The sequence below is a fragment of the Hydra vulgaris genome, chromosome 06 (genome assembly GCF_038396675.1).
Source record: "Hydra vulgaris chromosome 06, alternate assembly HydraT2T_AEP".
Taxonomy (NCBI): domain Eukaryota; kingdom Metazoa; phylum Cnidaria; class Hydrozoa; order Anthoathecata; family Hydridae; genus Hydra; species Hydra vulgaris.
The window spans coordinates 38,393,007-38,537,185 of record NC_088925.1 but is presented as its reverse complement, the minus strand read 5'-3'; the positions used below and the strand labels follow the sequence as shown (position 1 = coordinate 38,537,185).

The following is a 144,179-nucleotide window of genomic DNA, read 5'->3' as shown; positions in this document are numbered from 1 at the left end:
CTTTCTAGTTCGATTCAATAAATTGTGAAAGGAGAACTTTTTGGAAAAAAATGACAAAATATTTAAAAATAGCAATAAAATATTGTTGGAATCACCAGATGCGAAGTGTCATTTGAAGTTTTTATATAAGTCATCTACTACAATTTGAAGTATCTCAAAACAAATCGTAGAAGTGATTAACGTTCCGCGTTACAATAAAAACATCAAATTTTGAAATGTCACTTAGCTTTTATGCTCATTCTATACTTTGAAACAGAAATAAGCCAAGACACTTATTGTGAAAACGCGGATATCCACAAAAAGCATAATTAGTTAGAAACAATCATAGTAAACATCAAAGTTAAAATTAGACTCTGAAAAAGAGCCTCTAAAGAACCTAAAAGACATGCCTCTAAAGAACCTTGATTCCAAAGGATTAAAAAGATTAAATTTCATAGTGGAAAGCACAGAACATTTAATGACATCACATGGTTGATTGTTTTCATAGTTTGAAATTAATGATCTGTAAAGCTGTTCTAAGTGGTTTATAAAAACAATAAGAGTTCTGCATTAGAGTTAGTAAAATGTGCATTACACAGGTCGACAAAATAAAACTTTTTTTCCTATTGAATAAGATATTTAAACTGATTTTTATGTATTTTTAAACGCTGAATCCAAATATAAGGTCTGTTTTTGTTGACAAGCTCTTTTTTTTTTTTGCAATAACCAATTTTTTAATTTTCAAAAAATTATAATTTTCATAGGTATTTTTATTTAATAGTTATAAAAAAAATAACTCATTCTGTTATACCTGTGGTTGCTATACATTTGCTAGACAAAGACAAAGCATTACTAATTTTGCAAAATTAGCGTATAAATTGTATTTCGATATTAAACTTGGCGACTAAGACAAAAAGTGGGCTTCACATACTGTGTACCATATTTGTGAAGAAAGTCTTCGAGATTAGAAAAAAGGAAAAAGAAAGAATTTACCTTTTGGAGTCCCCATTGTTTGAAAGGAACCACTAAATCACATTGACGACTGGTATTTTTGTCTTGTTGATACTACTGGTATTGGCAAAATAAAGAGGCAAAAAATAGCTTATCTCAACATTCCTTCTGCTATCAGATCAATACAACATTCTAACGAGGTTCCATTTCTAATTTTTAAAGATTTATTTTCGTCAGAAGATGAACAAAGCATGTCTGCTACAGAAACAAAAGAATTTTTACCAGATTTGGAAGACTTCTCATCTAATAGCTCAAAGCAAAGCCTTAAATGCATCCTATTTCACAATAGAAATATTTTTGGTTCTGTATTGGTCATTCTGTTTATTTGCGAGAAACTTACAATAACATTAAAATGGTGCTTAACTTGATAAAATATTGCGAATATAACTGGGTTATTTGTGTAGATCTAAAAATGGTTAACTTTCTACTTGGTCAGCAGAAAGCTTTTACAAAGTTTCCATGTTATCTCTGTATATGGGACAGTCTAGCAAAAAATCAACAATGGCAAACTACTGTTGGAGTATCAAGCGAAAAGACTCAGGAAAAGTTTATAAACGAAAGAGCAACAAACAAATATTCTTCCTGACTAAACAGTTGTAATTAAACAACATAATCTTTTTTAAAACTAAAGTAAAACATGATTTTATTATTAATCAATAAAAAGTCGCTAACTTTGCTAAGACTTGGATATTTATAAAATGTTCATTTTAGACAGTTCCCATTTTATTTTCATTTGTATTCTGCTTTTTTTTAGTTTTGTAAACAGCTTTTATTGTAAAAAATATATCCTAGCATTTCGAAATGAGTTTCAAATCTGTATTTTAGAATTATTTCTAATGTTTTTCAAAATGAAAAAACATTTATTGCGAGAGTCTGTAGCTTTCTATAAAAATCTGATGCCAGATTTGAAATTAGCGTATCAAAATTATGTAAGAACAAAAAATTGTTATTAAATTTAAATAGACACAAAAATTTGTAAAAATCTTAAAAAGAAAAAATATTTCAGTTTATTAATGTGTTTGAAGCAAAAAATCGTCAACATTTTTGCGAAAAAAACTATTTTTATTGAAAATCTACAAAATGTGTTTTTTTCTTGCCTTCCTAGTTGCAAATTTGTTTATAATACTTATAAATTTCATTGAGCCGCTATTTCTGCTTCGATAGCTAATAGGCTTTTTTTTTTTTTTTTTTTTTTTTTTTTTTTTAGTATTGTATTTGCCGATTTAAAATAATTTACACTCGTAATTTATAAAAACAAATATTTACATGACTTGGGCTTGAAGAAGACAAAATTCATCTTATCATTAAGCCCCCCCCCCAAAAAAATGCATGTTCATCAAATAAAATGTTTTAACAAAATGCAAAAAATAAAATATATAACGTTTAAAATATTTAGTAATTCAAAGAGTATTTATATTTAAGAACTGATTAGTAAAATAAGATGATATATAAGTATTAATATTACAAAAAGAATTTACAATAACTTTTTTTAATAAAAATTGAAATTATAAAATTTTACAATATTTTTAGTAATTAGTATTTCAAATAATAAAACTTAAAAAAATCGTTTGTAAATTCAAAACTTATAAGATAAGAAATACATTTACAATAGCAGACTATTGTTTAGAATATTAAATATAATATTAAAGAGTAATTAGTAGGTTAATTTTTGTTTTTGTTTGCTAGTTTAAAAAGCTTTTTAGAAGAACTTTAATTCATTTTCATGTATCATCAGTAATTGCTTAAGTTTAGTTTTAAACTGGTTTAAAGAATAATTAGATTTCAGCTCATTATTTAATATTGTATTCCACAGCTTAGGACCTCGGTTAGCAATTGAGAATTTGGTTGCTGAATAATGTGTTTTGGATTGAATGTAATTGTTTTTTGAAAATCTGGTAGGGTATATGTGGTTTATTTTTTCAAAAAGTGAATTAAATAACATTGGTGATATTTTTTTAACAAGTTTAAACATGAAGATAAGAATATGGTAAAGGTTTAGTTTATATACATTTAGAATATTAAGTTTCTTAACGCTTAACGCGAACATACAATATCACGCTAACGTGTAATGTCATATATAGAATAAATGCTGCGATTATATAAGTAAACGAGCAACGTTTTTTACAATATGCATGTCGTTACCTTGGGAGCTTAACTTTTCGTACTTCGCGTTAAAAAGTTACTACGTCATATTTTCGACTTAATAAAATAGTAATATATTTTATTATTTATGAAAAAATGCAGTTTGTTTTAATTTTTAAGATAAATAAAAAAGTTGCTCTTTATTTGAAGTATTGATCAAGATAACTATCAAAGCTAATAAATAATCTGAAAAAAGAGTTGACAATTCTAAGCTATATAATAACAGTATAAATCCTTGTTGTTGACAATTTTTTTATTTAGTTTTTTTAAAAAAAGTTTAGCTTGGGCCCCTAATAACTTTGGTTCCCATTCCTCCCTCCGCATCTGCTCCCTTTGCTACGCTACTGAACGCACATAAAATTTATAGTAGTTATGGCATAGATGTCATTAACTTTTATGAAATTAAAAGGTTTGAGATTTTTGAGATTAAATTTGTGATAACAATCTTTATGAGATTATAATTTTTTTCGGTCCACTATCAAAAGATTTTTTAAGAATCGAACCCGAACAGGTAAAATGTTACCAAAGGTAACTGTTGTCAAGGGTAACAGACAACTGTTTTTATGGAATCAAACACAAACATTTAAAATGTTGCCGCTCTAATGTTTAAAAGTTTTAACAATGACAAATTTAGCATGCAGCGTTAATCTTTTTATATTAAATCCATTTTGAACAATGTTTTCACACACAATCTCTAGATAAATATTTTCAAAAAGTTATTTAAAAATCTATATAATAATAATAGCCAATGACATTCTGTGCAACTTTTTGGCTGTTTACATGAAATAGCCAATAAGTCGGCTAAACGGGATATCGCAATATTTGCGATATCCCGTTTAGCCGAGCTAGCTCGTTTAAACGAGTTATCGCAAGCTTCAAGATTTACTTATAAAAGTTAAACTTGTTTACAAGACAAACGGGCTAGCTCGGATAACTGAGATATCACTTTTTTTGAGTGGAACCAACGCAAGACAGTTTTCTTCATATTACACATGCGTTTTGTTATTTTCATATAAACTTTAAAAAGGTTGGGTCAAGATCATATCCCACTCGCAACAATTTTATAACATTAGTATTTTGCCGATTAATGAATTAATGGACTGGAATTCTGCCTCTCCAAACTAAAACCTTTAGTCGGTGTGTGTTCACTTTACTGTGCCTATCTCTAAATCACTTGTTGTAATTTGCCGTATTTCCGCGTAATTTACAATCTAGTAATTTACCTAGCAATACAATATTTAGGGATAAAGGTAGACTGGTTTAGGGATAGGCGCAGTATAGTTGTACACTGTACTGCGCTTATCCATTAACCAGTCTATGTATTTACACTCAATACCTTTATCCCTAAATTGTGTATTGTTCGGCAAAATGCTAGAGTCGCTAAAATCATTGCAAGTGGGATATGATCTAGACTCAACCCTTTAAAAGTGTCTGTCAAAAGGGAAATACTCGAATTTAATTGTAAAGAAAATAATGAAACAAATAAAGCTTGCAGATGTTTAAGCATCATTCTGACATAGTTGTAATACAAAAATTTAATTCTCAAGAAAATAAAAAATAAAATGACGCCTTTGGAAATTTAAGTAACGTTCTGACGAATATGAAAATAAAACAAAAAAAGCTCCCGGAAGTTTAAACAAATGGAGTACCAATTGTAGAACATTTAATGGAGCCTATACAGACATATAAAGCCTCTACGATGTTTGAAAATTTAGAGTTGGACGTTGATAAACAAGCACAGCTGTGCTTGTTTATCAGCGTCATTTAGTCATTTACCATTTAGTATTACAAGTAGTGAAAAATTAATTTTAAATAATGCTGAAAATGTAATCAGTGATCATTCGGACTCTAGCGATAATGAAAATGAATTAAAACAAAAAATAAAAGAAAAAGAAGAAAACGGGGTAGTTCCAAAACTTATTGAAAATGAAAAAAAAAATGCTTGAAAAAATCTTTCTGCATCACAGAGAGATAAACTCTTTTAAAATGAAATAAAAAGTGATGCAGAGCTTTGCAATGACCTAACTAAAGCAATAAAAGAATCTAATGAATCTTTTTCTGGTTGCATAAAATACATTAGTAAATTAATTGGTGACCTAATCAAGGGTTGTGTTCCTCCAAAGAGTTACTTTCCAGAACACTGATCTTCCAACAGCAAACATCTGCTATTCAAGCCTTTACATGTCAGCACATATTTATCAAAACAACAGTACTTTTCAACGTATTTGGACTAAGAAAAACGATAAATACGAAAAGTAAATTGACGATAGAAATAAACAAGCTTAACTAGTTTTTAATTATAAACTTTTATTAGAAAAGTTCGCATTTATGTTATGTCATGGTAATATCAAGTCATAGACAGGCGCATACTGGGTCCATTTTCTATCCCGGATATAATTAGGTTCCACTTACTATATACAATATACTTACTAATAGTAATGGGTTCCTTGTATGTCTAAAATCAGGGGTATCATGGCGCCAGCATTTGTCATCAGCAACTTCCAGATAAGGAGCAAACTCCAAATATTTATATGTTTATTCCTATGTCAAATAAGGATGATTTGCAAAAAATTGCAATAATTGAAGCTTTGTAACAAAATAAATTTTGGTCCCCTCTGCCCCAAACGTGAGAGCAACAAGTTGATGAAATATTTTTTATACTATTTTCAACTAAACTTATATTCATCGATAAATTTTAAATTTCATAGTAAAATATTTAAGCGTTCAAAAATTATGACCATATAAAGTTTAACCCTCCTCCCCCCTTAATTTGAGGGGGTTGCAAATTTTATACTGTCACAATTTTTGAACGCTAAGAGATAATACTATGAAACTTAAGATTTATCGATGAATATAAGTCTAGTTAAAAATAGTACAAAAAATATTTCATCAACTTGTTGCTTTCACGTTTGGAGCAGAAGAGACCAAAATATTGGGGCTTTTTTGTTCTCATGCTCAAATCATCGGAGTTTTTTGCAAAGCATCCTTATTTAACCTAAGTATAAACATATAAATGTTATAGAGTTTGCTCAATGTCTGGAAATTAGCTATCTCAAAGACCAAAAAATGCTGGCGCCGCCCCTGCCTATAATAATTGCCAGCTTATCTACCCATTTCTTAGACTAAGAAAAAACTATACAATTAACATGAACCTAAATAATAAAACCAAAACATTTTAATTTAAGTTTTATAAGAATAAATAAATACACAACAATATTAACATAATTATTATTTTTTAAGTGATCTTGATTGCATAGTAAAAATTATAAAGTATGAGTAGTATGTTATTAAAAATTGTTTAATACAGAGGAAATAATATACAAATAGATGAAATACTTCAATAAAATGTTTAAAAACTAAACTTTCAAGATTTTTAACATTTCGGTACTTTTTTCACAAATTAAGTTGATGACTTGATCCGGTGTAATGTCTGCCAACAATTCCCTTTCACAGTTCATCAAAAACAATGATTCCAAGTTCTCCTGTGTTAAATAACTTCTTAAACGTGTTTTTATAATTTTAAGTTTCGAAAACGATCTTTCACACGTTACCTGAGTAAGAGGACTTGTTAAAAGAAACTTGTATACTTCAAGCAGTTCATTACGCTCTAAAGAATACATACTGAATTCATAAATAACATTTGTTACGCATAATAAACATACATTTTTTACATTTTTTTTGTATACTTATTATCATTTTCCTAAGAGCATTCAAATCTTCAAAGTCTGAATCTTCTTACAAATTGTTTTGTTTTGGTATACACCATATATATCTCTAACATCAGTTTTGAATATTTGAGGCCAGAATTTCACAGACGATGATAATTGTTCTCTTTATTCATGTTTATCGATATGGGGTTAAAGCTGACAAGTTTTATGAATAAATTCACAATGAATTTAATTTTTACAATTTCTTCAAACCTTCTTGGATCAAATAATTCAAGATCACAATAAAGTTTTTTACCGCTTGAAAATCTATATTCTAAGCAATCAACATTCTAAGGCAATCTACATTCTAATTCAAGTCTATTATATTCCTATTCAAGCAATAATATTATCCATAACTTCGTTAAATATTTTGATTTTAAAAACATTTTCGGGAGTATCTCCATCTCCTATGTTTTGGTTAGTACTTGAATTTTCTTCATAACGTTTTGGATTGGTCCATTTCTTCTCTTTTCAAGAAGTTTTAATTACATATCAATGTCTGACGTCATCTTCCCAAATTAAACTGGATACAAATTCAATGAATATTTTTGCTCCTGCACTGACTGGTAAAAATTTTCTTATAAAGACTTTATTGTTTCGTCAGTTTTCCTCCATGTTTGAATATAATCTAGGCCAGATGTTTGTAGGTAATCAGATAGAGCAGTAGTAAACAAAAATATTTGCAAAAAAAAACCATTGCTGTTAATACTGTTTCATAAGGGCTAAGTTGACCTAGTAATTTTTGAGCTGTACTTCTTACGCTGTTTGAAAAATCATTAGTTACAGAAATTTCATAAAGTGCAAATACAATTTGCTCATATACAAATTGCTTTCTGTCATCATTCTTGGTTCCATTAAATTAAATTCGAAAACGAGTATTTTATTATATAATTAATTACTATGATTAATGCTGAATAAGCAGAAAATATAGGTACAAATAGCAATTATAGTTTAATAAGTTATTATGTACTAAATAAAAAAAAAAATCATAATAGTACATACGAAACACGAAAAGGAATGGTACGTATTACGTAATAATAGTTATTGAAGTTTTACGCAAATGTAATATTCTACAAATTAAAAAAAAAAAAGCGATTATAAAATGAAATTACTAAATTTAACTGAAACTATAGATACCTTTTGGTAGGGCGCCCAGGACTTATATTTCTTAAGAGGGCCTACCGGGATTTTCCCGGTATCCTGGTGCTCCAGTACGTGCCTGGTCATAGATACATATTTAGTGACTTAAAAATCTTTAATAAATCCTTTTAAAACTATTTAAAAATTAAGTTGTGAAAATTTTATAATTAAAATTCACTGTTTTAATACAATAATAAATTTTATTTTTTTAAAAATGTTCAAAAAAAATCTTATCAAAGAAAAAATCATAATAAAACTGGAACTAAAATACAAAAGACTTTTCATTTTATTAAAAGATGAGTATTATTTTTTTATGATTCTTGATTTTATTCTGTGTAAAAAGTTTGCTTTTGACTATAACTTTCATTAATGTACTTAGTTAATGCTTTGCAAATAACTTCACCTTTGCCGTCAATACAAGAAAAAATTGGATCTGGTAGATTCTAAAATTTCTTTCATTTTTATTTCTTTATCCATACAGATATTGTGTCGTTCACAAAATGTAAAATATAACAAAAATTATTAATAAATTACTGTTGGAATTTTTCCGAGTTTTAGATCCATTTTTCTTCAAATTTTTCTAACGTGCTTTAAGTCGACCAAAGCACTTTCTATAGGGTTGCGTGCAGTTGACTTCTTCACATTCTTGCATCTACTATATTCTTTCATGCAATGTGGAAGTAGTGGAGTGAAGTGCAAGATCTCCAATTAGGTTGCATGGAGCTTTTATTTTGTTCTTAGTAATAGTTTGAAAAACCCCTGAAAGTCTTGAACATCTCTAAGTATAATAGAAGAATTTGAAAAGACTTTAGCGTCATGCACACAACCAGGCCACGTACATTTAACATCCAAAAAACTGCCTTAGTAGTTACAAACTGTTTGAACCTGTAAAAAATAGTATTGTTTGTAACAAAAATTATTTTGAGAATGATTAGTTGGACAAACTATGGGAATGTGAGTTCCAGCAATAAATAAATTATTAAATATTATTATTAAATTATTCCAAACTTTAAATCAAACTCAGATTTTTTTTCTCATTTCCCGTTTATTTTTTGGTAAATAAACAAATCATGGTCCTAAATATTTTACTATAGCATTACAAACTTCAAAAATTACTGTTGAAGTAGTACAAACTGCAATTCCAAAAGTGTTTGCCGTCATGTTTATTGTACCACTGTCTTTTTAATAGTATAGCAACTTTTTATCTGGTGTAATTGCTCTTATACTTGGTGAATAAGAATCTGGAGAAACGTTTCGTCTTCTTATTTATTAAAAGAAAGAGAATTGCTTTAACATTTTATAAACATTTATTTTTATATCTATATATTAAATTGTTACAACTATTTATTATATTAACTGAGCGAAGTCTTCTCGTGTCCGTGATCTATTCTAGCTAACATCTCCATTATACAATGGAGATGTTAGCTAGTCGTAGACTCTTTTTGGCATTACATCAACTTTAGTTCTAGTGTCGATTTTTCCAAGTTCTAGTGTCGATTTTTCCAAGTACCAATTTATTTTTAATTTTGAAAATTATCAAAGCTTCTTTTTTATAACTCATTTCACCAGATGATTCAGATTCAACATGATATTCAACAGCGCAATTTTTGTATTTTTTGAGTTGCAGCAAGTCACCCAATAATTTTTTTTTTTTACATTTGTGGCACGTTTGACCGAATACCGGAAAGTTTTTTGGTTCATGTGTTCTCTAGCATTTCTTGCACTACCTTTGCTGTTGTTTTGTATTTGAACCATTATTCATTTGTTTCCAGTTTTGTTTATTTGATTCAAACCAGTCTGTTTTGCTTTTTGATACATTTTCGTTATTCGCGAGTTTTCTCCTTTTTGTTATTTGTCCGATTGTCGCATTTACTTTTCTTGGCTTTATGAATGTCTTTATCACATCAATATCTTTTTGGTGTAAAACTGATTTCATTTCTACATTTGCAACTTCTTCAGCTCTGTATATGCTAATCGCTTTTGTTAAAGTTAAATCCGATCCTTTTCGAAGTAGATTATTTCAGACTTTGTCTAATGATTCCGTCAATTATTTTGTATAATATAAGACCATCTTAAATTCTTTCAAAATCACATGTTTGAGCCAAATTTTTTAAATCAGTCACAAAAAAATCAAATGATTTATAGACATCTTGTTTTCGTAAAACAATCTTCCTCTTTCCAAAACCAGATTTCTTTTCGGTAAACAGTATTCTTCGAATCTTTTAAACAGTTCTTTTATCGTGATATCATTAGTTTCATCACCGTCATTCTCTATTTTATTCCAAGTCTATGTGCTGAATATTTCTCTTCCTTTTTTCCCCAATAATAAATAAGAATGTCGAGTAATTTTCTTCTTCAGATTTGTTGTTTTTAAATACAATTACATAATTTGTTTTCAACTTTTTCCATGTAACAGCAATATTGGATTCATTGAAGTCTATTTCGTTTGGCTTTGGAAATAAGTGTTCCACTTTCTTTTTTCTTTTTTTTGATATAAGTACTTTCCAAAATCTTTTTGTAAAAATGTTCAGTCTACTTCTGGTACTATGTAATGTTTTGTTTTCTTAATTATTACAAGAAAGAGAATTGCTTTAATATTTGTTTGACGTCTATAATTATATCTATATATTAAATTGTTACAACTTGTTATTAAATCAACTGTGTGTAGTTTTCGTTAGTGTGTTTTATCGTTGTTTTAACCAACATTGAGTTTAGCGCTTCAGGTTTTAAGTAATAATTGCTCATGCGGAATTAGTTTCTTAGGGAATACTTTAACAACCATTTTCCGTGTAATTCTCCCTGGGGAATTACTTATTCCGCAATCACTGATCGTCATTCAGAGCGATTGTTAGATGCTATTATCCAGAGGGGTTTGTTTGCGTAACAATCGTTACAGTTTGATTTTGACCTTTAGCTCTTAAAAATTAAATTTTTTTATGTTGGTTCGAATATATTAAAAGCGTCAAATTGACCGGTTACAAAACGAAATTATAAGAAAAAAGAATACATAAGTAAAAAGACAGTTGCATACTAACAACTTTTGATTTTCAAGAATAATTAAAACCAGTCGCAAATAATATTCAAATTAATTTTGATAATATTTTTGAAGAAAAGGTGGTTATTTAAAAAAAAAGTTTGTACTTATTGCTTACAAGAGCAAAATGCCATTTATTGATTAGAAGAGATTGCCCAGTAGGCACGCAACGTTTTATTCACGTTTCAATCACGTGTATTTTAGGTGACTTCGTCCAGGTAACTATTTTACGTGAAAGTTACGTGAAAGTTACGTGCCAAAATATCGCGTTTAAGGAACTTTTTTTATTCTTAATAAAAACCTGTGATAAGAAATATAAAATTATATTTTTTATTATATTAATTATTTTTTTATAGTATAGATTTTGTATTCATTATATTAGTTATAATTATTTTACTTTTATGATGATATAATTAATTTTTATTGTAGTTTAATCATAATTAAAAAAAAAAAAAATTGGTCTATATTATATCTTATAACGCAATGCATTTAAAACAAAACTAAATAGTCCAATATATTTTAAGTTGTAATATCTAATATCCAAATTACATCAAATTAAGTTAAATAAATTAGTACCAAGCGTCCCTATTTGCCACACAAATAAGATTAAACTCAAATACAAGGTATGCTTTTTTTCTGCTTTATGATATAATATTTTAGACTGGCGAATTTGTCCATTTTGCTTACTTAATTTAGTACAAAATAAGTTATGTTATAGCGAATTTAATATCAAATTGAGTAAACTACAAGGACAAATTATAAGTTCTAGCAGAACTTATTGTTGATTCTTGAGCAATAATAATGCCTGTAGAACTTCTGCATACATTATTACTCAAGAGTCGATTAGATAAAAACCAAAAATAGATTTTCTTCTATTATTTGGTTTTTATCAACAAGGTTAAAGAATTTATCCAAGATAATATCAAAAAACAAATGTATTATGTTATTTATTATTGATATATGTATATATTATTATTATATACTTTATCTTTTTGTAATATATGACATCTTGATCTTGTGCTTTACTTGTTAAAAAAGGTTAATACTTATTTATTTCATTTTTTTAATATTATTTAAATATTATATGATTAATATATATATTTGAATTGTATTTATGAAATTATTATTGTATATATTATATGACTTTTATTGCTATTGTTATTATGTACAATATAAAACAGGTTATTAACGCGGATTTGTTCAATGTTTTCCCCACAAAATGATGATTATGATGCTATTGTATATGAAACTGCATTAAACTTATCTTTCAATGTTGACAACCTTCCAATATGTAAATCAAATTTCTCTCGAATATAGCATTGCTTTTTTAAAAAATTGTTTTATGATTTAGATCAAAGAAATAGCAACACCAGAAAATTTTATGCCAAAACAGTTGGCGACTCACCATGTAAGACTTGTGTTAAAAGTATGTGATTTAAGATAATCATTTAATAATCATATTATTGTTTATTTTTTATTTGTTTCTTTTTAGCTAAATTTGGTGCCGCTAGCTATTATTGGAGAAAATATCGACTTATTCATTAGATAAAGTTTGATGCATGCTCTTACCCGGTTTCCTTCTTCACGTTTCAATCATATATATTTTAGGTGACCTCGTCCAGGTTACAATTTTACTTGATTGAAGCATGAAAGTTATGTTGCCAAATATTGTGTATTTTGGATCTTTTTTTATTCTCAATAAAAACCTATGATTAGAAACTTGGAAAGATATTCTTTATTTTATTTACTATTTTTTTATATTTGAGTTTCAGGGATTATTTTTTTTGGGATATTCCCGGAATACCGGATATTTTTCTGAAATTTATCTTTTTCCAAATATCCGGAAAGTTTTCCATACATGCAAGTTAAAGTATATATTATTATCATCAACTTGGCTGAATGGAAAATTAAGGGAAAAATTAGGGGGAAAGTATTCTGATTTTTATCAGGATATTTTCTGCAAACAATTTTCAAAATTTTTAAAATATAATGATTATATGAAATATGTAGTTTATATTATTGTAATTACTTTTTATTATACTTTTATAATAATATAATTATTTTGCATTGCAGTTTTATAATAATAAAAAGAGTATCAGGATATCTTATAACATCCCAATGCATTTTTGACAAAAATAAAATGTTGCATATATAATATTTTATCTAAACATATATTATTTTATATCTAAGTTTTATCAATTTAGGTTTAATAAATATATTACAAAGCTTAGTTCAAAATCGTGTAACGTTATGGCAGATAATTCTCATATTGCAACATGCAAAAGATCAAACCTTAATACAAGGTATACTTTTTTTTTCTACCCTATTATATAATATTTTTGACTGTCAAATTTGTCGATGTAATTAATTTAATAATAAATAAGTTATTATACCTTATTTAATATTAAATTTATTAAACTACATGACAAATGATAAGTTCTGTATAAAATATTATTGACTAGGAAGATCCAATTATATTGTTATGTTATTGCCTAGGGATATCATTCTGTAGTAAGACACAATAACCTTTTAACTTTTAAAGTTTGAGAAAATTCACTTTTCCCTCTCTTCGTCTTTTTTTGTAATCGCACCCTGTAGCAAGAATTTAATTTAATTCATATCTTGTTGGAGAATGCAACTTGATTCTGAGTTGAATTTTCAGCACTCGGTATTTATTGGTGACCTAATTTGACAATATTTTATTATACATACTTTTAGTTTTATACTTAATATATTGTATATAATTAGGGGTAGATGAGGCTCCTTAGCCGTGGTGAATGTTTCCACAGCAAAAGGAGCCTCTAGATAAAAATCTCACCATGGGTAGGAAAATCATGATATAAAATCCCCACTATAATGTTGTGTGGTTATGTGGTAACTATTACATTTTTAAAAATTGTTATAATTTTTCTGTGTGCATTCTAAAATTACATCTAATGTTCAAAACTTTGTAGATTACTCATTTAAAGCAACTTCGTGGACAGTCACCTTTGCATCTAGTGAGTTAATGTATGAGCAAGTTAATGCAGAAACAAGTGCAAATATAAGAAGATGGAAAACAAAGAAAACAAATTATTTAATCAGATGCTATCACATAATGTGAGTACAGGTCTTTTTCTAATCACGGGCATCAGTTATTAACTTTATATATAGATATATATTTATCTATAGACAGATATTAGATATAGATATATATATAGTTAAACAATATTTTTTTAGACTTGTATTTATTATTTTGTACTTCTTTTTTTTATTTATGTCGACTTTTTTGTTATGTCTTTTTTTATTAAATCCTTATTTATTTTTTAGCAATAAGAGTATAAAATTAGAAGGCAAATGACTTTTTTTATTTTTCTACATTGTATGTAGTATTGTTTTCTTAAAATTATTTAATGATTTAGATAAAAGAAAACAACTAGAAAATCTTGTTGCCAAAATGGTTGGCAACTTACCAAGTAAGATTTGTTATAAAAGTTTGTGATTTAAGATAATTATTAAATAATCATATTATTGTTTAAGATTTTATTCGTTTCTTTTCAGCTAAATCTGATTCATTAGATAAAGTTTGATGCGTACTCTTTTTGGAGAAAATATCGACTGATTCGTTAGATTATGTTTGAAGCGTGCTTTTTTGGGAGAATTTATCGACTGGTTCGTTAGATTAAGTTTGAAGTGCGCTCTTTGTGGATCGAAGCGTGCTCTTCGTAAGTTGCAGATCTATGATTTTGTACTTATTATTTATTGGATATAAGGAGGATATTTTAACAAAAGTGCAGCTTTTATTACAAATTCAAAATGTTTATGTCAAGAACTAATATACTGACTAATAAAACCATGTAATTTAATACGTATTAAATATTTCCTCGACGATGAGTTTTTTTTCTTTACATGGATCCAAACACTTCGTTTTTATAAAGCATAGTTATTGCTTAAATATTACGTGCCAAAATTAACGTAAAAAGCACGTCTTTTAGACAGTTCATGGGGACCAAAAAGTCACCAAAATATCATGTGCCAAAAGTAACGTGAAAAACACGTCCATAAATCACGTGAATTGGTCATTTTATGGGGACCAAAAAGTCACCTAAATGTCATGTGCCAAAATAACGTGAAATTCACGTTTTTGTCACGTAGCTGTGCATACTGGGTGCATAGAAACAATTAAGACTAACCTGTCATAGAAACAATTAAGACTAACCTGTCAGCCAAAAGATGTCCTTTGTATTTAATGCTTAACAATTAAGAAAAGAAAACTGACCACATGTGTGATGCCACAGAAATGGCATTACACATCTGATAAGTTTTTTTTTTCTTAAAATGCAGACTCAAGAAAAAATTCGACCTATCAACTGCGAGAAAAAGATCTTATTTGTGAGCTTAAGTAGTTTAAAAAATATTTAATTCAAAGAAAAAATAATGCAAAACCAAAATAAAATACTGTTTCCATTAAAATAAAACCTTTGGATTACCATTGCATTTTTATTTTGCAAAATATATTATAATGTTAAGCTGCCGTTTGACAACTGCTTTCCATTTTCGGGATGCAATGAGAGTATACCATGAGAATATTAGCAGACAGCCGGGGAATACTTATGAAGAATTTGAAACTTTAAAAGTAGTAGTTGTATGGAGTTTTATGGAAGATATTTTGATTAATTGGAGAATAAGTTACCGAAACAATCTCCTACTACTGAGGGACTTCTATTATCAGTCAATAGTGGTAAAAAATGTAATTAAAAGGTAGTTACAAACCTTTATAAATCTTTATATCTTTCATATCGTGCTTTACAGAAGTTTGGCTAACGAAAAATTTGTCTGTTTTAAACTAAAAAAACGAATAAAATGTTATTAATAAAAAATAATAATGTTTGATTATTTTATAATGTTTTATTTCATATAGTTTTGTCTTGGCTTTTAGTAAACGATTGCAATGATAAACTCCATTAATGAAATCATTTAGCAATCATTTTTAACAATAGACGCCACGTTAAGGTGAGCCAGAGCTGTTTCAAGTCACAGCATTTGCAATGAGAATTTTGCAAGCCGCGGCATTTACAATGAGCTTTTCCGAGTCACAGAACTAGCAATGAGTTTTTTCAGGTTTTCGCTGAATTTTTACAAAAATTTTTACTGAACATTTACAAAATTTACATAGCTGACGAGCAAGTTTGCCTAAATGCAAAATTTAAATAAAGCATTTATTTGAAACTAACTGTTGCAATTTTATTGTACGTGACATTAAAACTGCCTAGCACATTAAAAATGTTTTGTTAGAGTGGATACATTTAATAACCAAAAGTATTGTTTATAATACATATAACTTAAATCATAGTCATAAGAATAAAATGTCTGGAAAAAAATGCTGTTTCTTTTGTTTTACCGTTTTATGTTTAAACTCGTAAAAACGACCCGCTAAAGGCGCAAAAAAAGATGAACTTTATTTAACATTACTTTATCATGCTGTAATGGTATATTTTGGAGTTTGTGTCTATGAATTAAAAAATAATACAGTTTAAATGATTTTTAACCCTTTGACATATCTTTGACATATATATATATATATATATATATATATATATATATATATATATATATATATATATATATATATATATATATATATGAATATATATATATATATGTATATGTATATATATATATATATATATATATATATATGTATATATATATTCATATATATATATATATATATGCATATATATATATATAATATATATATATATATATATATATATATATATATTCATATATATATGTATATATATATATATATATATATATATATATTGTATATACATATATATATATATATATATATATATATATATATATATATATATATGTATATATATATATATATAGAGAGAGAGAGAGAGAGAGAGAGAGAGGGAGAGAGAGAGAGAGAGAGAGAGAGAGAGAGAGAGAGAGAGTGAGAGTGAGAGAGAGTGAGAGTGAGAGAGAGAGCATTAACTCAACGATAAAAAAAACAGAAATATCGTAGCCAATAGAACGTTAGTGAATAATTTGCCTAGCAAGTTTTGGATCTACAGGTAAATAGTTGCTACTGTTTTAAATTTTTTGAATATATAATAAAGTAATGACACAAAGTTCTTGAATCTGATTAATTTATGAATGTTTTGTATCTACTTAATGCAGAGGCGGACTCACCAGGCGAATTGGGGAGATTTCTCTCACTAGTGTAGTAAAAATTAAAAAAATACGCGCCAAGTATTTTTAGTTGTTATTCATTACATTACAGTTAATATATGTAATATAAAGGTATTAACTATTTGGTAATAGATACTGACAAGTTAAAACTGTTTATTATTTTGACAATTGTATTTGGTTCACGGCAGTATACCTATACCCGATTGATTCATGGTCTGTCTTTTAAAAAAAACGTGGGCCGATAGATTTTTGAACGTCATTGTTCGATCTGTCCCCAATCTGCTTCTGGCTTAATACGTTTTCAACTTTAGCCATGTTTTTTATTTTATATTTACAGGTTTTTTAAAAGGCATTTGAAACTTGCAATGAGAATACCGGAAAATTTGGGCAACCAGCGGCGAAACAGTGGTTTACTAACCTGGAGAATTATTTGCACGAAGAATACCAAACAAATGCTTCAGAGTTCTTACTATCAGAAAATTCAAGTAGAATGTTAAATTGAATGAAGCAGGGTTTACATTGGCACGGACATTAAAAAGGCTGAAAATAGTTACATCTAAAGATATAAAAATGTTTATCGCATAGACATAAAACACAAATAAAGGTTCTTGGCTGTGTACCCAGAGATGGAAATTACCAAAAACCTCTGGTTATATTTCTTGGAGCACAGCCTTGTTACAATTTAAATCATGTGTACCCATCTGACTATGTTCTTGGTAGATCCATTAACAGGTGATTCTCAAGCGAGTTTTTTTCATGGTTGGCTAATAACTTCTATCCATCCGAAAGGAACATGTTACTTTTCCCATAATTGTTTTTATGGACGGCCATACAACGCATATGAATTTCAGTGTCAATGAGTTCTGTCGAAACAATAGGATTGTTCTGCATTGTTATTTTAAATTTTCGAACGTAATAAAACGGAATTGAAAATGTTTTTAGAAACAAGAATATTTTTGTTCCAGTTTTGAAACGAGTTGAATTATTTGATATCTATAATTATTATAATATAATATATAATATACTTAATAGTATAATACATTATAACATAATATATAATATATATAATAATATAATAATATATCATTCGGGCTTAACTGAATATAGTTATTATATAGATCGAATATATTTCTTTGAACGGAAAAAAATCAAGTTGAAAGGCAAACACAACTACACAATGAGTTTGAGTAAACTTTGTGCTAGTAGAAAGAGGAATAGCTCAGTATGGAAATAGTTTAATTACAATGCGTCATCTGACACATCAGTATGTTTAGTAGGGTGGGTCAAATTTTTTTTTCAGAAGCAGCATATTGTGCAAGGTTCCTACATATATAATAAAGGTAGTATAATAGAGGTCTGTGCTAGCCTCCGTAGGGACCGCACACAAAATCAGATTTTATTGCATTTCAAAGAAAAATGGCTTTATGGTGAGCAAATTTTATCTTAATTGTGTTTTATACCATTAAATTTTTGTGATTTAGTTATACAATATAAATTCTATAATAATATACTGATTTAAAAAAGGCATATAATTTTGAAAACGCTTCCTTTAAGATAAGTACCAACATGAACATTCAAATTTGAAAAAATATAGTAAAAAAACTTTTGATGCTATAAAAAAAAAAAAATACAACTACTTTTGTTTATATCTTTATTCAAATATTCATTGTGCTTTCCAATCAAACTTAAGCATTTTTCCTCTAGATTCCAATAAGTTTGTAACATATTTCAATAAGAAATGTGTAATAAACTTATTAGATTCCAATAAGTTTATTACAAATTAATGACACTTTTCATAGCCATATCTTATTTCTGATGTTTTTGTGACTATTCCAACAATCCTTTCCATATATTGACTATGACATGCTTATTTTATATAGAGACATTAATTAAATGTGGTGAACTAACTTCCTCAATGTCCCAATTTACCAATTCACTGTAATCATTGGCTTCAAGATTTAGTGTTACAGAAAGTTTAAAATTTCTATTGTGTTCGTTAGTATTTCTTGACTAAAGTATCCTTTGTATGGCTGAAGTTCTTACTTCTTTTCTTTCATCATTTACTATTGCCAATAATATATTCTTAGTATTGCTAAAGTATGAGTTTTTTTTAAAACTTGCTCTATTACCTCCTTGTACTTTACATCAATAACTGCATTTCTTATTAATTGAGCCAGATACCATAAATTTTGAGCGCCATCTATTGCCAAACAATAAGATTTAATATGGAACCATCCTGGTGCATAGAATTGCATAGTAATTGTAAAAAAGACAACAAGTTCTATTGTCGGCACTATTACTATAGAATTATATAAACATATAACACGATTTGCTTTTGTGAGCCACCAAGCATTATGAATGTTTCCATGAGAACTTTTAAATATTTCATTTAAAACCTTTCCTGAGTGAATAGAATAACAGATACTATGATAATATTTTTGATCTAAGCTTAATGTACTGACGATGATCAAAAATGAAAAGCACCTTTTATTTTTTCGAAAGGAACTAAATTAGTTAAGTCTCTGTTATTTTTTCCCAATATATCCTTTAAATGATGTTGAACCAGAAGTTTTTCCATCAATTAACTACAACACATGTTTAAATGGATGTTCATTTAAATGGAGTTGACAAATGAACCACTGCCTTGGTCTATCAAGTTCTGTTTCTATTAGTTTTATCACTCCTCAAAACTTACCAGTGTTTACTACAGTTACATCACATAAGATAGCATTTAAAGAACCACTACAGCCAGTTTCAAATATTAAATAGAGAATTTCATCAACAATGCTGCAAGAAGCTCCATTATCAGGTGTTAGATGATCTATACAGCTGCTTGTTGGTTCTCTAACGATTGTAATATGTTCTTCTTTAACTTTTCCTGTAGCTCTAGTTTTATTGTCTTTTCTTCCATCAAAACCAATTTCATTTTTTTGTCCAAAAAGAAGACTTTCTAGTTCTACTTTTTTTCTATCAAGTATTCATTTAGTAATCCCATGACTTTTAGAGCAGCATTAGCAATAGCAGCAGTTGCACTGCAACTGACACGATAATGATCTGCCACAATAGCCAGTTCATCGTAAGGAATCTTATTTTGATTACACTTGTTTAAGAAGTTATCAGATTCATAAAGTTTGTCATTTTCATCATTAGATGCATCTGGTTCGATACTTTTCTCAGATTCATACAAATCATCATCAGTAATGCAATTCATCTCTTTCTCAACATTTTTATGTGTATTTAACTGCTGTTGCCTTGTTACAAATTTATTTTTACGTATTTAAGTTTATTTTTTAAATAGATGTTTAAGTATGATCAAGTGGTCCAAGTTAATTTTTGCGTTGCTTTTGTCCAACTAATGCATCCCATTCTTTCAATGGCACTTTAAAAGCACATCTTTCTCTCTTTCTATTCCTACATTATAACAATTACACGAACATATATCAAAAATTTTGTCAAAAGCTTTCAATTTGGCATAAAAGTTGTCATTTCTTTTAAGTCTAGAAATTTTGTTTAAATTAGATTTTTATATTAATCTACATAATTTTGAGAAAACTCCTTCTGTTTCGATTGTTGGAAAACTAATTTTACGCAATATATTTTCAATTTCTCTAGTAACTAATCGATAACATGTGAATGTTATTCATATGTTATCGATTAGTTATGACCAGAAATTGACCCTATGCCTTAATTAATATTGTACATCTTTTTTTGCAGGTATAATTGCTGTTGGAAATTTGGAACCTTGACCAAATGTTAAGTTGTCAGTATTACTGCTTAGATGAAGTGCTGCCATATGTGCTAACTCTTATTATTATTTATTTATTTATTATTATTATTATGCCGTTTAATAATATATACAATTTCGAAGCATATAAATAAAAATAAATATTAGCGGGGCAAGAAGAAGACTTATTTAGCCTTATCACCGAGCCCATACTCACGTATTTACAAAAACCGTAATATTTAAATATCTATAGTTAACAAACTATTTATTAAAAAAATATATAAAAGTAAAATAGATAACAATTCGCTGTCATTTAAAGAAAAATTTAAAGAATCAAAATTTAAGGAAAGAGTAAGATCAAGTGAATAAGAAAAAATAAATAAGATATTTGCTTAAAACTTAAAAATTTAAACTAAGATTTAAAAATAAAAAAGTAAATAAATTAATATACATCATAGAAATAACATAAATAAGTTAGTATTATTCATAGAAATAACGTAAATAAATTAGCAAGCACCATAAAGGTATTACCATAATTAAGGTAATGAAAAAAAAAATGTTGATACACTCAGTGACATAATTTTTATATTAATTATTTTTTGTACTTGAGTTTTAGTTAAAAAAAAAAACATTTAAAATCAGATATATTAAAATCCAGAAGAAAGAATGCCTATTTTGATTCATTTTTAAACTGCTCTATACTAGTTTTATGTGTATTTACAATGTTGGGAAACATTTTCCTTAAGTAAGATCCACAATAAAGAACTGAATGTGAAGTTACTTTTGAATTATATTTTGGGACAACAAAGTTGTTATTTGAAAATTTTATTGGATATTTATGAACTATTTTGTCAAAATAGGATTTAAATATTTTAGGAGATAATCCTATATTTGTTTTATACATGAACATTAAAACTTGGTGTAAGTTGATTTTATATATATTTAATGCTCCAAGTATACGCAGAAAAGGCTCACAAGGTACAGTTCTATCAGCTCCAAAAATTGTTTTGCACGCGTGTTTTTGTTTACAGTACAATTTTTTAAATTTTGTATGGTTTGTACTTGCCCATGCAATTGTTTCTTAGTGGGGTTAAAAAAGCACAACTTATTTGTTAATCACTAAGAAATTATTCTGCAAAAAATTATTAATTTACGACTAATTGTACAATCTATTTATTAAATTACGGCTAATTGTACAATCTATTTAATAAATTACGGCTAATTGTTCAATTAGCCGTAAATTAATAAATTTACTGCGGGATAAGCCGTAAATTAAATTACGGCTTATCCCACAAGAGACATGTTTCAAAACACCACAGATGTTGCGTAAAATAACTCAGTTTAATTACTCTTATTCCAATACTTTTCAAACATTATAATCTCGATACTTCGTTCCATTATAAGTTTAATATTGCGAAATTACATTTAAGGAAGCCATAAGTTTTAAGTTTTTTATTCTCTTAAGGGAACAATAGTTATTAAAAACATGCTGCAACTTTAATAAGTTTAATTTACAAAATTTTTAATGATCCTTATTCTGTATCCTTTTATCGTTGCAAAATATATATTTAAACATAAAGTTACAAAGTGTTTATATTACAAGCTTTAATCACGGCAATGACCAAATAAGGTTGATAGACCTAGTAACAGTTTGGGAAATAATGTGTCTATTGAAGCAGAAGAGACAGTACTTAGATCTTGAAAAAAAAACTTTTATTAGGTTTAATACATATTCCAGCTATTGCTATAAACAAAAATATTGAGGCTAAAAAAAGCAGACGCTCTTCTCGTTTAAATCATTGGATTGCTGGTTTTTCCTTAGAAAACTTAAATGGAGGAAAGCTACCATTAATAACTATATGGCAAAAATATCTTTTTGAGAGAGAAGACAATCTTAGAAAGGAAACAAGACTCATTGCAAATCGCCTAGTAAGCAATATCATTGAAAACTTCTGGTTACCTGTATTCCAACGAAGTCTAACAAGAAGGACAGCGCTGATCAGGTTGTCCGTTTGTTAAAAGAATATGAGACCCTGATAAAAGTTCCTGAAAGCAGATGACGAGAAAAAAAGGTAAAACAAAAAGCTACATCTTTACATTGGAACCAAACAGTGTGTTTGATATATATTTAAAAAGCCTACAAAAGTTTCCACTAGCTCAATGGCTGGATTAGACAAAATACTAATTAAAAAAGAGCGATTACGACAACGTCAAACTACAGTATCACGAAGGAAAGTAAAGAGAAAAGAATTATTTCATATTAAGAAACCGCAACGCAAAAATCTTGAATTTTGCTCAACAAACTGATGATAATGAAGTCAACGAGGGCATCGAATTTTCTTTAAATGTTACAAAAGAAGATAAAGATGAAATTTTTTCAGTGAAAGAGAAAAAAACTCATCATTGTAAATCTGCGATGAAAATTTCAAAAAGTGAACTATTAAAAGAAACGAGCACAGTTGCTGATGGATCCGGTAATAGTGAAAGACAACGACAACTTATTTTGGGAAAGACTTAAGCAGTAGGTGGAGCAGCTTTAAATGATATTACACTTTCTAAAACACCATTTCATAGAGCAAGATTAGCTAACAGAGTTGAAGAGGCTAAATTAGTTGAAAAAATTTGGATTCCTGCTGAGTTTTTGGAAATTCATTGAGATGGAAAAACATTCAAGCAAACTACTGGAAAAATAGGAAGAGCAACTTGCTGCAAACGCAGGGGCACCTCCTAAATTGCTAGGTACTTCTAAAATTGTCAACGGATCTGGTCAAACGTAATTTTTTCAGCAATGAACCTAGTTGATAAATGGCATTTAAAAGCATTTGTTGTTGCACTTGTCAATGATACAACATCTGCAAACAGTGGAGCGTATAGTGGAGCTGCAATTCTAATTGAGAAGCAAATTGGTTCTTCTCTTCTCCGACTTGAATGTAGACATTATATTCCAGAGCTCTTTATAAAAGCAACACCCATTGCTTTTTGTGGTCCGAACAAATTATCAAGAGTTTAGCTGTTTGAAAGGTTCAAGGAAGAATTTCATAACCTTAACAAGAATATAAAAGAAATTAGAGTGTAAGACTAGCCTCATGATCAAAATAGTTTTTTATTTCAACAAGCACTTGAAGTAAAGAAATAGACAATAGAATGCTTGGAGAAAAAATATTTCCTTGTGAGGACAATCAAGAACTAATAGTGGGGGGAATAAGAGATAAAATTTAGTAAAATAGTTCAAATCGCGATACGATTTGAAATATTTTACTAAATTTTTACAGCTTGAAACTTTCAGGAAGCTGTCAATAAATTATAAGAATTCAAAAAAAAAAAAAATCTCTATTCTAAAAATATTTTTTAGGTTTTTGGCAACCCCCAACTGAGTTGACTTCAAAAACTATATAATCTTCTAAACCAACAGTATAAGGTTGCATTAAGAGCATAATTTAAAGAAGAAATAATTTAAAATAAACAGCTATACCATATTTCTAATTAAAATATGGTTAAAAGCATAAAAAAAAAGTTATATTTATATTTCAAATATATATATTTTAAAGAAATAAAATTAATTTATTTCAAAATTTGGTAAAAACTTATTAATAACGAGATTTGGTTCATTTTTATTCTTAACACTGACCAAAACACTTGCATAGCTCTGTTTGCGTTTGCCAGGGCCTATGACATTGGTTTCGAAGCGGAAGAGCACAACCGTCAATTTCTAAAAAAAATTCCTTCGTATCTAGAAATTTCTAAAAAATGAAAAAAAAGCTCCTTCAGAAAAAGTATGGGAGGAAGGAGGCAGTATCCCCCTGGTGTTTTTGGGTTAAACCTGTTGTGGCACCAAGGATTGTCAATGATACTATATGATACTATATAAATACACCAATGATACTATATAAATAATTATATGTAAATACTATTTTTAAATATTTGATTCAAAAATATTTTTTGAATAGGTTAATAAGTCCATTCAAGTATTTAAAAAAATATGTGCCTATCTTGAAACACAGCTCTTTTCAAATGCTGAAAGAGTGCATCTTTTGAAGGTGGTAACACCACACTCTGCACACTATAGCGAGGTCAGTATGAAACTTGTCTTATCATAAAGTAGAATTACGTTGCACTTAAACTTTAGCAGTGAAATTACCCTGTATCAGGTAAAATTACTCTTTTAAATGCTTTAATTATTTTTTCAACTCCATTGTTCCAGAGACTCCATACAAGTTTTTTCCCTCGTTCTGCAAATGAGGATATAGTATCACAGCCAGTAAATGCAAACCATAATGAAACAGCCTCTGCTTTTTCACATATCTTTTGTGCGTAATAGTAAATTGGAAGCCAAAAATCCATGTTATATCCAGTTAATTGTTTAAAAACGGAAATTGCGATCGCAACAACTTGTGTCGGAAATTATGTTAACTGTTTAAATATATAGACAACTTGGTGCCCACTGTCAACTGCGTTTTTAACATGTAGCAAAATTCTAGTTTCAGCCTCCTTGTGGTTACAAGGTGAGAAATTGGACAAAACAGTTTCATCTAACGTTGTTACTAACAGTAAGTCAAATGTCGGTACTTGTACAAAGTTTATTGCAAGAATTTTAGACAACTTATTTTGTTTACATCCAATAGTAAGAACCATGACCAGTTTCTCCAAATGCGAGTTAAATCAGAAACATATAATCTCACACCATTAGTGTCTCGACTCTCACTGGTCTGGGTTTAAGCTACCTTGAAAATAACGGTTATACACTATGTCAGTCCTTTTTATTTCTTTATGTTTTGTTGATGTGATATTTATTATTTTTTCTCGAAACTTAATATCAGAGTACTCCTTAAAAGTCTTTGAATTTACTGGATGAAATATATAAATAATTGCTCCTCGATCTAACACCTCTGCAGAGATACCTTCAGGAAAAATCAATTTAGGAGTTGAATACATTTTAAAGCATATAAGGTACTCCGATTTATTAGTTTTTCGGAATTTATTGAATTCAGATATTGCTGGTGGATAAGCATGACTTATATGTTGAAATAATCATCTAAATCTTGGGAATTGTTTTATAAACTAAATTCCTTCCAGTTGCTAAGCTGTTTTGAATATACCATCTGGATAACTCAACACCCGTTTGCGTAACTTTTTTGGCGGATGCCCTACCTTTTGCGTCAAATAATACCCTTGTTGATAAATGTATGAGAATATCTTCTTCTACTAAAAATAGATTTCCAAAACTTTTTATAACTTCAATAAAATCTGATTCATGTCATTATAATTCTTTTCAAAGACAGGTGTGTCTTCGTAATGATTCTTTGCATATTATTTTTGCTTCTTCTCCAAATCCCTTTAGAAGTTCAGCAATTAGTGGCTCACACACCATAGAATTTATCAACTCACTTGGGCTATTTAAAACGTCAATTGAGCCGCCATCTTTTTTTATGGTTATGATGTTTTATTCATGGGCCTGATCTACAGCCATAAATGAAAAAGGGCGTCTTGTTATTTGTTATGTGAAAAAACCTTTGCGGAACTTGGTGTAAACTTTATGGTTTTTATGAGGAAACATATTCATGTCAACAAGAAAAATTAGAAGCCATTTAAAATAATGTATGTGTGTGAGTTAAAGCAAACACTCAACGAACAATATTTCCCTAGGCACTGACAAATGTATTAAAATTTCCCATTCTGAAACTCTTAACAAGAAACATTACTGCTGCTTGTAACTTTATAGCAGTTAATTAATAATTAAATTGGGTGTGTGTTTTTTGTTGATGGATCCACAAGTCAAAGGGGGCCGTAAACAACCTTTATAATGCTTTAGCTAATAGTGAAACTTTATCAATTTATAAATGATTGGCAACAGAACAGAAGTATTTTTTGTTTTTTATTTATCTATGATTGACTTTGAATGAAATGTTGCTCAAAAAATTTGCGTTGTGTCTTCCCTATTCGAATTGTTTTTCAAAACTTTAATCCTCTCACAAAAAAAAAAAATCACAAAAAGGTTGTATTAAATACAAATATATTGTTATATAATAAAACCTATTTCTTTGAACTTCTCTAGGTTACTAAATATGTATCTAGTGTCTCTTTTTGTTCTTTTGGTTTAGAAGAATTAATAATGCCACTATTAATTGATGATTGCTCTTAACATAAGAAACATTCATCACACTTGCATTATTTGTAGTTATGGGTAACTCATAACCTGTTGCAGCATTTACAAGTTTGAAACACGTCTGAGACATTAAAATTTATTATTAACAAAAAATAACTAGTTTTATTATAAAGCAAGCAATTTTCAATTCTTTTGTTCAAGCTTTTACCAACATTATAAAGTTTATAATGTTGGTAAAAGTTTGGAAACAGTTAAAAATATATAAAAAGGAAATTCATCGGTAAAATATAATAACTCTGGAAAACCTGAAAAAATAACATGTTTTTTATACATTAATGAAAATTACTTTTCATGAAAGATACATTTACTAACATAATTTGTGGTAAACAAAGAGCTATTAAATCTTACTTAATGGTTTAATGCGAACAAATTATTTGTTTACATTAATCCATTGTTTAACCATAAAAATGAAACCAAAAGAAAATATACTTTTTTCCATCGTTTTCACGACCGAGATGAAATTCCTTTGAAATTTCCAAAACTTTGTATCACCAATCAGGACATAAAAAGAGTAACCACTTTAAAATTTCTCGGCGTGCTTCTTGATGAAAACGTGACGTGGAGAGATCACATACAATATCTCGAAAATACAATCTCAGATAACATAAGCCTGCTTTGCAGAGCTAATCTTTTTTAAATCCAACTTTCTTAAAGTTTTTATATTTCTCGTTCATTAATCGCCATCTTAATTATGCAAATATTGTTTGGTGCAGTACAAATAAAAATAAAAATAAAAAAACTATTTAATAAACAAAAGCATGCAATGTGGGCCGTTATAGACACTCCCAAGCATTATTTGTTAATTCAAATATAATGAATGTTTATCAATTAAATGTTTATCGAATTCTTATATTTACAGTATCGGACAAAACATGGTGGACAAACTCAAATTTAGAACAAAAGTTGATCAAAAACTAAAAAAAACTAGTAAAGCAATAGAACATATTATTTTTTATGTAGTTTATTATGTTGTTAACAAAATTTAAAACTTTTGAATCATACTAAAAATCACTAAAAAAGTTTAATAACACGTTTTCCCTAACAAGCTACATTTTTCTTTGTACAAAACAAGGTGGACATTCAAAAAATCGACTGAAAATTCAAAAACTTTCAAAAATTAACTTATTATTTTTCGAAAAACTTCAAAAATTAACTTAATAATTGGTAGAACCTTCTTTACTTTTAATTAGTGCTTTCATTCTTTGAGTCATAGACACAATTAATGCGTCAACAATTCTCATATCAATCTCCCGCCAGGCCTTCGTCCTTGAACCATTGTTTTGTAATTTTTGACGTATATTTGGGATCATTGTCCTGTTGAAAAATCCATTTTAGGGGCATCTCCGATTCAGCATGTGGTAACATAACATCTTCCATTATATCTTTGCAAACAAAGTGGTCCATAATTCCGCTAATTTTGTGAATAGGACCAGTTCCTAGTGCTGAGAAACATCCCCAAACCATAGCAGACGTTCCATGCTTAACACTCTTCTTGGTATATTTAGTATTGAGTCTGGTGTTCTTTGGTGTCCAGACTTGCTTCTTGCCGTTGCTTCCAAAAAGGTTATATTTTGATTCGTCACTAAAAAGTATGTTTTTCCACTGGTCTACAGTCCAATTTTGGTGTGCTTTGGCAAATGCAAGTCTTAGCTTTCTATTTTAAAAGGAGTTAGTGGTTTTCCTGGCAGACATTCGAGAAAACGATTTTGTTTCGTTAGCACTACGTCGCACAGTGCGATTAGAGATTTATAGTTCAAGTTTTTCAGTTAATTTTGTGGATGACCGAAAATGGATCTTTTTTATACGGTCTAGTCTTAGTGATGTTTTTCTTGGACGCCTGCCCGGATGGTTTGTTTTATAGCAGTCACGAGATCCAAATGATTTGACAGTTTTTCTTACAGTCGATTTAGCTATATTATATTTTTTACAAATTTCAGCTTGACGTTTTCCGCTTTTAAAATCATAAATAATATTTTCACGTAAAACACTTCCTAATTTGTCGTAAGCCATTTTAAGCTGCAATTTATGCCATATATCGCGAATTAAATCTATTTTAGTTTAATTAAAAAGATAATTGGTCAGACGTTCCAAAATCTATTTTATTAATATAGAGTAATATTATGATAAAAGTGAAAACAAAAGAATACGGTAAATTGAATAAAGACAATGAAATCTTATAAAAAAAAGCATCGTTTTGATTTGTCCACCTTACTTTGTCCAAGGAAAAATGTAGTTTGTTGAGAAAAATGTGTTATAATTTTTTTAGTGATTCTTAGTATGATTTAAACGTTTTAAATTTTGTTAAGAACATAAAAAACTATTTAAAAATTAATATGTACAATTGTTTTACTAGTTTTTTTTTGTTTTTGATCAACTTTTGTTCTAAATTTGAGTTTGTCCACCATGTTTTTTCCGATACTGTATGTTCAAAATTTATAAAAATATATCTCCTAAAGTATTTTACCCACTATTCAAAATAAATCAGAATAGATATCTAACCAGATTTTCAAATAACAGTTATATTCAACCCAAAAGTTATTATGAGGCGATTGAATTTTCAAATACTAGAGGACCAAAATTATGGAACAAAATATTAACTAATGAACTTAAAACAATTGCTACGCTTGATGAGTTTAAAAAAAAATGAAGTAAAAACTTTTGATGAACGACGTAGCGCTCAGCCTTTCTGAAGTCTTAATGATCGCTATTGTTAAACTTACCCAATAATTAGAGGTTTGTCATTATCGGCCTAACGATCTTAGAAAAGGATTGTGCCACTTGTTATTGCTTCAACTCTTTTTTCTTCTTTTTTTTTATATATATGCTGGTGTAAAAGGAAATCTTCAGGATTATGCGTATTTACTTGCATGCTTTTTAGTAATATAGTTTCTTTGCCATAATTACTTTTTTCTTTTCTTTTAAATTTTTTTTAACCAATACAAAAACAAAAAGTTAAAGTAGGACTTTAGAACCAATGATTTTTATATTATTAACTCTTTAGAAAAACGTTTTATATTATATAGTGTTACGTTTTTTAATTTTTGTTGTTTTATATTTACGGTATAGGCTAAAGGGGCTTGGTGATAAGACCAGTTATGTCTTATCACCAAGCCCCTTATGTCTCCTCCTTACCCCCGCTATTTGTATTTATATTATGGTTTACGACTTTAACAAATAAATAAATGGCGAAAAAAAATATATTTCCTATATCCACTCTATTGCAACATGTAATCCAGTGACATGGGTGGATAATGCAAGTTTTAGAAAAATTTTTATTACGTTGGATTCTAAATTTTCAATGCATGCTTCTGCCAAAATTACTGGCCTACTTAATAAAGAACTGTTTTAAGAAGAAACTACTTGACCTTTTATCTGAAGGCAGGCGCTTTACATTATACCTTGGTGGCTAAACTAAAAAAGGACTTATTGCGTCCGTTTTAGGAATTTTGGTTTGTTTTTTTACTGCAAATCCAAAAAACCAATAAATGTTCTGCTTCATTCGTATCTTGCGAAACATCCACATACAAGTGAACAAGCTGCTGATTGTTATAAAAAATGCCTAAAGTATTGGTTATTTCCAGAGAAACAATATTGCTTGCTATTTTGGACCATGGAGCAAACATGATCAAAGGCATAAAGTTGTCGAGAAAGCTTAAACTGAACGTGATATACTTATTGAATTAGAAAATGAGGTTAATGAAATGCAGATGACAGATCCGGAAGACCATGAGAATATGACAAATAGTGAAGAGTGGGAACAAGTTGAATTGATAGTTGAAAACGTAGTATATAGAAGATTTGGACGCCTTGCACATGTTATACAACTAGTTGTAAAACTTGCAAATGATGGTAAATAACATGGCTTACTTTTGAAGGTACGTGGATTAGTGGGAAAAATTCGCTAATCTTTTATGTTATTGGAAAAAGTTATCAACAAAGTCGGTAAGATAATGATCAGCTACTGTTCAAAATGATGGCTTCAGAATTTTTTCAATCTTTAAGAACCTTTTGCCAATGAAACTGATTATCTCCAGACGGTTGCACTTTCTCTATTCAGTGTTATACCTTTGATACTCAATTTAGAATGCCACCTTGAGTAATTTCAAAATGCCAAAGATGTAGCAGTTAAAATGCATGCAGATCTACGCCGTTGGTTAGCAGTTCTTTTGCAGCCAAACGATCCTAATTTTAATCCACTGCCAAGTGTCGCATGTCTCCTTGACCCCACGCGTGCAATAGCTCATTTAAATATTGATACACAAATACACAAATCAGAGGGTGTGCAAATACATTTATTTTGTCAGAGGCCAAAAAATTGGTGCAACACGATTTGCTGTTGTCCTTAATGCAAGGAAGGGGCGGGGGGGGGAGGGGGGGAGGAGAGAATTCTTGTCCTTAATGCAAGGAAGGGAGGGGGGATTTTAGTCTAGATCTAATAAAAGGGGGAGGGGGGAAGAGGTTTAGTAAAGGGGAGGGGGTATTTTTTCATGTGACAATATAAGTATTTTTTTATAAAAAGTTTCAATTTATAAATCCAAACTAATATTTTTTACAAAACACACTAGGGCATGGAACTATTACCGTTTTTCATAATTACCGGTAACGGTAAAACCCCGGTTTTTGCCATTTTTATTGCCGGTAAAACCGGTAATTTAAAGTTTTTTCAAAGAAATAAAAAAAGGCTTGAAATGCAGCAAACCGACTTATAATTAACACAGATTTATATCACATAAAATTAATCTTATATTAAGCTCAAAACAATACACCCACTTTCAGATATTACAGTTAAATATCACAAAAAAAAGAGCTTAAACAGTTTAAATAAATTAAAATTCTATAGATTGACTGATATAACATTTAACACAGTTGTTAGTCATTCAATATAGAAATTACTGCTGATTGCTGAGCTTTTTTCAACAGAAAATAAGCTCGTAAAATGCATAAGGCATCAAGAGTATTATCATTCAAGCTTGATCTGAGTTTTGTAACAAAAAGGCAACTGGCTGAGAAAGAACGTTCAGCTTCAACACTAGTTACTGGTATACCCATTAATGCATTATACAGCATTTCTAAGTTGTTTGTGCGAGTTTTTGTCAGTTAAAAAACGGCCATTTCCTTCAACAGTGATTTGGAACTGGTGCCCACTCTCATCCTCTTTGAACTAGAGGGACACTTCAGAGCATCCTTGATAGACTGTTCCAATTGTTCTGCCAAGGAAGATTGTCTTTCATCAATATTGGGAATTTCTTGACATTCTTCTTCCAATTTATCTTCATCTTCGTAGCTCTCCTCAAACAGACGACAGAATAGTTTGGCAGCAGTATTTGCAAGGGCATTTCGTTTCATTTGTGGAGTGTCAAAGACATCCGTACTTTGCCCTTGCTTGTCCAAGGCCTCTGAACCGTTTAAATAAATCAATAGATTTATTATATCAGAATTTCTTCTTTCCTTTATTCTTTTGACTAACATTTCTAATAACTCTTTGCTGAAGTTGAATTCTGCATGCTCAATTTAAGGCAAATAAATTTCAGAATCTGATCACTTAAAATCAATAATGCATCTCGTCTACATAAAGCTTCTGTTCCCACTTTTACTGGTTCTAGGGCTGCAATCAATTCTTCAAGTGTGTTAAATTCTTCATCGGAGAAGCTTATTTCACTAGAAATTTCGATCAAGGACATCTTGGTAGGCTTCTTTAGCTTAACAAATCGAGACATCATGTCCACCAAACTGTTCCACCTAGTTTTTGAGTCAAGTATAAGTGATAATTCTTTTTTAAACTCAGCTAGAACATGCTTTTGAAGAATATCATCGTTTTTGACAGGGGACTTGCGAAATAGGCGTACACAACATCTTACTTTTGAAATAATGTGTCTTAGATCTTGACGGACTTCAGGGGGTTGATCATCTTCAATTACTACCTGAAAGTGTCAGTAATTAAGATGATTTTTTTAATAAAAATAATCTTATTTAGATGCCTTATACTTTTGAATAATTATATATAATACTTACCTTTAATCCAACACCTTCTTCATCTTCGTAATCGCTGTCATCAGAGATGGAAATATCATCAAGAGCAAAATCTTCTTCTTCATCGAGATGAAGAATGACTTCTTGGACGGAGTTGTTTTGTATAAAACATCACAGACTGCTAAGTGGATGCCATGTGCCAAGCACAATTGATTGTGTTGGGAAAATAGCTTTTCCGAATTTTTTAATTACAGTAGCTCCATCAGTTGTAGCTGCCACAATATCAGAGTCCAGACAAATTCCAAATTCGTTTAGCTTTTCTCTAACAATGGTCACAGCTTTATCCGCTGGCACTGAGCCAAAAATTCTTACCATTCCCAAATTCCAATGCCAAATCTTGACATAAACATTGATATTAATAAACCTTCTGTTACGAGATGATGTGTATTCATCAAGAGTAATGCTAAAACAAATTTTGTCTTTCTTCATTTTTTCAAACTGCTTTTTATAAATGCCTTTAACCTCAAGACAGTGCTTCATAATAATTGCTTTGATCGATTTTGCATCTTTTGGCAAGTGGTATCCTTAAGCTCCCAATGCCGCTCTTAAACGTTGACTTTTTGCCAGTACTCGAATTGGTAATCCATCAATGGCGACTAACTCGGACAAGACAACTGCCAAGGAATCTTTTTGGGTCACGAAGAAGTGATCAATTTTTCCAACTTTTTGTTCAAATTTGGCTGATACTTGTTTCATAGCATCGGCCTCGATATGATGTATTAATTTGAGATGAGATCTCATACCACTTGTAGATCCACCATTGCACTTGATTTCTTTGCTACAAGTTTTGCACTTTGCCAGCTGCAGATCCTTGCTGTGTAAGAAGTGCTTCCATACTTCGGAATTATTGTTTCCTGCAACGAAGGTCTTCGTGTTTATTGCTTTTTCATCAAAGAACTGCTTTCTCTCACTGTGTTGCGTCTTTTAGGAGTTGCCAAATTAAAATGAAAGCAAAATACCAAATTATTTGATTAACAAAATATCATTTTTAAAACCGCGGTAATAGATTGAGAAAAAAACCGGTAACGGTAATTTTTCGGAATAAAAATTACCGGTAAAAACCGGTTTCTCATTACGGGTTTCCATGCCCTAAAACACACATATAACTAATTCTAGCGTGGCTTGCGGCTAAATCACATGGGGCACAAGACGTATTTAGAACGTCTGAAAAACGTATTAGTACGTTTAAAAAGTTTTTGAAACGTTTTAGGGTGGAATGCAAGAAGCGAACTTGAGTTCGACTTGAACTTTACATTTTAACCAATAGCGGCAGAGTATGGGTTTTCCCCACAAAAAATACTCTGCCGCTATTGGTTAAAATGTAAAGTTCAAGTCGAACTTTACTTAAGTTCGCTTCTTGCATTCCACCCTTAAACAAGTCTTGTTCCAATGCGATTTGGCCGCAAGCCACGCTATAATTTAATAGTTTTTTTTTTTTAAATTTATTTCGTCATTATAAAAAGAATACAATGCCGTTTTATATAAATAAAATTTACATGACCGGGGGGGGGGGGGGGGGGGCCCCCCCCTAAAAAAAGACAATATTTGCCTAATCACAACGCCCCGACGTGCTTTCATCAGCAAGCGTGTACAATCATTAAAATGTAAAAATAAAATTGCTTTGTACCATATAAAAAATAAATACAAGTTTTACAAGTATGTTAAGATCAATAACTAATCTATAATCAAAGGAAATTCGTAAAAAAAAAGATAAAAAATAATAACAAAAACACTTAAAAATTTAAAATAAGTTAATAGCAGAATTTAAGGAAAACTCAAATTAAAGACCAGTTAATAGTTGTTTAAAAATTAAAAAAAAAAAAAAAAAGACGAAAAAAAGAATCTTAAAAAGAATTGATATATCACGCTGATTTTCACCGCGAACGGACATGTTTTTATTTACAAAACAAAAATGGCGAAAAATGTAACGACTGCACAATTAAAAGAAATATTAGACATTCACGAGAACACAATTATTAAATTATTTAATGAAAGAATTGATAAAGTGGAAAGACATATTGACAAATTAAATGATGATAATAAAATTCTCAAAACTGAAGTAAATGATCGTCGAAAGCTGTCGAATTTATAAGCAAAAAATACGATAAAGTAATAGTTGAACAAGAGGGATCAAAGGCTGATCGCAATAAACCTGAGAGAAACTTAGAATCTAATCTAACGAATAACATGAGAGACAAACTGGCTGAGATCGAAGACCGAAGTATAAGAAATAATTTAAGGATAACAGGTATAGAAGAATCAGTTGATGAAAGTTGGGACGATTGTGAAGAAAAAGTCCGTGACATGATAAAGACAAAACTTGATCTTCAAGGTGAATTCATTATTGAAAGGGCTCATAGAGTTGGAAGAATTGATAAAGATGGTACTATTAAAAAAACAGAATTATTGTTGTCAAATTTTTAAATTTTAAGGACAAATCCACAATACTAAGTAAATATATAAAGACGAAACTCTGAGAACAAAGAATATATGTGAATGAGGACTTCAGCAAAAAGACAACCGAATTGCGGAAAAAATTGTTTAAGGCTGCGAAGGATTTACAATTAAAAGGTAAATATGCAAAGGTTGTATATAACATGTTAATAACGCGCGATTTTTAGAGGAAGTTCTTTTATTTTAAGGTTAAACAAAACGTTAAAATGGATTCCATAAATTCTAACGAATTTAAACTTAGTTATAAAATTTTCCAAACTGATGAGTTTTTATTTAATGACCAATCAGATCCAGACTTAAATTATTAGAGTGAAGCACATGCCATACAAAGCAAATGCTCCTATTACTATGCCAACGAAATAAAAGAGTTTCTTTGTTAGCAAATACTTTAATACTTTACATATTAATATAAGAAGAATGTCAAAAATTTTTGAAAATTTCTATTTAAACATGAAAGAATCTCTTAATATTTTTAGTCTAATTTGCATGTCTGAAACCTGGTGTAACTCTGATAACTCAAATTTGAAATCTGATATTTTTTTACTGGGTTTCAATATAATTTCCTGAGATCGAAAAAAAGGAAAGCGAGGGGGCGGTTTAATAATTTATATTAGAGAATGTTTACAGTATATTAACAGGACTGACATGAGCTATTCTGATGACGATAATGAGGTCTTAACTGGTAAAATCATAACAAAAAAAAACTTAATTATAAGTTGTTGTTATCGCCCACCTTCTGGCACAATAGAAAGTTCTAACATATATATAAATGGCATTATAAAAAAAGCATTAATGAAAATAAATTACACTATTTAATAGGTGACTTAAACTTGGATTGTTTCCGATACCACAATAATTATGGCATTAAAAAATTTTAAAATGATTTATTTGAACATGGTGCTTTTGTTATAATTAACAAACCAACAAGAATAACTCCTACGTCAACAACTCTAATTGACAATATTATAACAACTGATGTTTTCAACAAATCACTTTAAAAAGGTATTATTAAAAGTGGCATCTCGGACCATTTCCCTATTTTTTTCTCTATTAATATCAGCACAGTTAAAGTGTTGCAACAAAAACAAACGTTTAAAAAACGATCCTTTTCTGCTGCTAATTTAAAAACATTTAAAGAACAACTATTTTTTGTTCATTGGAAACAAATAAATACCTGTGCTGACGCTAATGTAGTTTATAATGCATTTTCCAAAACGTTTTATGAAATTGATGCTAATTTTCCGAAACATACAGTAAATAGGAAAACTAAAAGTGTAATGTCACCATGGATCACAAAAGAACTAATAAAATCCTCTAAAATTAAACAAAAATTGTACATAAAATATTTAAAGACAAAAACTGAACTAAGTAAAGTTCTCTATAAAACTCACGCCAAAGAGTTTGAAAGACAAAAAAAAAATACAAAAAGAAAATACTATTTCAATTTGCTTGAAAAAAACAATTAATTAATTCAAGACGTACATGGGAAATTCTTAGAGAACTCACTGGCATGCAAAAATTAAAAACAAGCGCATTGCCTAAAGCTATTAAAATTAATGAAGAAACATCCTGTGATCAAAGTGTGATAGCTGACGAGTTCAATATATTTTTTGTATTAGTTGGTCCTAATCTGACCCGAAAAATTCCTACACCGACAAATAAAATAAATAATTACGCTTTTCCAATTAAATCGTTTTAAAATTCTTTTAAGGTATCCTTTGAGGAATTTGAACGTTCTTTTAAAATGCTTAAATCTAATAAATCAGCTGGTCATGACGATATTAACTCCAATGTTATTATCAACTCGTATGAAGTCATTAAAGATATTCTATTTCAAGTTTTACATTGTTCAATAAAACAGGGTATTTATCCCGACAATCTGAAAATAGCCAGAGTTTTATCAATATTTAAAGGTGGAGATGAAACCAGTGTCTCAAATTATCGCCCAATTTCAATTTTTTTCAACCATTTATCTTTAAATTATATACTGTATCAAAATCAATTCGGATTTAAAAAAAAATAATTCAACCAAACACGCTATATTACAAATTACCCGCAATATTTCTGAATCTTGAAAAATCGCAATATACGTTAGGCGTTTACATAGATCTATCAAAAGCCTTTGATACGATTGACCACATAATTCTATTTAAAAAAATTGAGAATTATGTTATTAAAGGAAATATTATAATGATACTTAAAAGTTATTTAAGCAACCGTAAACAGTTTGTTTATAGTAATACAAATGTTCTTTCCAATTTACTAGATATAACATGTTGGGTTCTTCAGGGTTCTATACTAGGGCCCCTCCTCTTTTTAATTTACACTAATGATCTCCCTGAAGCCTCTAATTTAATGACGGTCATATTTGCTGATATTACTAATCTCTTTTTATCTCATAACAACATAACGACATTAATCCAAAATATGAACCTTGAATTAACAAAAATTTCTAACTGGTTTAAAAAAAATAAGTTGTTACTCAATGTTGAGAAAACAAATTGGACACCTTTTCATCAAACTTCAAAAAAAAAGTTATTGCCTTCTGTCATGTCTTTACTTTTTATTGACAAAGTTCAAATTAAAAGAAAAATAACTATTAACTTTTTAGGTATCTATATTGATGAAAACCTTAGTTGGATATATCACACTGATTTATTGTCCAAAAAAATTGCTCGAAACGTAGAAGCTATGTATAAAGCTAGAAATTTTTTAAATAAGCACAGTTTAACACAATTATGTTTCTCTTTAATCCACTGCCATATAAATTATGCAAACATTGCCTGGGGTAATACCAACAAGTCTAAACTGCAACCTCTTTATCGTCAGCAGAAGCATATAGCTTGTCTTATCAATTATAAAGATCGACTTGGTCACGCCAAACCACTTTTATTTCAAATGAAAATTCCTAATATTTATCAACTGAATATTTTTAATATACTTTGTTTTATGCATAAATGTAAAACTAACGCGTCTCCTGTTTCCTTTCATAATTTATATACCTTGAAAGAAACAAATAAATATAACTTAAGAAATGGTAATCTAGTTCGGCAACCTTTTTCTCTAACTAATTTTGGAAAGTCAAGTATCGCATTTCGAGGAGCTTTTCTTTGGAACAAAATAGTTTTGAAAAATTTTGATTTTTCCCATGAATGCAATACTTTTTATTCACAAAAAAACTGAAAGAAATAATTTTATCTTTTGAAGACTTATCTTTATAGTTTTAAGATTTTATGAAAATATGAAACTTATTATATAATGTATTATACAATAATATCGGATTCACTATTTATGTGTTTATGAAATAAGTACTATTTTATACAAATTATGTATTTATAAATAAGAATCAATTATAATTTCTTTACAAGTTTATTTATATATTATTACAAAATTTATTTCGCAAAATGTTTTTCGCAAATTATTTCTTTCACATTTTTGTTTATTTTTAATTAAATGTTATTATAATGCAATTAATATTCACGAGCGGTTCTCGATGATAAGACGTCTTCTGCGAAGGTCTTCTGCGAAGGTCTTCTGCGAAGGTCTTCTGCGAAGGTCTTCTGCGAAGGTCTTCTGCGAAGGTCTTCTGCGAAGGTCTTCTGCGAAGGTCTTCTGCGAGTCTCCGCGTTCTATTTATTATGTTTTTTAATTTTATACTTTTATATTTTATTATATTTGTTATTATATAACAATTTTTTAATTGTTACTGTATAACGATTTTTTTAATCTTAACTATTTTATTGTATAAATTTATTTAATATTTAAGCAAAGAACAAAAAATTCTAAAAAAAAAAAAAAGTATATAATAGGACAAAAATAAAATGACGCTGCCAGGCTAGTAATAATTGTGTATGGTTCGTATTCTAAATAACAGTACTCTTTTCGTTTTTATCTGAATCGTTTCACACAGACAAACAAATGTTGCGCAATTTAGATGACATAATTGACTCATTTGTATTTTTTTAATCTTTAAAATTAGATGTGTTTGATTTTTTTGTTAATTTATGCGGAAAAATTAAATGGGAAAAATTGTTTTTCATTAAAAATACCTTATTTAATTCTAATTTATAATTTATTTTGTAGGATATTAATAATTTTCTGAAGGTAAAACACTATTTTTCTTCTTGAAAAAATTGTTTGATGAAATATATAGGAACAAAGCCTATATTTTAGCAATCATGGCTCCAGCAAAATGATATTTAAATGAGAATCAGCGAAAATTAATTTTGGGTTTAGTTAAACAATAAAAAAAGTTTACAGGACTATCAAAAAAGACTGGAGTTCCACATTTCATTATTTCAAATATTGTAGAAAAGTTTGAAATTAACCAAACTTTAAAAGTTTTTGAAAGGACATCGGCACAAACGTTAAACTACTGTCAAAGAAGAGCACTTGGTTGTATGATTATTCAAGAAAAATAAATTCGAGTCATCCAGAAATGTTGCAGAATATATTGAAAATAACACTGGAGCGAAAATAACTTGTAACTCAATCCAAAATCGTTTACATGAAAATGGGTTTAAAAGCAACACACCATATAAAAAACCATTTTTGACACAGCAACATAAGAAAAAACGATTATTATTTGAACGATTATTATTTCTAAAACTCATGTTAATAAGCCCATTTCATTTTAGAAGAAAATACTATGGTTGGATAAGTCCAAATTTAATTTGGTAAATTTTGATGGTAAACAAAATGTTTGGAGAAAAACCGGAGAAGCTTACCGTTTAAGTTGCATGCAAGGAACCATAAAATATGGAATTGGTAATATATAATGGTATGGGACTATATGTTATGGAAAGGTGTTAGAAATCTTGAATTTATCAGAGATACAACGAATATGGATATGTACATAGATATTTTGAATAATAATTTGACTTCATCAGCGCGTAAATAAAGATTAGGTAGAAATTTTATATTTCATTATGACAATGATCCGAAACATAAGTTGAAAAAAGCAACAGAATTTTTACAAACCAAATCCATAAATATTCTTGAATAGCCAGCACAAAGTCCAGATATAAATCCTATCGAAAATTTATACTCGATTTTAGATAAACAAATAGGTAATCGCGACTTAAAGCGAAAGGTAGAACTAGAAACTGCTTTTACAAAGACTTGAGATAAATTAGTTCTAATATTACAAAAAAAATTATGGAATCTATGCCAAAACGTTTAAATGCTATTATAAAAGCTAAATGAGGTCACACATAATATTAATTCAACCATAAGTTTTCTTAATAAGTTATTTATGTTATGTGTCCCATTTTTTTTTCTTCAGAGAATTTAGTCAAAAAATTGATATGTTCACTTATTATTAAATATGATTTTTGAAAAATAAAAAAATACTCTCAAATACATTTTTTTAATATAAAAATGATACTAAAAACTTAAAAAAGCATTTACTAAATAAAAAGTTATTTTTATATGCACAAACTGGCAAATTTGATTAATACTTGCTACTTAAAATGGTTGTTCTTTTATATTTTCCAGCACTGTATTTAGGCAAACTAAATTGTTCAGAACTTTGTAACATGTAACCATGTCTTGTTTAAGGCGACGAATCTCCAGTAGTTCCAAACCAAGAACTCAAAGTCGATTAAAAATGAAAACTTGCTTAGCTAAACAATTCTCTTGGTAAACCATCTTTGCACTCTTTCCATTGCTTTCTTCAATTCAGTGCGGTTCGGCGACCAAACCGGTGCGCAATATTCTAAAATTGGTCTTATGTAAGTAGTGTAGACTTTTACGATAACACGTGGATCATGACTTTTAAAAGACTTCAGGGTTAAATATCCTGGAATGTTTGATGCACGGACAATGTTTACAATATGATTATATTGTAATTTTAGTAAGTTGATATTGTAATTTAAGTAAGAATCTATGGTCACACCAAGATTTTTTGGGTTTGTAGACAAGGTGAAATTATGATCTGCTAATTGAAAGTTGTAATTTATAACTTTAAAAAATAAAGTAGCTGCAATACTATGAGTAAAACACTTAATATCGGCTACTTTTAACTGCGATTTTTCTGACCAGAGATAATGTCGGCAAGTGGGCGAGATTAGGTTCTTACGGGCAAAGTTCAGTGCTTTTGACACCCTGTACAGCTTTTAATGTTCATGTCAAACAATCTTACAAAAGTTAGAACAGTTTGCATGGTTCTGTAGCTGAAAGACTAAGCAATCTAATGATGCATAAAGCAGCGGTGTAAGTCTAAAAACAGCCTGTCAGCAGCATTTTAAGTGCAGATGCGGGTGAGGTTTAATTAAATTACCCTACTTTACAAAAGACATTTTGCAATTTTTTTTTTGGCTGTTTTAAGGTTTATAACATGCATTGCAATTGCTGGATAGCTCAGATGGTTAGAGCGTTAAACAAATTGTTAAAACTCAGACTATTACGCGAAACGAGTTTAAATTCAGTCACCGCCAACTCCGCGCTTGAGTAGCACTTCGTTTCTTTGACGCTACTTTGGATTAGTCTTTATGACTATTCGTGACTGTTCCTATACTAAGCCAACAATATCTTTGGATATGTGAGCATTTTATAGCAAAATATATCATGAAATTTAAATAAATAAATTAATTTAACAAAATAACAAATGACAAATATTACTCAAATATTGTATTTTCAAATATTCAAAATTAAAAGTTTATGGTAAGTCTATATGTTTATGATTCATATATGTTTATACTCTGCTGTTTCAATGTTACACAGCAATTTGTAGGGCAATATTTAAAACACTATTGTGATCCTTCCAAGTTGTTTAGGTCTATTAATTTTTTTCTTAGACACTTTGGAACAAAAGCTAAGTATAAATTTTGTTATAATTAGTATCTAAATATTAATACTAGAATTAGTTAATCTTTTTTTTTCTTTCGATTTCTTTAGTTGGTCTATTAGTATCATCAACCAAAAAAGATAGGCGTTATTTTTTGTATTTCGATTAATATATGAAAAATATTTTCTTTATAGAAGATAGAAACCTGTCACCTCATTTACACCTACCCAGTGGGCACGGGACAAAAAAAAAGACGTCTTTTGAACATTTTGAACGTCTTTTAAACGTTCAAAAGACATCGTGTGCCCACTGGGTATCTTTTTTATATTATATAGCACCTATCTTCTTTTATAGGCGCCTATCTATTTTTTGCTATACTCTTCTTTTCATTTCTAAAATTATTTTTAGATATTTTACTATATCACGACTGATAAATTTATGAATATTTTAGGAACCTATTTGAAGTTTTTACAAATAATATTCAAGAATAATATCAAAACTTATTCATTAAAGAACTATTATAGTTGTTTTTTTAAATGATATTTTTTTTAAAGTTCAAATATTTTATTTTTATATTGTAGTTTTCTTTCTTATTTCTTTGTCTACTGTCGTTATTAGTTTGCATACTGTTGAAACATGAGTTTAATAAAGTAAACTTATTTGATGTGAAACTTATTGTATTATTCATTTGATGTGAAACTTACTGTATTATTCATTTGATGTAAAACTTACTGTATTATTCATTTGATGTGAAACTTACTGTATTATTCATTTGGTGTGAAACTTACTGTATTATCATTTAGTTAGGAGTTAAGAAGAAACTGGAATTTTACGTTAAGGCAAAAATTGTTTTGTTTACTGGTAACATTACAAAACCAGTTATTAAGGTTAATTATGTTATAGCTATTTTGTACTATGTTGTCTTCGCCATTGTCATTTACAAGGTGTTGCGGAATAGTGTCGCAAAATTTTGATTGTCGCATATTTGATTGTTGAAAATGTGAAAAAGAAATTTAATTGTCGAATAACAGAATAAGGAATGTCGTAAATGATTTTAATGAATAGTGCCGAAAATAGAAAAAGGAATAATGTCGCAAAGGAGTTTAATGAATACAAAAAAAAAAAAAAAAATGGAATAGTCTTGCAAATAGTAAAATCGGAATAGTATAGAAAACAAAAAAAGGAGTAGTGTCGCAAATGAATTTAATGAATTGTGTCGAAAATAGAAAAGTAAATAATGACGTAAAAGCTTAATGGAAATGAAAAAGGAATTTTGTCGTTAATGAGTAATGTCAAAAACAAAAAATTATAATAACTATAAATGCGTCTTTAAATAACATGTATGATGTGATACTGAAATAGGTCGCTGCTGGCACTATTCATTAAATTCATTTGCGACACTATTCCTTTTTTTTTGCGACATTTGGTCTTTTTAATATATTCGACACTATTCCGTAGTTCATTTTTCGACACTATTCCTGTCACCCCATTTACAATCATAACATTTGCTATGTTCATAATAATTTGTAGTTCGTCTTTTTAATTTTTTTCTAGCACAGTGCTCTGTAACACTGTTTGCCGTTCTATTTAAAAGACAATGTTTTATTTATCCCAAAGGGAGTTGTCTCATGGCCTCTTTGGCTGGGTTAAAAATTTACCAATTTGTATTTTCAGTATAACGAGACATTTTCAAATCTGCATATCTTTTTCCGGGGCAACATTTTTTTATGTTGTTGCAGTTTATTAAGGACTTATTGAATTTAAAAATGGAAGAGATATTTTGAACGGGTTTTTTTTCGGCTCCATCAAAATTGAATTTTAATGTTTTTGCAACAATATTTTTTTAACAAATGGCTGATTTACAAAGTTTTATATGATTTATTAAAGTTTTTTTTATTGCCATTGAAAAGTAGTTTTAATTAACTTTCAAACGATATAACTTCATTTGATTATACCACCTTAGCAAAACGTATCAAAATAACACCTTTAATGAGGCAAAACCGATTTTTTAAGATACAAATTTGTAACTTTAAATACCAATATCTATGAAACTACAAATCACACGAGAGTAACAATTTAGGATTTTTTTATCTATCGTGTTAGTTTTTAATCTGCCTAGTTTAATCCAAATTAAAATCAAACTTTATTTGATTTTTGGCCACCCTGCAACCCACTGTGGATGGTAAAGAGATTTCTAAAAATATATTTATGCTGAAAAAAAAAGGAAAAAAAAGGAAAAACTTTTGAAAATTTAACCAAATTCTCAAAAATTTTGTTTGCTAAATAAATAATAATTTAATAAATATAAATATCTAATAAATAATAAATAAATTTTAATTTAAAACTAAAAGCTAAAACTTATTTATTAAATAAAGTTTTGTTATGCATAATTTAAATTGATTATTATACTTAGTATAATAATCAATTTAATTAAGTATAATAACTATTATACTAGGGTTTGAGCCTTAACTATGGCACTTAAGTGCCCTATTTAGGGTTCAAACCCTAAGCAGCATGGTCTATGCAATTTTTTATGGGGCTGCATTTAAAAGTCATTTTTCAACTTTTAAATGTGTTAAAATCATTTTTTTTCATTTATTTTTCTTCTTTTTTTAAAATAACTGAATCAAGCGCTCAAAATCATTCAGTTTGACTGTCCAGGTCGAGAGTTATTTTTTATGCCTCATTGTACGTTTTTCTATGGGCCTGAGATTAGTTCCTTTAAATTTAAAGGTGAAGTTTTACATGAAACTTAAATTTTTACATCTTAACGAGATGTGGTCATTAAGAAACATTAAGTTTTTCTTTTTAAAAAAAAAGGAAGACGTTACTAGAGGGCGGAAGGGTGGTTTGTTGAAGATAAATCTGGAAAAAAAAAGAAGATGTGGGTGGGTGTTTTGAAAATATAAGTATTTGGCGTGACGTCATTAAAATGATATTTCCTATCTTTTTATTGTTGTTGTTGTTATTGTGGTTAGGGACGCCAAAAGCATTTTTTGGTCTTTGAGATAGCTAAGTTCCTGATATGGAGCAAACTCCAAACATTAATACGTTTATACCTATGTAAAATAAGAATGCTTTGCAAAAAATTGCGATGACTGGAGCTTGGGAACAAAAAAGCTTTATATTGTCATAATTTTTGAACACTGAGAGATAATACTATGAAACTTAAAATTTATCAATGAATATAAGTCTAGTTAAAAATAGCACAAAAAATATTTCATCAATTTGTTGCTCTCACGTTTGGGGCAGGGGGCCAAAATTTTGGGGCTTTTTGTTCCCAAGCTCTAATCATCGCAATTTTTTGCAAAGCATCCTTATTTGACATAAGTATAAACATATAAATATTTGGAATTTGCTCCATATCTGGAAGTTAGCTATCTTAAAGACCAAAAAATGCTTTTAGCGCCCCTGGTTATGATTGTTAAGTTGCTCCCAGAAGTCTATATCGTATCACAGAACATCGCGAGTCTTAAACAAGGGTTTATTGCAGTGGACACCTGAAAATCTATTATGTTGGTAACATTATGTATAAATGTCTGATTTGAGAAATTAGAGATAGCGGAACATGTTTTTCATGATAATTTAACATCGAAGCCAAACGTGTTTTTATATATTATTAACTTGACACATAATACAAAAAAAAAAAGTTCACGTTGAGCAATTAAAAATGAAACTAAGGAAATGAAAAACTATATAATATATTATATATTCTGAGACACGGAAACTAATTTTAATTGTTAAGTTAAATCTTTAATCTCATTGAAGACGAACGGGCTTTTAACGTGTTGTTTAAATACAAAGATATCTGCGCAACGTCACGTCGAAATTTAATTTCTTCTTATTTAATTATAAGTCACAATGACGCCTGTCGCATCTATCCAAATGAAATTAAAAAAAAAAAAAATTGTTATGTAAAGTATTTGTGATCAAATATATTTTACTATTTTGTTAAAAAATATTCTATATATTCCTTAACCCTTGTATAACTCTTGTATACTGTATAAGAAGTTACAAAACTATTTTACGAAAAGCTTTTAAATTAACTTAAATTTTATTTACTAAAAAAAATACCAAATTTGATTACGAACAAATAGCAAAACGAAGTTGTGAGACAAAAAAAGTTTTAATTTCAGTCAAAAATTAGAAACTTAAATTTTTAAGAGATTGTAAAATCTTATTGCTTGGGGTAGCGATTGCAAACAACCTCTAGTCCAATCTATAAATGATCTATAATATGACCTAGAACACGTAGAAAATTCTTTTTACTTTACAATTTTCATATAAGTATGTAGTCATATTGCATTTTTGCCGAAATAAGTAAATCAAAGCAAAAGTATCGGTCAAATGTCGGTTATTTATTTGTATAGTTATTTCAAAAAATAGATGTTGAAAATTAAAACTCCCATAGAATTTATGTAATTGGCGTCGCCTCTGATCTATTATAATGCATCTATTTATAAGTCCTTGATTTCACCATCGTAAAAATGTGAATATATTCTAGTTATGAAAATTGTAGTGAGAATTTGTAGAAAAATTGTAAGTAAAAATAATTTTCATTTATAGATTGAACTAGAGTTGTTTGCAATCGCTACTCCATGCAATAAGATTTTACAATCTCTTAAAAATTTAAGTTTCTTATTTTTGACTAAAATTAAAACTTTTTTTGTCTCACAATTTCTTTTTTATTTTTTTTTGGTATTTGAAGTTGGTATTTTTTTAGTAGAGTTTAAATAATTTAAAAACTTTATGTAAAGCAGTTTTTATCTTCATGTATTTAACTTCTTGCATACAAGAGTTATACAAGGGTATAGAATATGTGGAATATTTTTCAACAAAACAGTAAAGTATATTTAATCACATTTACTTTACATAATAAAGTTTTTTTTTTTATCGGATAGTTGAGACAATAGACGTTTTGATGTATAATCAAATAAAAGTATTTTGACGTGACGCAACACTTTTCTGCTGTTATTTATAACAATTGAACCTGTCATTTCGAAAAGGACATAAGTTCAAAACTTTTAACAGTTAGTTTATAAGTTTGAATTAAAAATTTCTGTATGATTTATGTTTTGTTTATAAAAAATAAAAAATACATAAGTTATATACGTTCATTATTTATCTACTTCTATGTTTAATTTCTTTAGCAACCTAGACATTATTTTAATAAAAATCATATTTTTGTTGATTTTGAAAAGTTTTAGTAAATGGACTTGTGCCCTTTTCGAAATGACAGGTTCAATTAGTAGCGTGGATATTATTGCTTTTTAAAAATGCGTTAAACGTCATTTAACATCTTTTAATATAATCTTGATCTCACTTATATCATAATACATAAAAAGTTAACAGCAAACACACTGTTAATTAAATAAAGCGTATTATAATTGAACGCGTTTCTATTAACTATCGCAGTTAAAAGAAATGCGTTCAAACAGCTCCAACGTTGCAGGTCAATAACTTGAAACAAGCACCAGACACGTGTATATTTTGATAGACAAAAATATGTCATTCTGTGACAATTAATTAACTTCAGTTTAATCGCATTGCGACATGTTTAAATTTTAATAAGCTTATAAAAATTTGTTAATATTAAAATTTCTTAAGCTCATGAGCAATAGTGATTTTATTATAGATATTATGATATTTATATAAATGACTGTGCCAGTTTAGTTAGTAATTTGTTTACAAACTTCGGAAACAGTTATAAATTGTTTGAAATATTTTTACTTGAACTCTCAAATATTTAATTAATTTTAAAATATTTGTATAATAAAATATTGAACCTTTACTAATTCTTATAACATTTTACTATTTTGGCGGATGAAAGCCCAAGTGGTCTAAATCAATTTTTCATATTTGAAATAAATACCAAGTGGGCACGGGAATTACAAAAACGTCTTTTTTAAGTCCCGTGCCCACTGGGTATTTATAAAGAATTTCTATGTACTGATTTATTTTCGGGTAAAGTGAACTAAATCTTAATTTGACTATAATGTTGAAAGATAATAGCAGCTCATTGTGTTTGACGTGTGTTTGCTGTTTGTTTTATTTTATTCATAAAACATTTAGCGATTAGTATATTCACAATACAAATGGAAAGAGTGCAAAATAAAAAAAATAAAAAAAAAACGATCAAATAAACTGGCAAGATATTACAACAACAAAAAATCATATATTGACAACAACAAAATATTCCAGTAAAATTTAAAACCTCAAAAGTTAGTTATTAGACCACTTTCAATTTCATCTGCCCATTTAGATAAAATAAATAAAATATGGCCTGACATACTAAGTGTACAACACAAAGTTTCAGTTTGGTTGAAGTTTTCTTTAACCAAACTGAATTCTTGTGTTGAAATTAACAAGGCACAGCATTTTTCCATATTTTAAAAGACTTATTGGGCTGCATTTTCCTCAATGAGAATTAAAGCAATGGTGTATTGCTTCTGTTGTTTGTTCGCTATAAATTCAGAGCAGCATCTTTTTCATTTGGGCAAAGTCTTTGGCATAAAAAATAATGGAATTTTTTTTAAGTCAGCAAAAATGGTAATGTGACAATAACATTTTTGCACCTACCCCCCCCAAATACACTTACTCGCGCTGGCTCTGTCCGGATAGCATCAATTTTTTTTTCAAATCGAAAATGCAATTTGTTTTCAAAACAGGAAGAAACTACGTCAGCAAATTTTCTCGAATATTAATGATTGGAAAAGTTTGAAAAGTATTAAACTTTGAAAGTATTAAACTTTATATATATTAAACTTTGAAAAGTATTAAACTTTATAAAGTATTAAACTTTGAAGCCAATCGTTTACTTTTGGCCATACATCTTTAAGATTCTTGAAAAGATGATTTACGACACTAAGTAGAAGATGGAGCACCATTGGTGGTATAAGCTCCATTACCAAAGCAAAGTTTCAAAGCAGGCCCGTACGCATGATTTTTCGTGGGAGGGTGCAAAATTTGAAAAAGTGGACCATTTTTATAACATATCAAATATATTGCTTCCAAAATAATACACAAATATAAACTTTATAATGACACACAAGCTTAATAAGCACCGACACTGAATTTGTGTGAAGTCAAATAATTTCAGTCAAAACAGATCGTAATTGTAGACGCCGAGGATATTTTTGTGAAAATATATCAACAAATTTCTCTTCGTCGATGACTTTACCATAGTGAATATGCATTAATGCAAGTGCAGAGAGTCTTTCTTGCTTCATATTTGCTCTCGAATATGCATGGAGCCTGCGCAATGCACTAGCACTACGTTCGCATTCGCAACTGGTCGCTGGGATTGAAAAATAAATTTTTAGAAGAGTGAAAATGTTTGGGAATAACTCTTCGTCGCATTCTTTTAATGCTTGCGCTGCAGTTAAAGGACATTCTTCCGGAGGTTTGTTTTGGAAACGATGCTTCCATCGAAACAACTCTTGGGGAAACAAATCAGCTGATGGTAAGTCTTCTGCATAAAATTCGACAACATTTTGAAAAAATGCTCCTCCCTCTTCACAGAGAGTAGATGGTGCAAGCCCCAACAGTTTAGAGGAGAGGATGGAAAGGTCAGAAAATTGACTCTCCAACTCTGAGCTTGTGTGGTTAAGGAATGGAATGGCGAGATTTCGTCGATAATACTCCTCAGATCCTTGGCTTTGTTGGTTCGGTGTTAACAGAAAGTGCCATTCGTTCGGCTTGGGTGTAAACACGCAAAAATTCTTCGTCCATGTTTCTTAAAATGTCATTATAAACAGATTCCACCTCAGTAATTTCATGGTATGCCATGATAATATCCACAGTGCGGCCTTGTAATTTCACAGTTATTCCTTCCAAATATGACAGGAATTGGTACATAGTCAAGAAACTTATAATAAAGTCAAAAGACGTAAGACTTGTCGGCAGTGAATTGGTATTGTCTCTGGATGTTGTATCCCATGTAAAATTTGTGAAATCTTCTCCGCACGCATCTTTGTTCGCAGCATACGCAATATATTTCAGAGCGATAATTACATAGCGGTATACTTGATAAAAATGTCTGTATGAGTCATGCCGTGAAGACCAACTTGTTCTACATAGATCAATGAGACCTTTTCTGGGTTTGGAAATGTCTGGTAATGCCTTCATGATGATTGATTACAGAAGACTCTTGCGCTTTGGCTGGCAAGGAAAAACAGACAACAGTTCTTCAGTTTAGCAATGGTATTTCTTGTATTTGGAAGAGAACACGATTGGCTATAACAAGATTAAGGTAATGTCGACTGCAGTGGACATATACAGCCTTTGGAGACTCATTCTTTATCTTTCTCTGAACACTTACATTATCGCTGGACATATTTGCAGCTCCATTGTATCCTTGACCACAAATGTTTTTTAAATCGAGATTGACGTCTTGCAGAAATTGAATCATGGTGCTAGCAATGACTTCTCCGGTGATTCTTGGAACATGGAGAAAAGATAAAAATTCACAAATGTCTTTGTTTTGATCAACAAATCTAATGCAAAATGCAAGTTCCTCACGATTATGGCTAGTCACCTCGTCTGCAAGAATACTGTAGAACGTAGCAGCTTTTATTTCTTTAACCAAGTCACTACGGATGATATCGTATCCAATAATTGTTATAGTTTCGTTTTGAATACGTGGAGAGGTGTATTTCGCATTTCGATTACTAATACCAATATGGGAAAGATGCTGATGTAGGATTTCATCATGTTTCGCAATAATTTGGAGCACTGCCAAAAAGTTACCCGGGTTGTATTTTATCGAATTATCAGATGCCGACAATTTTTCTTGATCACCTCTCAGAGCAATGCACTGTCTTCCGCAGAAAAGGATTGCCTCAGCTATTGTTTTTACAATGTGTCGATTTCTTTCTATGTTAATCCTTCTTTCTTCATCAAAACGAGTATCAATGTTTCATTTGGCTTCTTGATTGAATTACAAAACGTGTCTGACAAAATCATTGCATTGCGGTGGCTTATTTTTGTTTGATGCTGTTTTGCCTTCTCGTCTAACTTATGAAACGCGGTAAATGGTTTATTTACAAATATTCCCAAATTCTGTCTTTTGGAGATAGGAATCATTACCAAACAATGGATACAGTATGCGCCATTGAATAATGGACTGTAGACCATCCATTTGTAATCCGTCAAGTATCTTGCCTTGAATTGACGCTGACATTTGTGAAGATATTGTGACGGAAAAATATATTCTATAGGTGGCTTGAAGTGATTATTCAAGAGAAAGAACTTTTGACTATCATCGAGTATCCTCATTGCCATACTCAATTCTTCATAATTCATTGTAACATTCAATATTTTACCAACATCATTGGTGAAAGCGAGAGGTTCAGAATCTGATTGTTTGGTAGTACGAGATATTTTAGCGGGAGGACTATCAATAGAATCATGTTGTTTAGAAATTGCGGTATTCGTATTTGGTGTATTTTCATTGAGAAACTAATTATGACTTTCTGTTTATTTTTTTGTACACCATCCATCTAGAGATCGACAAGTTTTAGCTGCTGATATTCGTTTTCTTTCATTTTGCTCTTTGCGCCCCATAGTATATGAAGAGTGACAGAGTATGGTCGATTTCTCATAATAATAACTATGTAAATTTTTAAAAAACGAAATTATAAATATATCATATACTAATAATAGCAATGTAAATATAAAAATGAAAATATATTATTAGATAAAAATTTGTGAAACATCAGTAATTTTAGAAAAAATGTGGATGTACAGGACATATATATATCATACACAATAACGTAAAAAACAATTTAAAGCAACATAAAGTGTTCGTTATCATTGTGTATTTAAGAAATATTAGTTATCATTGTGTATATAACAATTTAAAGCAACATAAAATATTAGTTATCATTGTCTATACACATAAAATATAATTAATATTTTATGTGTATAGCAACATAAAATATTAGTTATATTTGCAATAATAAACAATGAAAATATACGGAATAATTAAAAAAAGGACATCTTACTATATTGGATGAGAAATAATTGATGTGGTAATCGAAACGTATAATATTAAAAGTGTAATATATAAAGAGAACTTAAAGAAAACAAATTAGTTAATCTACGATAGCACCTGGTTGCGGTAATAAGCAAACGCGTAACTAAAAACAAAATTGTTGTCAAGAAAAATCGTACGAACGTTAATGAAGACGTTATAGTGTTCATAACGACGAAACTTAGCGACATCAAAGGTGTATAGTACCGTAGAATAGAAAAATCTAATCAATATGAAACGAAAAACGTATGCTCTATGCAGTTAAAGGTGCAATTTTTCCTATAAAAAATTTAATATTATATAAAATATGGACCTTTCGAAAATTAGGGGGATGCGTATGCACCCTACGCACCCTATGCCAAAAGTTCTTGGAGTTCTGCAGTTTGCAAGACTTGAGCTATCAGCTGTACACCATATGCACGGATGAAAAGAAGAATGTGCTAGCAGGCCACAAAAAATGTTAACCAGTTTCTTATCACAAGAAATCAAAAGTCTTACCTCCTTGATGTCAAGAAGGGAAAGAATGAGCTTTTTATTTGTGTAATTTTCTTGAACGCTTTCAGCCACAAGAAGTTGTTTTTTCACACCAGTACTTTTGATGCTTGGAGTATAAACAAGCGTTTGCTGGGAGATGAACAATCATTGTGCTCTGGTTCCAATTCAGAAACTCCTTAACAGACTTTTAAATATCCTTTATCCATATTAACCCCTAATTTAACAATGTGATTTGAAAAAATCATGCAAGGCAAAAGTAAATCTTCAATTAGGGAGTTAAGACTTTTACAATGTAAAACAACTGGAGTTATGGGAAATGTGTGTCAGCGCTTTGCTTGTTAAAATCAAATGGTTTCATTAGGAGAAGCCTCTGTGTGCTTTCAATCTGCTCTGTAACCTTACCACCATTTGCAGCTAAAGATCCTAAGTTCTCTCAAAACTGTGCTGTTGATCATTGATGTAGTACCCCTCTTCAAATTAGGGACAAACACTTTGAGCACCTTATGTCAGACATTTTGTCTTCTGTTTTTGTATTTTCAAGAGGTATCAATTCCTCACAGCCAATATAGAAAATCAAGCATTTTTAAGGCAGTTTTACATTTTTGACATTTGCCTTGGGGAACTCTTATCTCATCAAATTTGATTTGTTGGCTATAAAGAACTTGAATTTTTTCCTTCAAAAACGTTAGGTGATGTTTATTTGAGCTTTTAAGACACATAAGACATATAACTTTTCGATTTCGTTATAATTTCTCGCTGAATTAGGCATTTTTTCATTTTCTTACAAGATCCTTAAAAATGCTTACTTCACTGATTTTGCTTCTGGAAAAAGTGCCTTTTCCGGAAAAATTTCAGTTGTAAAAATTATGAAATCTATTATTTTATTTATATTTAAAAGTTTCATTGCTGATAGACACTGTAGAAATGCAAAACTTTGGAGATTTTACTTATAAGTGCAATTAAGGAAATTTTCAAAACTAATTTTTTTTTATCGGAAGTAAGCAGAATGATTTAAACTTTTTCATTTTTGGAATCCCATAGTCATAATCCTTCACAGGTATATCGCGGTTTTCTCGAGAACTGTCTTGACAGTTATCACAAGTTACTAACAGTGTAACTATGCACTATCGTACATAACTATCATGTTAACTATGGTTGCTACAAAAACTTTATTATAACAGTAAATTTTAACTTATTTGTTTAAGCTTGATACAATGAGTTTATTTTGTTATAAAGGTTTCAAAATAAGGTGATACGTAAAATAATTTAAGACCATATATATCGTTGATCAAAGAAAAACAAAAAATAATTTTACAAGGGAAAAATGTTTTGAAGGACCGCCCACCCTTACTTCTGTTTGCTATTTAGTTCTTATAATATAAATTCTCAATACACTTAAAAGAAAGTTGGTTATTTTTTTATTCTAAATATTTTAATCGATATTTTGTTCAAGTTTTTGAATATATTAGAAAAGGGAAAAAACAAAAGCTAAAAAAGGAGCTGTAACACTAATCAATTACAACCTAAGAAGGCCTGTCTATCTCTTTAAAACTCCACTGCGCTCTCTACTTAGCAGGAAATTACCAACTAATAGTCATTTTATCGGGATATTTTCTGTAAGTTAATTCCCTCAGGGTTAATAGATTCATGCAAGTCAAGACTAGTCGTTTAGTTTGATATGTACCTACCAGGTGTTAACCATAATGTCAGGTTTATATGTAAAAGCATATACGTGGGACTTACTGAACACAGGAAGTTAATAATTGAACAACTCCAATTATTAAATTATTGAGTAATTATCAAAAGATTCTGGTCTCTAAGGCTAACTCTATTGTTGCCCCATACTTTTCTTCTTCATTTTTAAAATCCAGCAAACCTGAACTTGCACAAGTAAATGACCTTGAAGCATTCAAAGCTGCTAAAATCATCCAAAAGGATTGGAATTATAATATCGGTAGTGCTTTATCTTTCCCCAAATTGTGTCACTATGGCTTCGGCTAACCCTGATCTTGACAGGTCTATCAAAATTGCTGTAATAGATTAGTTACTTACATTCACTATATCAAACAAAAAAGATCTAAGCTTTGAAACTCCTGATAAGATATCCAACTTAATGTATACTAAACTTGAATTCTTAATTATAGAGGAGACCTGGCTTCTTTTTATTCTTAACAATACCGCTAGTGGAGTGGTACCTGATAAGAGAGACTTCTAAGAGTTTGCAACTTTAAAGACTTTTGTAGCGTTGTATGTTAAATGTAACTTGCGATTGTGGAGAGAGAAAAACCGGTTTTATCAGAGAGTTTATTATACATCTCACAATGAAGATCAACGCCAGAATATATTGCTTTTGTTTTGTGTACAGAAGAAAAGATTGTGACATGACATGGATACTCCTGGTACCAGCAACATGAGCAACCTTCCCTTAGTTGAAAGGTAAAATGTGACATTGCCACCTCTAGACATCAAACTGGATCTTATTAGGTAACTTGTGAAAAAAAGCGCAGAATTTAGATTACTGGTTCAAAAATTTCATGTATTGAAAAATACCAAGAATAAGGAGAGTAATTTTAAAGGAAAGTTATCAGTTTGAGCAGACAATAGATGACCTTCAATTGACAACTTGGAGCACCGATTTCTTATGTCACACATGGACTTTTCACAGACGATATAGATAGTGTTAGACATAAGCACGGATAGCGATTTCACTAAAACATTGTTTCAATGGAGAAAAAAGTTACAAAGGAAAATGGTCAGATTTTTACAGAAAATATTACACCTAAATTATTATATTTTGTGACCGAAATGTAAAAGCTTTATGAAATTCAGTTTATCTTATACATTATTTATTTATTTTAGTTTTTAACTTAACACTTTTTTATAAAAATATATACTGTAAATTATTTATTTATTTTATTTTCTATTTCACGTAGAGAATAGATGATGAGATATTTTGCCTTTTGTTATTTCTATTTGCTCCATTAAGATTTCAAAGAAATATATAGATTATAACTTTAACAATAACATTGTAGAATATTATCGTGAAATATTAGACGAATTAAATAAATATAGAAGTAATACGTTTTTTACACGTTTTTTACACGTTTGTAGGTTTTTCACTTTTATATTTGTTTTTTATTTGATTATTTAGTTTTTAATTTTAATTGTGTTAGTTATTACTCCATCTTGATTTAATTTGTGTTAATAAACAATCTTACTTGTATAATCTTACTTAGCAATCTTACTTGAACAATCTTAATTGAATAAGTCTCATGAAAATTTAATTCGATTATTGTTTAATTCAACTGGCGCTTACATAAAATAGGATAAAATACCATAGTTAAAAATACGATAGTTGATATCTACCAAAAATTGTATTTTAATAAGCGTTATTTTTAATAATATAAATATTATCTCAAATAAATTTTTAACACGCGACACCTGACAATGCCATGATGGTGTCGCACTTCAAAACACCATTTTGGTATAAACAATTATTTTTCCAGTGTAGATAGCATAGTTACTTTTTTTACAAGAAAATAAAGTTTGATCTGAAATAATTGTATTTGTTTTTTGTTTTTTGTTTTGGAGCCCATGTAATAAGGCTATATTAACTAAATTTAAAATTATATGTACAAAAGGCTATTCTAGCGTCACAATCTGAGATCAGCATAATAAATTCGTTAATTTGTTTAAAACACAAAATAAAATTACTTGCTAAAATAAATTGTAACAAAACGTGTGACAAACCTCGTTATAAGTTTATAATTAAAAAGAAAAGCAAACTTTGAACTGCTATAATAGCATATTTTTTGACACATAGAAGTGGTTTAACACTAAGCAACCCAAATTTTTATTTCTAGCTACATTATAAAGTATTAAAAGTATTGACATCTAAAAGGTTTTAATTTTTTGGTGCTATTTCGTATTATTTTTCATTACTAATAAAATGTAAAGAAACTTATAATTTTTGTAGCCGCGTCTATAGTGTAACGTAACAGTTTCTTCTTTTTGTTATTTATCAAATATTTCTATTTATATCTTTGTAGGTTTTGATGTAATAACTAAAAAAAAAAACAAAAAAAAAACACAATGGCAAAACAAAAAAGAAACAAAACAAACCCAATGAAAAAAACGAATGCAATGGCAAAAAAATAAAAAAAAAATTAAAAAAAAAATATATATATATATATATATAAAGCAAAAAAAAAAGTATCGACTGAATTTTTGTAGTTTTAATTAAAATAGAAAAAATGTCAATACAAAGAAAAAAATAATAAGTAATGAAGTTGAATAAACAAAAAAATATATCATTTTTACATTATATAATATTATTATACCTTTTTTTGTTGGTGTAATAACAAATAATTTTAATAGGACAAAAATTATATTTTTAAATATAAATTCTGTCTAATTTTTAAAAATTAATTTTTACATAATAAATAGTTTAAAAAGTTTATTTGCTTAAAGAATTGCAAAAATTTTTGTGTGAAAAACTGAACCCGGTTGATGATTGCTTCATGGTTGATGATTGTTTCATGGTTGATGATTGCTTCATGGTTGCTGATTGCTTCATGGTCGATGATTGTTTTGAACTTGCAGTTTAACAAGTGCTTGATTTGACAAATTTAGTACATAACGAAGAGAACATAACTCTTTTTTACTGTTGATCAAAGAAGAAAGTATTTAGGAAGATTGAGCTGTATAAAATCTTTCAGTAAATTTAAAAACAACCCGAAAAAAAACAAAAACAAAAAAAACATTTTGTTGAAATTTCTTTTTAATATCAGTATTTATTTTACATTTTTGTATTATCAGTGTGACAAATGCAATAAATTGTTTGACTTCACAATTATTGTGAATAATTATTTCAAGAAAATTAGGCCTTTAAAAGCGCAAACAAACAACTTTAAAACTACTTTAAAAAAAAAAAAAAAACATGAGATGGATGATGATTAAAGGAGCTTGAGGAGGTTTAAAATAAACATTGCTTTATTGAACAATTTTTTTGGCCTTAACAATCAAGAAATCAACAAATAAGGTTTATAAACATTTTACAAAACAAAAAGTTAGATCCCATTTCAAAAATTAAAATGTTATTTTTTGTCGCTCGCTATTAATATACTGGTAACTTCGTCACCTATGTTTCCCCGTTTTTTAGGTTTTTCTTTTTCTTTACTTGCATGAACGATACAATCACCAATACCAACTTTTAATCGTATAATTCTCATAAATAATGGTTTATGACATAAACCTTTGATTAAAGATTACTTTTTATAAAAAAAAACTTATTAAAGAAAAAACCTTTAAATCCAATTAACCTTTTCTTCTCTTTTTTCTTAATAATTAACTTAAAAAACAAATACCAAACTGTCTGAAAGATTATTTAGTATTTATAGAGTTATATTTGCTTTTTAATTCATTATAATCTGTTAAGCGTCAATCATTTCTCATATTTAATCGTTCGCGTCTTAATTTTTTTTTTAATCAGTTGCTTAAATAACGTGCGATCAGTAAGCAATCGAAAAACTAGTCGTAATCGCGATCGAAGCAGAAACGTACTTCAAAACAACGGCTTTGCAAGGTAATTGTTGCAATTTTTAGATCCAGAATAAATATTTTTAAAAATATTCGAATTTTCGCTCAAGGGGCTTATAATGCCCTATATATATATATATATATATATATATATATATATATATATATATATATATATATATATATATATATATATCAATTTTCAAAACAAAGTAATAACAACAAGAAAAAAAACTAAAAATAAATACTTCTGTAACGCAAATGGTATTTTATAGGTTATAACAGGAAAGTAAAAAAACATTTTTCGATTTTAATGAATTCTTGAGGTTTCTTTTAGAAACTCAAAGAAGTCATTAAAATCGTCAAAATTGTTGAATCTCTAGAGTGGAATTCAACAATTTTGACGGGTCCTTATATTAATCAAAGTCTTTTCAAGGATATATCATGTTATATAAAAATATGATTTTGAAAACAATATTGGTTTTTAGTCAAAAATAATTTGTAAAAGATTTAATGAATTTTTGTTCAAAATCTCCATTTTCAACAAAATTTACAAAAAAAGTACATTGTCGCTATTGGACAATTCCGTTTTTGTGGTTTTTTGGTTTTTCCTTTTTCGTTGTTTCATACTTAGATAGCGATTCGCAACAACGAAAAACATTTGACGTTTGATAAAAAAACACGTATTTTTCATGAACTTTACTCTCTTATATCATTTTTTTATAATTAAGCTTGAACTTTGACATTTTCTGCATCAATTAATTTGACTCAACCTCTTTCCAATCATATACAGCATGTATTAAGTTTCATATGTCTTCACTTATATATTACTCATTTCTTGAGACCACTGTTTAAAAATTTGCCGCGGGAACGTTTTTTACAAACGAAGCCTTTTTTTTGAAGATAAGGATTTCTAAGTACAAAACCACATCAAATTTGTATAAAATTTTCTATATATATATTAAAGAAAGACGAGGAATCTAATGGCACGTGGACCCTTTTTAACATTTATATAATTGTTTTTAGTTCTCAGCGTTTAAAAACTTCAAGCCTAATTTATTTAGAAAAAACAGGTTTTTTTTAAGAGAGTGCATATGGAAATGGCAATTATAGCCTTTCGTTAATTTAAAACAAGTATATATTTATTTTCTTGAAGATTTGCTACTTAGGATGTGTACATAGAAATTAAGTATATAATGTTTTTTCCCCTTTGCGTACCATTTGTTTTGATTTTTGCGCTTGATTTTTGATGTTTCTTATTTTATTTCGGTGCCATTTTACAGCAAACTTTCCATACTTAAGGACAAGGCGTTTTGTCAAAAAATCAGTTTTTCCAACAAAAAAATACAATTACTTCGGATCCACTTAAGTTCTAAAGTTGAAAGACCCTTTTTTTTTTAAGTTTTTTTAAACTCTATGCAACCATGTTAATAATATATAAAAATATATATATTTTTATCATTTCTGTGTGCTAATGTCACAATAATTTGAAAAATAAGAAATTATTTTCTAAACGCTCAACTCTACCTAGAAATATTTGCCCGGTGGGAAAAAAATAGACAGATAACACAAAAAGTGTTGAAAACGTTTAAAACACGTATTACTACAAATTAATACGTCTTAGACGCGTCTTGTACCTATAGGTAGTTACTAGCTAGCTATTCGTTACTCGGTGTAGTTAAGACAATTTACAAATTATTCGAAATCTTTTATTTAAAATTAGCACGACTTTATCAGCATATTATGTCCAAACGAGAGCTTTAGATGTTATAATTTTTTTTGCTATAGGTTTTTTTAATATTAGAAACTTTTTTTTTTTTTTAATATTATTTTTAAAACTTTTTTACTAGCCCTAATAGTGAATCTAAAGAACACCATTTTGGAGTCTTTATATCACTTTTGCTTATCGGCGTTAACGTGAACTTAGTTAAAATCTCTTGAAAAAGTGGCTTAAATCACTATAGATTCTAGTTCTAATCGGTTCTATAACTATATATATATATTTGTCAAAACTATATATAACTTTTTCTAACTATATATATATATATATATATTTGTCAAACTATAATATTTTTAATCAATTTTCATAAATAATACTAGAATTCTTAGAAAGAGCTTATAATTAAGAAAAATTGCCAATAAACAATCAGAACATATAATATTATTAAACTATGATGTTCATTTTACCTAAAAAACGTATTTATTTAAAATCTTATTTAAATTTGGACATACAATTATGATTTTAGGATTTTTATTTTTTAAAAAAGAATCTTTGGTCTGGGTTTTTTCGTTACAAACATTAATATTTTATGATACCGCAAAATTTATCATTTTAACTTTTTTTCGTCTTTTCCTAATTCACAGACCTATTCATTTAACGGAAATATGTTGTAGCCAACAAAATATCATACAGACGCTATAATATTTTAAAATTGCCTTAACTTCATCGAGTAAGCTGGTAGCTAGCTCATTTCCCACCGGGTGATGTCTTCTATGTCTCATTAAAAATATATTAAAAATAAGTTTTAAAGATTTAATCTTTTATTTGAAAAAGTAAATTAAAGATATAATCTTTTATTTACTGTGACTCTATGGTGCATAGTACTATCCTTTATATATATATATATATATATATATATATATATATATATATATATATATATATATATATATATATATATATATATATATATATATATATATATATATATATATATATATATATATATATATATATTTAAAACAACAACAGTATATTGGTAAAAATTATGTTTACCAAGAAATTTGTTTGTATTTTTCTGCTCCGTAAATTAGAAAGTTGAAAGGGCTAGTTTACTTTTTGCGCTTCTAAATTAATATATTTATTGATGATTTCGCAAATGCATACCATAATGTATGATATACATGTTTGGTATGTAATGGTCCATACATACTAATACCGTACCAATAATACCTTTTTTTGTTTACAAAATATGTGTATATTAGATGTAGATTAGATAAAGAAAACATACGCAATTTTCCTGTGTTATTTTTCGAAATGTCCTGTTTTTTAACAAAAACGTTAAATTTAATAAAAATGGTACTTAGTAAACTCGCTTTTTATTTTGTTTTTTTCAAATACCAGGTTGACATATGAAAAAAAAAGTTAAGACCTGTCAAAAAAGTTAAACCTCAAGAACTCATCTAATAAAAAAGTATGCCAAATTCGCAACTTAGGCAGATTTGATTTCAAAAATTTGTCAAGTTGGTCCATCCTAATTTATGTACCAAAAAAATTCATATATTAATTTATGAATAACTATTAATTATTATAGCGATAATAATTATCATTAAGTTAATGTTACTAATTAATGTAAATATCGAAAGGAATAGAAATATAATTTTAAATTGCTAAAAAAGTAATTATAGTCTTTTTTAGAAATATAGGTTTTGTAAACTTTTTTAGAAAAGTGTTTAGAAAATCTATATTCCTTTAGATAACATTGTTTACTCCTTTATGTTACACAAAGGAAACACAGGCTTTTTATAGAGGTTGACATAAAGTGATGCTTAAATGATTAAAAATGCAAAAGTTTGCTTGCTTTAATATACAACTCAATTGTACAATTGTACCATTCAATCGTATTTTTAAGCAGTGCATTTTTGTATTTTTAAGCATCACTTTGTATCAACCTCAATAAATAATATCTTGCCTGTGTTTTATTTGTGTGTTTGTAACTTTTCCAAAAAGGGCGTGTATACCTATTAGAATATTGATATTATCAATTTTCAATTGATAATATCAATATACTACCAATAATATCAATATACCTAGTATAATATCAATATACCTAGTAGAATATTGATATTATCAATTTTCAATTGATAATATCAATATACTACCAATAATATCAATATACCTAGTATAATATCAATATACCTAGTAGAATATTGATATTATCAATTTTCAATTGATAATATCAATATACTACTAGATACACATGCACCTTTTTAAAAAGTTACTAAAAAAATACTAAATTTAATAGAGAACCTAAATTTTACATAGAGTTTTGCATAGAGGTCATCTGATATTCATTTAGATAACCTCAAAATGATCTAAAAAATTCTCAAAATCTTTTTTTATTAAGTCCACTAATGAGTTTAAAATCTCTCAAATTATCAATTCGCTTGACTCTTGTAAATTGCCAAGACCAAATAGTATACCAGTAAAAGTTATAAAACCACTAAAAACAAAAGTCTCTAAAATTCTTACAATAATATGTCACACCTCATTTTTGAATGGTGTTTTCCAAGAAAATCTAAAAACAGCTAAAATTGTGCCTATCTTTAAAAGTAATTCAAAACTTTTAGTTTCATATTACAGACCAGTATCTCTGCACTCAAACAATGATAAAATACTTGAAAGACTGATGTTTAACCATTTATACGACTTTCTTAACACAAATAATTAGCTCTGCGACTTACAATTCGAATTTCGAACAAGCTATTCAACATCATTTTCAAAACTGAAATTTGGCTGAAACAATTAAGATATCACTTAATGGGGGAATGCTTGGATGTAGCATCTTTGTTGATCTCCTAAAGGCTTTTAATACTATTGATGCTGTGATCCGACTTGAAAAAATATATCTTACTATGGGATCAGAGGAGTGTCAAATATATGGTTTAAATCATTCCTTACTGGTAGGAAACAATTTGTATCTGTGAATAGGATTAACTGAAACTTCAAATTTATTTAAGTTTCAGTTAATCCTATTCAGATATATATCATTTCCTACTGGTAAGAATGATTTAAACCATGAATTTTTATCAATGATATATCTGAAGCAAAGGTTCCCCAGAGTGCAACATTTTGCTTATGACACAAATCTTCTGTACCTAAACAAATCCGTCGAAAAAACTGTGACTGCTTAAACGCCAATGTAATTTTTCATTACACAGACTGATCTGATAATATGTCAAAGCAAGCAAAAAAAGTTAGACATGTAAATCAATAATAAATTAAATGCAAAAAAGCTTTATTGTAAGGAGTTTGTAAACTATTTAGGAGTAATACTGAATGAGAATTCAACCTGGATTAGTCATTATAATAATCTCTCAACTATATTAAACAACAGTATTGCTATTTTATCTAAAATAAGACACTTTATAGATAAGAAAAATTCAAAATCTATTTATTACACTTAAAAATACAGCCTTTTAACATACAGCCTTGTCAATAGAGGTCACCTAAGTATTCAAAGTTATAAAACAATATCTTATGGAAAAGGTTTCTTCATAAATTCAGCAATTAAAGATTGGAATTATGTGCAAACCAGTTGAATAATACTCCTTTTTATGATCTACAAACACTTATATTTAAAAGCAAACTAAAAAAACGATGTATGCAACTTAAAAATTGCACATAAATATAAATATCATACCATAAAGTGGGGTTACTTGGGACTGGTGTTATTTGGGACAAAATGATTAATTTTAGATTATTAGGTTGGCATAACCTCACATCCCATTATTCCAGCTGATTCATGCTTGAGCTTTTTCAAAAATTATCCTAAGATAGTAGAGTTGGAAACCCATAGAAAGGGTTAGTTGAACTTGGTTACTTGAACTTGAACTAAGCCATTGTCCCAAGTAACACTTTGTACTGGAATTACTTGGAACAAGTACTTTTTATTTATTTTTTCATTATAAGTAATCAAAATCACAAGAATGAAAACTCAAAGGTTATATAATGTAAATAACCAAATTATTAAGTACAGTATGATTTAAACAATCTGTTTAAACAAAACCAATTTATATATCCATATTATGGTAAATATATTGTTGTTATTGTTGATGTTGTTGTATATATAAAGTTATATTAAATTTAATTTTATTATTACATTTTTACTTATAGGATGAAGTATTTGATACTTTTTGTATCTGTATTTTCATTATCAAAAGGTAAATTTTTTAAAATAATTTAAAGAAAGTAATGTGCGTAACACTTAAAATAATCAAATAATATTGTAATCAACTGTAAGAAATATCTTAAAAAGAATACAATACAAAGTAAAAATGTATAATAATAATATTATCAATAATAATAATAATATTACAATAATAATGATAATAATAATAACAATAATAAGAATAATAATAATAATAAAATTCAATCATGTTATTTTTTCTCGTGAATCATGTTATTTTGTCTTCTGTCATTTCTAAATGCAATTGTCACAAGGTTTTACCACAAAAATATAAACATGATTATAACAGAAAATAACATGATTGATTTTATTGTTATTATTATTATCACTATAATTAGCATTATTATTATTATTATTATTATTATTATTATTATTATTATTATTATTATTGTTATTGTTATTGTTATTGTTATTAATAATATTATTGTTATTATTACTATTGTTGTTATTATTTTAATTGATAGTTGTCATTACAAAACTACAACAAATGTAAATAAATAAATAGTTACTTAAGCATAACAAGCAATTAAAAAAATTAAGGACTATTTAAAACTATAAATAAATTTAATCATTTGAAGATTTACCTGGACCAAAAACATTCTAAATAAACACCCAATCAAAAGTACATGTATTTAAATGTAAATATATATTTGGTAACTGATTTAAATGTTGTTAACCAAATGTATACAATTTTACTTCTACTAGAACTTTCATTATTTTTGAAAAAGTTTATAAAATTAAAATTAAATTAAAGAAATTTATAATTGAGAATGTTAACTTAAATAAAAAGTTTTTGTTCTAAATTTCAAAATAACATGTCTTTATTTATGCTTCAAGAAACCTAAATGGTATTTTATATTATAATAGTGTAACATTATTTGTTATGCCAACTTTGTTGAAATAAAATTTCAAATCCATTAGATTTAGGCAACTCCTTGAGTTACTGAAATTGCAACCCATGTGTAACAGAACAGAATTTTGTCTTAACCATTTTATTGTCAAATAAATGACCTGAAATTTCGAATTCAGCTATTTTCTTTTTATCTGCACCCTCAAATACCCACAGTAGAAATTCTATAAATATATATTTAAAATACATTTTTAATAAAAACTTTGTTTTATGTAGCATAAGTAATTATTATAATAGCACACAAGTAATCAGTTCATATTTTTTATTATTTTTAAAATTGTTTTGATAGTCAAAAGAAAATTACTTGGGTGTTTTCAAACTTTCTTTCTTAATTGAACTAAAATCTGTGTGAGAGAGTTATTTTAAACTATTAACATTAGCAGGTAATTTGAATGATAGTTATTTGTGAGTTTCCATTTAAAAAAATGCATTGATTCTTTTCAAAATTATTATTTTAAGGAGCCATCCATATATTACATACACACTGATGAGGGAGGGGGTGTCCAAGTTGAGTAATTTGCATAAAAGTGTGTATGGGAGGGGGAAGGTTCTAACAAATGTATGAATGTAAACGCAAAAAATTGAGGCGGCAGTTTACATTTACATGCCCATTAATAAAAAATGAATGCCGCTCAAATTCATGACCTAATTAAGGTTGAACAGCGCAAAAAAAGTCATCGCATTTGCGTGCGTGAATGAAATTGTAGGAAGGGGGGTTAAATTACCAAGCATATGTAACTTATTTGGGAGGGAGATAAGGCCATCGTGGGGAGGGGGGGGGATTATAAAAATGTGTGAGGTGCAACAATGGGAGGTGAGGGGGTTGGAAGTCCAAATATGGAGATTTTTGAATATGTAATATATGGATTGCCCCTAAAATGAATACAAGTTCCTTAATTCTCAAACATTGAGTTATTTTTGTATTTATAAAGATCAGTTATAAAGGACTATTACTAAAATAGAAATTCAAATAAAGATATCAAATAAAGATAATGATAATAAAATTGACCGTCCAAAAAAAATGTCAATTCCATGTGTTAGCAGGTCAAATTGACCGCTCGATTTTGTATTTTCCATGTTGGGTAGGGATTAAACTTATAACTTCTTGCTTACAAACAAACACTATACAACTGCACCATTACTACATTTTAATGAGCTAATTAAGTGGGAAATGCACTTATTTGAGTGTATCTATGCAAAATTGATAAAGAAAAAGCAAAAACAAATAAAAGGACATGCTGATTGTCAATTTTCTTCAATAAAAATATAAAAGTTTACAAACTGCTTTATGACTTTTAAAGACTTACCAATTAAAGCATCTTGTTACCCAAGAAAACAATGTAGTTGGCCCAATACAGGTCCAATTAAATTGATTTGTTAATGTTGTGGCAATGAAATGTTGTATTTTTATGTTTTAGTTTATTTTTGACACTAACGTATGTAAAACGGTGAAGGTTAAATTTTTTCAAAACAAAATAAATTTTTTTTTAAATTTTTATAAACTTTTAATTTTGTTTTGCTCTAACAAATATTTGAAAGTGAGTTTTTTATTTTATTTTTTAACTTGAGTTACAAAAAATAACATTTATTTCATTTAGCTGTTAATATATTTGTTAAAGATGAAGAGCTAGTGCTGCAAAATGGAAACTTATTAACAACCTTGCCATTATTAGAAAAGGCATATTCAGTTTCTTTTCAATTTAAACCCACCTCAATTTCAACAAAATATCGAAACATAATTCATTTAAGTTTTGATGGTGATATTAGTGAATATGGAGATAGAACTCCAGGTGTATGGATGGAAAATGGAATGTTGAACATAGCATCTGCAGTAAACAAAAACCCTAATTATTACTATAATACTGATCCAATACCATTACACGAGTGGTCTAATTTGAAAATTTCTCAAACTGAACTTAATGGAGTATATACGTTTATTATATATTTAAATGGAAAGCTTATACACAACAAGGTAAATAAATACCCAAAAGAATTTCAAAATGTCAAGGTGTATGCATCAGATCCATGGTATGAGGCACAGGGTGGTTCTATTAAAGAATTCAAAATTCAAAATGGAAATGACGGTGAGTATATTTAATCAGTTCAATTAAACTTTCATATAGTTTCATTTTTTAACTGGGATTCAATATTAATAAATATATTTAGATAATAGCAGAATATTTGTTATCAAGTTATTGCATTTTTTTAATTGCAAAAACCTATAAGATTATTATTTCACCTTTTTATTTTATTTTTCTAGAAATGAAAATCCTTGTAAGTATCAAAAACGCAAAATTTAAAGTGTTTAGTTTATTACTCGCTGACTTTTTAAAAATATAAAATAATTGTTGTTTTCAAAATTATGAATAAATAGTCAAGAAATAAACTAAAATTAAATATTAGCATATTTTTCTTCATTTAGACAAAACATGATTGTGTAAAGTATCAAGTAAATAAACAAATTATTTTCAAGAAAGCAAAATAAACTTTTATATTTTAGTATTTCTTCATTTTATTTATTTTTTATTTCAATTCACCGAGGCCATGAAAGCTAATGTAGTTGAAGAGGCTACTTTTAGTTGTGGTTACAACTAAAACGAAAGCTAATGTAGTTGAGGAGGCTACTTTTAGTTGTGGTTACAACTAAAACGAAAGCTAATGTAGTTGAGGAGGCTACTTTTAGTTGTGGTTACAACTAAAACGAAAGCTAATGTAGTTCAGGAGACTACTTTTAGTTGTGGTTACAACTCCAAAACACAAATAATCTTTCTATAATCTGAGGGTCTAAAACTCTAAAACTCAGTTTTAGAGTTTTGAGGCCGGCTGGTAGTCAAGTTTTCCAAACTCTGATATAGGTCTTAGAGAGGCTATAACATATCAGGGTTCTAACAGTGCCATGTTGCACATGTATGGTGTCCCTGTTTGTACTTTATGTGTTAAGGAAGAAACTTTTGCCTTTCTCTAACACAAAAGTCAACTTTCCAACTCGCTCCTAGACAATCTAAATCATTTACCTTCTCTACTTGACATATGCCTTGTTTCTGATCCTAGTTAGTGCTTGGTTTTTCCACACCCTTAAGTGCTTCTGATCACGGTTTAATATCTCTAAAACTATTATCTCACTCTTCTTAATTATCAGAATCCTCTTATCATCGTACCTCTTACAACTACCTTAAAGCTGACTAAGACACTTTCCGTGATTTTCTTAGTGATGCTCTTGGGTGAAAATCTTTTATCTTCCTGCTGACAAATGTACTTCTTATGTAACTGGGATCCAGGCTGGCATGTAATTTTTTATTTCACAATTTTGACAATTTTAAGTCAAGTCTTATTCCTCTCCATGGTTTTCCTCTCATTGTGCTGCAGCAATTTCTAATTGTAACCATCACTTCCATATCTATTGCCAAAACAATTCTCCAGAAAACAGATGTCTATTTACTATTGCTAAAACCATTGTAAAATAGGTTTTGTCTAATACCAAAGCCCGCTATTCTCAGGTCACAAAATCTTATATTTTGTTTCAAAAATTAGGCTCTAGAGACTTCTCAAGAATCTTGAACAGTGTCTATAATAAGAGCAGATCTGTTATTCCTCCTCTCTTGCATTTTTCAGATTTTGTTACCTCATCTAAAGACAAAGCTGAACTGTTTGCTAATTTTTTTCAGCTAATCATTATTTCAATAATCTAGATTTTCCTATATTTATGAATGGTTTTATACTCGATGAGTCATCTATCCTTCGTCTTCTAGTATTAGTTTTTACTTCTGATCTTTCTTGGAAACCATATATCAAATCCATTGCAAAATTAGCGTCTGAAAAGGTTGTATCTTTTTATAATGCTTACAATTTTCTTACTACGAATTCTATTCTTTATCTCCATAAGTCTTAAATCCACCCTTGTATGAAATACTGTTTCCATATCTTGAGCTGATCTTAAAATGATGCCCTTTCTCTTTTAGGCAAGGTGCAAATATGCATTTTAAACATAGTTGAACCTGCTCTTCCAGCCAACCTTTACCCGTTGTCACATTGTCATAATGTTTCTTCTCTTTTTCTTTTCTATAAATACTCTAATGGGTGCTGCTCTAAAGAGTTATCATCTCTTGTAAAACTAATTTTTGCTTTTATTGTTATTCAATTAAGTCTCATTCTTTTACTGTGACTGTTCCTATGTGCTCCAAAAATTCTGATTCATCTAGTTTTTTCCTCGAACGTCAGTTCTTTGGAATTTGCTTCCTTCGTCTTGCTTTTCTTATTCATATAATTTTGAATCTTTTTAGTCATTTGTTAATTGTTATCTTGCTTTATAAACTTTATCTTTTCTCTTCCAGTAACTTCCAACTCTAATAGTGGTGGCTTGCAGCTTTGTTGTAAGTGAAGATAATAAAAAAAAAATAAAAAAATAAAAATTAAAATGAAAATCATGTTCATGGTGTTTAACCCAAAACAGAATTACGAAATTGTTTCAGGCAACTTTTCTTTTTTTACTTAAGCAGGTTGTGCAAATATTTTTATTAGACAATTTAAGAGATGCTCAGTAGGGTAAAAATATAGTTTAAGACTGCATTTGCTTGTATGATGTGGCTTACTAGATTAATTTAATGTAAAAAGGAATGTCAAAATTTCAATTTTATTACAAGATGATGTGTAATAAATGTTTTATGGCTATAATAAGTATTCAAATTTTACAAACATGTTTTCGAACCAGACTACTTGGTGACTACTTTAGACTTTATTATTTAACTACATTTATTTTTAGATCTAAATTATTGCTTGTGCCAGTAACAATGTAGAAGTTCATAAACAGTTTTATTAACTAATTGTTCTAATAAACCGAATTATTAAGTGTTATTAAATAATTGTTTTTTGAATCAAGTATTTAAATGAGAACAATGCTTTAAATACCAAATTATTAATATTTTATCTTGAAAATGCTTTTTTTTGTTTAATTTGAAATACAAAGTTAAAAAAGTATAAATTTATTATAAATAAAAAATGCAACTCATAAAAACTTTGTGACTCAAAAAAAATTAAAGAAATTGATAAAGTATTTTATGTTTAATACTCATAGTGAAAATGAAAATGAAAATCATATCTTTTTTATCTTTTAACTGTAGTAATCAGTAGTAATCATATCTTTTGTATCTTTTAACTATCTTTTTGTGTTTCTTTTTGGTTAGTCTTGTTTATTAGTCTGACATTGAAATATTTTTGTTTAGATGTTGATGGTGGTTTATCTGAGTGGAGCCCATTTTCTGAATGTTCAACTTCTTGTGGCGATGGTACAAAAACAAGAAAACGAACATGTACCAACCCTACTCCTTCTGAAAGTGGCAAAGATTGTATTGAACCGTTGATTGAGATAGTTAATTGTACTTTAGGACAATGTCCAGGTATATATATCTGAATTGGTTACAAATATCTTTTACTTTACTTTTTTTTCAACTAGTTTTGCAATTTCTTTTCTTTCTTTTTCTTTTTTTCTTTATTTATTTATTTAAAAATATCCCCAAGTGTTGAGACAAAACTATTATTTATTGAGATAATGACAAAACATTTTTATTTTTAACACTATATGGTATTTTGCAAAGGAAAGTTGATTTTTTCTGTCGATCTGTTCTGATTAAAGCGTTTATTTTTGATGTCAATAGAAATAAGTATTGTTGTTAAAATTTAAATTATATTTTAATTTTTTAATATTTGAGGTATAAAAAAACTTTTTTTTATAAAGAACTTTAATTATTGCTTGCTAATTTGCTTTATAAATATATATTTCTTTAACTATTATTTTAATTTATATCTATTTGATTATATACTTTTTAAAATTGAAATGCAGCAGAAAAGTTTTATTATCATCCCAAATTAAAAAAGAGAAAGTTCAAGTTCGTGCTATATTTCATTTATTAAACAAACCAGAAGTTTCTAAGCTAAAGATTGTAAGCAGAATCATTAGCCTAGAAATATAAATAAAAGCGAAGTTACAAAAAAGCTAAAAAGTATTTCGTTAATATCTCAATAGATATTTTCTTTTGGTAATTTTATTTAACTTTGAATTTTATTTTCTTAGGTTTATTTAGATATGAAAACAATTTGTCTCAGCGCTTGGAGATCCCTTTAAATAGTTTTTATTGCTTAAATTATAATTTACTATCATTACAATATTAATTATATATAACAATTAAAAATAAACAAACTTTTATTTGAAAAGAGAAACCAAGTTTTAACAAATGATAAAATAAATCATAGGTAAACCAAAAAAAAAAAAGCATTAAAATAATATATCTTTTTAATTTAAAATTTTTTCACTTGATAGTTTAGGTTAAAATGTTTTTAACATAATACAATGGCAGTGTAGTGCTTCATATGGTTCAATATATATATTCAGTTGCAAATTATTATAACATGGCCAAGTTGTCAAAACCAAGTATTATATGCGTGGTCAGATAAGGCGTGCACAACACTATTCTTCAGAAGGCTTGATATATATGTATATATATGTATACATATGTATACAGTTAGATATAAATATATATAAATAAATATATATATTTGTTGTATTTGTATATATATGTATATATATGTATAATATACATATATATATATATTTATTTGTATATATATATATATAAATATATACATTTATATATATATATATATATATATATATATATATAAATAAATGTATATATGTATAGGTATATGTATATTCAATGGCTGATGATTGCTGTATAAGCATGAGACTTATAGTGCCATAGAAAAAGTTGTTTTTAATCTATATATATATATATATATATATATATATATATATATATATATATATATATATATATATATATATATATATATATATATATATATATATATATATATATATCCTCTTTGGCTGTTGCATCTTAAAAAGAAAAGTTAACATATAAAATTTTAGCTAAAAATGTTGAGAGGTTGACAAGATACTGCAATTTTAATACTGACCTGGTTTCCTAAAAATGACCCGGTTTTTTTCTTTAAATTTCCTAAAATGACCCGGTTTTCATAACACTCTGAAAAAACATTTTTCTGAAAATAATAAGAAATAAAAATGGCAAAAACATGAAAATAAACATATATAATGTTTTTTTGATGCTGAATTTAATAAATGTACTTAAAATGCTAAAATATAAAAGGAACATGCTTAAAAATTAATAAAACAACTAGTTTCTATAAAACAACTTTGGGGCCCAATATCTCAAAACACCCCCATCAAAAAAATTTTTTTTTTGCTGTTAATATTTTCAGCTGTTTATAATCTTACTAGGCACAAAAAATCTAACTGGAAAAACGACTGAAACATACGGAACTTTAATTTCAAAGATGTATCAAATTTTCAATAAGCTATTTTAAAAAACTTTCAAATAGAATTCTGTAAAATATTATATTTAGTTAAAAGACTCCTTAAAAAAAACAAACAATTTTGTTATATTTAAGGAAGCCTTAATTATATGATAACTTAGTTATTTGAACTTAACAACTGAAAAAAACATCCTGTTTTGTTTTATATAAAAACTGAATTAGTGTGATTTGGATGTGAATTTGTTTTTAAAATTTTGACAACTTTTGTAAAAGTTTATAATTACTAGTTTATAAAAAGTTCAGTTAAAAAACAGCAAATTTGCTTCACTTAGACCAAAGTGGTGCATTTTGCCAGGTGCAAGTGGTACACATTCTGTTTGTGTTTGTTTTATCGCCAAAATGCCATATTGCTAGTAGATGCTTTAAATATTGGACTAAAGTATAAGGACTTACTTTCAAAAACCGTTTGCTCAGTAGAAAACAAAGAATGCATGCTTGCATAGTGTGATGATTGTCCTGGTAAAGAACCCCTCACCAAATATTTGTATGAGATTTTTGGAGAATACGAAGATGATTTTGAGATACACTACAAGCAATGGCAAACTACTGACCGTGCAACACTATTAAGTTTGACAGCTGATGTTCCAACTTTGTTGAACTATTAGCATCTTGTTTTGAAAAGCTACAAGCTCATTCTTTTATTGCTCACTCTCAATCACAGTACCTTAACCAACTGAAACAATATATAGATCAATCAAACATTATCATTATTGGCAACTTTGCTGTAAATTATGCTTTTGTTGTCCAAGATGAAATACAGAGCTATCATTGGAACACCCAACAATGTTCTATACATCCATTAGTCATATACTATAAAGATGATAAAGGTGAACTGAAACATATTTCTTACTGTTTTATATCAGATGACATTATACATGATGTAACTTATGTGTACAAAATATTCCAACTAATCATACCAATATTAAAAATAAAATTTTCCAATCTGTCCAAATTACATTTATTCACTGATGGTTGCGCAGGACAGTACAAAAATTGTAAAAGCTTTTACAATCTATGTCAATTAGAGAGCGAATTTTGCCTTAAAATTAAATGGAACTTTTTTGCCACGTCCCACGGAAAGTCACCATGCGATGGGATTGGTGGTACTGTAAAAAGATTAACAGCACAAGAAAGTTTAAAACGACCGTACAGAAACCAAATTCTCACATTAGAAGCTATGTATGAATTTTGTATTGATAAAATCAAAGTTGTTAACTTCATTTACATAAAGGGATTGGACTTACAATTGCAACGTGAAGAGCAAAAAGAAAGGTACACTGGTGTAACAACTCTACCTGGTACTCGTAGCTTTCATCAATTTATACATCTTGGAGATACCAAGGTTGGGGCATAGAGGTGTAGTACAGACACTAATTATACAATAATCCACAATCTTAAAAAGAAACAAGACATATCTCAACTTGATACTGTCACTTTAGGTTGTTATGTCGCTGTAGTCTGTGATGATAAGTGGTGGATCGGCATTGTAACTAAAACCAACTTATAAGAAGTTGATGCTAAAGTTAAGTTTCTTCATCCAAATGGTCCATCAATCTGTTTTAACTGGCCTGAAAGAGACGACTACTGTTTTATTCCAAACACCAACATATTGAAAAAACTATCTGTTCCACAAGCTTGCTCTAGTTCTGGTAGAAACTATGTGTTTGAAAATGCTGAAATAGAGGAAGTACAAGTAAAATGGGAGCAATATTGTAAACTATTACAAACACAGTCAAAATAACTTTCATCTTTGATACCTTTACAAATCTTGTATATTTAAGTAACTTTTTAAATTACGATTAACTTTATTTTATTTACAATTATTTTTTGGGAATTTCTTGAAAAAGTAATATATCTTTGAAATTAAAGTTCCGTATGTTTTAGTTGTTTTTCCAGTTAGATTTTAGATTATAAACAGCTAAAAATATTAACAGCAAAAAAATTTTTTTTTTGATGGGGATGTTTTGAGATATTGGGCCCCAAAGTTGGTTTATAGAAACTAGTTGTTTTATTAATTTTTATGCATGTTCTTTTTATATTTGAGCATTTTAAGTACATTTATTGAATTCAGCATCAAAAAAACATCATATATGTTCATTTTCATGTTTTTGCCATTTTTATTTCTTATTATTTTAAGGAAAATGTTTTTTCAGAGTGTTATGAAAACCGGGTCATTTTGGGAAACCAGGTCAGTATTAAAATTGCAATATCTTGTCAACCGCTAAACTTTTTTAGCTGAAATTTTGCATGCAATATTTTTTTATAATTAGGAATAATGTGTCAAAATATAACACAAAAGGAAGACACATGGTTCAATGGACTGGGTGATTTGATGTGGAATTGCCCTATATATATATATATATATATATATATATATATATATATATATATATATATATATATATATATATATATATATATATATATATATATATATATATATATATATATATATATATATATATATATATAAATATATGTATATAAATTAGTAGAAAATCACTTAATAATTTTTTTTTTTCATATCACATTGTGTTTCATCAATAAAAACTCATCAGAAATGAATGATCAAATTAATAAAACTTAATTTATACCAAAAATTAAAGTACAGGAAGCCATAAATGTCTCAACTACTGTAAATTTTCACACATTAGTGGAATTTGCTGACACTATTTTAAAAAGAATTCTTTAGAAATGATTAGTTATGCTTTTTTAAAAAAATATTTTTTAAAAGTGGGATTTAATGTAACTATTATTTGAGCTTATTTATTTTTATTGTTTTTTAGGAGAAACTTATTTTTGTGCCTACATTTAGAAATTAATTCATGCATAGTATGCATTTTTTGGAAATATTGTTATATGCAGGCGCTGTTTTAAGGACGGTCCGATTCAGTATAAAATCATAAATATTTTTATCTTTTAATTCCCATATTGTCAAAGTAGACAGCATGGTGTCTTTCGAAGACTTTTTATTTTTAATAGATTGCTTATGATTGGCAAAACCTTTTTTACATTCACCCTCTGTTATGCCAATATATTGTTTATCAGGATTTAACATTCTTAGAGAAAACAACATATTTGTATACCACATTTTGTGATAAACAACTTCCACTCATTGGACTATTGTTTTTTTGTTTACAATTACAATTTTCTGAAGTTTTTTCATTTAGGATTTCTTTTTTGTTTAACAAAGCATTATTGTGACCTTTTATAATTCTTTCCATATTTTTTGTGCAACTGTAGCTTACTTTAATTGTATTTCGATTAAAAATTTTGTGTAATTTGTTAGAGGGTGGTAAATGCTTATCGACCAATTTTAAAAATACTTTTCCAATGTTAGTGAAAACATTTTTGCTATATGGGGTATTGAACCAAATTACATTTCTAGTTCTATTTCGCTTTTTTGTATTCTTTTTTTCAGGGTCAAATTTTAGTTCAAAATTTTCAAAGCCACTTTTTTTAAGGGCATCTTCAAATATTCGCTTAGAGGAATTGAATACATTTTCATTCGAGGAGTTTTGGTTTAGCCTGTTATTAATTGAAATCGGGATTTGTTTTAGAATTTGGTATTTGGAATTTGAAAAAAAGAAAAAAAAAAAATTTTTGTCAAGTGTTTTTCTACTAATTTATAATTACTCTATTCTTTGAGATAATTTAACAAAAAAAAACAATGTATATATGTTTAAACAAAGCATGAAATCATTTTTAATGCATAATTATTTACTTGCCTGATTTACTACTTATATTTTTAAAGTAAAATATTAAATAAAATACAAGTTGTAAAAAAAAAAAATTTAAAGTGCTAGTATTTTTTAAAAAATCATTAGAAGTAACTTGTTCCTCTACTATAAGTGTTTCCTATAATGTTATATAAACATTAATAAAGATAAAGGATTCAAAGTTTATTATTTCAAATGTAGTTTAAAACATGATTTAAATAAACTTAGTGTTTTTGTTGAGTTATATTTTTGTTAATTGTGTTTTAATTTTATTTAAGTTTTTTTTATTTTCTCGTTTGTTAAGATTTTTTATTTTTAAATGAAGTTTTTTTTTAGTAAAATCTAAGTAATTTTTTTTAAAAGCTGTGGTCAAATTGTCAAAATAAAATATTTTTGCATGGTCGTATAATATCGTGCAATCACACACCTTCCTGTGAAAAGCCTGTTATAATTAAGCAACGATAATTGTTAAAATATATAAAACAACTTTCACATAAAACATCAAAATCCAAAAAATCATTTTCTAATGAGGAATTGAACCCTCATCCCTGTTAGCCACGCCTCAGTTTTCTTAAGTTTTAATATCCAGGGCTCTATGCTAATATATTACATCATTAAAAATTTAAACATTTGAAGATTTTTTGCATGCAAATAATAGTTTTTTTTTGTGTATTAGTTGATTGTGTGTGCATGTAATGACTTTTCAAATAATGTTAAATAATTATTAAAGTATGTAAATAATTATTAAATGTATTAACTAAAAGCAGCTGAAAAAGTTAAAAATATTATTGTATTTAAAACCACAAAGAAAAATTTTTAGGGAGGGGGATGGTTTAGATTTGTTGCATAATTTTGGGTGTGGGTGGATTGTGATTAAAATGTGACAATTTGTTACTAAAGAAGGGAGGGGGGAGAGGGAGGGAGAGGGGGGAAGTTGTGAAGGTTTTGTTGTCAAAAATTGCGTGATGTAATTTATCTTCATCCCCTAAGTTAGTTAAAAGTAAAGTTTTTTAAAGTAATGATTTATTGATGGTTGTCACTGTATTTCCAATACAAATTATTAGTAAAATTTAGTAAAACTAACATAATAATAACTTATAAAAATAACAATAATTCTAAATAGATATTCACATCCTTTCTAGATTGTTTTGCTTAGATTAATTTTTTTTACATATCTTCCACTTACATTGTATTAAAAAAAAAAACAACCAGTTTTTCTTGTTGCTAAATATTTTAATTATCTTGATATTTCGATAAAAAATATTTTGATATAAGTATATATATATAATATCTGATATTTCAATAAAAAGTTAGTTTTATTTTATTTGGATTTATTATTATTTTAAATGTTAAGTACGTATTATGTATTTGTATATTAAACATTTGTAACGACGGTGTGCAGTTTTTGAATATTTAACTATTTCATTAAAATACCTCTTAAAAATAAGCGTTAACTACTTCATTAAAATACTGCTTAAATTTATCTATAGAGTTATTTAAATATTACAAAATAAAAATGTTTTTAGCTTAATGCCGCTCTTCCCTTATGTAAAATGCATTCACCCTGATTCTTTATCACAAGGTCTGATATCAGGTCTTGTGATGAATAAAAAATGCCTAATGCATTCATTTAATGAAATTTTTAATGTCCAAAATTTTTTTTTCTTTTCATATTTATAGACATAAACCTTTTTGAGCTATTGCAATTTACTAAATTACTGCTAGCAGTTTAATTGAATAAATAGCTCAAAACAATGTAGAAATATTAATATATAATAATGCAATCAAAAGTTTATTTTGCTTTCTTTAAAATATTTTGTTTATTTACTCGATACTTTACACAATTGTGTTTTTGTCTAAATGAAGAAAAATATGCTAATATTTAATTTTAGTTTATTTCTTGACTACTTATTCTTAATTTTGCAAAAAAAAATTGTTTTGTATTTTTGTAAAGTCAGCGAGTAATAAACAAAACTCTTTAAATATTGCAAGAAAAAAAAGTGGAAAAGTTAGAAAAAAAAAGGTTGATATGGCTTCATCTGCATTATTAATTTTCAATTCTTATGAAAACATATGCTTTGTGAAAGATTTTGATACAAGGAATTTCATTTTTAGTAAAATAAAATAAAAAAGGTAAAACAAAAGGTTTTTAAACAAAAGAAACGAAACGAGAGATGTTTCCAATAAAAAATAAAATTTGCTTGTTAAAGAATATATTGTGTTTGTGGCACTACAATTTAAAATCAATCAGGTTAAACCTGTTTCATGGTTAAATATAAGCAATAATTATATTTTACTTTATATATTTTTGCTGGATAGGTATATTATTCTGTATTATTAAATATTTTTTTAAAGTTTTCATATACTGAAAATTCTGTTCACTTATTAGATACTGCACAGTTCAGTAACTACTTTAACCTAGTGTTTAAAATATGATAGGATAAAAAATGTTTCTAAACATAACTTCAAACAAAAGTTATATTTTATTTTATAAACATAAAAGGTTCAAAAGGTTAGTATGCAGCTTAAAAGGTTAGTATGCAACAGATTCATTTGCACATTTTCTTCAATTAAAAATTGAAAATTGTATTATGACAACATTCAATTGTTAAACCATTGAATGACTCTTTCAAATTTTCTTTTAGATTTTCATTAGAAATTATTGGTTCTTTGGTGAGTTTTCGGTAAAACACAGTCCAAACATTTTCAATTGAATTCAAGTCAAGTGATTTGACTGGCCACTGAAGTTCCTTGATATTGTTTGCTCAAACCATTCTATTATTTAATTCGTTTTAAATGATATATTGATTTTAAGACGATTTTCTAGTAGCAACATAGCTCCACAATTACTGTCTATAAGTCTTCTATTAAATATTTAACTTGATAATTGACTTTTAAGTGCCGAGTTTATTTCTTATGCAATCTGTTTCACTGAGTATTTATAATTTTTCTGGCAATTCCATAAATAAAATTATCATCAATCATACTTGTCATTCTTGGTTGTTTGAAACACTTTTTGTCACTACTTTCACTAAACTTAATGATGAAAAAGGCATATTTCTATTCATTATATTGTTTTAGCAGCAACATAAAGTTTTATACAATTACCAGATATAAAAAAAAACCAACGTAGTAATATTGTACACCATTTTAAAGATTTTTTGTTTTAACTACGAATTTTACTCTGTATTGAGACATGGTAAAACTTATTAAAAGTATGAAATGTTATCAAAAAGTATGACAATAACATTGTATAAATAGTACTCACTTATATGTTTCTCTTTTTTTTCCCGCCTCTAATTGAATAAATGGTTTCTGTGTGTAAAACATGTCTATAATGTCTAAATTTGCATAATTTTGTTTAGCTGTTGATGGTGGTTTATCTGAGTGGGGCCCATTTTCTGAATGTTCAGCTACTTGTGGCGATGGTACAAAAACAAGAAAACGAACATGTACCAATCCTACTCCTTCTCAAAATGGCAACGGTTGTGTTGGACCCTTGATTGAGATCAATAATTGCATGTTAGGACAATGTCCAGGTATATATATATATATATCTGAATTGGATACAAATATCTTTTACTTTATTTTGTTGCTTATTTGTCAACTAGTTTTCTGATTTCTTTTCTTTATTTTTCTTTTTTTCTTTTTTCTTTATTTATTTGAAGAGATCCCCAAGTGCCGAGACAAGTTGGGTTTATATTTTAAATCAACTTTATAAATTAAGTTTAGAGTAAATTAGACTTACTAGAATAAGGTATTTATCGAGATACTGACAAAAACTTTTATGCTTTAATTTGTTTTTAATTTTGATTTTTCCTTTAAAAAAATCTTGTCTGATTATAGCGTTTATTTTTGATGTCAATAGAAATAAGTATTGTTGTTAAAATTTAAATTGTATTTTCATTTTTTAATATTTTAAGTATAAAAAATATTTTTTTTTAAACAAACTGAACAATTACTTGTTAACTTGCTTTTATAAATATATTTCACTAAACTATTATTTTAACATATATTTATAGCATTATATGTTTTTTAAACTTAAATGCAGTGAAAAAGTTTTAATATCATCCCAAAATAAAACTAAACAATCCGTGCAGCGGCCTTGTTCATCAAAGTTTATTTTTCAAGTTGAAAGGGCAATTTGCTAATTTACTCCAATACTAGTTTAATTGAATACTTACTTCCAAACAATGCAGAAGTGTTATATGCAAATAATGTTATCAAAAGTTTACTTAGCTTCCGGTTTTTTAAAATAGAAAAGTATTTGTTTATTTTCTTAACATTTAACACAATCATGTTTTGTTTATAACTTAATGAATCTTTTAGCGCTTTGTAATTTTGGATACCTGTTGCTTTTTAATATTCGTCTCTGTGTGTTTAGCTCTACCCAACCCCTCCCTTTTGGTCTACTATGTTATTGGTGAAAAATTATCAATAACAATTGTTATTAATTGTTATGCAAATAGTAATAATAATTGTTAATAATTGATTACGTGTTTTTAACCAATAATATTGTAGACCCCAAAAAAAGGGGGCAGGTAGAAAAACCAAAATATTTTTGGAAGAGGTAGGTATCAAACCACTGACATTCTGCATACAAAGTAAACGCTGTATCCAAATATGCTAAGCGTCTGTCTACTTTTGAGCAATTAATTATAATTACATAATAAGAAAAGTTATATATAAAAGTATACGCATGCATTACATAGATGTTTTCATAGAGGGACAGTATATACTTGTTACATTAAAACTATGCAAATATATTTTACAAATAGATAGCAATATATATTTTTGCTTTTCTCTTTCAAAAATCGAAAACAAATAAATTATAGCCTATATTTTATATGTTTGTTTTTTTAAAGAGGAAAATGAAAATATAAATTGAATAAAAAACAAAAAAATTTTAAGTCGACATTAAGAAAAATGATTTTCCTATATTACAGGAAAATCATTCTTTTTAATGTCATTTGAAACTGTTTTTTTTTTTGCTTTGCTTTATTCATTTTTTCGCTGAAAATAACAACCACTCTAAAGAAACAAAAATAAAAACAATACACAAATTATTTCAATTATTAATTTTTTTTATACTTTTTTCTGTTTAAGTTTATTTTAATTTCCTATTTTGTTAGTTTTTGCTTTTCTTTGTTTTTTCTGCTACGCCTAATATAAAAACACTTGCAAATGGCCGTGACCGAGTCGTCTAAAATAAAATACTCATGTATGGACATACAAGAGTAAAATCCGCACACGTTTCTTGGCAAGGCTTGAAATTATATTTCTATTCATTATATTGTTTTGTGTGCAACGCAGAGTTTTATACAATTACCAGATATAAAAAAAAACCAACGTAGTAATATTGTACACCATTTTAAAGATTTTTTGTTTTAACTACGAATTTTACTCTGTATTGAGACATGGTAAAACTTATTAAAAGTATGAAATGTTATCAAAAAGTATGACAATAACATTGTATAAATAGTACTCACTTATTTGTTTCTCTTTTTTTTTCCGCCTCTAATTGAATAAATGGTTTCTGTGTGTAAAACATGTCTATAATGTCTAAATTTGCATAATTTTGTTTAGCTGTTGATGGTGGTTTATCTGAGTGGGGCCCATTTTCTGAATGTTCAGCTACTTGTGGCGATGGTACAAAAACAAGAAAACGAACATGTACCAATCCTACTCCTTCTCAAAATGGCAACGGTTGTGTTGGACCCTTGATTGAGATCAATAATTGCATGTTAGGACAATGTCCAGGTATATATATATATATATCTGAATTGGATACAAATATCTTTTACTTTATTTTGTTGCTTATTTGTCAACTAGTTTTCTGATTTCTTTTCTTTATTTTTCTTTTTTTCTTTTTTCTTTATTTATTTGAAGAGATCCCCAAGTGCCGAGACAAGTTGGGTTTATATTTTAAATCAACTTTATAAATTAAGTTTAGAGTAAATTAGACTTACTAGAATAAGGTATTTATCGAGATACTGACAAAAACTTTTATGCTTTAATTTGTTTTTAATTTTGATTTTTCCTTTAAAAAAATCTTGTCTGATTATAGCGTTTATTTTTGATGTCAATAGAAATAAGTATTGTTGTTAAAATTTAAATTGTATTTTCATTTTTTAATATTTTAAGTATAAAAAATATTTTTTTTTAAACAAACTGAACAATTACTTGTTAACTTGCTTTTATAAATATATTTCACTAAACTATTATTTTAACATATATTTATAGCATTATATGTTTTTTAAACTTAAATGCAGTGAAAAAGTTTTAATATCATCCCAAAATAAAACTAAACAATCCGTGCAGCGGCCTTGTTCATCAAAGTTTATTTTTCAAGTTGAAAGGGCAATTTGCTAATTTACTCCAATACTAGTTTAATTGAATACTTACTTCCAAACAATGCAGAAGTGTTATATGCAAATAATGTTATCAAAAGTTTACTTAGCTTCCGGTTTTTTAAAATAGAAAAGTATTTGTTTATTTTCTTAACATTTAACACAATCATGTTTTGTTTATAACTTAATGAATCTTTTAGCGCTTTGTAATTTTGGATACCTGTTGCTTTTTAATATTCGTCTCTGTGTGTTTAGCTCTACCCAACCCCTCCCTTTTGGTCTACTATGTTATTGGTGAAAAATTATCAATAACAATTGTTATTAATTGTTATGCAAATAGTAATAATAATTGTTAATAATTGATTACGTGTTTTTAACCAATAATATTGTAGACCCCAAAAAAAGGGGGCAGGTAGAAAAACCAAAATATTTTTGGAAGAGGTAGGTATCAAACCACTGACATTCTGCATACAAAGTAAACGCTGTATCCAAATATGCTAAGCGTCTGTCTACTTTTGAGCAATTAATTATAATTACATAATAAGAAAAGTTATATATAAAAGTATACGCATGCATTACATAGATGTTTTCATAGAGGGACAGTATATACTTGTTACATTAAAACTATGCAAATATATTTTACAAATAGATAGCAATATATATTTTTGCTTTTCTCTTTCAAAAATCGAAAACAAATAAATTATAGCCTATATTTTATATGTTTGTTTTTTTAAAGAGGAAAATGAAAATATAAATTGAATAAAAAACAAAAAAATTTTAAGTCGACATTAAGAAAAATGATTTTCCTATATTACAGGAAAATCATTCTTTTTAATGTCATTTGAAACTGTTTTTTTTTTTGCTTTGCTTTATTCATTTTTTCGCTGAAAATAACAACCACTCTAAAGAAACAAAAATAAAAACAATACACAAATTATTTCAATTATTAATTTTTTTTATACTTTTTTCTGTTTAAGTTTATTTTAATTTCCTATTTTGTTAGTTTTTGCTTTTCTTTGTTTTTTCTGCTACGCCTAATATAAAAACACTTGCAAATGGCCGTGACCGAGTCGTCTAAAATAAAATACTCATGTATGGACATACAAGAGTAAAATCCGCACACGTTTCTTGGCAAGGCTTGAAATTATATTTCTATTCATTATATTGTTTTGTGTGCAACGCAGAGTTTTATACAATTACCAGATATAAAAAAAAACCAACGTAGTAATATTGTACACCATTTTAAAGATTTTTTGTTTTAACTACGAATTTTACTCTGTATTGAGACATGGTAAAACTTATTAAAAGTATGAAATGTTATCAAAAAGTATGACAATAACATTGTATAAATAGTACTCACTTATTTGTTTCTCTTTTTTTTTCCGCCTCTAATTGAATAAATGGTTTCTGTGTGTAAAACATGTCTATAATGTCTAAATTTGCATAATTTTGTTTAGCTGTTGATGGTGGTTTATCTGAGTGGGGCCCATTTTCTGAATGTTCAGCTACTTGTGGCGATGGTACAAAAACAAGAAAACGAACATGTACCAATCCTACTCCTTCTCAAAATGGCAACGGTTGTGTTGGACCCTTGATTGAGATCAATAATTGCATGTTAGGACAATGTCCAGGTATATATATATATATATCTGAATTGGATACAAATATCTTTTACTTTATTTTGTTGCTTATTTGTCAACTAGTTTTCTGATTTCTTTTCTTTATTTTTCTTTTTTTCTTTTTTCTTTATTTATTTGAAGAGATCCCCAAGTGCCGAGACAAGTTGGGTTTATATTTTAAATCAACTTTATAAATTAAGTTTAGAGTAAATTAGGCTTCCTTAAGTAAGGTATTAATTGAATTATTGGCAAAAAGTTTTTTTTTTCGAGCAACGTTTTCTGTTTTTAAACATAAATGTACCGAAGAAGTGTTATTATGATTCTAAAATGTATTTATACAGTTTGTGCAGCTGCCTTGTGCTTTAAGGTTTATATTTCAACGTTAATTAGACAGTTTAGTAATGTCCACCAATATTTGTATAATTGTATTACTTCTCATCAATGCAGTATTTTCATATGTAAGCAAATCAAAAGTTCACTTAGCTTCTGATTTTTAAAATAGAAAAAAATTTTTTTTGTTGTCTTTTTATTTAACACAATTATGTTTTCTTTATAACTTGATGATTGAAAAGATTTTTTTGTTGAAGTTTTTGAAAACAACAAAACATAACAGTATTGTAAATAACAATTTTTTGTTTGTTTTTAAATTGTATAAACTGTTTAGCTGAGTATTTAGGTTTTATTTTCTGATAATTCTATAAAGAAAATCAGTTATATTCGTCATTGATCGTTGTTCTGAACACTTTTTGTCATTAGTTTAGTAAAACTTGACAACAGTTTTACTTACACATAAATGTGAAGCACACTTCAAAATTCAAGATGTTTTTATATTAGAGTGACCATATTAAGACCAATAATATGCTGTTAATAATATGATTTCTTGACTTTTTTTTTTTTTTTTACCTTTGCCATTCTTCAGGCTTCTTTTTATATTCTTCTTCTTATTATTTTTAATAGTAATGTTATTATTTTTATTATTAATAATATTATTATTATTATTTTTATCTAGAATTTAGCAAAAATTATGAATTAGTATAAATTAAACTTTTAATTTTTTTATTTTACTTTAAATATATTTTTGTAATATTTTGTTTAAAAAGAGAATTAAAATTAATATGGAGTCATTCCATACTTACTGGACCAAGGTCCAATATAGACCCCCTCCGATTTTGATGAAACTTGGTGGGTTGGTTAATATTAATTAGAAAAGCAATTTCTAAAAGTTTTAGTATAAAATATTTTGCTGTTTATGAGATATAGTCATTTAATATTTCTGATTTTTTCTAAAAATTACAACTTGCCTAATTAAAATTTTAATTATGTATTTCATTATTATTATTTTTTTCTTTTGTCAACTCGATACTTCTGATTTTCATAAACACTTTAATATAGGGCTGCTTCATGCTGGTTCGGAGCTCTGGGGGACAATTTACTAATATACACCAATACTTGTTTAATTGAATAATTACTTCCAAACAACGCAGAAATGTTTTATTTAAATAATGTTATCAAAAGTTTACTTAGCTTCCGGTTTTTTAAAATAGAAAAGTATTTGTTTATTTTCTTAACATTCAACACAATTATGTTTTAATTATAACTTAATGATTGAAAAGATTTTTTCTAATTTAAAAGAAATCTGGTCTGATTAAAGTTTATTTTCTTGACATTTTATACAACCATGTGTTGTTTATAACTTAATGAATGAAAAAAATTTTATTTTATTTCTTAAGAACGTTTTAACAGTTTTTTTAAAAATAACAAGTTTTATTTTCAAAATTGTGCAAACTGTTTTGCTGAGTATTTAGGATATTTTTCTAGCAATTCTGTAAAGAGAATCAGTGATACTTGTCATTGATAGTTGTCCTTAACACTTTTTGTCACTAGTTTAGCAATAATTGGCAATAGTTTTACTTACACAAAAAGATGAAGCACACTATAAAATTCTAGATATTTTAATACTAGTTTGGTTTTCCTTGTTAAGGCCAATAATATGCTGTCATCAATATGATTTCTTGGGGTTTTTTTTTTTTTCAAATTTGCAAATTTTCAGGCTTCTTTTTATATTATTTTTTTATTTTATTATAATTATTATTATTGTTATAATTATCTAGAATTAAGCAAAAATGGTGCATTAATATAAAACAAACTTTCAAAATACTTTATTTAACTTAATATGATGCAACTTTTTTTGCAATAAGTTTATAAAAGCTTTCCTTAAGGAGAGCCAGCTTGCTAGACTTATGAGCAACTTTATTTAAAGCCTTAAATACCAGGTAATGTATGTACTGAAAAATTATAGAAGCGCTTAAGCAAATCCTTTACATACCAGTTATTATATACTTTTAAAAATTAAAGATGCGCTTAAGCAAGTTTATTTTTATTATCTGTTTTTTTTGCCAGCCTAGGCCTAATTTATTATTAATTAGATGAAAAAACTTATTTTTGATGCTTTACCGATAAAATAGTATATATGGAAAAAAGTAAATTCTGCTGTGTGCTAAATTTTTTAGCTCTATTGTATATATATAAACTTGTATATTTAATGCAGAAGTAGTTTAGTGATGGAGTTCTAACTTTGTTAGTGGGAAGTGCCAAATTCAATTAGTACCACATCCCCTGTAGTACAGCTTTCAACTTGTTTTTCTGGGCAGGAGGCATATTTGTCAAGGTTCATGTTTTTGAGTTAGAGAATGAAGAGAATTGTGAACACTATTTAAATAAAATGAAAATTAAGTAGCTTTTTTAACAGATATTAAATATTAACAATTATTATTTTGTTACAATCACTTAAAATCATATTTGTATTCATTATATTGTTTGAGCAGCAACAAAGTTTTATACAATTACCAGATATATAAAATAGCAACGTAATAATGTTGTGCACCTTTTTAAAGATTTTTGTTTAAATATAAATTTTGCTCCTAATTAAGGTAAAGTAAAACTTATTAAAAGTAAGAAATGTTATACTTGTATATAAAACATGTTTATAATGTCTATGATTGCATAATTTTGTTTAGTTGTTGATGGCGGTTTATCTGAGTGGAGTCCATTTTCGGGATGTTCTGTTACTTGTGGTGATGGTATAAAAGTTAGAATACGAACATGTACCAATCCTACTCCTTCTCAGAATGGCAAAGATTGTGTTGGACCGTTGTTTGAGGTTGATGATTGTACTTTACAACAATGTCCAGGTATTTATGTATGATTTGGATACTAATTCCTTTTACTTTATTTTGTTACTTGTTTTTCAACTAGTTTTTTGATTTCTTTGCTTTACTTTTTTTCTTTCTTTTTTCTGTCTTTCTTTATTTAAAGAGATCCTCATGTGCCGAGACAAGTTGCATTCACATTTTAAATATACTTTAGAAAATAAGTTCAGAGTAAATTAAACTAAAAACTTACTAAAATAAATTATTTATTGAAATATTAACAAAAACTTTTTTTATTTTTAACACCATATGGTATTTCGCAAAGGAAAGTTGATTTTTTCTTCTATAAGAATTATGGTTTGATTAAAGTCTTTTTTTTTTTAATGTTATAAATATTTTTTAACATTTTAGGTACAAAGTTTTTTTTTAAAGGACTACAATTATTATTTGCTAACTTGCTTTTATAAATAGATTTTTATACTATTAACTTAATATATATTCATACAATAATATAAATATTAAACTGAAATGCTCCAAAAATGTTTTATTATCATCCCAAATTGTTCATCAAGGTTCATGTTTCCAAGTTGAGAAGGTTTACTAATTTATGAGAAAGTAATGAGAAATAATGAGAAATGAGATGATGATGATGATGAAATAATGAGATAATGAGATAATGAGAAAGTTTACTAATTTACAGCAATACTAGTTTAATTGAATAATTAACTCTAAACAATTTAAAAATGCTGTATGTAAATAATGTTATTAAAAGTTTACTTGGCTTCTCGTTTTTTGAAATAGATAAATATTTTTTATTTTCATGACATTTGAAACAATCATGTCTTGTTTAAAACTAAATGAATAAAAAAAATTTTCTTTTACTTCTTGAAAATGTAAAACTTTTGTAAATAGCAATTATCTTTTTATTTTAAAAATTGTGCAAACTGTTTTGCTGAGTATTGAGGATTTTTTCTGAATATTCTATACATAGGATCAGTGGCACTTGTCTTTGTTGTAATATTTTTTGTCTCTAGTTTAGCATATCTTGGTAGTTGTTTTATTTACACATGAAGATGATGCACATTTTTTAAATGGAGACATATTTAATATTAGAGTAACCTCTCATATTAAAGCCTATAAAATGCTGTCAATAAAATGCTTTCTTGACTTATTTTTTTTTCCTATTGCAAATTTGTAGACTACTTATTATATTAATATTATTATTATTTTTTTAATTATCATTATTTTTATTTTTTTGATTGTTGTTTATAATTTATATTATTATTATTAATATTATTATTATTTTTATTATTATTATTACTATTATTATTGTTATTATTATGGTATCACTTCAAATATATTTTTATAACATTTTGTTTAAAAGGAGAATTTAATTTAATATAATGCAACTTTTTCTGCAATATATTTATAAAAGCTCTCCTTAAAAGCTTAATGGAGAGCCAGCGTGCTAAACTTATGAGAAGCTTTTTTTAAAGTTTAAATACCAGGTAATGTATGCACTTAAAAATTAAGGATGCGGTTAAACAAATTATTTTAAATTTTTTATCTTACAAAATAAAGCTAGGCCTAATTAATTAATAAGTACAAGAAAAAGATATTTTTTTATTGTTTTACCAACTAAAAAAATTATATATATTTAAAAAAGTAAATTCTGCTGTGTGCTGAACTTTTGAGCATTATTTTTATGTGTTTGTAAACTAGTATATTTAATGCAGTAGTGGTGTAGTGATAGAGTGCTTACTTTGTAAGTAGGAAGTTCTAACTTCAATCCATACCACATCACTGTTGGTACAGCGCTTGACTTGTTTCTCTGGGCAGGGTCCATATTCGTCAAGGTTCATGTTTTGGGAGAGTTAAGATAAGATTGTGAACACAATTTAAAAAAAAAATGAAAATATGAAGTAGCTTTCACAGATGTTTTAGGCCCTCTTGGCCTTGAGAATGTAAATATCATAAAAAGTCAAATATTTATCATTATTATTTTAATAAATTCATTCAAAATCATTTTTTCTTTTATGTTGTTATTAATATTATATTGTTGTTTAAAATGCTGTATAACATTATAATGTTATACAGCATTTTAAAGATTTTTTGTTTTTAATACAAATTTTACTCTTCATTAAGACATAATAAAACTTTAAAAAAGTAAGAAATGTTCTCAATAAGTACAACATATATATATATATATTACTTTCTTCTTTGTTTATCTTTTTTGTTTGCCTCTAAATAAATGGTTTTTATATGCAAACATTTTTATAGCATCTATATTTGCATAATTTTGTTTAGCTGTTGATGGTGGTTTATCTGAGTGGGGCCCGTTTTCTGAATGTTCAGCTACTTGTGGCGATGGTACAAAAACAAGAAAACGAACATGTACCAATCCTACTCCTCAAAATGGCAAAGGTTGTGTTGGGTCGTTGATTGAGATCAATGATTGTACTTTTGGACAATGTACAGGTATATATATCTGAATTGGATACAAATATCTTTTAATTTATTTTGTTATTTTTTTTTAATTAGTTTTTTTATTTCTTTTTTTTTATTTTCTTTGTTTCTTTACTTATTTATTTAAGGAGATCCCCACGTGCGTAGGCAAATTGTATTCATATTTTAAATGAACTTTAGAAAATCAATTTATTTATTGAGATTTTGGTTAAAACTTTTTTACTTTTAACACCATATTGTTTTTTGCAAATGAAAGTTAATTTTTTATTTTTTACAAAAAGTCTGGTCTGAAAAAAGCATTTTTTTTTTATGTCAATAGAAATAAGTACTGCAGTTAAAATTTAAATTATATTTTAATTTTTTAATGTTTTAGGTTTCAAAAAACTTTCATTATTACTTTGTTAACTTGCTTTTATAAATAGATTTTTTTAAACTATTATTTTTGTATATACTTCTATGATTATATGTTTTTTAAACTTAAATGCTGCGAAAATGTTTTATTGTTATCCCAAATTAAAACTAAACAATCTGTCTGGCGGTCTTGTTCATCAAAGTATATGTTTTCAAGTTGAAAAGGCAATTTACTAATTTACAGGAATGCTAGTTTCATTGAATAATTAACTATAAACAATTCAGAAATGTTATATGTAAATAATGTTATTAAAAGTTTACTCTGACTTCAGTTTTTTTAAATAAATTTTATTTTGATATAATACAAAAATTAAAAAAAAAAAAAAAAAGTAGATTTGTGCTATTTAAAATAGAATTAAATGAGAGCAAATTGGAGATTGCCTGTTTTATTTTTATAAAATTGATAGACAATACATATATGAGTTTCCGTGAGAGATTTTTTGAAAATGCCCAAATGTCAAATGAGTACTTTGGTTAATAACGGTAAATATAAAAAATAATAGCAATCGCTATAAAAAAAATATAAATAAAACTAGATATTTAACTATCATTTTAAATTTAACGTCGTTGTTTAAAATAACTAAATTTAATAATACTTCATTTTAATATTTTTCTTAAATATAAAATTACAAAAATAGTTTTTTCATAACCAGATGTCCTTCAATGAGATGACCTTCAACGAAATATTTTCTAATGAGATGTCCTTACTGACATTAACCTGTTTTGCAGATTGGGATTGAGTTTTTTATAATAGTGTTTTTATAATAGTGTTTGTTATTATTTTATTATTATATATTATTTTGTTATATTATTTTATATATTTTATAAATATTTGATTTTTTTCTTTATATTTGACGCAATTATGTCTTGTGTATTACTAAATGAATGAAAAAAATTTTCTTTTATTTCTTGAAAATGCTTTAACAGTTTTGCAAATAAAAATTATCTTTTTTTTTTATAATTTTGCAAACTGATTCACTGAGTATTTAGGGTTTTTTCTGGCAGTTCTGTTAATAGAATCTCTGATACCTGTTATTCTTAGTCACCCTGAACACTTTTTGTCTCTAATTTAGCCAAATTTTGCAATAGTTTTACTTAAAAATAGTGGTGAAGCTTTAAAAATTTAAGATATTTCAATTTTTTTTTCAATTTTTCAGGCTTCTATTATTATTATTGTTGCTATTATTTTTTTATTTTTATCAAGAATTTGGCGAAAATGACAAGTTAATATAAAATGATGTTTTTAAATACTTTATTTTACTTTAAATATACCTTTGTAATGTTATGTTTGAAATTAGAATTTTATTTAATATGATGCAACTTTTCCACAATAAATTAAAAAATTTTCCTTAATAGCTTTAAGGAAAGCAAACATGCTACACTTAGGAGCTGCTTTCTTTGATGCTTAAAATACCAGGTAATGTATATACTTAAAATTCAAGGATGCGCTTAAGTAAATTTCAAGTAGCTTGTCTCAGATGTATTAACCTCTCAGCCTTAAGGTTGTGAATATCATTAAAAGTTCAAATAATTACAATTATTATTTTATTACAATGACTCAAAATCATATTTCTAATCATTATTTTGTTTGAGCAGCAACGTAAAGTTTTACGCAATTACCAGATATAAAAAAAAAATCAACTAAGTAATATTGCACACTATTTTAAAGATTTTTTGTTTTAAATACAAATTTTACTTTTTGTATAAGAGAAAGTTATAAAAAGTAAGAAATGTTGTTAAAAAGTTATTACAATAACATTGTATTTATATTATCTACTTTTTTTTCTATCTTTTTTGTTTGCCTCTAAATAAATAAATGGTTTTTGTATGTAAAACATGTTTATAATGTCTAAATTTGCATAACTTTGTTTAGTTGTCGATGGTGGTTTATCTGAGTGGGGCCCATTTTCTGAATGTTCAGCTACTTGTGGCGATGGTAAAAAAACAAGAAAACGAACATGTACCAATTCTACTTCTTCTGAAAATGGCAAAGGTTGTGTTGGACTGTTGGTTGACATTGATGATTGTTTTTTAGGACAATGCTTAGGTATATATATCTGAATTGGATACATATATTTTTTACTTTATTTTGTTACTTATTTTTCAACTAGTTTACGATTTTCTTTTTTTTTTTTTTTAACTATTATTTTTATTTATTTATTTAAAGAGATACCAAAGTCTGAAGAAAAATTGCATTAATATTTGTAATAAATTCTTGAAAATAAGTTTAGGGCTAATTAAACTTTTTTAAATTATTTTTTATTTTAAATTTTCTTCACAAAAAACACCATTAGGTTTTTTGCAAAGGAATGTTGATTTTTCTTTTAAGTAAAATCTGTTCTGATGTCAATAAAAACAAGTATTAAAAATTTAAATCATATTTTAGTATTTTAATGGTTTAAGCAAACAAAACTTATTTTTTTTAAAGAACTTCAATTATTACTTGTTAACTTGCTTTTATAAATAGATTTTTTTAAATTATTATTTTTATATGTATTTATACAATTATATGTTTTTTAAACTTAAATGCAGCAAAAATGTCATTATCATCCCAAATTAAAATTATAATATCTGTGAGGGGGCATTATTCATCAAAGTTTATGTTTTCAAGTTAAAAGGCAATTTACTAATTTACTGCAATACTAGTTTAATTAAATAATTATCTCCTAACAATGTAGAAATGTTATATGTAAATAATATTATCAAAAGTTTAATTGGCATTTGGTTTTTTAAAATAGAAACATATTTGTTAATTTTCTTGATATTTGACACAATCGTGTTTTGTTTTTAACTCAATAAATATAAAATATTTACTTTTATTTGATGAAAACTTATTAACATTTTTGAAAATAACGTTAATTTTTTATTTTTAAATTTGTTCAATCTGTTTCAAATAATGATAAATGAAGCTTGAAAAATTGTTTTTTCAATTTTTAAGGCTTCTTTTATTGTTGTTATTATTATTATTTTTTATAGGATTAAGTAAAAATGTTGCATTAATACAAAACAAACTTTTAAATTTACTTTAATTATATTTTTGTTATATTTTGTTTAAAAGGAGAATTTAATTTAATATGATGCAACTTTTTCTGCAATAAGTTTATAAAAGCTCTCCTTAAAAGCTTTATGGAGAGCAAAAGTGCTAAACCTATGAGCAGCTTTTTTTAAGCTTAATATTCCAGGTAATGTATGTAAGCTTAATATTCCAGGTAATGTATGTAAGCTTAATATTCCAGGTAATGTATGTAAGCTTAATATTCCAGGTAATGTATGTATTTAAAAATTAAGGATGTGCTCAAGCAATTTTTTTTTATCAGGCTAGGCTTTATTTATTTATTATATTAAGAAAAAAAACTTTTTTGTAATGCTTTACTGACTGAAAAAACAGTATATATGGAAAAGTTAATGTCTAAATTTGCATAATTTTTTTTAGTTGTTGATGGTGGTTTATCTGAATGGAGCCAATTTTCTGAATGTTCAGCTACTTGTGGTGATGGTATGAAAGTTAGAATGCGAACGTGTACCAATCCTACTCCTTCTAAAAATGGCAAAGATTGTGTTGGACCGTTGTTTGAGGTTGATAATTGTACATTAGGACAATGTTCAGGTATATATATCTGATTTGGATAAAAATATCTTTTACTTTATTTTGTTACTTATCCTTGGGAGAGGTAATAAGATCAGTCACATAAATGAGAGATGGAATGTTAGATCTACCTTGTTAATGATGCTGTTAAAGATTTTCCAAAAGTCTCTAGAGCCTAACTTCTGAGATAAGATGCAAGATTTAGTGATTTGAAAATAATAGAGCTTAGCCTCAGACAACTCCTTTTTACATCAATTTCTTGCAATAATAAAAAGCAGTTTGTTCTCAAAAGAGTTGATCCTTCGAAAAAGATGAAAAAAATGGTTAGATAAAGCAGCTGCACAAGGAGGTAAAAACTATGGAGTAGAATGAGGCTTGACTTGAAACCGACTAGAAGGAATAAAAACTTCCATTCCTGCCTGAATCTAGTAGATTTTGTCGGAGGCGCATTTTTCAGCTGAGAGAGAAAAGAAAATCACAAAAAGATTCCCAGTCAGTTTTAGGGTAGTAGTAAGTAGTGCAATGATAGGGTGAGTCTGAAAAGGAAGTACGAGATTAAAGATTTAAAGAGATCATTGCATGGTCAGAACCACCTATGGGAGAAAGAAAAGAAACTGAACACAAGCTAGGGTCAGAGACAGAACATAAATTATGAGTTGAAGGTAAATGATTAGGGTTATCAAAAAAATGAGTCACGAAGTTAACTATCTTAGTAAGAGACTGAGAAATGCAGAAGTTATAGGCTTTAGTGCCAGCAGGGTCAGAATCGTTAAAGCCAAGCCATTCAGTGTGATGAGCATTAAAGTCACCAATAACAACAATATTGGCAGATGGGTTATGAGAGAGAGTCAATTTAATCAAAAATACATCTAAAAGAGTGCAATCTTGGGAAGAAGGAAAATGATAAAAAAAAAAGAGAAAGGTGATAGAGTGAAGATAGAGTAAATAGGTGCTAAGCGGAAGCACATTAAAGAATAATCAAAGAATTCGAATCTGATTTCACAACAAATGGGTGAATTGATGCTTATGTATACCCCCAAGTCAAGCATGCAACTATTGGAGTCTTTGCGAATCAAAGGATAGTACCCATCAATACTGAGATCTAAAGAAGAAATAGTATAATTTAAATTGGTCTCACTAAGAGCAAGCAAGTCTGGTGAATTTTGCAAGAGGTAAGATTCAACTGATGGAAGGTTGCTTCACAGACCATGAATATTTGTAAAAGATATATTAAAACAGTTGTGTGGTTAGGGATGGTTTTTTATGTATAATATTTTGGGTTACTTTAGGCATAATATAAGTTTATTTTGTAAATTTGACTTAAAGATAGTAAATTTGACTTAAAGATAGAGCATGGCCTCTTAAGTAATGAGCTATGCAATTGTCTCAGTCCTGCTAATTTACCTTAAGTTGTAACATAGGGCTCCTTATGTGGCCTCAACAATGTTCACAAAAGCATTAACATAGCACTGTTAATATTCTGATATTTTTCAGCTATTGATGGAATCATCCTCTCTAAGAGCTACCACAGAGTTAAGGAAACCGTACTATCAGCTAGCCTCAGAACCATTAAACTGAGTTTTAGAGCTGTACTCTCAGACAGGTTCAGACAGAACACAAACATACATATATAAAGTAACTTACAGGTGAACCAACACCCGCCAGAGGTTCAGACAGAACACAAAAATACATATAAACATAAACAGACAGAATACAAACATACATAAATAAGGGTAAAGTAATTTACGGGTGAATGAACACCGTGCTAGAGGTTCAAACAGAACACAAACACACATAAAATAACTTATGGGTGAGTCAACACCGCACCAGAGGTTTAGACAGAACGCAGATATACATATAAAATAGATTACAGGTGAGCTAAAACAGTTACTAAGACACCTCAAACTATATAAAAATATAAATTACTAAAAATTATATATTTCTATAAACATGACTGATTTTAAATAGTACTGACGGCAGGAAGCAAATTCCTTCCAGCCTTTGCTTAGAAAGCAAATCTCACCAGGCAGCAGGATATAGAACAGGTTGCACTGGGTTACATCTTACCAGTAGCAGGGTGATCATGAAGACCATACACCTGGCCTGACTAAAAATTGAAATTAATAATATTGAGAGAATTCATATTATCTGATGTTTTAAAGTTAAACATATAATAACCACTAATCACGCATATAATATTTTGGCCTCGGATCTTTTATGTTTTAATAATTTGTGCATTTAAAAAATGCATTAAAAAAACTAAACTTAACTAAAGTTAAAAATAAACAAACTGTAAACTGAAAAAAGAAACAAAATTTTAACGAATGGTAAAATAAACAATAGATAAAATAAAAAATGAAAGTATTAAAATAGTATGTCTTTTTAATTTAAAATCATTTCCTTGATAGTTTAAAGGTAATAATTTTTAACAGGAAACAATGGGAGTGTAGTGTTTCAGATGATGTTATATATATCTTCAGACACAAATTATGAAAATATGGTCCAGTCGTCAAAACAAAATATTTTATGCATGGTCAGATAAGGGAAATATGATTGCACACATTTTCTTGAATGCTTTTATATATGTATATATATACAAAAATTATTATATATATATATATATATATATATGTTTATATATTTGTAAATAATATATATATATATATATATTATTGTATGCGTATGTATATATATATATATATATATATATATATATATATATATATATATATATATATATATATATATATATATGACTGAATAAACCTGTACATTCAGCACGGTTGTAATGAAGTGGTAAAGCACTCATTTTGTAAGTGGAAATTACCAACTTCAATTCGCATCATGCCCCTGGTAGTACTAGGTTCAACTTGTTCATAAATGCAGCAGCCTTGTTTATCAAGATTTATGTTTCCAAGTTGAAAAGGCAGTTTACTAATTTACAGCAATATTATTTCAATTAAATAATTAACTGTTAGCAATGCAGAAATGTTATATGTTAAAAATGTTATCATAAGTATTTAGCTTCCAATTTATAAAAAATATAAAAATATTTGTTTATTTTCTTTACATTTGCCACAATCATGTTTTATTTATAACTATGATAGAGATTAACAATTTTGTGACAATTTGTTACATGGGAAGAAAGTGAAATATTCAGTTTTGTATTCAGAGACTATATCTTTATTTTCAAATTTTAAATCAGGAAAATCTTTTCTATTGCTTAAAAAAGAGCTTAGCCTAAAATATAATCCCTCAGTTAATGTACACTTAACTGTGGCTATTCCAGATTAACTTAACTTATAATTAATTTTTTTAATTAGCTATAATTTTAGTAGATTATTGTAGGCTCTGCTGTGTCTATGCTTTTATCAGAAAATAATATTGTCTATATTTTATTGATAAAAAAACAATTATTATTATTATAGTTATTATTAATTAACAACAATGATTATGATACATGATAGCATTTCATATTATTTTGAATTATTCTGCACCGCGACACTAATAACTATATATATATATATATATATATATATATATATATATATATATATATATATATATATATATATATATATATATATATATATATAACCCTTAGATGTTGTCCGAAAGTTTTTTCCATATTTTGTTGACAAAAAGTAAAAATTAAAATGCAAGACCGGAATTTTTTTTTTTTAAAATGATAGACTGCCTGCCCCAACCAAACCCTCTGTCGATGTAGCAGCACTCCCTTGCGGGTCAGGCTATTTGTCAGTCGATGTAGCAGCACTCCCTTGTGAGTCAGGCTATTTGTCAGTCGATGTAGCAGCACTCCCTTGCGAGTCAGGCTATTTGTTAGTCGATGTAGCAGCACTCCCTTGCGAGTCAGGCTATTTGTCAGTCGATGTAGTAGCACTCCCTTGCGAGTCAGGCTATAAGATAGTCGATGTAGCAACACTCCGCGCATGATTTACAGTAAAAAAAATTAAAATAAAAACATTTTATTAAAAAAAATAAAAATAAAAACATTTTATTAAAAAAAATTAAAATAAAAACATTGTTTATATTGTTAATAACATTTAAAATGTTTTAAAAACATTCAGAATGTTGTTAAAAACATTCTGGTCAATTAAATTTGCGTTTTTGTGGTTTTTTTAAAAAACGATTAATTTGTAATTAAATTAATGGTTTTTACTTTCGTCCAACACGGAAATGTTGGACGAAAGTTAAAAGTAATTAAAAGTGACGTATATGTTGGCGTAAGAATCACTTTTTTCCTTCCGCTCTTCCCAAAGCCAACAAACTATAGATCTATATATATATATATATATATATATATATATATATATGTACATATATATATATATATATATATATATATATATATATATATATATATATATATATATAAATATAGTTATATAAATGTTTAAAGCAAAATCTTTAAATTGAATGTGTTAAAACATTTCGTTAAATAGAACCCGAGTTCATTAAAGAAGAAGAGTTTGTGTTGGTAAAAAATACATTGGTCACAACTTTGTTATCTTTGGAAAAAGCGTATTCAGTTTCTTTTATGATAAAACCCAACTCATATTCAAAAGAATGGAGTAGTGTTATTCACTTAACTATCAACGATGATGTTGGAGAATATGGTCAAAGAACTCCCGGTGTATGGTTTTCGCCAGATGGATTAGGAAAGTTGGTCATAGCATCTGCAGTTAATGATGATTTTAATTATCATTTCTTTTCTGAGCCACTACCATTACATGAGTGGTCCAGTATAAGAATTTCTCAATATAGCCACAATGGAGTATATACATTCACATGCTATATAAATGGCAAGCTCATTCATAGCATTGAGAACAAAAGTCCACAATCTTTTAAAAATGTGAAGGTGTATGTCGCAGATCCATGGTATGATGCTCAAGATGGTTCCGTTAAAAAACTCAGAATTAAAAATGGTAACGATGGTGAGTGTTTTTGGTTGTTTTGTTTGTTAAATTCATTTTTCTGTTTTTTTGTATAACTGTATATGTGTACCTCTCTATTTAATGTTGTTAAAGATTTTTGTCAGCCTAATGCAACATTTTTTATAAGGCTACATGAAACTAATGTTGATTTGAATCGTTCTTTAATTTTATTTTTCTTCTCAGTTCTGAACTGAACAGGCTCATCTAAATATATATAAAATAGAACTTAATGGACGCAAACAAAAGAAACTCGAAAAGAAATTGCTTACAAAATAAATGTTTTGACATTAAAAATTAGTTCAATATTAATAAACAGCTATAAAATATATATACAAAAATATAAGTAACTTATTAAAAGTAGGAAATATTATCAAAATGTATGACGATGACATTTTGTATTTAATACTTACGCATACAAAGCGAAAAGTTATCATTTGTTTATCTTTGGTCTGCTTCTAAATAAATAAACGGTTTTTGTTTTTATAAAAAAAACACGATGACAAAGTCTGAAATTTGCATATTTTTGTATAGATGTTGATGGTGGTTTATCTGAGTGGAGCCCATTTTCTGAATGTTCAGCTACATGTGGCGATGGTAAAAAAACAAGAAAAAGAACATGTACCAATCCTCCTCCTTCTGGAAATGGCAAAGATTGCGTTGGAGTGTTGACTGAGACAGATGCTTGTGATTTAGGACAATGTCCGGGTATATATATATCTGAATTCGTTGCTAACAACTTTTACTTTGTTACTTATTATTTTACTAATTTTCTAATTTCTTTTTTATATAAAAATTTTTTTTTGATGTAAAAAAAATAAAAGTGTATATTAGTAAAACAATGTAAGACTGTATTTATATATATATATATATATATATATATATATATATAGTTATATAAATGTTTAAAGCAAAATCTTTAAATTGAATGCGTTAAAACATTTCGTTAAATAGAACCCGAGTTCATTAAAGAAGAAGAGTTTGTGTTGGTAAAAAATACATTGGTCACAACTTTGTTATCTTTGGAAAAAGCGTATTCAGTTTCTTTTATGATAAAACCCAACTCATATTCAAAAGAATGGAGTAGTGTTATTCACTTAACTATCAACGATGATGTTGGAGAATATGGTCAAAGAACTCCCGGTGTATGGTTTTCGCCAGATGGATTAGGAAAGTTGGTCATAGCATCTGCAGTTAATGATGATTTTAATTATCATTTCTTTTCTGAGCCACTACCATTACATGAGTGGTCCAGTATAAGAATTTCTCAATATAGCCGCAATGGAGTATATACATTCACATGCTATATAAATGGCAAGCTCATTCATAGCATTGAGAACAAAAGTCCACAATCTTTTAAAAATGTGAAGGTGTATGTCGCAGATCCATGGTATGATGCTCAAGATGGTTCCGTTAAAAAACTCAGAATTAAAAATGGTAACGATGGTGAGTGTTTTTGGTTGTTTTGTTTGTTAAATTCATTTTTCTGTTTTTTTGTATAACTGTATATGTGTACCTCTCTATTTAATGTTGTTAAAGATTTTTGTCAGCCTAATGCAACATTTTTTATAAGGCTACATGAAACTAATGTTGATTTGAATCGTTCTTTAATTTTATTTTTCTTCTCAGTTCTGAACTGAACAGGCTCATCTAAATATATATAAAATAGAACTTAATGGACGCAAACAAAAGAAACTCGAAAAGAAATTGCTTACAAAATAAATGTTTTGACATTAAAAATTAGTTCAATATTAATAAACAGCTATAAAATATATATACAAAAATATAAGTAACTTATTAAAAGTAGGAAATATTATCAAAATGTATGACGATGACATTTTGTATTTAATACTTACGCATACAAAGCGAAAAGTTATCATTTGTTTATCTTTGGTCTGCTTCTAAATAAATAAACGGTTTTTGTTTTTATAAAAAAAACACGATGACAAAGTCTGAAATTTGCATATTTTTGTATAGATGTTGATGGTGGTTTATCTGAGTGGAGCCCATTTTCTGAATGTTCAGCTACATGTGGCGATGGTAAAAAAACAAGAAAAAGAACATGTACCAATCCTCCTCCTTCTGGAAATGGCAAAGATTGCGTTGGAGTGTTGACTGAGACAGATGCTTGTGATTTAGGACAATGTCCGGGTATATATATATCTGAATTCGTTGCTAACAACTTTTACTTTGTTACTTATTATTTTACTAATTTTCTAATTTCTTTTTTATATAAAAATTTTTTTTTGATGTAAAAAAAATAAAAGTGTATATTAGTAAAACAATGTAAGACTGTATTTATATATATATATATATATATATATAGTTATATAAATGTTTAAAGCAAAATCTTTAAATTGAATGCGTTAAAACATTTCGTTAAATAGAACCCGAGTTCATTAAAGAAGAAGAGTTTGTGTTGGTAAAAAATACATTGGTCACAACTTTGTTATCTTTGGAAAAAGCGTATTCAGTTTCTTTTATGATAAAACCCAACTCATATTCAAAAGAATGGAGTAGTGTTATTCACTTAACTATCAACGATGATGTTGGAGAATATGGTCAAAGAACTCCCGGTGTATGGTTTTCGCCAGATGGATTAGGAAAGTTGGTCATAGCATCTGCAGTTAATGATGATTTTAATTATCATTTCTTTTCTGAGCCACTACCATTACATGAGTGGTCCAGTATAAGAATTTCTCAATATAGCCGCAATGGAGTATATACATTCACATGCTATATAAATGGCAAGCTCATTCATAGCATTGAGAACAAAAGTCCACAATCTTTTAAAAATGTGAAGGTGTATGTCGCAGATCCATGGTATGATGCTCAAGATGGTTCCGTTAAAAAACTCAGAATTAAAAATGGTAACGATGGTGAGTGTTTTTGGTTGTTTTGTTTGTTAAATTCATTTTTCTGTTTTTTTGTATAACTGTATATGTGTACCTCTCTATTTAATGTTGTTAAAGATTTTTGTCAGCCTAATGCAACATTTTTTATAAGGCTACATGAAACTAATGTTGATTTGAATCGTTCTTTAATTTTATTTTTCTTCTCAGTTCTGAACTGAACAGGCTCATCTAAATATATATAAAATAGAACTTAATGGACGCAAACAAAAGAAACTCGAAAAGAAATTGCTTACAAAATAAATGTTTTGACATTAAAAATTAGTTCAATATTAATAAACAGCTATAAAATATATATACAAAAATATAAGTAACTTATTAAAAGTAGGAAATATTATCAAAATGTATGACGATGACATTTTGTATTTAATACTTACGCATACAAAGCGAAAAGTTATCATTTGTTTATCTTTGGTCTGCTTCTAAATAAATAAACGGTTTTTGTTTTTATAAAAAAAACACGATGACAAAGTCTGAAATTTGCATATTTTTGTATAGATGTTGATGGTGGTTTATCTGAGTGGAGCCCATTTTCTGAATGTTCAGCTACATGTGGCGATGGTAAAAAAACAAGAAAAAGAACATGTACCAATCCTCCTCCTTCTGGAAATGGCAAAGATTGCGTTGGAGTGTTGACTGAGACAGATGCTTGTGATTTAGGACAATGTCCGGGTATATATATATCTGAATTCGTTGCTAACAACTTTTACTTTGTTACTTATTATTTTACTAATTTTCTAATTTCTTTTTTATATAAAAATTTTTTTTTGATGTAAAAAAAATAAAAGTGTATATTAGTAAAACAATGTAAGACTGTATTTATATATATATATATATATATATATATATATATAGTTATATAAATGTTTAAAGCAAAATCTTTAAATTGAATGCGTTAAAACATTTCGTTAAATAGAACCCGAGTTCATTAAAGAAGAAGAGTTTGTGTTGGTAAAAAATACATTGGTCACAACTTTGTTATCTTTGGAAAAAGCGTATTCAGTTTCTTTTATGATAAAACCCAACTCATATTCAAAAGAATGGAGTAGTGTTATTCACTTAACTATCAACGATGATGTTGGAGAATATGGTCAAAGAACTCCCGGTGTATGGTTTTCGCCAGATGGATTAGGAAAGTTGGTCATAGCATCTGCAGTTAATGATGATTTTAATTATCATTTCTTTTCTGAGCCACTACCATTACATGAGTGGTCCAGTATAAGAATTTCTCAATATAGCCGCAATGGAGTATATACATTCACATGCTATATAAATGGCAAGCTCATTCATAGCATTGAGAACAAAAGTCCACAATCTTTTAAAAATGTGAAGGTGTATGTCGCAGATCCATGGTATGATGCTCAAGATGGTTCCGTTAAAAAACTCAGAATTAAAAATGGTAACGATGGTGAGTGTTTTTGGTTGTTTTGTTTGTTAAATTCATTTTTCTGTTTTTTTGTATAACTGTATATGTGTACCTCTCTATTTAATGTTGTTAAAGATTTTTGTCAGCCTAATGCAACATTTTTTATAAGGCTACATGAAACTAATGTTGATTTGAATCGTTCTTTAATTTTATTTTTCTTCTCAGTTCTGAACTGAACAGGCTCATCTAAATATATATAAAATAGAACTTAATGGACGCAAACAAAAGAAACTCGAAAAGAAATTGCTTACAAAATAAATGTTTTGACATTAAAAATTAGTTCAATATTAATAAACAGCTATAAAATATATATACAAAAATATAAGTAACTTATTAAAAGTAGGAAATATTATCAAAATGTATGACGATGACATTTTGTATTTAATACTTACGCATACAAAGCGAAAAGTTATCATTTGTTTATCTTTGGTCTGCTTCTAAATAAATAAACGGTTTTTGTTTTTATAAAAAAAACACGATGACAAAGTCTGAAATTTGCATATTTTTGTATAGATGTTGATGGTGGTTTATCTGAGTGGAGCCCATTTTCTGAATGTTCAGCTACATGTGGCGATGGTAAAAAAACAAGAAAAAGAACATGTACCAATCCTCCTCCTTCTGGAAATGGCAAAGATTGCGTTGGAGTGTTGACTGAGACAGATGCTTGTGATTTAGGACAATGTCCGGGTATATATATATCTGAATTCGTTGCTAACAACTTTTACTTTGTTACTTATTATTTTACTAATTTTCTAATTTCTTTTTTATATAAAAATTTTTTTTTGATGTAAAAAAAATAAAAGTGTATATTAGTAAAACAATGTAAGACTGTATTTATATATATATATATATATATATATAGTTATATAAATGTTTAAAGCAAAATCTTTAAATTGAATGCGTTAAAACATTTCGTTAAATAGAACCCGAGTTCATTAAAGAAGAAGAGTTTGTGTTGGTAAAAAATACATTGGTCACAACTTTGTTATCTTTGGAAAAAGCGTATTCAGTTTCTTTTATGATAAAACCCAACTCATATTCAAAAGAATGGAGTAGTGTTATTCACTTAACTATCAACGATGATGTTGGAGAATATGGTCAAAGAACTCCCGGTGTATGGTTTTCGCCAGATGGATTAGGAAAGTTGGTCATAGCATCTGCAGTTAATGATGATTTTAATTATCATTTCTTTTCTGAGCCACTACCATTACATGAGTGGTCCAGTATAAGAATTTCTCAATATAGCCGCAATGGAGTATATACATTCACATGCTATATAAATGGCAAGCTCATTCATAGCATTGAGAACAAAAGTCCACAATCTTTTAAAAATGTGAAGGTGTATGTCGCAGATCCATGGTATGATGCTCAAGATGGTTCCGTTAAAAAACTCAGAATTAAAAATGGTAACGATGGTGAGTGTTTTTGGTTGTTTTGTTTGTTAAATTCATTTTTCTGTTTTTTTGTATAACTGTATATGTGTACCTCTCTATTTAATGTTGTTAAAGATTTTTGTCAGCCTAATGCAACATTTTTTATAAGGCTACATGAAACTAATGTTGATTTGAATCGTTCTTTAATTTTATTTTTCTTCTCAGTTCTGAACTGAACAGGCTCATCTAAATATATATAAAATAGAACTTAATGGACGCAAACAAAAGAAACTCGAAAAGAAATTGCTTACAAAATAAATGTTTTGACATTAAAAATTAGTTCAATATTAATAAACAGCTATAAAATATATATACAAAAATATAAGTAACTTATTAAAAGTAGGAAATATTATCAAAATGTATGACGATGACATTTTGTATTTAATACTTACGCATACAAAGCGAAAAGTTATCATTTGTTTATCTTTGGTCTGCTTCTAAATAAATAAACGGTTTTTGTTTTTATAAAAAAAACACGATGACAAAGTCTGAAATTTGCATATTTTTGTATAGATGTTGATGGTGGTTTATCTGAGTGGAGCCCATTTTCTGAATGTTCAGCTACATGTGGCGATGGTAAAAAAACAAGAAAAAGAACATGTACCAATCCTCCTCCTTCTGGAAATGGCAAAGATTGCGTTGGAGTGTTGACTGAGACAGATGCTTGTGATTTAGGACAATGTCCGGGTATATATATATCTGAATTCGTTGCTAACAACTTTTACTTTGTTACTTATTATTTTACTAATTTTCTAATTTCTTTTTTATATAAAAATTTTTTTTTGATGTAAAAAAAATAAAAGTGTATATTAGTAAAACAATGTAAGACTGTATTTATATATATATATATATATATATATATATAGTTAAATAAATGTTTAAAGCAAAATCTTTAAATTGAATGCGTTAAAACATTTCGTTAAATAGAACCCGAGTTCATTAAAGAAGAAGAGTTTGTGTTGGTAAAAAATACATTGGTCACAACTTTGTTATCTTTGGAAAAAGCGTATTCAGTTTCTTTTATGATAAAACCCAACTCATATTCAAAAGAATGGAGTAGTGTTATTCACTTAACTATCAACGATGATGTTGGAGAATATGGTCAAAGAACTCCCGGTGTATGGTTTTCGCCAGATGGATTAGGAAAGTTGGTCATAGCATCTGCAGTTAATGATGATTTTAATTATCATTTCTTTTCTGAGCCACTACCATTACATGAGTGGTCCAGTATAAGAATTTCTCAATATAGCCGCAATGGAGTATATACATTCACATGCTATATAAATGGCAAGCTCATTCATAGCATTGAGAACAAAAGTCCACAATCTTTTAAAAATGTGAAGGTGTATGTCGCAGATCCATGGTATGATGCTCAAGATGGTTCCGTTAAAAAACTCAGAATTAAAAATGGTAACGATGGTGAGTGTTTTTGGTTGTTTTGTTTGTTAAATTCATTTTTCTGTTTTTTTGTATAACTGTATATGTGTACCTCTCTATTTAATGTTGTTAAAGATTTTTGTCAGCCTAATGCAACATTTTTTATAAGGCTACATGAAACTAATGTTGATTTGAATCGTTCTTTAATTTTATTTTTCTTCTCAGTTCTGAACTGAACAGGCTCATCTAAATATATATAAAATAGAACTTAATGGACGCAAACAAAAGAAACTCGAAAAGAAATTGCTTACAAAATAAATGTTTTGACATTAAAAATTAGTTCAATATTAATAAACAGCTATAAAATATATATACAAAAATATAAGTAACTTATTAAAAGTAGGAAATATTATCAAAATGTATGACGATGACATTTTGTATTTAATACTTACGCATACAAAGCGAAAAGTTATCATTTGTTTATCTTTGGTCTGCTTCTAAATAAATAAACGGTTTTTGTTTTTATAAAAAAAACACGATGACAAAGTCTGAAATTTGCATATTTTTGTATAGATGTTGATGGTGGTTTATCTGAGTGGAGCCCATTTTCTGAATGTTCAGCTACATGTGGCGATGGTAAAAAAACAAGAAAAAGAACATGTACCAATCCTCCTCCTTCTGGAAATGGCAAAGATTGCGTTGGAGTGTTGACTGAGACAGATGCTTGTGATTTAGGACAATGTCCGGGTATATATATATCTGAATTCGTTGCTAACAACTTTTACTTTGTTACTTATTATTTTACTAATTTTCTAATTTCTTTTTTATATAAAAATTTTTTTTTGATGTAAAAAAAATAAAAGTGTATATTAGTAAAACAATGTAAGACTGTATTTATATATATATATATATATATATATAGTTATATAAATGTTTAAAGCAAAATCTTTAAATTGAATGCGTTAAAACATTTCGTTAAATAGAACCCGAGTTCATTAAAGAAGAAGAGTTTGTGTTGGTAAAAAATACATTGGTCACAACTTTGTTATCTTTGGAAAAAGCGTATTCAGTTTCTTTTATGATAAAACCCAACTCATATTCAAAAGAATGGAGTAGTGTTATTCACTTAACTATCAACGATGATGTTGGAGAATATGGTCAAAGAACTCCCGGTGTATGGTTTTCGCCAGATGGATTAGGAAAGTTGGTCATAGCATCTGCAGTTAATGATGATTTTAATTATCATTTCTTTTCTGAGCCACTACCATTACATGAGTGGTCCAGTATAAGAATTTCTCAATATAGCCGCAATGGAGTATATACATTCACATGCTATATAAATGGCAAGCTCATTCATAGCATTGAGAACAAAAGTCCACAATCTTTTAAAAATGTGAAGGTGTATGTCGCAGATCCATGGTATGATGCTCAAGATGGTTCCGTTAAAAAACTCAGAATTAAAAATGGTAACGATGGTGAGTGTTTTTGGTTGTTTTGTTTGTTAAATTCATTTTTCTGTTTTTTTGTATAACTGTATATGTGTACCTCTCTATTTAATGTTGTTAAAGATTTTTGTCAGCCTAATGCAACATTTTTTATAAGGCTACATGAAACTAATGTTGATTTGAATCGTTCTTTAATTTTATTTTTCTTCTCAGTTCTGAACTGAACAGGCTCATCTAAATATATATAAAATAGAACTTAATGGACGCAAACAAAAGAAACTCGAAAAGAAATTGCTTACAAAATAAATGTTTTGACATTAAAAATTAGTTCAATATTAATAAACAGCTATAAAATATATATACAAAAATATAAGTAACTTATTAAAAGTAGGAAATATTATCAAAATGTATGACGATGACATTTTGTATTTAATACTTACGCATACAAAGCGAAAAGTTATCATTTGTTTATCTTTGGTCTGCTTCTAAATAAATAAACGGTTTTTGTTTTTATAAAAAAAACACGATGACAAAGTCTGAAATTTGCATATTTTTGTATAGATGTTGATGGTGGTTTATCTGAGTGGAGCCCATTTTCTGAATGTTCAGCTACATGTGGCGATGGTAAAAAAACAAGAAAAAGAACATGTACCAATCCTCCTCCTTCTGGAAATGGCAAAGATTGCGTTGGAGTGTTGACTGAGACAGATGCTTGTGATTTAGGACAATGTCCGGGTATATATATATCTGAATTCGTTGCTAACAACTTTTACTTTGTTACTTATTATTTTACTAATTTTCTAATTTCTTTTTTATATAAAAATTTTTTTTTGATGTAAAAAAAATAAAAGTGTATATTAGTAAAACAATGTAAGACTGTATTTATATATATATATATATATATATATAGTTATATAAATGTTTAAAGCAAAATCTTTAAATTGAATGCGTTAAAACATTTCGTTAAATAGAACCCGAGTTCATTAAAGAAGAAGAGTTTGTGTTGGTAAAAAATACATTGGTCACAACTTTGTTATCTTTGGAAAAAGCGTATTCAGTTTCTTTTATGATAAAACCCAACTCATATTCAAAAGAATGGAGTAGTGTTATTCACTTAACTATCAACGATGATGTTGGAGAATATGGTCAAAGAACTCCCGGTGTATGGTTTTCGCCAGATGGATTAGGAAAGTTGGTCATAGCATCTGCAGTTAATGATGATTTTAATTATCATTTCTTTTCTGAGCCACTACCATTACATGAGTGGTCCAGTATAAGAATTTCTCAATATAGCCGCAATGGAGTATATACATTCACATGCTATATAAATGGCAAGCTCATTCATAGCATTGAGAACAAAAGTCCACAATCTTTTAAAAATGTGAAGGTGTATGTCGCAGATCCATGGTATGATGCTCAAGATGGTTCCGTTAAAAAACTCAGAATTAAAAATGGTAACGATGGTGAGTGTTTTTGGTTGTTTTGTTTGTTAAATTCATTTTTCTGTTTTTTTGTATAACTGTATATGTGTACCTCTCTATTTAATGTTGTTAAAGATTTTTGTCAGCCTAATGCAACATTTTTTATAAGGCTACATGAAACTAATGTTGATTTGAATCGTTCTTTAATTTTATTTTTCTTCTCAGTTCTGAACTGAACAGGCTCATCTAAATATATATAAAATAGAACTTAATGGACGCAAACAAAAGAAACTCGAAAAGAAATTGCTTACAAAATAAATGTTTTGACATTAAAAATTAGTTCAATATTAATAAACAGCTATAAAATATATATACAAAAATATAAGTAACTTATTAAAAGTAGGAAATATTATCAAAATGTATGACGATGACATTTTGTATTTAATACTTACGCATACAAAGCGAAAAGTTATCATTTGTTTATCTTTGGTCTGCTTCTAAATAAATAAACGGTTTTTGTTTTTATAAAAAAAACACGATGACAAAGTCTGAAATTTGCATATTTTTGTATAGATGTTGATGGTGGTTTATCTGAGTGGAGCCCATTTTCTGAATGTTCAGCTACATGTGGCGATGGTAAAAAAACAAGAAAAAGAACATGTACCAATCCTCCTCCTTCTGGAAATGGCAAAGATTGCGTTGGAGTGTTGACTGAGACAGATGCTTGTGATTTAGGACAATGTCCGGGTATATATATATCTGAATTCGTTGCTAACAACTTTTACTTTGTTACTTATTATTTTACTAATTTTCTAATTTCTTTTTTATATAAAAATTTTTTTTTGATGTAAAAAAAATAAAAGTGTATATTAGTAAAACAATGTAAGACTGTATTTATATATATATATATATATATATATATATATATATAGTTATATAAATGTTTAAAGCAAAATCTTTAAATTGAATGCGTTAAAACATTTCGTTAAATAGAACCCGAGTTCATTAAAGAAGAAGAGTTTGTGTTGGTAAAAAATACATTGGTCACAACTTTGTTATCTTTGGAAAAAGCGTATTCAGTTTCTTTTATGATAAAACCCAACTCATATTCAAAAGAATGGAGTAGTGTTATTCACTTAACTATCAACGATGATGTTGGAGAATATGGTCAAAGAACTCCCGGTGTATGGTTTTCGCCAGATGGATTAGGAAAGTTGGTCATAGCATCTGCAGTTAATGATGATTTTAATTATCATTTCTTTTCTGAGCCACTACCATTACATGAGTGGTCCAGTATAAGAATTTCTCAATATAGCCGCAATGGAGTATATACATTCACATGCTATATAAATGGCAAGCTCATTCATAGCATTGAGAACAAAAGTCCACAATCTTTTAAAAATGTGAAGGTGTATGTCGCAGATCCATGGTATGATGCTCAAGATGGTTCCGTTAAAAAACTCAGAATTAAAAATGGTAACGATGGTGAGTGTTTTTGGTTGTTTTGTTTGTTAAATTCATTTTTCTGTTTTTTTGTATAACTGTATATGTGTACCTCTCTATTTAATGTTGTTAAAGATTTTTGTCAGCCTAATGCAACATTTTTTATAAGGCTACATGAAACTAATGTTGATTTGAATCGTTCTTTAATTTTATTTTTCTTCTCAGTTCTGAACTGAACAGGCTCATCTAAATATATATAAAATAGAACTTAATGGACGCAAACAAAAGAAACTCGAAAAGAAATTGCTTACAAAATAAATGTTTTGACATTAAAAATTAGTTCAATATTAATAAACAGCTATAAAATATATATACAAAAATATAAGTAACTTATTAAAAGTAGGAAATATTATCAAAATGTATGACGATGACATTTTGTATTTAATACTTACGCATACAAAGCGAAAAGTTATCATTTGTTTATCTTTGGTCTGCTTCTAAATAAATAAACGGTTTTTGTTTTTATAAAAAAAACACGATGACAAAGTCTGAAATTTGCATATTTTTGTATAGATGTTGATGGTGGTTTATCTGAGTGGAGCCCATTTTCTGAATGTTCAGCTACATGTGGCGATGGTAAAAAAACAAGAAAAAGAACATGTACCAATCCTCCTCCTTCTGGAAATGGCAAAGATTGCGTTGGAGTGTTGACTGAGACAGATGCTTGTGATTTAGGACAATGTCCGGGTATATATATATCTGAATTCGTTGCTAACAACTTTTACTTTGTTACTTATTATTTTACTAATTTTCTAATTTCTTTTTTATATAAAAATTTTTTTTTGATGTAAAAAAAATAAAAGTGTATATTAGTAAAACAATGTAAGACTGTATTTATATATATATATATATATATATATAGTTATATAAATGTTTAAAGCAAAATCTTTAAATTGAATGCGTTAAAACATTTCGTTAAATAGAACCCGAGTTCATTAAAGAAGAAGAGTTTGTGTTGGTAAAAAATACATTGGTCACAACTTTGTTATCTTTGGAAAAAGCGTATTCAGTTTCTTTTATGATAAAACCCAACTCATATTCAAAAGAATGGAGTAGTGTTATTCACTTAACTATCAACGATGATGTTGGAGAATATGGTCAAAGAACTCCCGGTGTATGGTTTTCGCCAGATGGATTAGGAAAGTTGGTCATAGCATCTGCATTTAATGATGATTTTAATTATCATTTCTTTTCTGAGCCACTACCATTACATGAGTGGTCCAGTATAAGAATTTCTCAATATAGCCGCAATGGAGTATATACATTCACATGCTATATAAATGGCAAGCTCATTCATAGCATTGAGAACAAAAGTCCACAATCTTTTAAAAATGTGAAGGTGTATGTCGCAGATCCATGGTATGATGCTCAAGATGGTTCCGTTAAAAAACTCAGAATTAAAAATGGTAACGATGGTGAGTGTTTTTGGTTGTTTTGTTTGTTAAATTCATTTTTCTGTTTTTTTGTATAACTGTATATGTGTACCTCTCTATTTAATGTTGTTAAAGATTTTTGTCAGCCTAATGCAACATTTTTTATAAGGCTACATGAAACTAATGTTGATTTGAATCGTTCTTTAATTTTATTTTTCTTCTCAGTTCTGAACTGAACAGGCTCATCTAAATATATATAAAATAGAACTTAATGGACGCAAACAAAAGAAACTCGAAAAGAAATTGCTTACAAAATAAATGTTTTGACATTAAAAATTAGTTCAATATTAATAAACAGCTATAAAATATATATACAAAAATATAAGTAACTTATTAAAAGTAGGAAATATTATCAAAATGTATGACGATGACATTTTGTATTTAATACTTACGCATACAAAGCGAAAAGTTATCATTTGTTTATCTTTGGTCTGCTTCTAAATAAATAAACGGTTTTTGTTTTTATAAAAAAAACACGATGACAAAGTCTGAAATTTGCATATTTTTGTATAGATGTTGATGGTGGTTTATCTGAGTGGAGCCCATTTTCTGAATGTTCAGCTACATGTGGCGATGGTAAAAAAACAAGAAAAAGAACATGTACCAATCCTCCTCCTTCTGGAAATGGCAAAGATTGCGTTGGAGTGTTGACTGAGACAGATGCTTGTGATTTAGGACAATGTCCGGGTATATATATATCTGAATTCGTTGCTAACAACTTTTACTTTGTTACTTATTATTTTACTAATTTTCTAATTTCTTTTTTATATAAAAATTTTTTTTTGATGTAAAAAAAATAAAAGTGTATATTAGTAAAACAATGTAAGACTGTATTTATATATATATATATATATATATATATAGTTATATAAATGTTTAAAGCAAAATCTTTAAATTGAATGCGTTAAAACATTTCGTTAAATAGAACCCGAGTTCATTAAAGAAGAAGAGTTTGTGTTGGTAAAAAATACATTGGTCACAACTTTGTTATCTTTGGAAAAAGCGTATTCAGTTTCTTTTATGATAAAACCCAACTCATATTCAAAAGAATGGAGTAGTGTTATTCACTTAACTATCAACGATGATGTTGGAGAATATGGTCAAAGAACTCCCGGTGTATGGTTTTCGCCAGATGGATTAGGAAAGTTGGTCATAGCATCTGCAGTTAATGATGATTTTAATTATCATTTCTTTTCTGAGCCACTACCATTACATGAGTGGTCCAGTATAAGAATTTCTCAATATAGCCGCAATGGAGTATATACATTCACATGCTATATAAATGGCAAGCTCATTCATAGCATTGAGAACAAAAGTCCACAATCTTTTAAAAATGTGAAGGTGTATGTCGCAGATCCATGGTATGATGCTCAAGATGGTTCCGTTAAAAAACTCAGAATTAAAAATGGTAACGATGGTGAGTGTTTTTGGTTGTTTTGTTTGTTAAATTCATTTTTCTGTTTTTTTGTATAACTGTATATGTGTACCTCTCTATTTAATGTTGTTAAAGATTTTTGTCAGCCTAATGCAACATTTTTTATAAGGCTACATGAAACTAATGTTGATTTGAATCGTTCTTTAATTTTATTTTTCTTCTCAGTTCTGAACTGAACAGGCTCATCTAAATATATATAAAATAGAACTTAATGGACGCAAACAAAAGAAACTCGAAAAGAAATTGCTTACAAAATAAATGTTTTGACATTAAAAATTAGTTCAATATTAATAAACAGCTATAAAATATATATACAAAAATATAAGTAACTTATTAAAAGTAGGAAATATTATCAAAATGTATGACGATGACATTTTGTATTTAATACTTACGCATACAAAGCGAAAAGTTATCATTTGTTTATCTTTGGTCTGCTTCTAAATAAATAAACGGTTTTTGTTTTTATAAAAAAAACACGATGACAAAGTCTGAAATTTGCATATTTTTGTATAGATGTTGATGGTGGTTTATCTGAGTGGAGCCCATTTTCTGAATGTTCAGCTACATGTGGCGATGGTAAAAAAACAAGAAAAAGAACATGTACCAATCCTCCTCCTTCTGGAAATGGCAAAGATTGCGTTGGAGTGTTGACTGAGACAGATGCTTGTGATTTAGGACAATGTCCGGGTATATATATATCTGAATTCGTTGCTAACAACTTTTACTTTGTTACTTATTATTTTACTAATTTTCTAATTTCTTTTTTATATAAAAATTTTTTTTTGATGTAAAAAAAATAAAAGTGTATATTAGTAAAACAATGTAAGACTTTATTTATATATATATATATATATATATATATATATAGTTAAATAAATGTTTAAAGCAAAATCTTTAAATTGAATGCGTTAAAACATTTCGTTAAATAGAACCCGAGTTCATTAAAGAAGAAGAGTTTGTGTTGGTAAAAAATACATTGGTCACAACTTTGTTATCTTTGGAAAAAGCGTATTCAGTTTCTTTTATGATAAAACCCAACTCATATTCAAAAGAATGGAGTAGTGTTATTCACTTAACTATCAACGATGATGTTGGAGAATATGGTCAAAGAACTCCCGGTGTATGGTTTTCGCCAGATGGATTAGGAAAGTTGGTCATAGCATCTGCAGTTAATGATGATTTTAATTATCATTTCTTTTCTGAGCCACTACCATTACATGAGTGGTCCAGTATAAGAATTTCTCAATATAGCCGCAATGGAGTATATACATTCACATGCTATATAAATGGCAAGCTCATTCATAGCATTGAGAACAAAAGTCCACAATCTTTTAAAAATGTGAAGGTGTATGTCGCAGATCCATGGTATGATGCTCAAGATGGTTCCGTTAAAAAACTCAGAATTAAAAATGGTAACGATGGTGAGTGTTTTTGGTTGTTTTGTTTGTTAAATTCATTTTTCTGTTTTTTTGTATAACTGTATATGTGTACCTCTCTATTTAATGTTGTTAAAGATTTTTGTCAGCCTAATGCAACATTTTTTATAAGGCTACATGAAACTAATGTTGATTTGAATCGTTCTTTAATTTTATTTTTCTTCTCAGTTCTGAACTGAACAGGCTCATCTAAATATATATAAAATAGAACTTAATGGACGCAAACAAAAGAAACTCGAAAAGAAATTGCTTACAAAATAAATGTTTTGACATTAAAAATTAGTTCAATATTAATAAACAGCTATAAAATATATATACAAAAATATAAGTAACTTATTAAAAGTAGGAAATATTATCAAAATGTATGACGATGACATTTTGTATTTAATACTTACGCATACAAAGCGAAAAGTTATCATTTGTTTATCTTTGGTCTGCTTCTAAATAAATAAACGGTTTTTGTTTTTATAAAAAAAACACGATGACAAAGTCTGAAATTTGCATATTTTTGTATAGATGTTGATGGTGGTTTATCTGAGTGGAGCCCATTTTCTGAATGTTCAGCTACATGTGGCGATGGTAAAAAAACAAGAAAAAGAACATGTACCAATCCTCCTCCTTCTGGAAATGGCAAAGATTGCGTTGGAGTGTTGACTGAGACAGATGCTTGTGATTTAGGACAATGTCCGGGTATATATATATCTGAATTCGTTGCTAACAACTTTTACTTTGTTACTTATTATTTTACTAATTTTCTAATTTCTTTTTTATATAAAAATTTTTTTTTGATGTAAAAAAAATAAAAGTGTATATTAGTAAAACAATGTAAGACTGTATTTATATATATATATATATATATATATATAGTTAAATAAATGTTTAAAGCAAAATCTTTAAATTGAATGCGTTAAAACATTTCGTTAAATAGAACCCGAGTTCATTAAAGAAGAAGAGTTTGTGTTGGTAAAAAATACATTGGTCACAACTTTGTTATCTTTGGAAAAAGCGTATTCAGTTTCTTTTATGATAAAACCCAACTCATATTCAAAAGAATGGAGTAGTGTTATTCACTTAACTATCAACGATGATGTTGGAGAATATGGTCAAAGAACTCCCGGTGTATGGTTTTCGCCAGATGGATTAGGAAAGTTGGTCATAGCATCTGCAGTTAATGATGATTTTAATTATCATTTCTTTTCTGAGCCACTACCATTACATGAGTGGTCCAGTATAAGAATTTCTCAATATAGCCGCAATGGAGTATATACATTCACATGCTATATAAATGGCAAGCTCATTCATAGCATTGAGAACAAAAGTCCACAATCTTTTAAAAATGTGAAGGTGTATGTCGCAGATCCATGGTATGATGCTCAAGATGGTTCCGTTAAAAAACTCAGAATTAAAAATGGTAACGATGGTGAGTGCTTTTGGTTGTTTTGTTTGTTAAATTCATTTTTCTGTTTTTTTGTATAACTGTATATGTGTACCTCTCTATTTAATGTTGTTAAAGATTTTTGTCAGCCTAATGCAACATTTTTTATAAGGCTACATGAAACTAATGTTGATTTGAATCGTTCTTTAATTTTATTTTTCTTCTCAGTTCTGAACTGAACAGGCTCATCTAAATATATATAAAATAGAACTTAATGGACGCAAACAAAAGAAACTCGAAAAGAAATTGCTTACAAAATAAATGTTTTGACATTAAAAATTAGTTCAATATTAATAAACAGCTATAAAATATATATACAAAAATATAAGTAACTTATTAAAAGTAGGAAATATTATCAAAATGTATGACGATGACATTTTGTATTTAATACTTACGCATACAAAGCGAAAAGTTATCATTTGTTTATCTTTGGTCTGCTTCTAAATAAATAAACGGTTTTTGTTTTTATAAAAAAAACACGATGACAAAGTCTGAAATTTGCATATTTTTGTATAGATGTTGATGGTGGTTTATCTGAGTGGAGCCCATTTTCTGAATGTTCAGCTACATGTGGCGATGGTAAAAAAACAAGAAAAAGAACATGTACCAATCCTCCTCCTTCTGGAAATGGCAAAGATTGCGTTGGAGTGTTGACTGAGACAGATGCTTGTAATTTAAGAATTTGTCAGGGTAGATATATCTGATTTTTAACTTTTGACTTTCTTTTTTTTTGTTTCTTTCATTTGTTCTAACTTTAAAGAATAATTCCAGGTCGATTAGTATACTTATTAATAAAATTTAAATTACTTTTTTATTGTTTTTATTTTTTGTTGTTTTTTTTTTATGTTTTGTTATATTTTTAATAAAATTGTACTTAAGGTTATATACATATTTGTTAAAGAAGAATACTTAATTTATTAAATGTTTTAAATCTTAAGGGAAAAAGAGTTTGTTGTTGAAGGCATTATTTTCATAAAATGCACATTTGAGAAAACTATGAAGTTTTTAAATTTTTTTTTTTAACTTTTTGTAAACGTTTTTTATATTTATGAATCTGTATTAAGGTTTTTATATTTTTTATATTTAAATTGTTTTGTTTTCACTACATATTTCTTCGGTATAGAAAGTACTTTGCACACCCTTTCCTGATACATTGGTTTTCTCATTGCAACCATTTTGTGTGTAAATGTACCTAACACTTTTTACATTTTGCAACTTTTTACCGTTTGGTGCTGGTACTTGTTCTTCATCATTGTTTTGTTGAGGTTGCTCAGCTCTCTTATGCTCAGACATTTGAGTACTTGGCATAGAGAGTCTATGCTTTGCATTAGGTTTAGCAACTTTCTCGGTTTCCTTTGTTGCTTTTTATTTGAGGAACTTGATCACATTTATTTTGGTAAATCATTTTCCACCAAGTTTTGTCATGTTGCACTGCTTTTATTTCTTAACATGTGATTGATTTCTTGCTTTGAAAAAACTGCTTCAACTCTATCTCAATACTGATTTTGCAATGCTTAACACATGCTTGATACCTATCAAAACTTGAAACTGGTGTAGTTGAGAAAGGTGGTAATAGGTGTGTAGTTGGAGTAGGTGCTGTAGTGGCTGTTGAAAATGATGAAGCTGTATCTGAGCAAGATGGTATAGGTGCTGCGAAGGTTGCTAAAGTTGATTAAGGTAGATTAAACATTTGGGTGATAGCTAATGCCTTGCCAGCGATTGCATGTAAGCGTGTAAAACATTTACCACTCTTGTATAGAAGTTTGAGCAAGGGTAGAAAGTTTTGTTTATCTAAGTTCTTACATTTTGAGTCTTTATAATACTTTGTAAGAATTTCTTTCCATGCTTATTTGATATGACAATAGACGCCTCTATCCAATGGTTGTAGAATATGTGAAGAATGCTCTGGTATACAAATCAAGATTATATTGTGTTTTTTGCACAGCAATACTGCTTGCAAAGCCATATAAGTATGCCCATCTAACACCACTAATTTGCTCAGTTTCGGGTATAAATATTTCTTTCAGCCATTCAATAAAAGTATCGTGCTCCATCCAACCTAATTTTGTAATTGCTAACTGGACCACCTCTTGCCCGGTCAGGGTGAAAGTTTCTTTTGGCTTTGTATATCACAAATAGTGGTGCAAAATGGTTATCAGCGTTTTATTTTAAGTTTAAATGCACGTCTTGTCCCCTTTTGACACACTACAGTTATTTTACCTTGATCATCCGAAAAACCTGTTTCATCACAATTCCAAATATGCAACCCAGAGTTTATACTAGTCTGTTGATATTGCTTGGCAACGCATTAAAAATAACGATCAATTATTTTTTGTGTACAAGAAGCAGCTCTTTTAGATGCTAAGTTATCCACTTTTTTTGTTGAAATTTCTTTTGACCTTCTTTTCATAAAGGCATCAAACCAGTCCTTACCAGGCTTGCCATTTTTGCATAAAAATTATACTATCAGAATTAAAATTAAATTTCCAACAAGATAGTGCTAATATTTTTTTTATATCAGTTTCGGTTCAAGCGCTGTTTTGTTTGCAACAATAAAAAATATATAAAAAATTTTCACTCCTGGTTAAAGTTGTATAAAAAAAGAAAAAAATGGAGTTGAATCAGCATATAATTTTATCAATTCAAAAAGAGGAGATAGTTCTGTATTTGAATTTATTTATATTTTTTTCATAGCCATATCCGTTTTGTTTTTATATGATAATTTCGATCAGTGTGCGGAATGATATGGTGTGCGGTTTGACCCGGTTTTACTCTAATTTCTTTTTTTATACAAATTTTTTTTCTTAAAAAAGATTTTAAGTGTATATTAGTATAACAATGTAAGAAAATACATATATGCATGTATATATATATATATATATATATATATATATATATATATATATATATATATATATATATATATATATATATATATATATATATATATGAATATATATATATATATATATATATTTAAATTTTATTAGTGTATTCTACAAATAGAGTACTTAATGTTCTTAAAGAACAGAGCAATAATACTTAAGTAAAAACACTTATCTTATTTATTCTTCGACAGCTTCTTTCACCATTAGGTTCACTAGGAAGCTTCTGATGGAGAAACAAGCAGTTGTTGAATAAAAACTAGATAAGTGTTATCACTAATTTATATGTATATATATATATATATATATATATATATATATATATATATATATATATATATATATATATATATATATAAATATATATATATATATATGTGTATATATATATATATATATATATTATATATATATATATATATATATATATATATATATATATATATATATATAGTATATATATATATATATATAGTTTTATATATATATATATATAGTATTCATATATATATATATATATATATATATATATATATATATATTTATATATATATATATATACATATATATATGTATTTTTTTACAAAAAGAATAAAAAAAAATGAAGAATAATAAATGAAAAGATTTCTGTTTCATGCCAATTTCTCATTTGATATAGCAGCACTTCTCTGAGAGTCATTTAATGTATGCTATATATATATATATATATATATATATATATATATATATATATATATATATATATATATATATATATATATATATATATATATATATATATATATATATATATATATATATATATATATATATATACTTATGCACTTCTTTTTTTTTTATTAAATTTTTTTTATATCAAAGTAAAGTCTATATTAGTATAAATATATGTATGTATGTATATATATATATATATATATATATATATATATATATATATATATATATATATATATATATATATATATATATATATATGTATATATATATATATACAGGGTGTATATATAGATAAAGTTTATACTTTAGATTTAATCCAAAGTATAAACTTTAAAATTGAATAAAAATTGTAGATCAAATCGGATTATTAAGTCCGATACACCATTTTAAAGATAAATTAAAAGGAAATTGAGTGATAAGAATTTATTTTTTATTTTTTATCAATATGACCTCCATTTTTTTCAATTAATAAATGACATCTTTTTGTAAAATTCAAAAACGTTGATTCCAAAGCCAAAGTGTTTTTTTTGGATTTCTCTTGTGATGTTCTCTTTTAAATCATCCAGTCTTTGGTAATGGCTTATAAACTTTAGACTTAAGATAACCCCATAGGAAATAATCACATGGATTGAGGTCTGGTGATCGTGGAGGCCATTGTTGCTTGGTAATGAATTTCTCTACAAATTTACTTTGTAACCACTCTTGAACCATATTAGCCGTATGCGGAGTAGCCCCATCTTGTTGAAAGTAGTATTTTTTGTGACTCTCAACTCTATAGTGCTTAGGCCAGAAAAAAATTTTAAGCATATCCAGGTAATTGTGCTGATTTACCGTTCCTTCGAAAAAGTAGGGTCCGTAGATTTTTCGGAAGGAAATGGCACACCAAACCAAAACTTTCGCATCGTGCAACGGTTTCTCTATCCAATCCTCAGGTCTCTCATTCAGCCACATTCTGTTATTTTGCTTGTTGATCGACTCAGTAAGGTAAAAATAGGCTTCATCTGTAGTGATCAACCATTTGTGAATATCCTTTTCCAAGTCCAGCCACCATTGAGCAAAAATGACCCTTTTTCATAATCAAGTGGCAATAGTTGATGAGCACTCTGGTATTTATACAGTTTGAGTTGTAAATCTTTGAGAAGAATATCACGACAAAGGCTGTATGAAATTTCAACATCAACTGAGGCTTTTCTGATCCACAATGTAGGATCTTCGAATAAGAGTACTTTCAGCTTATTTCTGGCATTAATTCGAATGTCTCGCTCATTCCTCGGTTTTGGTGGCAAATCAAGTATTGTTCCGGTTGTATCAAATTTTGTAGATAATTTTGTGATAGCTGTTGCCGTTGGACATGGTCTGTTCTTAAATTTACTTCTATAAGCTCTCTGAACCAGACTTACGCTCTTCAACTCGACCAATTTTTTTGTTAAAAATATGCGTTTTTGAATATCGTATCTCATGGCTATGCTGTTATTTTAATTTTTTTGAAATTATTAACATTAAATTTCCTTTTTAATGAGCTTTAAAATGTACTATCGCATGTAATGTATTTGCAATCAAAAAATTAATTATGTTAATTTAAAGTTTATACTTTTGATTAAATCACCCTGTATATATATATGTATATATGTATATATATATGTATATATGTATATGTATATATACATATATATATATCTATATGCATAGATATGTATATATATATATATATATATATATATATATATATATATATACACATGCACATACTCTTGTTTGGTAATTTTTAGTTTTTCCTTTAAAATGTCAAGTTAATGTTTTTTTTTTTAAATTGTTTTAAAGAACGGAAAAATTTTAAAAACTTTTTTCTTTGAAATTTTATATTATTATTTGATAGACTACCTCCCCTACCATACACTCAGTCATTGTAGCGGCACTTACTTGTAGCAGTACTATGAGTTAGTTGGTCTTGCAGCACTCCCTTCTAGCAGCAGGTTTTATGAAGTCAATTTAGCAACAATTCTTGCACCTTTTTTTCAGTAAAAAATTTAAATAAATATATTTAGTGTGTCTTTAAACACAGTATGTTTTTAAAAATTTTTCATCTTTTATAAGTGTTTCTGTGGTTTTAAAAAAAACAATATATTTTTTTAGTTTGCTAATCTAAATTAATTTATTTTGACATAATCGGTATTTATATTTGTCTTGTTTTTGATATCATAGAGTATGTCAAGAAAGATCCAGAACCTTTTTTTGAGATTTTCTTTTAAATCTTCTTACATTGCGTTTCCTTCTTTTTTATCTGGTTATCTTATAAAACTTCTGTGCATGATTATGTTGATGTTTGGACTTTAATACATGGACCACTTCATGCAATAAAACTTGGGGGAGGGGAGGGGATGAAGGGGATCCAAAGTAAAACATTTATCTTGAAATCAGGATTTTAATAAAGCTTTTCTTGCCCTAATTTTGAAAATAAAATTTTTGTTCGGAATCTTTCTTAAAATACTGAAAAAATAGCGAAAATGTGATAAATAATCTAATTAAGGTTTTTTATAGTAAATGTTCTAAACTTGCTCCTGAGCCTATCCTGTTAACAGTAAACTACTTGGCTATTAAAGATAGACTATCAACAATATCAACATGCGTATTTAGCACTGACAAGAAATTATTTCTTTTTTAAGCTATTGTTGATCTGAGCCACATTTTAACCCTTGACTGCATTGAAAAAAAAACATTTTGGTGTGGGTAATGTAGCTCCATTTTTTAACACGATATGGATAATGATCTAAATATTCTGGTTCATAGGGCAATTTTTCAAATTCATATTCTGAAGTCTCTTGCATATATCTTGAAAATCAATTGGCATAGAATTTTTAAAAATAGTGGGTATGAGATAAAGCTCACTTTCTATTTGGTTCCAATAGAAAATAGAGATTTCCTTAAAAATCAGATTATAAAACCTTAAGCCTCTTTGATAGATTCATCTTATTAATGATTTTTAAAAACAGTTTTTTAACATTTATAAACTTCTTGAATGCTGGTTGTTCAAATCGATCTTCTATTGTATTAATAATTGTTTCAAGAGCTTCAAAATATATTGGCTTAAAGTGATCCACGGCTGTTTTTGGTAATAGGTGTTGCTTGTTTGTTCAATTCAATTCTTTTTGTTTTCTTGGTAAAGTACATTTTTCAATTGATTTAATTGAACTTGCTGCTTTCTTAACCACTGCTAAAAACAAATGTGACTTACATTTGTCATCATTTCTGGTATTTTTTATTATATCAATCACTAAATATGCAGATTTTCTTCCACTGGTTGCCAACGTCTTTTTCAATTGAAGGGACTTTAACAAGTCATCAGTCATGGCGTAAAGCGGGATTATGAAAAGAGATAATGTCAAAAAGAAGTAAAAAGATTCTATCTGGCTCTCACAACTAAAAATTCTTGCTTTTGTCTCTTGTTCAAGTTTTTCCTTTATGCATTTGTCTCAAAGTTGCAAGTCATAATTATTGATGACTCTCTTAATACATTCTGAAAACAATCCAGCTTGTTGTGGAAAGTTTCTTCAGCTTTTTGAATGGTTCAGAGTCTTGTTTAATCTCTATGTTCTCATTAATATTTCAAAGCAAGTGTTCTTACTTTGCAAGTAAGCCTATTTCTTCAGCAACGCTCAAGGTATCTCACAAAATGTCACATTACGTAGTCAGCGATTTCATGGCTAAACAAAGAGAATGCCCTTGACAGTGTATGGCAATAGTTTTTGGCTGTTCAGTAAGAATTTGGGCTGATACTCCAGATTTCTTCCCCAGCATATCTGATGTGACATCATAGGTTTGACCCCTGCAATTATCAAAACTTAAGTTAATTCTAATGAGAATATCTTTTATAACAAGTACAATAGTTATGCTTTTAATATTTTTCTACTGGTAGAATTTTATAAAGTCTTCAAAAAGATTCAAATCTTTATCTATTGTTCGAAGACAAAGTGATAACTGTTCCTTATTGCTAACATCAGTACCTTCATTAGCAATAATGGAAAAAAACTTTTTCCATTATTGCTGGTGAAGGCGTTTTCGGGTGGCTTTTAAATTTTTATGTAATGTTAGAGTAGCTAATATATCAAAAATCTCATTTTGCACCTCATTATGAGTATACTTATACTTTTGTCTCATGGTCAAGTTTGTTAACCTCATTATGTGTATACTTGTAATCAATTCTTCCATCAAGATGATCTACAATGTTTTTGTTGTTTGTACCAAGCAAGCGCAATAGTTGGGTAAAATTGTCATTCCCATCATGACCTTGCAAAGCTATTTCTTGTCATCCAAGGTAACGCAAGCATCAAATGACTTAAATCAAAAAAAGATATTTTTGTTCTATAGCGCTTTTATTGAAAATCTGCTTTTCTATTAACTCTGCAATGTATGTATGAGAAGGCTTTTCAGGTAGTTCACAAATTGTTGCTTCACTAGATGCATTTATATGTGGAGGCTTTTCAGATAGTTTACTAATTGTTTCTTCACTAGACGCATATGGTTTCTGCTTGAAAAAATATGCCATTGTCTTAATCATGTTGTTGGAATTATTGAATAGTAAGAAAGTATTTGACAAAAACTTATTAATTATTTAGATCATGGGCATATAAGAGATATAATCTTATAATATAATATACTATATATAATCTTACATGTTCATGTTAAAATTAAATGTTAAATATTATACAGTAAATTGGCTTCAAATAACTTTATCTTTTGTATTCGAAACTCATTTGCACAGACTTAAAAACAAGCGTAATTGTTTTGTGAATTGTAGTTATTAGCTAAGCTTTATATTCAGTTAATGCTTTTATATTTTACTTTCTTTTAAAATGAACAAATTATAATATAAAATAATACAATACATAATGTATATATTAAATATATAAAAAATATATATAAATATTACATATGAATAATAGATATATTAAAAAAATATCAATAATACTTAATGTTACTATTACAATACTAATAAATTATTTAGTTAAAAAAAAATATTATAGTTTTAAGTTAGATAAAATAGCTCATCACCACTGATGAGTTAAGTAAGTGATGTTTTTTTAACCAATTTTTTTTTTTTTCATGGTGTAAAATAACTAATTTCATAGTTACCATTAAAACTAATAAATGCAGTTGATTTAATTTGGTGTATTTTGCTGAAAGTAGATAAAAGTGTTTCTATTTATATGGTAGTATTCAGTTTTTTTATTAGCAAAAAAATCAACATTATTTTGCAATATTCTGGGAGGGCCATGGTCCCCATCACCGTGGTCCATTTTTTTTTTTGAATTTTGTTTTTATAACTCTTTACCTTTCACTTTGATGTTTTCACTTAACCTAACCTTATCTAAGCACTTAATCTAACCTTGTGTAACCACTTAATCTAACCTTGTGTAACCTTATTTAGCTTACATTCACTTTTTTTTACCTGAAAGCAGCAAAAACAGTAAGCTGATTGTTTTCTCATTTCATGCTTTTAATGGGGAACTGAAATCACCATCAATTTATGCCACTGTTAATGTCATCAAAAATGGTAGTGCTGTCATTTAAAATAATGACACTGTTGATCAAAATATCATTTATAGTGAAGACACTGTTGATCGAAATAACATTTATAGTGATGACACTGTTGATCAAAATGTCATTTATCGTGATGATGCTGTAGATCGAAATGTCATTTATAGTGATGACACTGTTGATCGAAATGTCATTTATAGTGATGACACTGTCATCATATTTACCAGCATAGTCTCAGTTTCTAATTTTTGATGGATAAACTTCTTTAGTTTTGTTAGTCACAGAACTTACTTGTTGCTTTCTAAATGTTACTTATAAAGTTCTGATTTTCCATAGTTAGTCAATTTTTCATTCTTATCAATTGTAATAAATATTTTGTTCAACTCTTCCATTTCATTCTTATATTAAATATTTATCATTTGCAATATTTTCTTTGAATAAAATCATAATGGTGAAAATAGTAAAATTTGGAAGAAAAAAATAACAAGTAAAGACATCATGTTATTATTTTCAAAGTTTAATTTATTGTATATTATTTTACAAGGTTTAATTTATTGTATATTATTTTACAAAGTAAAATAAAATAAGACAAAACTTTTTATCTTGTAGATTTGTGTAAGGTAAGACTGTGTAGCTTTGGCAAGCATAACTTTCATAGAAGTAGGAAAACTTTGAAGGAAGGGTATTAGGGTATCCAGAAAAGGGTATTGAAAAAGTTGCTTCTTCCATAATGTCATTTATAAAAGAGAAAATGGCTTTATGGGATATTTTCTGAACCACATAAGTATAGACTTTAAATTTAAAAAATAAATCATGGTGTATTGCATTAAAAAAAGATTTATTTTCTATAATTGGTATTTTAGGAAGTTCAAATGGAAAATGTGCCAGCGGTTTGGTAGAGTATGGAAGTGATTGTTACTTTTTTCACAGTGTGACTCCAGTATTACCTGGAAAAAGTTGGAGAGAATCCCATAAATCATGTCTCAATATGGGAGGAAACTTATTAAGTATAACAGATCAGTCAGAAGTTGCATTTGTTTTAAACCAGCTCAGAGATGAAAGCATTAAAAACAAGAAGCATTGGATTGGTAGCATACTTTAGTTTTTTATATTCTGATCACTTCAATTTTTTTTCTTAAAACTCCACTTTAACTAATGTTTTTTTTTTTTTGAAAGGTCTCAATGCAATCCAGAATAATAGAACATTTGTGTGGTCTGATAAATCGCCATTGCTGTTCTTAAATTGGAAAACTCAAGAACCAAACAATCATAACAATATGAATGAAGAATGTGTGGAAACAACCAATGAAGGTTGGAATGACAATAGTTGTGATCGTCAGTTTGGGTTTATTTGCAAAATTAAGCAAGGTTATTTTATTTTATAATTCACTTTTTTTTTAATATTAGTAAGATGTAAAATAATAGTTTTATTAATATTAATTTTATAAGTTTTATATTTATATTGGTATTTTATTTTGTATTTGAATATTATACATTTTTGTTTATTGAATTATAAGCGCTAGCATAAAAATTTAAAAGTTTAGTTGAATAATTTTTAGTTTGTGAATTGGTTATATTAATTATGTCTTTTTTTTTTTCAAAATCTTTGTTTGCAACTGGCCTATTTACTGTCAATTGAAATTTATGCCAATAAATGGCTTTAATGTTTAAATTTATAACAAAATATAAACATTTTTTGTATATGAGCTGTTTTAGTACTAAATATTTTGTATATTTAATTTAGGATCATATTATGTTTTCATACAAAACTAAACTTGTAATATTATATATTATAATTAAATAATAAAGTAATAAAATAAGAAATAAAACCAAAAATAATAATAATAATAAAAAAACATTATTTATTCCATTTATTAGAAAATGGATTAGTTAAAGAAGCAGAATTTGTGGTGATAAAAGATAACTTGATAACAACTTTGTCATCATTGGAAAAAGCATACATAGTTTCTTTTAAAATAAAACCCAACTCATATTCGCTAGGATGGAAGAATGTTATTCATTTAACTATTGACAAAGATGTAGGGAAATATGGTGAACGAATTCCTGCTGCATGGTTTCTGGATGATGGGTCAGGTAGATTAGCTATTGCGTCTGCTATTAATGGAAATGGTAATTACTATTTCATCACTCAGCCATTACTGCTTAATGAGTGGTCAAGTATACAAATAAATCAAGTTAAGCTTAATGGAGTATATATATTTACTTGTTATTTAAATGGAGTAGTCATTCATAGTGTTGAAAATACAAAACCACAAACGTTTATAAATGTGAAAGTGTATGCAGCAGATCCATGGTATCCACCACAGAATTGTTCTATTAAAGATCTTTTAATTATAAATGGAAATGTTGGTAAGCAATTTGAAGTTTGTATTTACGTTATTGCTTTATCATATTCATTATTTTTATTATCGTTTAGTTATATTCATTGTTTACATTTCATAAATAAAATAGTTAACACTCATATTCTTTTTTAAATATTACAAAAAATAATAAAATAACATATTTGCACACTAATAGTTAATAAAAAATGTCATATTTTTTGCATAAGATATATACTTTTAGTATAGATATATGTTTCAAGATATAAGTTTCCTAACATTTATGTTTAAAATGTTCTCAATGTCTTGTTATGTTACTCATTAGGTAAGAACAAGGAAGATAATTTTTTGTTGTTACAGAAAACAATCTGACCATCTATAAGATTTTAAACCTAATGTGTTTTTTTTAATGGTTTTTAAATGACCATCTAAACATTTAGCTTAAATTTTTCAAGTTTTAGCATTTAATCTCTTATTTATAGCAATTCAACTATATATTACTATAGTTGAATTGCTATATCACAATTTAAAAATATTTAAAAAAAATATGTTTATTATTACAGTTTTATTAGTTAAAAAAAAAAACTTAAGAAAGAATGTCACTCAATTTTTTTAAATATAAGTTGGAAAATCTATGATGTGTAAATTGGTTTTTTTTTGGAATATAACTTTTTTTAAAAGGTGCATTATTTTAACAACTTATTTTGAATAAAATAATAACATTTAAAAAAAAATTGTTCATTTTTTTGACATCTTTTGAATCTATCTTTACATTTTAATTGCAATTAATGGCACTAACCACTTTTGAAAGTACTGTTGCTAAATTTTTTTTTAAATTTCAATTCACCTCCCCAAGGCCATGAAGGCCACTACAATCGAGGAGACTACTTTTAGTTGTGGTCACAACTCTATAACTCCGAAATACAAATCTTGACAAACAAGGCTGCTGTGCAGAGAAACAAGTTGAGTGCAGTACTACTAGGTATGTGGTGCGATTGAACTCAAAACTTCTCGCTTATGACACATGCACTTAACCACTACCGCATATATTGTATTTCAATTCAAACTCAAAAATTTATTGTACTTCATTTTAAACTTCATTGTAAGACTTTTTCTCGAATTCTACTTTACGCTGGTGGTTTTGACAATGCACACCTTATTTAACAAAACTAAAATCCAAAAAAGAAAGTTTTTTAAAAAAATTTAGGAATTTAATAAATCAAAAGTTAAGGTATGTTTTTTTCTATTCTCAGTTTTTATTGATTTCTTTTAAATGTATTACAAAATTTAGAAAAGGTTGTTTCTAGCTAAACAAATAAGTTGTTTAGCTAGAAACGTTTCTAAACAAATAAGCAGAAAAATTTTTGAAGCATTTTTCATTTTCTACAAAATTATAGTTACATAATAATAATTATATAAAAAGTCTATAAATATATAAATATTAAAAAAAGTATAAATATTTATTTATTTGTTTTTACTTGTTTGAAGTTTTGTTTAGTTTCTAAAATGTTTAATGTGAAGTATTTTGTTATAAATGTGAAATATAACGTAATCGTTATTCTTTAATTAAAACTATAAATCAAAATATCAGACATAAGAATATTTTATTAATCTTTTGTGACGCGGACAATAGCTATAAATTTGGTTACGCGGACAATATTTAAAGGTTTTGTGGGGGTAGTAATCAGAATCCAAAAGGTGAATTCTGAGATATCGAAAATTTACCTGATTTTATAAGTTAATAGCTTCATTTAATTTATTTATCTATGAACTATTTAAATTTGGTTTTGGTTGTTTTCATGTTAAATGTAATTTAAATTCCTGGTGAGAAATGGTACCTCGTTATTTTAAAAACAGTAAAATCAATTCTTATTTTCCCAAATGCTTTATTTATTTATCTTATTTGTAATAATGTATTTATCTTACTTGACTTTTTTTTTCCAGAGCAAATGATAGAAGATAAAGCAACAAATTTGACCCAAACAAACCTGGTGGCAGTTATACCGAAGTTAGAAAAGAAACACAAAATATACTTCGATGTAAAACCGAATTCATTTTCTAAAGGATTTCACAGTGTTCTTCATTTTACTATTGGTTCCGATTTAAGTAAATATGGCGATCGAGTTCCCGGAGTATGGTTCCATGAAAATGGCGATGGTAGTCTTTTTATTGCTGCGCCTATAAATGGTAATTTGAATAGAGTATTTAAAACAACACCTGTTCCTCTAAAGGAGTGGTCTCGCCTTGAAATTACTCAACAACTTGTTTCGAATGCTTATGTTTTCTCAATTAAATTAAACGGAAAAGTTATATTATCTGAACAAAACTACCAACCTCAAATTTTTGAAGACGTAAAGGTATTTGCTGCTGATCCGTGGTATCCACCACAGGATGGCTTAATCAAGAATCTTTTCATTGTTAATGGAGAATCAGGTAAAAAATTGTACTTAGTAAAAAAAGTTTCAATAGCTTATTCTTTTAATTCAGAATCCATTAAATCCAGATTGATTTACTGTTTTCATTTCCTAATTGCCTTGATTTTGCTAAAAAAAATCGGTTGATATTCTTTAGATGCATATGTCCCCAACATCAAGCGTTTGACAAATCAATGTACACCAGTAAACTCAAAATGTAAGTATTTTTAAACTGAGTATATAGTATACAAAAAATAATTTTTAAAACTTTTATTTTGTTTATTTTCTAATAAAAATTTTATTTGTTATAAAGTATGTAATTTTATTTATAATAAAAATTTTATTTTGTAATAAAAAATTAATTTGTTCAAAGCAAGCTATTTTGTCAACGAAAAAAAATTTATATCGTTTTATTTTCTTGTTTAGCTAAAACAGATTCGACGAGAAAAGACGGACGGCTCACAAAATCATTTATTTCAAAATTTGCTAAATAAAGTTTTAACTAGATCGAATTTAAACAAGAGTTTTTTTAAACAGGTTAACTTTTAAACGAGAATTTAATTGTAATTTTTTATAGAAAATATTGATTAAAGCAAATGAGTCTTTTTTAGATTGCCGATAAATTTTCAAAGATGTTACGCGCTAACCCTAACAAACTTATTTTTAGCTCTGTTAAAAATCCTAATTATTGTGATAGCTGTTCTATTATGAAGTTTAGGAACTAGCGGCCTTTCTTTTTTAAGTTTTCCTAATATCCGTTGATATGCATATTACTAAATAGTGAACAACGTTATGTAATGTTATATACAATACCAAATCACTTTAATTTGTAAAAGAAAAAAATTGCGCCATATGCAGTTAGAGCGTTGTTCTTTATCAAAAAGTTCGCTGAACTAAATTTTAATTCACTAAATTTTGTGCAATTTTGTAGTACAGTTTTAACCATTGAAAAATCACAATTTCTGCTTTGGTCTATTTGGTTGGTAGCTTTTTTGAAAGAAACTAGCTTGTTTACCCTGCAAACATTGTTTTAGTGGATTTGCAGTGGACCTATGTGAGCATTTTTCAACGGTTCATTGCAGTTTTGCTCATCGGTTACTTAATGAAACATTAGTGGCAGACACTAAAAATGGCTAGCAGATGACTAATATTATGTGGAAAATTATCGGCTTGCCATTTATAGCGGCTGCCACTATTGGTCGACTAAGTAACCGGTGAGCAAAACTCTAATGAACCGCTAAAAAATGCCTATAAAGGCCCACTGTAAATCCACTAAAACAATATTTTCTAATTAATCATCGGCTAATCTTTTTTTTTTCCGGCTGCCACTAATGGTCTCCTAAATAGCCAATTGTCAAAACTACAGCTGCCCGCTCAAAATGCCTAATAAGTCAACTGAAATTCCGCTATAGAATATTTGCTGGATAGTGTTGTTTAGATGCATTTCACAATTATTTACATAGAATGGCTAAAATAGTTCATTTTTAGTTGATGTTACGTTATTATTAAAGCATAATGCTTTAAAAATTATTTTTAATACTGATCCAATCTAATAATTTTAACAACTTTTTTTTAAGTCTACCAATCACATTTCAGTATAATTAACATGGCTTTGTTTTCTGGGATATATAAGCTTTTATTATTTACATAAAGAAAAATAGAGACACAGTAGGGAGGCATAGTAGGCATAGTAAACTTTTCTAAAATTGGTGAAACTGATCTCTATACTAATTATTTTGTATTAATGGTATAACGACTTAAAATCTAAAATGTCTATCATGTAGAAGGATTTAAAAATTTGTAGCCCTAGGTACAATAAGCTTTTTTTTTAATTGTAGCAAGGGCCATTAGCAATTGTATTTAGGGCCGCTCTCTGAAAATTATGTTTAACTCCATAATAAATAGACAACAAAGATATACACATAAATTTTATTAAAAACTTGGTTAATCTTTAATTGTTTTCAACAAAAATTTTATTTAGCGTTAGACTTTCCAACGTTTAAAAATGTTTAATACTGATAGTTCTGAGTAAATACGGCAAAAAACTCCACGCTTAATCTCAAAACAACTGCAAAAAAAAAAAAAAAAAACGCTCTGCACCAATTGCGTCTCAACTATCTACATCATGGTCAAAGAAATTTTTTATCAGAGAAAAATGAGACTATTTTGTACATTTTGCACAAAATAGTATCATGAAAAATGTCATTCATTAACAAACTTATTAAATTGAAACTTATTAAACATCGCATTTATTACTTAAGTAACAAACAATAAAATATACTATAGAAATGTATTTCTTTCAGGATTGTAAAACAATACAAGATACCGGCAGAAAAACTTTTACTTTTGACCATCAAAGAGTGTTTTTCGATTATAACTTGCCAAGTCAACGCTCTCTGAGAACCAAAATAGAATTAAAAAAAAAATTATAACCCATGAAAATTTAATTGGAAGAAAGAAGAATTTTGCAGTTTTTAAATAAAGTGAGGTGACCCTAGATGCAAGGAGGCCCTGGGTACACGAGCTTTCCCTATTCGTAGTAAGAAGCAATAATGGTTCAATAAATTAACTTTTTGATCGATTGAGTTAATTATTTGATAATTCTAGCAAGATATCTAGAAGAGAGAATTTGGAAGAGCATTTAACTAGAAAGTTCGCGCCTCCTTCACTAGAAAGTTCAACTCCTCCTATGTCGTTTATTAGGCTTTGGACTAGTAGGCGTCGAACCTCGAAGCTCTTGGTTCGAGTCTAATACAGTGTTTAGAGTTCTGAGCCAGAACTCTAACCACTGCACAACCTAAATAATTTTAAAGTCATTTTTTTAGTTTTTTTTTTTTTTTTTGCCTCCCTTAAATATATTAAAGCCATTATTTTAATATTTTTTTTATTGTTATTGTTGTTTTTTTATCAAAACTTTACAAATACGTGCTCAAATATAAAGTTTTCAATATATAAAATAAAGTATTGTATATATAGAAGAACTTTTCAGTATAAATGTTAAACTTAGCATAAATAATAAAGATAAAAAAATGAACGCTGTTATATAAACGCGTGAAACTTGAAGAAAATCATATGGTCTTGTCATCAAGAAACCGCGTTTAATTTGCAATGCTTTTGTATACCTAATTTATAAAAAAATTTCAGTCTAGCAAAGTCTTATGGTTGCATTTAGTCTTATGATTGCATTTAGTCTTATGGTAGCATTTAGTCTTATGGTAGCATAAGGCTCACATATAATAAGCTATTAGATAATCAAAAACAGATAAAAACTGTATTTGGTACACATAAATGAATAAATACATATTTGTTAAAACTTGATATATTGATAGACATTTACATACAAAATTTACTTTTTTTGACCTTAATTTACTTTGAAGTCAATTTAAGGGTTTTTTTTTTCCATTCTAAAATTTGATATCTGCGGTTCTTTATGAAAAGAGCGTAAGAACTACTTGGAGCACCTAAGGGTATGCTTTAAAAGCCGGGCTGGCTCATTTAAACGAGATCTCGGAATGTTTTATATTTACCTAGAAGAAATATTTTTGGTTACTTTAGAAACGGGCTAGCCCGGATAACTAAGATCACCTAAATTTCATTGGGATCTCACTCAGATGAGACAATTTTTTTCCATATAAATACAGGCCAGTAAGCTAACCCAGCCTATGAAAATATCACGTTAATTCTTTTATCTAATTGAAAAAGTTCCCAATTGTTTTTAAAACAACTAATTAAATAAAAATAAAATTGCGTTATTTAAATTGAAATATAAATTCCAATTTAAACATTTGTTTTCAATGTTGTTATTTTTCCAGTAAGCCCGGCAAACCGAGCTAGACCGCCTCATTTAAACAGCTTCTTAGATTCTAATTTTTCATACAACAAATTTGTCGATATTTGCAATAAAGGACTTTTATATTTCACTCTGACGATTGCAATGGGAATCGTTAAAACTAAAGCGCGGATGAACTCAAACTTAAAAAAGTTAATTAGAAAGAAATAGACCTTTTGGAGAAGTATTTAGCATAATCGTTTTTAAAACATTGGAAATGTATTAGAATTCAAATCAGTTGGAAAAAAAATATTAAAAAATTAAGAACTGAATAAAAATATATGAAACAAATATCGCCTTAAATATTAGAAGAAACCCAAAAGCAGTTTATGCATATATAAACAAAAAATCAAAAGTTAAAGAAAGAATTAACTCATTAAATGTAAACAGCAAACTTGAAACAATTGTAAAATAGATTAATCTATTTAATTAACTTAAAACAATTTATTCATTAATTGCAAATTCTTTTACCTCTTTCTTTACCAAGGAAATTAATAACAATATACCATTCTTTATAAATAGAACAAACATTATATGTGATGACCAAACATTTTCACCAGACACAATTTCTTTAATCCTGAAGTCACTAAATTCAAATAAATGTAAAGGAGTAGATGGAGTTCACTCTTATCCTTTAAAGCTTTGCGCAGAAGCATTTTTATTTCCTTTATCACTTTTTTATTAACTCGTATGACACTGGAATAATACTGTTGATGCGGTTAAATGCTAACATAACGCTATTATTCAAAAATGGAGATAAATCAGATCTATCAAGTTATCGATCAGTATCACTTACTTCAGTTAGGGGTCGTCCATAATTTACGTCACGCTATAAGGGGATGGGGGGGGGGGGGAGTTTGTGACGACTCATACAAAACTTGCTACTTAAGTGTTACGATTTTGTGACATGGGGGGAGGGGGGGGGGGGTGAAGTCAAAAACGGTCGAAAATTGCGTAACCTAGTTTATAGACGACCCCTTATAAGCAAACTAATGGTATTTTAAAAGCTACATTTAGAAAAAAAAAATCTTTTGACCAAGAACCAGTCTAGATTTTTTAGAAAAAAAAACTGTTGTACAAACCTTATAGAATCTATAGATCTAATAACTCAGGCAATCGAAGATAATTTACCAGTAGATATCATTTTCCTAGATATAAAAAAAGTTTTGCATTCCGTGCCTCACAATAGATTGTGTCTTAAACTAAAAAGTTATGGATTTAACATTGAAGCACTTAGATGGTGCAGTAATTTTTTATATAACAGAGTGCAACGTGTTGTGTGCAGCGGCGAATTTTTAAATTGTTCTCTAGTTACAAGTGGAGTGCCGCAAGGCTCTGTTTTGGATCCGTTTATGTTTACTGTTTATATAAACAACTTACCGAATGAGTTATCATTCGGTAAGTTGTTTATATAAACAGTAAACATATCAAGTGGAAACGGTACAACGTAAAGCAACACGAACAAAATGTCTTCAAGTAAAAAATTATGAAACAAAACTAACCTATTGTAAATTAACAACTCTTAAAAAGACGCAACCGTATTGACCTTATCCAATTTTTCAAAACAGTAAAAAATTTAGACAATTTAACCTAAGAATACCAACCTGATTTAATTGTTTCAAATACAAGAGGTCATTATATGAGGTTTCATAGACAACTAATAAAAAACTCAAAGAGATACTACTTCTTTTACAAACTGTGTTATTAAAAGTAGATCAAAGCATGTAGATTCTAAAAAACTTTAAATGTTTTAAAGAATTTTAATCAAAATTAGATTTTTTTTTAAACATAAATTGACAGTTAAAGCATAGATTACCTAGACTCCGTGCATAGTTACATGTGGACAGTTTTTATCAAATTAAATAATTAATTTTTTAAACTAAAAAAAGAAATTTAAAAAATTTAGTTGATATATATTGAGAATATTCATTTCGAAAAAAAGAAGTTTGGCATGGATATAACGATCGTTAAAGTTTATTAAACGTTCTAGATGCTTCTGTTGCCAATAAAGAGGACCTCATTGACTTTTTTTAGCACTACCTAATGCGATATTTGCACAACTTACATGGAATTAGAAAAGTGAATTCTCTCGGGTGCTTAATACAAGGAAGGGGGGTTGGGAATAAAATAGGGGTTGGGGCTGGGAATTTTAGTCCGGATCTAATAAAAGGGGAGGGGGAGGGGTAACTTTGCTCCTAATATAAAGCTAAATTGTTTTGTTCCTGTTTTTTACAAAACAGGAATAAAACAATTTTAGTGTCTCTTGCGTTCTGCACATTTTTTAACAGCTTTTTAATAATAATAGGATTTAATTGATATAAGTTTTATACTATGGTGAGAAATAAACGAAAACCTAATTTTTGACAAATAGAAATTTATGAGATTTTTTAAAGGTTGACAATTTTTAAAGTCTGATTACACTGAAAGATTTTATTATTATCAGTGAAAGTTTTTATAATTTTTTTTTTGTTTTTTATATTGTTTTTTTTTGTTGATTACAAGTAAAAATTAATAAACTTAATAAGCTTGGGGTGGGTGAGAAAAATTTCCAAAAATTAATAAACGTGTCCTCCCGTGTGTTGAGCACCTAAGAGTATTAAAGTAGAATTTTACGCATGTCTATTTACAAAACTTCTTGCTTTGTATAAAATTCCAACGTTTTCTTAAATATGATTTTTCCATCTGAGATTTTCTTCAATGAGATCATTAAGGTTATTAATCAATAATTTATTTGACTTGAGCCATTTTAAAATTTCAAGTAGCTCCATATTAATGTCATTAATTTGTGCTATGATATTATTACTAGGCAGAAAAAAGTTTGTGTCACCAGCAAACATTACTATCATTGTATTTAAAGCATTATTAAAATAATTAATATGATTGAGAAAAGAAGCGGTCCTAGTATAGACACCACATGTTATATCTTGCAAACATGTAGAGGATAATCTATTTACATAAGCTACTTAATACACAAAACTGACTGTTTTAACAGCTTTTTTTGTAATTTTAGAAAATTACTACAGATTCCATAATTTCTAAGTTTTTTTTAAAAGAATCTCTTGATTTATCGTATTTTTTAATACCTCAAAAAAAAACTGTAAGAGTAAATTGTGAATTCTGAAACGCATTTGCAATATTCTAGATATGATGGTACAAGATACAACTTTTTGATGTGAAATATGTGGAGGTAGCAACGGAATGTGACAAAACTGTGAAGTTATCAAAGCTTTGATCTCCAGTTTGGGGAGAGTTATCTAGAGAAAGTTATGCAATATAACCATAAACGTCTTTTATTCCTAAATAAATAATCAATATAACCAAGCATGAGATTTCAACCAAACATGAGACTTTTCATTTATTTTATTGCTTTTTAATTTTTGCGTGCGTACTTTATGAACGAACCCTAATTTGACATATATCTAGCAAATTGATAAACTTTTGCCCAAAACATCAAAGAATCTGACCAAACAACTTCCAGAAAAATAATGGGGTCAATTTAGGCAGCTATTTTGTTTTATTAAATAAAAAAAATTGGGTAACAATAGAATGCTACATTTTGATTATTTATTTATTTTTAATTTTTGTTACAGAACACCATGGAAGAGCATTAAACTAAGAAGTTCACACCTCCTTCCTTACAGATGGTGAAAAATATGCCCAGAACTTGCCTCTAAAAAATACCTGACACCAATTTTCAATGCTGGTGATACAACCAATGTTTCTAATTATAGCCTTATTTCTATTTTGTCCGCTTTTTCTAAAGTTTTAGAGAGAATTTTATTTTAAAATATTAATTTTTTTCTAACTTTGCTAGCTGATTCAGTGACCCTTCTTTGTTGCTCTCTATCTCACTAGTCTAGTTTCATGATATTCTTAAAATAAAATGAGCATCCAGCATGGTTGAGGTATTAGCAAAGAAGCCTAGTTGCCAATAGGTTAACGATTTGAGGAGGTCGATTTTCCGACTGACTCTTCGTTGGCTGATGTAGCGACCCCTCTCAAAGTTTTTATCTTAATTTTCAAGATCCACCAAACTTTAGTGCAGCCAAAACACATAAATACATTAAACGTTACAACAGCTACTTTTCCAAATAAACTAAGATATTTTTAAGTTAAAAAAAGTAAAACAACCAAAAAAATTCTTGCAAAAAAAAGCTGCTAAAAAAGACTAATACTAATATATCAATATAACCTAAAGCAAAGTTACTTAAGCAAAATTCTATAACTAAAAACCTAATAATAATAACTTAATAATAAATATTATTCGCGCATTACTAACCACTGTTGCCTAAAATTTCGGGCTGCAAATTGAATTTTAAAATTTGATGAGCGCATATATTGAATATTTAAAAAAAAAAAGACTAATAGAACGGACAAAACGGGGTTTATCAGCAATGACACTTGTCGCTGATAGGTTTACAATTTGAGGTGGTCAAATTTATGACTGGCTCTTCGCTAGCTGATTCATTGACCCTTCTTTGTTGCTCTCCATCTCACAAGTCTAGTTTCATGATATTCTTTATCCAGCATCATCCTGGCTTATAACGGTAATCCTGCTTGGTTAGGGTACTAGCAAAGAACCCTAGTTGCCAATAGGTTAACTATTTGAGGAGGTCGATTTTCCGACTTACCCTTTGTTGGCTGATGTGGTGATTCTTTATCGTTGCTGTTACCTAAATCTTTAATATCCGCCTTGCTGACAAGCAGCCAGTACAACTAATACTTATTACGCGTTACAAATGCTTCCTAACCAAAAAACTAACATTAATATAACCTAAAGAAAAACTCCTTTAAAAGCTCTATAACTAAAAAACTATTAATAATATTATGATAAAAAAAGTTAATTTGCGCATCACTAACCACTTTCACCTTAAAATATCGTGCGGCTAATTTTAATTCAAAGTACTGTTTATTTAAATTCAAAATTAGAAAAGCATGTTTTAATGAAGTAAAACAACCTTTATTATCGCTAACTTCTATATAATAATCTTTTGCAAAACTACATTAACATAAATATAGTTTTCTTAAGATCTCCATCGCGGAGCACATTCTTACATCTTCCTCTTTTTCTTTAAATGAAATGTTTTAATATTTTAGTTCGGGAATGTTTTAATATTTCCTCCATAATTCTGTAGGACGTCTTTCTCTGTTTGGATATGTTTTCGGATTCGGTTCTTGATAATGGCTTTGTTGCATCGACATAGTAGTTGTTATTTCCTTTTCTGGTGAAACTGATTCGTTCTGAGAGTATTCCTCGTCTCCCTCTTCTTTAATTGGTGTCGAATTGAATTGTATATCCATTGGTATTTTCTTCGTGTGAAGCATTCCGAGTTTTTTGCGAGTTATCAACGGAGATTTGGCAGTAATCATTGTACCGTTCTTTGCCGTAATTGTGTAGGGTTTAAACTCAAACGGTGCCGTAGTTTTGTTATATCTTTTTTGTTTTATCAGTACTGTATCTGTATTTTGAATCGTGGTATTTTTTTCTGTATAACTTAGCATTTTCTTGTCTCTTCTTGGCTTGATCATTAAAATTTGTATCAGCCCTTGTCTGAAATGAGGGTATTGTGACACCTGTAAGGCAATTGAACATGAGTGTAGATGGTGGTATCCAAGTTGTGCAATTGGGAGTGCTACGGTAGGAGAACAGGAAGTTGTATAACTGCTTTTTCCAGTCTCTTCGTTCAATGTGTGCTGCTCGTATTGTTTTTATCAGTGGTTACATGAATGATTCGGCTTGTGAGTTAGCTTGCGGCCAAAGCGGTGCGATTCGTTTATATTCAGTTTGTTAAAAAACATTTTCATTTCGAATGAAGTAAAAGGTGGTCCATTATCACTGATAACTTTTTTCGGTATTCCATATTCTGCGATCGTTTTCTGTAGAAAATCAATAAGAAGATCAGCGGATGTATTATTTATGATATCGACAATTGGAAACTTTGATGTTTAGTCTATGAGAACTACCAAATAAAATCCGTTAGGTAAAGGACCAAGGTAATCTATGTTAAGTGTGTCCCAAACTTCCGATGGTGTTGGTGTGATTAATAGTTCGGCTGGTGGATTTTGTTTACCAAGTGCTTGACGAATTGCACATTGTTTTATGTTTTGTTCTACTTTAGAGTCTAGGCCAGAAAAGTAAACTTTCTGCCTAAGTAGTGCTTTGGTTTTCTCCAGTCCCATGTAATTTTTATGCGCTAGTTGTTTAACCGTAATCTCTAGTGATCGTGGAATTATAATTTGATTTGCTTTTAGGATAATGTTTGATGTTTGATTTACTGTAAGTTCTTGACTAATCTTACGGTAAGCAAGTAACTCTTTTTGAAATTTTCTTATTTCTGGAGGACAGTTCGGATGTGTTAGTTTATACCAGGTATTAGTGGCGACTAACTCTGTGAGTATTCTTAGAATAGGATCGGCTTTGGTTTCTCTTTGAATATCTAGTAGTGAAAGGGCTTTAGGACATGCGTATTCAGCAGTAAAGTTGACATATTTTTTTAGCTTTTCGTTGTCACAAGGGTCTACCGGGTGTCGACTTGGATAATCAGATATATTATGTTTTCCTTGGACGTAGTGTAAATCAAAAGAATATCCCTGTAATCGTAAAGTCATACGCTCAATACGAAGCGGTACTGTATCATTTGGGTTGTTTAAAACCTTCACAATAGCTTCGCGATTGCTGTACATTTTAAAAGGGTGTCCAAAAAGGTATGTCTTGTTGTGTTCGCTGGCGTACATTATAGCTAAACATTCTCTTTCCAGCGTAGAGTAGTGTTGTTGTACAGGTGACAGCGCTTTTGAATTATAAGATATGAGTTTAAAGTCTTGTTTTTATTTGGCGTGTTTTGTACAATGATTGCCAATATGCCTACAAGACTTGCATCGGTGAAGACTGTAGTTTCTTTGTTGGGATCGAAGTACCCAACGCATGAGTCTGATGTCATAGCGTTTTTCAGTTTATCGAACGCACGTTGGCACTCAAAGTTCCAGTTCCATGATGAATCTTTATGAAGAAGGTTTTGTAAAGGATAGGTAATTGTACTGTAGTGTAGAATGAAACGCTTAAAATATTTCATAAGCCCGATAAAGCTTTGGAGAGCTTTAGTGTTTGTAGTTCCTCCTGCTCAGAATTTACTTCAAAATTAAGTCTTGTGAAACGTTTAATTTGAGTTTCGGATTAAAAAGTAGTAATTGATCTTGATTCCGGCGCAAGTTCGAGCTGGTGAAATGCCTTCATTAAATCTAGTTTTAAGAAAACGGCTGAGTCTTTAAGTTTTGTAATAACATCGTCTAGGGTTGGAGTCGGGAAACGTGTTCTTCCAATAGCTTTGTTAGCGGCTCGCATGTCAACGTAAATCCTTAGGTTACCGTCATTTTTTGGAACAATTATCATTGAACTTATCCAGGGTGTCACTTTGTCCGTTACCGTTTCAATTATTCCTTATGCTTCAAGCTTTGTAAGTTTATCTTAAACTTTTTCTCTTAGTGCAAAAGGAATTCTCCTTTCTCTTTGTGCGATTGGTGGTATACTTTCATTTATTTTCAACTTAACTTGGTAGTTAAGTTGAAAATAAATGAAAGTATACCACCAGTCGCACAATAAGGAAAACTTTCTACCAGTAGTAGAAAGTTTTCTATTTTCCCGCTAAAAACAGAACTTTTGTATGAGTTTATAAGTGGTTGTAATCGTTTTGGAACGTTTAGAAGGAGAGTATTGTTTAATTTTCTAATGTTCTGCATGGAATGGCAAATTTGTTGTTTACTGTCGCCATAATTATTTTGTATTGTCTTTTGCTTGTTTAAAAGTTTCTCATTGACGTCAGTATGTACTAGAGCTTTATTCAATTGTATTAAACCGAGTAATTTGGCGTCGTTTCCAGATAATAGATTTTTGTGGTGCGTTTTAATCACGTGGAATGTGGACTGAAGGAATTTCGTTTGACTTTCTATCACGGCAATGATTTGCTCTTCAATTTTAAGTTTTGGATTGTTATCCCCGTAAGTAATATTCTGTGTTTTAGATTTATATAGGCGAAGCGGTCTTTTGATTAAACTATTTATTTTTTCAAATATTTTAAAGTTTAGAATATTGATAGAAGCTCCGGTATCTATTAAAACGGTCATTGGTATATTTTCTATATTAATCGTTAGCTCGAAGTTGCTTGAAAATCATTAGCCTCGAAATTGCTGAAAATCTAATTTTTCGGCTGGAGTAGCAAGTTTTCCCTAAAGCTAAATATGCATTAGTGTGCAGGAATTTAGTTCCGCATCGATAACAAATTTTTTTCAGCAACTTATTTATAATCTCATGTGGTTCTTTACTGATTAGTGGTAAGTTTGTTTTCTTGACTTTACTTACTTCGCTTTGTTTATTTGTTTCTTTCTTCAGTTCTTCTATTTGATTGTCTATCATTTCGAATGTTTTTGCAGTAGTTAACAATCTTTTAAAGTTTTATTAGGATTTTGAAAATTGTATTTACGAAGTTTTGAAATGTTTGTACTAAGCTCAATTTGCTGTTTAATTTTTTTATCTTTATCGGCAAACTCGCATTTAAGAGCTTGTTCGTGTAATCAAACGAAATACTGCTGAGTGGTTTCATCTGTACGTTGAGCCATTTTACGGAAGGTAAAAATTTCATAGCTCGGGTTTACTTGGGGTTTGAAGTGTTCATTAAAAGCTTCGACAGCTTGCTGGTATGTGATCAGCGTATCTTGCTGTATAATGTTTTTATAAATTTCGTAAGTGTTATCTCCAATTAAAGTAAAAAGTAACGAAAGTTTTTGCTTATCATCTGTAATTAGAGTCAATCGCAAAGTAATTCGAATTGTTTAATGTAGCGTTTTTAGCTAGAAAATAACTTGTTCGTATCTTCCATACATTAAAATGGTGGAAAGTTTGATAAATTAAGGTTTTTTATAGCCATGGTAAATAAATTGTTTATTTAAATATCTTTTTTTTTTTTTTTTTAATCTTCGTTGCCAATTTGATGAAGTAAAGCAACCTTTATTATTGCTTACTTCTATATAATAATCTTTTACAAAATTACATTAACATAAATATAGTTTTCTTAAGATCACCATCGCGGAGCACATTCTTAGACATGTTTTTCTTTTTTTTTTGTAATGAGGACTAATGGAACGGACAGAGTGAGGTTGATCAGCGATGAATTTGGCGCTAGTAGGTTGACGATTTGAGGAGGAGGAAATTCTGATAATAAAACTCATAAAAAAAGTGACTCCCGCGTCACAAAACGGAACAATACTTCGATATTGGCGCCCATGTTTGGTTTTTAAAAAATTTTGTAAAAATCATTTATTTGACTTTGGCGCCCATGTTTGGTTTATTTATTAGATTTTTATATTATTTATTAGATTTTTAGAATTGAAAATGTTTTAACATAAGAAAAATGATTGCTTACGCAACCTTTCTTTCATTTCTTACCTTCCTTTTAAGAACTATCTTGCAATAACATCAAAAAGGAGATTGAGGAGAAGGGTTCGAAGACGACAAAATATATAAGAAAGAATTGAAGCTAAGTGGAACTTAGAGGCATCTATAGATAGTGAGGGAACATTAGAAAAGAAGCAGAAAGAGGTCGAAGAACCACCAGTAAAGATAAATAACGAAGATAAAGAAGAAGTGGAAAATACATTCAGGTTCTCGACCGATAATTTAGACGTTTTCACGAACAGTATAAAACTGTAAATTAATGAACATTTAAATGATATTTAAAAACATCTGTAATATAATTCCGATTCACCACCTATTGTAATACCAATAATTTTTTACCCTAGTAACAATTATCTCAACCCGAACACATGACTTTATCCAGACTCTACCTGTAACTCAAAACCTAATTATCAATGATTACTACAATAATTTTTTTGTTTTTAGGTTATTTTGGTGCTCCCAGAAGTCCTTACGTTCTAATCACGGAGCACCGCGAGAGAGCATTTAACTAGAAGTTCACGCCTCCTTCGTTACCAATGTCGCTTATTGAGCTAGAGCTGGCGTCGAACTTCGGACTTCTGGGTTCTGAGCCAGAACTCTAACCACTGCGCCACGGCTGCTCAAATTATCATTATCACAAATATATTAAACAGATAAACGACGCAACTAACTAAATTAGAGTTACAATGTTATACAATAAAATCATCTAAATCCCCCTTAGAACAGATGCTATAAAAAATACCCGCTAAGACATTGGATAACAGAGACAGCCAATTTCAATACTTGTCTTTAAAATAAAACCGCTAACAA

General features: G+C 28.1%; 1 protein-coding gene, 1 long non-coding RNA gene and 1 pseudogene across 5 annotated transcripts; 2 read left to right on the top strand and 1 right to left on the bottom strand.

Annotated features, from left to right (window-relative positions):
• Positions 1-11,468: 11,468 nt before the first annotated feature.
• On the top strand, positions 11,469-14,883 carry LOC136081828 (uncharacterized). Of its 2 annotated transcripts, XR_010639166.1 has the most exons (7): positions 11,469-11,636; positions 12,365-12,421; positions 12,506-12,635; positions 13,218-13,316; positions 13,968-14,112; positions 14,415-14,468; positions 14,554-14,883. It is a non-coding gene; the product is annotated as an uncharacterized LOC136081828 (long non-coding RNA). The 2 variants fall into 2 exon arrangements; XR_010639165.1 differs by having other exon boundaries at positions 12,506-13,316.
• Positions 14,884-49,355: 34,472 nt separating this feature from the next.
• LOC136081025 (52 kDa repressor of the inhibitor of the protein kinase-like) lies at positions 49,356-52,480 on the bottom strand (annotated as a pseudogene).
• A 5,889-nt stretch (positions 52,481-58,369) lies between these two features.
• On the top strand, positions 58,370-130,689 carry LOC136081827 (uncharacterized). 3 transcript variants are annotated; one of them, XM_065800061.1, is made up of 43 exons: positions 58,370-58,472; positions 64,323-64,369; positions 66,904-67,389; positions 70,525-70,698; positions 79,779-79,952; positions 82,000-82,173; positions 84,221-84,394; positions 87,400-87,573; positions 89,839-90,009; positions 92,282-92,455; positions 93,842-94,015; positions 98,458-98,949; positions 99,481-99,654; positions 99,901-100,392; positions 100,924-101,097; positions 101,334-101,825; positions 102,357-102,530; positions 102,775-103,266; positions 103,798-103,971; positions 104,208-104,699; positions 105,231-105,404; positions 105,645-106,136; positions 106,668-106,841; positions 107,078-107,569; positions 108,101-108,274; positions 108,511-109,002; positions 109,534-109,707; positions 109,954-110,445; positions 110,977-111,150; positions 111,387-111,878; positions 112,410-112,583; positions 112,822-113,313; positions 113,845-114,018; positions 114,261-114,752; positions 115,284-115,457; positions 115,696-116,187; positions 116,719-116,892; positions 126,203-126,427; positions 126,516-126,707; positions 127,218-127,709; positions 129,623-130,111; positions 130,250-130,309; positions 130,519-130,689. In XM_065800061.1, exons 2-43 carry the CDS (start codon positions 64,324-64,326, stop codon positions 130,584-130,586), a joined length of 12,105 nt encoding a protein of 4,034 aa, XP_065656133.1. In that variant the 5' UTR covers positions 58,370-58,472; position 64,323; the 3' UTR covers positions 130,587-130,689. The 3 variants fall into 3 exon arrangements, with proteins under 3 accessions (XP_065656133.1, XP_065656134.1, XP_065656135.1); XM_065800062.1 differs by lacking the exon at positions 87,400-87,573 and having other exon boundaries at positions 58,392-58,472; XM_065800063.1 differs by lacking the exons at positions 58,370-58,472; positions 64,323-64,369; positions 66,904-67,389; positions 70,525-70,698 and adding an exon at positions 78,527-78,664.
• Positions 130,690-144,179: the final 13,490 nt, after the last annotated feature.

What these genes read in the sequence shown, in the direction of transcription:
- LOC136081827 (XM_065800061.1), top strand. Translation starts at nt 64,324, where the DNA reads ATGAAGTATTTGATACTTTTTGTATCTGTATTTTCATTATCAAAAG. An exon ending in TGATTTAGGACAATGTCCGG is followed by an intron (nt 114,019 to 114,260) that starts GTATATATATAT and finishes TTCGTTAAATAG; the next exon opens with AACCCGAGTTCATTAAAGAA. An exon ending in AAACAAGAAGCATTGGATTG is followed by an intron (nt 126,428 to 126,515) that starts GTAGCATACTTT and finishes TTTTTTTGAAAG; the next exon opens with GTCTCAATGCAATCCAGAAT.